General features: G+C 43.2%; 3 protein-coding genes across 6 annotated transcripts in view; 2 read left to right on the top strand and 1 right to left on the bottom strand.

Annotated features, from left to right (window-relative positions):
• The window catches only part of ASB7 (ankyrin repeat and SOCS box containing 7), a 37933-nt gene extending 18350 nt beyond the window's left edge, over positions 1-19583 (bottom strand). For both annotated transcript variants that reach the window (XM_037145921.2, XM_053658922.1), the window contains exons 1-4: positions 19114-19583; positions 18851-18947; positions 11424-11545; positions 9390-9651 (exon numbers count right to left, since the gene is read on the bottom strand). In XM_037145921.2, coding sequence (XP_037001816.1) covers positions 9390-9600 — 211 coding nt within the window. In that variant the 5' untranslated portion in view covers positions 9601-9651; positions 11424-11545; positions 18851-18947; positions 19114-19583. The remainder of the gene's footprint in view (positions 1-9389; positions 9652-11423; positions 11546-18850; positions 18948-19113) is intronic.
• Positions 19584-19835: 252 nt separating this feature from the next.
• Positions 19836-38474, top strand: LINS1 (lines homolog 1). Of its 3 annotated transcripts, none has more exons than XM_037145923.2 (8): positions 19836-19907; positions 20677-20822; positions 29832-30319; positions 30430-30519; positions 31328-31469; positions 31879-32469; positions 33835-34006; positions 37585-38474. In XM_037145923.2, the coding sequence occupies exons 3-8, from the start codon at positions 29936-29938 to the stop codon at positions 38465-38467; spliced, it is 2262 nt and encodes a 753-aa protein (XP_037001818.2). In that variant the 5' UTR covers positions 19836-19907; positions 20677-20822; positions 29832-29935; the 3' UTR covers positions 38468-38474. The 3 variants fall into 3 exon arrangements, with proteins under 3 accessions (XP_037001818.2, XP_037001817.2, XP_037001819.2); XM_037145922.2 differs by lacking the exon at positions 19836-19907 and adding an exon at positions 19958-20045; XM_037145924.2 differs by lacking the exons at positions 19836-19907; positions 20677-20822 and adding an exon at positions 19965-20045.
• Positions 38475-56443: 17969 nt separating this feature from the next.
• On the top strand, positions 56444-142382 carry CERS3 (ceramide synthase 3). Its single transcript, XM_037145884.2, has 12 exons — positions 56444-56518; positions 63179-63291; positions 79022-79195; positions 87212-87326; positions 95661-95779; positions 101142-101199; positions 102132-102182; positions 105948-106040; positions 108265-108393; positions 111532-111638; positions 121412-121565; positions 141300-142382. The coding sequence occupies exons 3-12, from the start codon at positions 79023-79025 to the stop codon at positions 141465-141467; spliced, it is 1167 nt and encodes a 388-aa protein (XP_037001779.1). The 5' UTR covers positions 56444-56518; positions 63179-63291; position 79022; the 3' UTR covers positions 141468-142382.
• Positions 142383-144179: the final 1797 nt, after the last annotated feature.

The following is a 144179-nucleotide window of genomic DNA, read 5'->3' as shown; positions in this document are numbered from 1 at the left end:
CCGTTTTGGTTTGGTCGTGGGGGAGAAAAACTCACGTGTTTTTCCAACAAACAAACAGAACGCCTCCAAAGTCGTGTGATAACGTGTGCATGTGGCTTAGTAAAACGTCACTGAGTTCGAAAACACGACCTTGGGTCTCTTGGAACAGTCTATGAGGCAGGAAGCTTTGGGTAAAATAATAATATTTTGCAGAATGCAAGTTTCGGTTAAGAACAGGTTGCTGACAAAACCTGCGATGTTACCACTTTTAAAGGTAAGCTGTGTCAGTTAAATTGCCGACTGCTATATATCAGATCATTAAATGTAAACTAACAGTACAGAGGAGTAATGTTACTTTTCTTCATTTAAAGAAAAGGAGGGTATCCTATCTGCCTGGTTCCTCATTAAAGTAGAAGTATACAGTAACTATGTCTTATGACTTTAAAAAAAAAAAAAAAAAAGGAAGGTGAGAATATTTTGGTTGGCAGGTTGATGCTCAGTCCCGTGAACCACACCAGCCAGGGCCCGGAGAGATTTGAACAAAGCACTTTGCTGCCACCTTCTGGTCCACCAAGGACATGAGGCCAGTTCCCATGCTGACAGAGGGTGCTCGGCTTCCGACACCTCACTTACCTGAGGCAGACTGAGTGAAGACAGGCATAAAATAAAAAAGAACCCTTCTAGTCACACGAAAGAGAAAGTCTTGCCAAGGTGTCCATTTCTAATCCACACCTGACCCATCAACTGCTTCCAGACATTCTCTCACAATCCTGCAGTGAAATCTGATACCACCCGCGTTCTTTTCTCCCACCTTCTGTCCACCGGGTGGCTTGAAATCGCCAACCAACTGTCTTACGTGCATCCTGTACTTGACAGCAAAATTAAAATCACGTTACGTGACACTGCACTTGCACCTTTGGTTTTCCGCTTTAGGTCTTTTTCAGGTTTTACTTACATTTTTGGCGCTATACTGTTAGGAAAAACAATGATTAACATGTGCAGCGATGACTTGATTAATCTCAGTGAAAACCATTAAAATACGGGAGCTGAGCACACGCTGAAAAACCCGCACAGAATAAAGAGTTTTAGGTAACAATGCGTAGCATCTGCAGAGTTACTTGAGGAATCGACGAAGGGGAGGTCCATGACAAATGACGATGCAAACAAAAATGAACTTAAGGGTTATTGTTAGCCAATGCGACAGGAAAAAGATCTACCTGGGAACAGCAAGAGAAGCTGCAAAACATCTAGGTATTAATTCACTAAGAAATACACAAGGCACCGATGAAAAAACTTTGACATGGACTCGGTCCATTCGTGTCTGCTCACATGTCCGTTCATCAGAAAAGCCTTCCCTGAATACTGGTAGCAGCCCATCAACCTCGTTACTGTATCCACTCAGCAGGCGTTTCTGCACCAGGTACAAACCATTTAAAACAGGATGTGGGATACATAGTCTCAAGGCACCCACTGAAATCTATGGAAACACTTGAAACTGTGTGTAAAAGCACATAAGCATTCCCTGTCATTACACTTTCTTTTTTCTGACAGCTTTATTGAGGTATGAGACACTGACCAATTTTAAGCATTCCGTTTAGGTAAGTGGACTTTGAAAAACTGTATCGGGTCCTGTAACATTTCCATCATCTCAGAAAGTTTCTGCCTGCCTCTTCAAGGTCAGTTCTCTACCCAGAATTCTTTGGGTCCCAGGCAGCCACTGAAGTCTTTGCCTTTCTAGATAGAATTACCTATAAATGAAACCACAGAGTACGCAGACTTTATATTTGACTTATTTCACTTAGCATGATACTTCTGAATGTTGTTTTCATTCCTTGATATTGTTGAGTAGTACTCATAATGTGGACCTTCTGTTATTTATCTACTCACCAGCAGACAGATAATGGGTTATTTCCAGTTTGAGGCTATTATGAGTAAGTCTACTGGGAACATTCAGAAACAAGTCTACCTGTGGATACGTGTTTCTGTCTCCCTTGGGTAAATACCGAGAATGGCTGGCTCACGTGTTAGGTGTGCATTGAAGAAACTGCCCAACTGTTCCTAGTGGCTGTACAATATAGTTCCTTCCCACCCGTAGTACAGGGTGGGGCGAGACTATGTGTATAGTTCTGAGTACACGAACAGCTTATTCTTGTATTATGCACTATATTATTTTCCATATGAGTTGGAAACCCACTTTTGCCCCAACTTGTACATGTGAGTTCAAATTGTTTTTCACTAATACCTGGCAATCACTAGTCACTTTAATTTCACCTATTCTAGACAGTATAAAGCAGTAACTTATAGGAACTTAATTTTCATTTCCCTGATGACACGTTGATATTGAGCTCATTCATATACTTTGTTTTGTGACATGTCTGATGAATCACTAACTTATTTTTTATTGGCTCATTTTCCTCGCTGAGCTCACAACTCAGCTGTGTATATATTCTGGATACAAGCCCTTTGTCAGACTTGTTTTGTAAACATTTTCTCCTAGTCTGTTGTGCCTTTTCATTTTTTTATGCTGTGTTTTTTAAAGAACAAATTTTAATATTGGTGAGGTCAAATGTCATTTTTTTTCTTTTATGATTTTGTGCTTTTTGCATCCTCTTTAAGAAACCTTTGCCCGACACAACGTCACACAGATTTTCTATGTTTTCTTCTAGTCGTCTTACACTTTTAACTCTATGTTTAGGGAAATAACCCCGTTGCTAGTTGATTTTCATGTACAGCGTCAGGTCAGATCCTGGTTCATTATTTCCCCCAGAGAGTAGAGATCCAGTTGTTCCAGCACAGTTTGGGGGAAAGACTAGCTTTCCCCCAACGATTTATCCTGACGTCTTTGGCAGAATCAATCTACCAGGCAAGTGTGGGTCTATTTCTGAACTTTATTTGCTCCACTGATCTAAAAGTCTGTCCATATACCAAGACCAGATTAATTTGCTTGCTGTAGCTTTATTCTGAGCTCTGAGAGCAGGTAGTGCATGTCTTCAACTTTCTTTAAAACTGTTCTGGCTACCTGGCTGCTGTAGCTCAGTGGCTTGAACACTGGCCTACAAACCAAAGAGTTGCGGGTTCGATTCCCAGTCAGGGCACATGCCTGGGTTGCAGGCCAGGTCCTCAGTAGGAGGCCTGCGAAGGGCAACCACACATTGATGTTTCTCTCCCTGTCTTTCTTCTTCCTTTCCCCTCTCTCTAAAAATAAATGTAAAAAATGTTAAAAAAGAAAAACTGTTCTGGCTAACAAATTAACTTGTCCATTTTTTGAAAGAAGCCTGCTGGAATTTTGACTATAACTCTACCTATTCTAAAAACAGAAATCTCCCTAAAAATGATATTGATTCTTTGGTACCATGAACATGAAATATTTATTGGTTTAGGTCTTTAATTTCCCTCAGCAATGTTTTACAGTTTTCCGTGTACAGGTCTCAGGCATTCTTCATTAAATTAACTACGAAATATTTCAAGTTTTTGGCAACTCTTCACAATTTCCATGTATAGAATCATGTTCTCTACAAACAAAGACAGTTTTACTTCTTCCGTCCCAATCCACAGGACTCTTCCTTATTCCAAAAGCTAGAACCTCCGACAGAATGTTGAATGGAAGGGGTAAGAGCACACACCCACCCTGGCCTTAGTCCTCACCTTGGAGGGAACGGCTCACCATTTCCTGTGACGTAAGTTGTAGTTTCTCACAGGCAGCTTCCCTGGGATTTTGCAAGTTATCTTCTGCTTCTGGTGTGCTGAGTCTTTGTGATGAGTGGGTATTTTATACAGTCATGAGCATTTTCTCTACTTATTGAAATGATCATTTGTTTTACTTTTGTGCTATCAATATGGTAAATTACTCACCATGCTGATTTTCAGATGTTAAACCTCGTATTTCTGGGATAAATACTCTTTGGCTGGGATGTAACATATACTGATGGATTAGATCTGCTGGGTTTTTTGTTGTTGTTGTTGTTAAGGATTTTACTTGTTTAGTCTATTATCATGAAGGACACTGGGCAGTAGTTTTCACTCCTGGCAATGACCTGGTTTTCTATCAGTGGACTCTGAACCTCAGAGAATAAATTTGTAAGTGTTCCTTCCTGTACCTTCTCTAAGAATTTGGGTATTGTTGTCGTTTATTTAATTGATACTGGAAATCATTTAACAGAGAAGCCAACTCGGCCCAGAATTTTCTAGGTTTTAGATTAAAAAATCAGATTAGATAGAATAGGGCTCTTAATTGTTCTTCTTTTCATGGGTTTTAGCAATTTGTGTCTTTTAAGAAATCTGCCCATTTTTTCTAAACGGCGTAACAATGTTCATTACACTCCCTACAAGCCTTTCATCTTTGGAGGCTCTCTTGTGGAAGGTTTGCCAGCAGTCCAGCTACAAATTCATCGGTTTTGTTGATCTTCTCAAAGAACCCGCTTTTGCTGTGTGGTTTCATCAATTTCCCCCATCACTTGCCCACTTTCGGCTCCACTGATTGATCTTATTATTTCACTCCTATTTTTACTATGGGTTTAATTCTAGCAGCATACAGAAACCGCTTCGACACAGCCTCCTCTCCTCTGCCTTCTTTTGTGCTGTTTCTGTCGTATACGCTGCGTCTTCACAGGAGCCCAGTGCTGGTTTTCCATTATTGCTTTACGCCGTCGCCTTTTACGAGATGAACGGGGAAAACACAGTTACGCTGCGGATGGGAGAATGGTTCCGAGGAGGCCCTTCCCACAATCCCTCTCTGCCGATGTTCACGCTTTTGTGTAATCCTCTCCAGGACTGTCAGCAGGGCGGCGACTTCCCTGTAGCCGACAGAATCTGACGAAGGCGACAGAACACACAGAGCATCTCCTTGCCACCCTGATGCCACCAGCAGCTGTGGGGGGCCAGCCCACAGGATCAAAATCTCCTGCAGTCCCTAGAACCACAGCCTCCAGCCTGCAGGAAGCTGGACTGTCAGTCCAACGAGTTCCTTGGTACTCAGTTCACTGAGTTCTGAGTGTGCTTGGAACCAAATACTTCTCCAGTCCAGCCTGAGAACAGTCTGGCCAACACCCTAAAACTGTGAGGTGCTAAACATGTGCTGTAGTGAGTCGTATTTTTGTGTGATTAGTTCCAAAGTAAGACAAAACAAATACATGTTTTTATGTGTATCTGTGTATCTTTAGCAGTGGACTTTATTTTGTGTGTGCGGCTCTGAATTGCACGTTGTCTTTTTCTCTCAGCCTGAAGGATTCTAGTAGTACTTCTCATAAAGCCAGTCTGAGTGCAACAAATTCTCATCATTTATCTGGGAACAGCTTTATTTCATCATCAATTTGGAAGGACAGTTTTGCTGGATATAAAATTCTTGGTTGATAGTTGCCTGTTTTCAGCAATTAGAGTATGTCATCCCACTGCCTTCTGGCCAGTTATTCCTTATGGGGAAAAAAAATCAGCTGTCACTGAAACCCTTGTACATAATCAGTCACTCTTCTAGGCGCTTTCAAGATGTTCTGTTTCCCCAGTTTGATTATTATGTATCCGGATGAGTTTATCCAACTTGGAGTTCACTGAGCTTCTGAGATACGTAGTCGAATGCCTTTCATCAAATGTAGGAAGTTTTGGGCCATTCTTCAAATAACTTTTCTGTCCCTTTCTCTCTGTCCCCTCTCTTTTCTGGCACTCCCATCATGCCTCACGCATGTGTCGTATGCCCGATAGGGTCCCGGTGGTCCGTGTTACTCTTCATTTTTTAACAATTTTTTTTCCGTATGTTCCTCAGACTAGATAATGTCTATTGAGCGATCTTCAAGGTCACTGATTCCATCTTCTGCCAGATCAAATCTGCTATTTAACCACTCTAGAGAATTCTTCATTGTAGTTATTGTACTTTTCAACTCTAAATTCATTCTACTTCTTTAATGACAGCCTCTATTAGAGGAGTCAGTGCCATCGTATTTGCCTTTAATTATTTGACCATGGTTTCCTTCATTCTTTGAAGACATTTATAACCGCTGCTCCAAAGTTTTGCTCTTTTAGCCATTGCAGGGTCTCGACCCAGCAACATCGAAGATCACTGATCACACATCACCACCACAACTGTAGTAATGCAAAAGTGCGAACGGTTGTGACAATTACCCAAATGTGACACAGAGACATGAAGCAAGCTGGTGCTGCTGGACAAAGGGCGCCAACAGACTTGTTCCATGCAGGGTTGCCACGAACCTCCCATTTGTGAAAAAACACAGTATCTGCAAAGTGCAATAAAGCAAAGTGCAGTAAAGTGAGGTATGCCTGTATTTTTTTTTTTTAATGCTGGTTGCTTGAAGGACTGGAGTATATACCTAGTCACCTGGTCAAACATGTTCCCAGGACTTTGCACAAAGGTGCTGCCCCACACACTCTGTTTATGTCGGGGGTCTAAAAACCAGTGGCACGTTGTGCTGTACGCATGAGCGGAGAACAGAGACACAACAGGGATAGAAAGTCCAGACGAACACCTAACCCTGCCAATAATTCACTGCAGGATAAAGGACTGGAAAGTCAGATGATACAATGTTTCCAAACAGGATTTCTCCCAGATTTGCTACTACTTTCTCACAAATGAATCAAAAGGTCAGAAAAGCAGCAAGGCAAAAAACAAAGAGCATTCTCTAATAACTCTGGTCAACACTAATGATACTTCCAGCTTTTCTTCTATACAGTTAAAAAAATTATAGATAACTATAATCCTAGTCTAATCACTTAGCCTTTTCTCTCTCTCTGGGCACTGAGAATGCCTCTATTTGAAAAACCATTACATAATGAAGGGAAAATTGGCATATAAAAAAACTCCTTCCTTCAAGACTGCTTCCTTGGAAAAAGTGTAGAGAAGTCAACACATCGGGCAAAGAGTTCTCCTGCTTCTAAGGGTCTCATACCTGGTACTAAACTGCTCTCCATGCAGCTTCCATAAATCCCTGCAATCAATGCTGGTTTCATTACATTTGGGGTTCTCATTTGCAGAATCTCTTATTTTTGAGAAGCTGGAAAGAATTTCTCACCCCTCTGCTATGGATTTAATCAATCCCCGATCTCACTCATTCTCATGAGTTTCACCAGGGGGATCTGCCTGCCACATCGAGAGGAGAGCGGAGATGCATTTCTTGGGGGCCTGTGGCCATTTGCTTCATGGATTTAATGTCCAGAGCCCCAGCTGACTGCTCTCCACGGTCAGTGTGTGTAGTAAACGCTGAACCTGAAGATAAACAGATGCACGAAGATAGGGTCTTTTAATGTTCCCTTCACAAAATGTCCAACACAGTCTTGGATCTCTAGAAAACTTCCAGTGTGAAAATGAAGATAGTACTAGTAATGGGTTTCTCCTCATACTCCTCCCCGTAACTCCCACAGCACACTAACCCGGTCAGGGGAATACCAGGGTTTGTCCGGAGGAGCTGTTACAGGTGTCGCATTTGTGTTCAGAAACTCTAATACTTTCTTGACATTACAAAACCCTAGGTGGTCATCATTTTGAAGCTGGATGTTTGAAAGTAGACCAGTGAAACGTCGTTTATCTGCCCAGGCTGATGTTCGAGGTCTCTGACGTCTGCGATGAAAGTCACACGTGCCTACTGAGCATCTGAACCAGAGCTGGTGGGACAGCAACTGAATTTATTTAAATGTCGACAGCCACAGGTGCTGCCAATGGCACGGGTTTACATGAAGCAAGAAAGACAGCCTCCCTCATCCTCCTTCTGGAACGTGGATGGACCCCGCCGGCAATCCGAGCCACACTGGCTCGTTTCCTCCATGAAACCCAATTTTTGTCCCCCAGCCGGGCTTCCCTCTGTGGTCACATGGCTGTATCTCGGTGCGGCCCCAGACGGCCTCTCGGCTCTGAGATCACTCACTGGTGGCTGTACTGAGCAGAAGTACAGACTCCACGGTGGTGAGATCTGACCCCCTCATATGCCTTGGTTAAAGGATTTCTTGTTGGGTGAGTGGCTTCTGCTAAACATTGATGTCCTATTTTTTCAAGGTGCATTTGGCTAACTTTCCTCCGCTCACTGAACAAGTGGAAAGTCTCTTTCTTTCTTATGCTCAGGCCCAGAAGCTCAGTTAATGCTTGATTTCTTTCATTTTCACGTCACGTTCGATCAATCTGCAAATCCGGTTGGCTCCACTTTCAAAATGTACGTAGTTATCTTACTGTTCCAAGTGTTCTGATCCTACACTCACCTTTGAGTTTTTCTCGGATCTTTCTCCTGGCAAACCTCTTCCCTTCATTAACTACAAAACTGAGGTTTCCAAGTTTGGGGGGGAGGATGAACTATGAGCAAGAAGCAGGGAGGGAAGGAAGACAGTCGAAAGAATGGACAGGCCAGGGAATGGTGGGTGGTATCAACAGTCACTCTTTCAAGGACACAGCTCCTATCCCGGGGCCCCTAGGATGCTCGATGACAGCTAATCTCAGGTTTAGCGTGGCCCTGCAGTTAGTCTGGGCTCAGAGCCATTGCGTTCGTGTCTTTATGTGCCTCGTGACACTGGCTGTATGTCAAGCAAGTTTGAAAACCCGACTGCTCCTTAGCAATGAAAATGAAAGCTGTTAATGAGCAACTCAGGCCCCAGAACGGCACACGTGGAACCTGAGTCCCAACCAAGCTACTTTACAAAGACGAGGTGGGAAACGAATGATAAAGTATGTATAGTCTATCTTTAAGGGAAAAAAATTAAGTGGAACTTCAACTGGAGGAAAAAAGTATACTAGTTTAGGACAGTTGTTAGTTGTTATTAATCACGGGAATTATGAATTATGTTAACGGACAGTTTTTGAAGCAAAAACATACAATGTCAGATGTAGTTTCCAAGCTGCCTGTATTTACACAAAATTAGCCCTCAGATAAACCAGTCTCCTGGCAGGGTGCCCAGGAACGATGTACAATTCTGGAAAAGGCAAGTAAGTGTTCCACGATAGTCATAAAGGCATCCAAAAAGGGTTTTTAAAGGGGGGTGAATTCAAAACCTTGGCCACCATTAGGCCATGATATTTAAAGGGACCGTGCCAGGTCCACTGCCCCGAACAATCACCAACAAGGAAGCTTGTGTGATTCTCTCGCTGTGGGTACCACAGCCACTTCCGCTTCTGAAACACAAGCAACCAGACAACTTGAAGAAGAGCTGCTTTTAGTTCAAATAACCTGGAGACACCTGGCTGTACATCAACTACCGTGACGGAGGAAAAAGCACATTCACCAATCTGATCTTTTCAGACAAGCTGGTTTGAAACAAAACGCAGCATAATCACAACGCATCTTCACACAGGAGAGAAAAGAAGTTGATGTTAACAAAAGCGAAGCACTGAGCATCATACACACAGGCAGACATACCTTTTAAATGAAATATGGTTTCATTTCAAGTTTCCCCTTGGGAAAGAGATGCGCTTCTTGTCTACTCACCTCCATGCTCTAGAAACACGCGGACACATCTTTCCTTTCCTCTCGCTGCCGAGAAGTGGAGCAGGGTCCAGCCGTTGGCGTCGCGGCCGTTGGGCGAATAGCCCTGCTCTAGCATCTTCCGGACTGTGTGCACATCCCCGGCAGCCACCGCGGCCTGAATCTGCAACTCTTCCTGCAGCTCAGGGTTCCTGCGACAATGGTGGTGTAACATCCTAGCTGAGTCCGCGTCTCACAAAGGCGTCATCAGGTCGCAGGGATCAGCCTTTAAGGGTGGGCAGAACACGTGACATTTAGGCTTCCTGGCTCCCGCCGACAGAGTGTCCACGAAATATAATGGAATTTTCTTTTGCTAAGTCACGCGCGCCTTAGTCACGACAGTGCATACTACTATGGCTAGTTGACAAGTCTCTGTTAGAAGCAAAAACTTTCCGTTATTTCCCTAGGATGGTAAAAGATTTCAAAAAGCGAGCCAGGAAGAAGGCCCTATGTGGCTGAAACAGGACGTGTCTTCAGCAGCCCTTTGAAAACTCAGACCAAACATCCTATGAACGTTAACAGCGGGAGGTGGGAGTAAGAGGGAAGGTGATGCCGGGCGGGGAGACAACTGAGGAGTCACAGGAGTGTCTTAGGAGTTTGGATTCACCGGAAGCACTCTGAGGAGAATTAAGTTCCGATTCAATCAGGGATTCTCCCACAAATCAGTAAGTAAACTCCAAGTACGTATCAAATGGACAATTCACAGACTACGAAAACTAGAGACCTTTAATTATGAGATGCATTTTTTTGGGGGGGGGGGTTTCGGGGGTGGGGGTTGGTTTCCTTCCGGCCCATTTTTTAAAAAAAGTGCAAAAACCTTTAGGCTGCTGTTCTAAAGTATATTAACAATGTTTTATTTTAGCCCCAAAAGGTGGAAGGCTGAGGGGAAGTGAGAGTGGGTGGGGCTAAGCAAATGAGTAAAATGCATAGATTGTATTTACTTCTTTGTTTACTTGTGTCTATTTCTATCTTTTCTACTTTGTGTTATTTGATGCAGAATTTACATTTTCTCCTATTTCAGTTTTCTAGAAGTTTTACCCTCTAAGTATGCCAAGCATCAAGATCATACAAAATATTTAAAAACGTGTACGAAAACTTTTGGTAGTGCCCTTTTAAACTCTTAAAGACACACAGAAACGTAAATTAACATTAATCTAGGAAGCCATTCCATCTGGGCTAATTGTAAAGATTAGATTAGACTCATCTAATTAGCAGGCTTCCATTTCTAAAGATAAAAAAAAGAAATTATGTGGCAATGTTCTTTAAAGACATTTTGGTCTCTTATGTAGGTTAGACATCTTGGGATAATCCTGTTACCAATAATAATTTCTCTTGTCAAACTTCTCATGCGGATTGTACAGAGGCAAACTTAACCTTGACTTAGGGCAGATCACCACAGCCTAGGAGGGCAATCGAACATCCTGTGTTATTTTATACACAGAAAAGGGTCACTACAGACTCCGAAGTTTCACTACTGAGCAATATCATTTGGAAACATTAAGCTACTTCTACAAAGAGCCGTTTCCTCGGAGAAAATTGGGAAATGAGACATTTCAACACAATTTGTTTTCTTAAAAGACATGATGCCCCCCCCCACCATTTCTTCACTTAATTATTTTTTTCAACTGACACTAAGATCAAGCCTCATTTTAGAAATTTGAAAACCCAGAATCCTTTTTGAATAGATTCTCACCCATTATTAGCTTTTTAAAAGAAGATGTTGAAGACCATTAGAAGGATATAATGAAAACTACTAATCTGTGCTCAAAACAACTGTCTTTAATGAGTTTTTTTAAATGGAATATTTTGGTACTTAAATAGGGCCACTATTTAAGAAGGAGTTAAACGGTATCAACCCCCCTCCAAAACAAACCCTGGATTTTGTTTTAGCAAGTGCTGTGTTTAATATACATGAGCTAATGTGAAGGAGGAAAGGAAAAGCTAAATGGGTTCCCCCCCCAGAGCAGTACAGATGACCAGGGACCATCAGTCACTTACCTTCCCGAAGAATGTCCCGTTTCCTGACAGGGGGACTGCCTAATGACCATTGTGCACATACAGCATTGTGGGGAGGGGACTCCAACTGTGTCCAGATGATGGCACGGACCAGCCTCCTTAACCTAAGAACAAACAACACTCATGGAAACACTCCTAAAAGTAATAAAGGATCATGGCGGCCTGCACAGTCTACATTTTGACGAACTTTCAACCCTTTCCAACGAACTTACAGCAGAGAAAGAACTCAGATCAAGCTGTAGAGAAAATGATGTTGAGACCCACAGCCATCTCCACGGTGGTATAAATACAGGGGTACCTTGGTACTTGTCGTTAATTTGTTCTGGAACCCGTGATGAGTGGCAAAACCGATGAGCGCCTAGCAAGCAATGCATTTTCTTTTGCATGATGGTGGCGTGACTTATACAAGTTCCCGCAAGTGCAAGGGGTCATCCCAAGCAAGTGCTGAAACATTTTTTTTCTCATCAAAATGCGATGAGTACAGGGTTTGACGAGTTCTGAAGATGACGAGCACTGAGGTATGACTGTAATTTATCTTCAGGACTTTTTTTTTTACCCCTAAATAGCCAGGTTAAAAACAACAAAAAAGAAGAAATAGTAAATGACACAGTTGGAATTGAGATGCAAACAAAGATTCTTCTTTTTTGCTCTATTCAGAATATATTTTCAGACTTGCTTCATTTGAATTACCTTTTTTTCAATCCTTACCCGAGGACATGCTTGCTGAGTTTAGAGAGAGGGAAAGGGAGGGAGAGAGAGGAAGAGAAACATTGACTGGTTGCCTCACATTTGTGTCCCAAGCAAGAACTGAACCTGCAACCTAGGTGTGTGACTGGACCAGGAATCGAACCTGCAACCTCTCAGTTTATGGGATGATGAGCCACCCAGCCAGAAATCATTTGAATTACTTTTTAACTGACACTGTCAGCCACTTGCTTTTTCCGAACAGGACCAAAATGAGAAAATGTATGCATTCAATACAGAAGGTGGCCAAAGCCAAAACGGAATCTATGACAACGAAAAGAACATGTCTTTAAATACTGGTTCTTCGTTATGTCCAAAAGGACATATTGTTACTCCTTCATGCACACACCAAAGAAAGAAAAAAGATCAACAACAGTCTTGCTAGCTTCCTTATCCCAATTCCGAAAAAAAAAAAAAAAAAAAACAACAAAAAAAACTGTCTCTACAGCTAAAAAGGGATCTTTGTCGGTGTCAGTTAAACCCTAAGCCCGTGAATTCCAGGAAGGTTGAGAACACATACAAAGTGACTCCCCCACGTCCTACCCGAATCGCTCCAGGGATTTGTCATTGGGGGAAGTGCCACCCATCCCGGTGGGGTAAGTGTACCGACACCCTGTCCCTTCAACAAGAAGAGGCTGGGCCACCTGGCAACAGGCGCTACGGGGAAAAGTGGCAGCCACGGGTGCTGCCGGCTGCCCACCAGAACTGTCACCCAGTCCACATCAGTGCAGTCCACTCTGACCCTCCCCCTTTTCTACTCCTTATTTTTCCTTGTTAAACCTCTTCAAGGAAGAACCAAGCCTCTGCCAACATGCACTTGGCAATAATATGTGATTTAAAACTCTGCCCATTCTTTTTTTGTATTTTACAATATGCTTTCTACCACCATTTATCCCCCCACGTACCCTCTTTTCCACCTCCACCCATCCCCACCCGCCCCGCAACCACCGTGTAAACTCTGCCCATTATTTCTGAATTAGACATAATCAGAACGGCTCCTACAGGGAGTTGTGAGAAATGCAGAACTCTCCTCATATAAATGCGGATTCTAAGACCTGGGCAGGAAATATACAAGAGCCTCGAGCATCTTACAGTGCAAACAGGAAGGAAGTGCTCAAAAAAAAAAAAAAAAAGAAAGAAAGAAAGAAAAGAAAAGCTGCAATGATGGAAGTATGTCAAAGGGACACAAGAGCCAGCTCAAGAGCTCTCAACAGCCAAGACAGAACAAGTGGAACAAGATAAAGAGCATGTAATACACAGCTGATTGAATCAACAAACAAGATGCGGGCAGGAGAGGGGGGGAACCTGCTGTCAGAACTCCAAATAATTTGTGTAGATTCTCCCTCATCAAGAAGGTGGGGCTTAACACCCCCCCCCCCGCCCAAGTATGGGCTGTGCACATACTGACTTCCTTCTAAAGAGGGCAGCAGGGAAAAGAGCAAGGAACACTGCTTCAGCCAGCTGATCATGGCTAATACCATGAGTGTCAGCCATGTTGCCAGTATGACATGGCATGGCATATATATATGATATGATATGATATGATATATGATATGATAGGCTACAACTCCAGTCTAGTCATGAGAAAAACATCAAATTGCAATGAAGGGCCATCCCACAGAATAACTGACCAGTACGCCCCCAAACATCAAGGTCATCAAAATTAAGCAAGTCGAGGAAACTGTCACCGCCAGGAGGAGCCTATGGGGACAAGACAGCTAAATGTAACGTGGGGTCCTAGGTGGGATCGTGGAACAGAAAAAGGGTACTGGATAAAATCTAAGGCAATCCAAACATGGCCTGGATTTTAGTTACTAATAACGCTCATTACCGGGCCATTACCTGTGACAAATGTATCTATTAATGTGAGATGATAAGAGAGGAAACTGGGGGTGGGGGACGTCAGGAAACCAATGCCTCCGATGATGAGCCACCGGCGTTTCCACAAATGAGCACCTGGTTACTGCCCGGGCGAGTTCCACCTACATTTTAGGAATGAGTGTCACTGGGTGCCTTGCCTCTCAGAGTGTCCTCAGCACCTCCTGACCCCCCAGGGAACATGGAGGTGACCCTCCAGGGCTTCCAACCCTAAGAACCCTTGCTGTGGCTGCTGCTGTCACCGATCATCCACCTATCACCATGTCCATGGAGGTGGGCGTGGTGGGCATGAGGGCAAACGAGGTGTGGGTTGGAACCGGAGATGGTATTCCTTTATTAATATCACAGAGAAAAGCCTTTGTGTTAAAAAGTGAAGTGACCACATTATTTCTCTCAACAAGGAAGATGCGCGGACAAGGGTAACTTGTGATGATCCCTCGTGGGCTACTTCGACAGACAAGCGAAGGTCCACTGAGCGCCTGCCGTGAACTTGGCACACAGCTGGGCCTTGGCCACTGCCATTACCCCTGGGGTAGAACTTCAATAGACGGCTCTGAAAACTCACATTGAATCAGATAGTCCTAGAAATGTTCTATCACTTTTCTCTCTTCTGAAAATGCCGACCACCATAAAGCATAACCATACTTTTAAACCCCAAAAGCGCTCTTTACATGCATTAGTCCCTGGGAAAGAACCCATGGACACGCATACCATGCACACGTGACTCCTGTCCACAGCATCCCTTAAATTTTGAAAAATGGTGACTTATTACTCCATGTCCTAACAGTCCAAAGCATCAGACAAACAATTAATTTTACCCTGGTGCTATTTTGTGAGAGTTTGCATGTAATAGAGTATAACTATCCATGTATGTATACATAAATAAAAAAGGACTATCTCCAGAAATGAGAATGGAAAAAAAAGCCTATTTCCCCCTCAAGGAGTGCCAGTGTGAAAATCCACCAGCTCACGCAAATCACCCACAGAAGAACAGAATATGGCCTAGGAAGCACCTTTCTAAGTAAATGTATGTGCAGGGCACGTTGTTTTATGTTAGCAATGACTCAGAACGACTAAAACATTGAGGATACAATCTTTAGAAATTCCATTTCGGGTTCACACTTAGGAAAAAAAGAGAGAAAAACCACACTAACAAGGAAGACTTCAGAATTACACGCTAAATGAGCTGCTTCCTCACTGTAGCTCCTTTTTACATAAAATTTGTGGCCCTATGTTAATGCTACGTTTACATTTGATGAATTCACCTTTTTCTACCCTGCATGGGGTTAAAAGAGAGTAATACAGGCCTCTAAGCTTTTATACTGTTGACCGTATTAGAAACTATCCATTTGGAATAAATGTTACCATTTAATTTCCATATAGATGCCAAGTAACCTTCATGAGGTTAACACCAGAACTTGCTTCACACAATTTTTAAAAGTCTATATCCACAGAATGGAGTTAGGAGTAACTGTAAAACAAAATATATTTCATCCACGGAGCCATACCAGCCAGGGCTTTAAAACAAAATGTATTTAAGACCTGTCTACAATTACATAACTTTCACCAAATTTGCCCACATGTCCCCAATTTCTTTTAGCATGATTAGTCATTAATGGCTTTTTTGCATGTTATTTTCGCTGAAACTCACACATTTTTTGATTAAGGGACACAAATTAGAAGTGTGCTTTCAGATTTCGCACAAGCTAGAAACAGGGTAACAGCTTGCTACTCAAAAAGTAAAAAAAGAAAGAAAGAAATAAGCATTTCTTTGCAGAGTAAATCAAGATACAGGCTGGTAAAATGAGCAACTCCAAGGATACTGGCTCTGAGGAAGAAAACAACCAACTCACCGGAGGCTTGTGGTCCTAAAAGGGAAGGTGGACGCAGACACGCTGCAAGGGCCCAAGTGGGCAGCCAGGCTGGGATGCCTGCTGGTGACTTCTACTTACACGATCAAGAGCCTGGAACCCCAGATAAAGTAGGAGTGCACCGTCGGTATCACTCAGCATAGCACATTGTTTGTGTTCTAAAACAAGTGAGGATACTCCCCTTTCCTCCCAGCTACTGGGCCTCTATGTAACACAAGGGCTCACTACCATGCGCAACTGATCTGTAACCCACAGAAGTTCCAGGAGAACCACCTCCAATTTCCATGAAATGTGGATGAGGCAAAGGTGGCGGTTTTGTAAGTCACTCTTCCAGACCCAACCCAACGTTTAAATCACAAGAATTATAAATGATGAGGTCTTGTCATTATTGTCTTATGAACCCAGGCCTGGCATTATCATCTCAGCAGCTTCAGGTCAGAGCCTAGAACGTCTGCAAGAAAGGGAACCACTGTTCCACTTAATGCCTTCGGTGGAGAATAAAAAGAAAGGTAGAAAGTCAGGTATTAGATACACTTATGTAAACTTCATCTGATTAGACTTTTTAAGGATAGTACGTACTTCTCTGTTACCAAAGCTAAATGTGAACCAAATAGAGTGTATGTGTCCTACCATTAAGGAGTTGTGAATGGCATCGCTTTAGGTACAAAGAAAGTAAGCACTGGCCACAGCATACTCAAGAGGCAACACTGAATATCTTCAATTAAAATCAGTTCTTTTTCCTACGCAATTGTAAGTTTACATCTGGCTGTCAAATAAATCAGGTGTTGATTGATTTTGTTTCTCCTTGTGACTAGTCACAGAATTAACACAAAACTAACGACCAGGCTGAGAAAAAAAAGAAACAAAAACCCTCCGCACAATTGGCTGTGTTGGTGAATAAGGACTCAAATTAAACATTTTAAGCACTTGCCATAACCTAGACCACACTAATAGTAGGAGCAGATGCTGAGTTTATATACAGGGTCCGGAACCAATAACGCCTCTTTTTTATTACAAAATCATAAGCGTGTCATTCTGTGACATGACACTATCACACTCCAGCACACCATAGGACCTGTTCGGTGAAACGTCCAAATTACAACTACAAATTATTGCACCCACATTATGACCCTACCAACCACACTCAAGCAGGCCTTACTCTGCTGGACCCTGTATATTCCCTAACCTTAGAAAAACCATGAAACACCGAGGGGATGCGTGAACGCTCATGTCAGCAATGAGGATGAACTGGCTGAGAAAAAGGGGTGTGTGCTCTTCACCTCACATGTTTCACTTGCTGCAGACCCCCCCAATCATCACAGGTGATAACACTTCCCTGCAGCGAAAACATGCTAAAGTCTAAAGCAGAAAAATATTGAACTGAGAAGGCCTGAATAGAAAATAAGAGAATTCATTTTTACCTTCAAAACAGACTTCCACTAATTTGGCATTTTTTTAAAAGTCCTACGCATTAGGCACCTCCCTGGTGAGTCTCATACTTAAATAATGAAAATTGCCTTTGACTTCATTGGCTTTTGGCTAGCTCATGCTGAAATGAAGTGCAACCTATCGACACTTACGAAGGCAGCCCTAAACGTTCACCACAGAACCACAGAACAATCGTTGGTAGAAACTGATTCGGACTAGTCCCACTGTGTAGGGTACAGTCTCCCTTTGGTGTCTGGTTTCAGGTCTCAAGGATATGCAAACCCCCAGAGACCCTCAAAAGTATCTTTAGCTATGTCCTGACAATTAGAAGAATCAAGAAAGCCATTAATTTCCTTTTTGTGGAAAGCACAAAGTCCAGTGGAACGGAGTAAATCAAAGACTTCCTAACAGCTTCTGCTATTTTAAGTACCTCATATTCCCTAAACAGTCTGAGATATTAAAATAACTCTGAGATTACCAAGTCACTTTACAAGCGTGTTATTGGATGTTAGAAAAGTCATTCACTTGGGCTAACTTCTGAACTAAATGAACTCTTATAGGATTTATCTGATCATATCCCCCTCTTGGGGAATTAACACGGCTGTCCTGAACCTACCTTTACTGCATGTTCAGAGGCAACGACAAAATACAGCAGCAGAAACGGGATCACATGAATGGAAAGCTTCCGTGTCAATCTAACAAATTACCTGTGAGAGCTTTGAAATGAGGAGTCTCCTTGATGAAGAGGGCAAAAAGCAAGCCCTCCATTCCAAACACACCAACACATTCCTGTAGCTTTTAAATTCTTGAGTGTCAAGTGTTAACAGGATATTATGTAAAGTTTCACACGCTACTGCAGTGGAACAAGTTACTATGTATCTCTGACATTGGTAGAACCCATCCACATCTGTCAAACACACAAGAGCCTGAAGAGATCACACAAGAGAGCTTCAGGGGTGAATATAGCTTCCTCAAGATTCTTACTACTAAGGGACACAGACTCACTTTTTCCTAGGGAAAAACCCTCGTCGGTTAGGTAACTCTCAAACAGATTTTCCGATGGAGGTAGAAGAATGATGATAGGAAGGAATAAGGGGAAAACAGAAAACTGCGGTTTAATTAAAAAGCAGAGTCATTCCGAATTAACAAGCAATTAACAAGGCACTGAGGAATTCCTATGAGAGTAAGGGGGAAGGGCTACCAAAAGGTCTCCAAGTCTCAGAGCAGGGTAAACGGTACAGTTACGACAAGATAATGCAAAACACCGAAACGGGAGGCAGAGAAAAAGGTGGGAAATAACATTTAGGGGGGTAGGAAAGTTATTACAACGTTAAGGAGCAGGGTAAGTGCAGGGTTTGTTGTTTTTCCTGGGAAAACGGAGGCCAGGAAAGAGCTGCACTCCCAGGTAACCACTCTGAAAATAGAGCACTGCTTAATGAGATAGGGGCCAGAAACAAACAATGGGGGAGGGGAGGGCTGGCTTATTACCTTCACAGAGGATGCTGGCGAGAGGCTCTCTCTGCTACTTCTCCGGTGGGTGGGCAGGCCGCTTCCTGCTCTCTAGGCTCCCCCAGCCAACTCAAACCTGGAAATCAGAAACCAGTGAGAGGTGCGGCGCCCCTGGAGCAAGGAGGAGGGGGCTTTGAGGAAGGGGAGCAAAGGAAGGGAGTGATAAGGGAAGGCAGGGAGATGCAGTGATTTCCGTCCCAACCAGCCGCCCTCTTCCCTTCAGGGAAGGTAACTGACTTTACCTGTCTCCTCAGCTGCTGCTTCTCTTCCTCCTTTCAGCCTCTTCCACACTCACCAACTTCTCCATTGAAGAAACACCCCAGGCAGGGCCGGACACGGGTCTTCCTGAGCCTCCTCAGTGCCTCACGGCCCCAGCCCGGCGAGCATCCACACAGCGGAGCTGACGCGGGGCGGCGGTCCTGGCCGCGGGGCAGCCTCGGGGCAGGGGTGCAGGGAGGAAGTCCCGGCTGGGGATGGCGGGGGGTGGGGGGGCGGAGAGTCCCGGTCTGAGGGCTCGGAGCAGGGGGCTGTCGCGCTCCGGGCCGGAGGCTCCGGGCTACGAGAGAAACGCGGGAGGTCTCGGGGTAGCAAGGTCCAGGGTCGTACAGGGTCCTAAGTGCCAGTCTCGGGGGCTCTAGATAGGGGCTTTCTGGATGCACTTTGCACTGGGCCACCCCCGCCCCCTCCCTCCAGCACTTTGGGGTCACTGGGATGGGACCAAGCCTCCAGTAGCCAATCAGCGGCCGCGCCAGAGCCCGAGCCCGGAGCCGTAAACCAGGTCCGGGTGGGTGGGGGTGGGGAGTGGGGGCGACTTGGTTGGTTGGTTGCTTCCTTCTCTCCTCCTTATTTCTAGCCGCTCCACCCCTTGCCTGCCGTAAAGCCGCCTGCTCATTCGCGACAGTTAAAGGAGGCGTGCCGATTGAAGCTGGGACCCGTCTCTGATTGGCCTCGCTCACTTTCCCCCTCAGCTTCCCCGCCGCGCCTTCCAATGCCCCGCCCCCAGCGGAGGGACTCAAAGCGGTTGCTAAGAGACACGGTACGCCAAATGGGGCCTCTGCGCATGCGGAAGGAGGGGCCAGCTTATACTTTCTGTGAACTACGGTGGCCTGGAGGGGGCCGGTGTTTGCTGGAATGGCGGTGTGATGGTAGGGGTCCTTGAGGAGATCTCTGACAGGTAACGGGGATCGGCCGCTGAGCTCGGCGGCCAGGGAGCCGTGTTTGCGGCCGACTAAGAGGCTGGCCTAAGGACTTAAGGTTGGGGAAGCGGCAGTCTCGGGAAGCGAAGAGAGGGGCGCCTTGTCCCACCGCCCCTTGGCGCTTTTCAGTCTGGAGCGCCGGCTCCTGGGCTCGTCTCTGTCCCTTACACCCCGTTAACTACCAGGCAGAGTATAGCTCGCGGAGCGCGAAAGAGAGGACTGTCTTTGGAGCGGCGGTGACTCTTCACCTGCTCTTTCCCATGAGGATAGCGATCTTCACGGAATGCTGTGAATGAAGGGGGAAAGAAAACAGAAAACGTGCGAGATGGACATGCGTATTAGGTGCATTTATTCATTTAAGCAACTGTTCACTGGCCGGCTACTGTTCACGCCGTCAGAGACACAACGGTGACTAAGAGATGCATATCCTTGGGCCCTTGGAGCTTTCACTTTTAACAGGGGAGACAGAGAAACACAAAATTACTATTCGGATATATTATGTAAAGGAAATCCAGCAGAATAATGGCATCAAGTGTGTCTGGGACGTGATGGCTATTTTAGACAGGTAGTCGGTCGGGAAAGCTCTCTGACGAAGCGCCATTTCCGCAGCGATCTGAATGTGGAGGATCCGGCCATGCCAAGATCTGGGGGGAAGAATTTTGCAGGCAGAGAGAACCAAAGCGCAAAGCCTCTGACCCTGGAATAACCTTTGCTGTTGATAGGAACTGCAAGAAAGGCCAGCATAGTCAAGCAGAGTGAGTAAGCGGGAGAATGCTTGGTAATGAGGTTGGGGGTGTGGGACAGGATGCAGATCTCGCAGGACCTTGCAGGTCCTGCGAGAAGTTATTGTATCTTATTTATGTTTTGAAAAGATCGCTGACAGATCCAAGGAGAAGACCAGCTGGGAGCCGGGTTACCGCAAATATGGAAGGCTGGACAAAGAGTTGACATTGTTTTAAACGAAGTCACCCAATACACCAGATATTTGGCTACCACCCATGTCCTAATTATATAAGAGAAGTAATTTCAACATATGAATTGCTTCTATGCAGTAAAAACATACTAAGATGTTGTATGGCAGATATGGGGCGCACTTCCAGTTTGCCCCAATATTTGCTTTTACATTTTCATTCATTCAGAAATACTCCTGAAGTACTTGTTGGCTTATGTAGGCAAACTGGGCTCAGGCCTGCCCAAGGAAGCTTATAATCCAGTGTGAACCAAACTAGAAAATAGTTACGGGTGATGCAGCAAGACAAATACTGCCCTATACGCTGAGGGAGCAATTTGCAGGGACCCTACCCCGGACTTGTGTATACAGACCACCTCGCGGAGACTGGAGCTTTCCAAGGTGAAGGCTGAGAGTGGAAAGTAGAAAACGGAGTATGACTTAGTCAAAAACAATGGGCTAGGCAAGCTTGGGCGTCCAAACCCTATACAATGTCCCTGAAGAACTTGGAGAAACCCCAGAACTTCGTTTGTCAGTCCCTGATGTGCGGAGTCTCCAATGGTCAGTTCTTGAAGGGCTTACAAAGCCATGGTCAGGGGTTTGGACTTGATCCTAAGGAAAAGTGTTTTTAGAAGGAAGTGGATATAGGGTAGGCCACAAAACGACCACTTGGCAAGGAATCTGTTGCAGTGGTCCAGCGTGGGCGTGGTGGGCTGCGGTAGTGGCGGTGAGGATGGAGGGGAGTGCAGGGAGGAAGGGTCCCGTCAGATGTCTAGGTTTCTAGCTGGGTTGACCAGGAGATACAGATGCCCTATGCTGAGGTACTGGGAGTATGGTGGAAAACAAGCTTAAGGAGCCGTTGGTGAGTTGAGTTTATGCTGAAGGTGCCTGGGGGACCCCCGAAGTGGATCTCTTCAGTGGCATTTAGATACCGAGTATAGAGCCCAGAGGAGAGCTAGGCCCTGGCTGTGGATTCTGGACTCGTTAGTGTGGAGGTTTTTGTAACCTCCTAATAGAGTTCAGGGGTCAGGAAGTGGGATGCCTCGGGATTGCCTGAAGATTGCTTTGGTTACTCAGGGTCTTTTTTATGGTTCCACAGGAGTTTCAGGGTTGTTTGCTCTGCTTCTGAAAAGTGCCGTCACACTTTTGATAGGGATTGCATTGAATTTGTAAGTGACTTTGGGTAGAATGGACATTTTAACAATATTGGCTCCTCCAGTCTGTGAGCATAAATGACTTTCCATTTATTTGTCTTCCTTAATTTGTTTTCATTAAAATCTTGCTTTATACAGGTCTTTTACATCTTTGGTTAAATTTATTCGCAGGTATTTTTATTCTCTTTGATGCAACCGTAAATAAGCAAATACAATTGTTTTCTTAATTTCTCTTTCTGGTATTCATTATTAGTATATAGAAATGCAAGAGATTTTTGTTTATTGAGTTTGCGTCCAGCGACATTACTGAATAGTACTTCTAGCAGTATTTTGGTGGAGTCTTTAGGGTTTTCTATATATCATATGTCATCTGCATGTAGTGACAGTTTTACTTCTTTCCAATTTAGAGGGCTTTTGTTTCTTTTTCTTGCCAGATTGCTCAGGCTACAACTTCTAATACTGTTTTGAGTAGAAGCAGCAAGAGTAGACGCCTTTGTCTTGTTCCTCATCTTATAGAGGAAAAGTTTTCTGGTTTTCCCCATTGAGTATGATGTTGGCGGTGGGCTCGTCACGTGTGGCCTTCATTGTGTTGGGGTATGTTCCCTCTACACCCACTTTGGTGTGACTTTGTATCATAAATGGACGTTGAATTTTGTCAAATGCTTTTTTTTCTGCATTTATTGAGGCGATCATATGATTTTTTCCTTCATTTTGTTAACGTGGCACATCACATTGACCAGTTCACAGACATCGAAACATGTTTTGTGTCCCTGGAGTAAATCCCACTTGATCATGGTGTATGATCCTTTTAATATGTTTTCGAATTTGTTGCTAATGATTTTGTTAAGGATTTTTCTCCTCGGTGTTCATAATTTTCTTGGGGTGCCCTTGTCTGTGTGTCTGGAATTGGTATCAGGGTAACGCTAACCTTGTAAAATGAGTTCAGAAGTGTTCCCTCCTCTTTGGTAGTTTTGGAAGAGTTCACGAAAGATTGGTGTTTATTCCTCTTTAAATGTTTGGTAGGATTCACTCTGAAGCCACCTGGTCCTGGGCTTTTGAGTGAGGGGAGGTTTTTGATCACTGATTCGGTCTTCTAAGTAGTAATCTGCCCGTTCAGATTTTCTACTTCTTCACAATTCAGTCTTGGTAGGTTATATGTTTCCAGGAATTTATTTCTCTAGGTTGTCCAGTTAGTTGGCATAGAGAATTATGTTCAAGCTTGAAACAGGAGAAGTGGCAGAGCTTTCTGGGCAGAGGGAACAGCATTATATCAAGACCCAGGGCCAGAAAGGCACCTTTCAAGGGACTAAATAAAGCAGTATCGGCATCCTCTTACTGGATTGTGTAGATGTGTTCACCATAAAAGCCCTGCTCTTACTCAGACCTTTCAGCGTGTGCCACTCTGCTGAGATGGGACAGGTAACCTTATTTTCTCAAGTGAAAATCAAATCCTATTTGTCTGTACAGCATTCAGAATTCAGGGACTGAGTGTGATGTAGGTGGTTGAACCGTCACACTGATAGAAGGTCCTGCCACTGGTGTTGGGTTTTCTTGGGGGGCGGGGCGGGAGGAGGAGGAGGGAAAGGGATGTAGGCTGCGAAAGGCTACATCGTAAATGGAAACATTTTGTTTTTTATATTGATACACTAGAGGTTTACCATGAAAAAAAACCCACCAAACTGCGTGGCATTACTGTGATCGAATATAAACCTAATGCTCTCAGACTCCTTACTAGTCAGAGTGGGTAGGTTGGTCAGTGATCATCGAAGCAGGGTCCCTGGTCCAGTTGCCGGGCGCTCTTTGGACCCACTGGATCAGAACTGCTGAGGCCGGGCCCGGCTCCCGTGTTCTTAACAAGCCTCCCAGGGGATTCGGAAGCTAGGGCTGGAGACCCACTGGTCTAGATCATCTCTGAGATTTGTTTTCTGGGACTAACATGCTCTGATGGTAATGTTCCCCATCTGCCCTATGCAAAAAAGTTTGCCCTGGGAGTGTTCAGTGTAAACAGCACTGTCTGGAAAAGTTCCACAGGGTTATTTTCTGGCGATCAAGTTTATATTACATGCTTCCATCCCTCTATATTATTCTAGGCTTCTGAGAGCCAGACTATTGCAGTACTTGTCTAAAACCAATACAGGCTCTTCCTGAGTTTATCCAGCAGGCGAACTAGGATGGCCCTAGAGGAGCTGTCAAGTTCAGATGAGTGTGACCTCTTGCTTTTGCCCTTCTTCCCATCTCCGAGACCGAGCCCTGCTACGCTGCTCCCTCCAGGAGGCCCACACCTGTTAGCAGGCGCTTACTACCTTTCTTATCAAGAATCTGGCATCGCAGCATTATTTCCGATAGCCAAGATATGGAAACAACCTCAGTGTCTATCCATGGGTGAATGAATAAAGAAGCAAACAAAAACCCACCAAGCCCATAGATACTGAATAAATTGGTGTTTGTCAGAAATGGGGGCTGGAGGAATGGGAGCAAATGGGTAGAGGCGGGAAAAGGTGCAAACTTAAATAAGTCCTGGGGATGTGACCTACAGTGGTGACTGTGGTCAGTATTGTCACCATGCATATTTGAAAGTTTTGGAGAGAACAGATCTTAAAAGCTCTCATCACAAAAAATAATTATTTTTGGAATTGTGTGTGTCGAAGGACATTACTAGAGTTATTGTGGTGATCATTTATATTTATATGTATTTGAACACCTGAAACGAATATGATGTTATAAGTCAGTTACAGCTCAATAAAAAAAAAAGAAACAAGAAGATGTGGTGTTTTATATTAGTGCCTGTCTTAAGTGGCTGCAGCCTTAATAATGGGGGAGAAGTATGATTTTTTTTGCCTCAAAATCAAACCATGTTCACTTATTTTTTAGAAGCAGCCTTATAAATAATTTAAAAATAAACATAAAAAAGTAGAAGCAGCCGTACATTGTAAATAAAAGTGCAGAGGAAGTAAAAGAAGTGTGCAGAGCAGGCAGGCTGTGGGTCAGTCCCGCCACGTGCGGACATGCTTAACAGGGCCAGCCGTGGCATTGGAAATGCTGGCAGATGTTCCCTGGGGCTTATTACAGGGACAGTCACCTGTAGTTGAACCCTGCCAGTACCCTGTGACCTGGGTATACTATCAATACGCCCCCTGAACGCAGAAGGAGACTGAGGCTTCCAGGATTATGTGGTAAAGCCATTTGACTCAATCCCAGATCTCAGGCTCTTGTGAATAGACCAGAAAAGCACTCCACCACCGGCCTTCATCATGTATTTTAAGTCTTTTATCGATGACTTAATTATCAGGCTTTCCCTTTATGCTAAAATAGAATAAAATCCTGACCTGTATGAGAGTTCTATAGGTAAGAGTTTAATAAAAAGACGGTTTACCAGTGCGTGGAGGGTTTAAGTATTGTCAGTGCTTCGGCATGTAACCTGGAAACTAGTTACAATAGAAACAAAAATTACTGGGCCGGGTCCCAGAACTACCGTGTCTGAAATCCCTGGAGTAAGGCCCTGCAGATTTCCGCATGGTTCTGAGGCAGCTGAAACTTGAGCAGCGTTGTTTTAAGGAAAAGAGCAGGGGCTGGCGTACCCCTGGGGCTTGTAACTGCCACTACCTGCTCTAGGCCCAGGTAAAGGGAAGGAGTTCCTAAAACTTGAAAGAGCTGCCTCCCATCCCCTCCCCCCTCCCTTCCCCCAGCTCCTGCTGGCGCCTCCCAGGGCCTGGGAGAAAGGTGAGGAGTGTAAGGAGCAGGGCAAAGGGAAGGAGCCCAGCACAGGCAGGCTCTTGGGAAGGTGTCCCTTCCCCCTCCTTTCTATACCGGAGGGAGGCACGTTTGAAATCAAAGCTCATCAGCTTTGATGGCCCAGGTGATAGACAGGGACGATGGGAACCTCTGTCCTTTCTGTTTCGGGGCTTAACCACCCGCATCAGCCTCCCCTAACCTCGGCCCTGATATCCAGGCCTCCCCCACCTCCCTGAACTTCCCGTTGAGTCTAACCAGGCAGGGAATCAGCATCCTGGAAGCCAGCCCTGTTTAGAGCATCTGGCTTCTTCTGCTTGGAGAATCTCAGCATCCTCGTCAATGGCGCGATATAGATTAAGAAGCTATAGGCTCTGGAATTAGACTTCCCGGGTTCAAATCCAGACTCTGCCACTGACCTCGCTCCATAACCTCATCTCTGGGTGCCTTACCTCCTTGTTTGTAACGTGGGTCTGATGAGGCAGAATCCGCCTCATGGGATGGTGGTGAGGCAGTTAAATCACTTGGAATAGCGTCTCATACGTATCATAGGCACTTGATGAAATTACGATTCCTAAGAGTCAACTGTATGTGAAGGTGGTTGGGAAACACATTATTTTAATATCAAGACATACAAGGTTCTTTAGTCATAGCATGCAAACTTAAAACAGTTTATGGTGCTTAAACAGTGCAAGAGAGACTTCAGATTCTGTGCTTGTAATGGGTACCCCTTACCCCCTTCACTGTCCTCTGCCAAGAGGAATTTTCTGAGAAAACTCGGAGAAGCACTCACTTGTCCGAATGAGGCCTCTCCTAATACTTGTTTCCTCCCTGGGCCCGACAGCTCTCTCTCTCTCATTTATCCACTCTAGCTGGCTTCAGAGCTCCCCATCTTGCCCAGCACCCTTCCCCAGACACTTTGCCTTGTCCGAGTCTCTGAAAAACCGGGTGTCTGAGGGGTCCCCTTCCTCCGTGTCAGGGTGGCGATGCAGTCTGAGGCCACCAACTTTGAAGCCACCACTTCTGGGAGAAAAAAAAAGGGTGGTGGTTTAATTTCCCCAGTTTTCTTAAAATGCGCCCTTTCCTTTGATGCTATAATTGGTGGTTGTTTTTTTTTTTTTTGCAAAAAACGACTGAAAAGAGCAACTGCAGTTCTCAATGCTTAGTGGGCTGCCCACAGACATTTATTTTAATGCAGGTCGCTTCGGCCAGCATTAAGGTTTTAAAAGACTCTGTCATTAGGAGGTTTATGCTGAGTCACAAAAGAAGCAGCTTAGCACCTATTTTCTTCGTTCGTTTGTTACCTGCCTGGCATCATGACCTCTAGTGGAGACTTGGTTTTCTTCCTCTGCCTATAAAGGGTCATTCTGAATCTGTATCTTAATTGAAAGTTTCTAATTTTTCAGTCTAATTTCTCCCAACCATCCTTGGCAAAGACTGTGTTGGGAAACAGTTCATTCCTCGCCCCCCCCCCCTGCAAAATGCCTTTGTTTGTTTATCTGTTTGTTTATTGGCATTCGCTTTTGTGTGTGTGCTGAAATGGTTGAATCATTTGAAATGGCCCTTTTTGTGAGTAGAAGGTATTTAGATAACAGCAATTTTATTCTCCTTTAGGGTAAAACTTAAGGGCCTTCGATTTATATACTCTTAGAATTATTTCACTGCTATAGCATTGAAATAAAAATAATTCCATTTGTGGTGGAAAATGATAATAATAAGTTCAGAATGTGTTATTTTATAACCTAAAATAGTCTGTTGTCATAGAGTATTTGACATAAAAATGTCAGTAGTTTATTGGGAAGAAATGTTACTGTTATAAGTAAAATGGGTACAGTAGAGTTAGGCTTTGAAGTGGAATATGAAAACTAATTTCTGACGGTGGCTGACAAAATAAACAAGATGATTAAAGAGATGATTTTACCTAGGCTGTTGCAACAGGAAAATGCTCATTACTGGGAAACCTCTCAAAGGAGGAAAAAATGACAGGTTTTATGGAACAAGGGTACCAGTGAAGAAGGGTGGCTGTGAGTCCCTGACTTGGAATACTTGGCGCTTGACCATTTCCGATTTCTGGAAGCACGGGATTCAGGTAAAGTTTCACACTGTCCAAGGGAACAAGGTTGCTGGTACTTAGTTACATTTTAAATCATAGCGAATGTACTCTACAGTTTGAAAATGGGAATCAGAGGAAACCTAACAAAAGTTTTATTCGTAACTTTAAATAAAACTCTGTAGGCTTCTTAATATTTATTCTGCACCAGAGGACAAAAATGGGGCAGCTCTGTCTTCTGGGGGTGGGTGATCAGGAACTGAAATTCCTTAGAAGCTAACAAGCAGGGGGCAGAAACCAGTAGAGAGGGAGGTTTGCAGACCAAGGGCAGGTCTTTGGGCTTTACGGTGTGGGTGGGACCCAGTATAAAGGGGGGGGATGGGCAGCCCTCAGAGAGATCTCTTCCAGTGAGGAAGGAGGTTCAGCGTAGGCAGGGCATTCACAAATAAGGCAGGAAACTGGATTTTGTTCAAGGGTGAATGAGGACAACGTCATGACCCACATAAAATGAATGGGAGTCCATCATCTTATTTAACTCATGAATGCATGAAAGAACCAGGCAGATGGCACAACCATTTCTACAGTAAAAGAACCACAACTTTACCTGGAGGAACGGAAGGTTGAAATGTGTTTATAAATGCAAGCGAAGCTGGCTTTTTCCCACTGCCGAGACCGTGGCCCCTCCTCCAGCCAGCTATTTGCATGTGTATAGACAAGTCATTTGCATTGCTATTGGTCATAATTTACAGAGGTGTAAAGTAGCTGCTAGGGGAGGGAAGAACCTAGCCTCTCGGGACCAGATAATTCCCAGAGGCACCGCCCTTTCATTGAAAGGGCATTTAGTAACCTCTGCTTATGCCAGAGTCTTCAAGTTTTCCTTGCCCTGCTTACTCTATTGTAACTGCACTCCCTCTGATAATCACCTGTAGCTGATTGCCATTTTCGGCCCTCTCTGACCCTAAACCAGGGGGGTCAAACTCATTGTCACGGGGTGGGGGGGGGGGCGGGGGGGGGGGGGACGACACACATCAGCCTTGCAGTTGCCTTCAAAGGGCCGAAATAATTTTAGAACTATAGAAATGTAACTATTCCATAACTAGGGGCAAGGAGCCCAGCGCTCAACAAGGCGCCGGGCCCAGTAACACCAGGTGGAAGGCTGGGTTTGGCCCACGGGCCTTCTGTTTGCCACCTGTGCCCTAAATGGTTCTGGGTCAACCAGATGTCCACATTTGCATTTGGTTACAAGACACTTTACTCCTGTTTGGATTACTTTGTCTTAACATCTTGTGTCTTTCCTGGGATGGCATTTTTATAACTTTTATTTAATGGTTCAAGTGATGACTAAGATCTCTTTGTATTATGTAACTTGAAGTTGGAAATTGATCAGCAATAACCATACAGCTTCCTAACTTGAAGTTTCCATGTATAAGTTAATGGAAGGTGGAGGAGGTTCATGAATTGGAGTTTGCTAGGTGGTTTCCAGCCTGGTGGATTTCACCTCCAGAGGGCGCACTAGTGTTATCTTAGTGGGCGAAGTCTGGGGTGCTGCTCCACTTCCCACAATGCACAGGGGAGCTTCTCCAGCACCGCTGCTGGCACTAAAGATGAGAGACTGTGTTAGCCCTTTGAAAATGGTTAGAGGAACGCTGTGATAAAATTAAAGATAATTTTTATGTCCTTAAATCTGTCTGGAAAACATACATTTTTGTTTTTATGGCCTTAAAACAATGTTCTTATTACCAGCATTCCATTTTAGAAATCAAGCAACCAGGGTGACCTTTAATTTAAGAGACTTAAATGGCTCAGTGGAAACAGATACCTTTCCTTTATACTAACAGTGTATGTAACACTTATAATTTTAAAATTACCGTTTCTATTTTAGGTTTCACTGAAGAGACGCACCTTACCGATTCCGCACATTTCTAAGTTCCACATTTACCATTTGGAATTGTCAAACTTCCTAGAAGATACATTTTGGCTATCGAAATGGAAGAGTCCTTGGAAGTTCTAGAGCAATTATATAAGAAGGTACTTCTTGGAGCTGCACTTGAACATGACAACCAGGATTACGTCTGTTATCTCCACCCCGAGTGGCCAGACCAAGGTGGCCCCACAGCCAGCCCCTCAGCGTGCTCAGACACCCCCGGTGCCCGGGGCAAGTGCCAGCCCCCCAGCACCCCCTCATGTCCCACCTCCGGAGCTGCCGTGGGTTTGAAGAGCAGGGCCTGGGAAACCACGCTCCTTCAGTTAACTGTGGTCCAAGTGATGGTGACCAGAACCCTGTCTGTCGAGACTACGTTCCACGCCAAGGAGAGATACAGAGAGATCATTAAAATTCTTTTACAGTCCTCTGACTTTGATTCTAAATTAGTAAGCCATTTGTTTTTTATCAGTTAAATATCTTTTTGGATCTACATTTCTTAAATAAGAGTTTTAAAAACAGCAGCAATAGAGGGTAAATTTGTTTTGTTTTCCTATAGACCCGTATGTTCCAGAGCTCCGATAAACTGTTATGTCACATGGCTGCAAAGTGCCTTGCGTTACTTCTGTACTTCCGATTGAAAGAAAAGGTCAGTAATCAAACTATGTTTTTGCGTCTTTCTAGTTTCTTTAAAATCACTCTTTGGCATCCAATTTTTTTACCCTTCAAATATTTGTATCAATGACACGTTTGAAAACATAGTAAGCCCATAAATCCACGATAAGATGATAGTGACTTGTATCCAGGATTAGAATCTTAAATATGTTGTAACTCATTATAAATCTTAACCCGAGGTGGGGGGGGGGCGGAGTAGGGTGTGGTTTTAGGTCTGAGGGTCTATAACCTCAGATTGTCAAAGAAGTAGCTAGGCTTCTAATCCCTCATAAAAAACGGGTTAGGAACCGGTGCCAGAGACTGAGACCATTTCTATAGGTTACTATAAAGAAATTCTAAGAATGGTCCTCAGCATAATGAAAGAAATTACTAAATTGAGCTTTTTTTCTCTTCCTTCCAAATTACTTAATAAATCTAAGCTGCTACTGACTTTCAGCTACAAATGCTTTTTCCTTTCTGAAAATAACATTTTTTTTCTGAATACAAAAAAACGTGGTATTTATGGCAAAAATTTGGAAAATGAGAAATATAAAGAGCAAAATAAAAATTACACATTTTACCACCTAGAGATGACCACTGCTGCTATTTTCTTGTTCCCTTTTGGTCGTTTATTTCTATGACATACTGAATTTTTACTTAAAAAATTGGGCTATTCATGTCCTTGTTTTAACAAATATACTTTAAAAAAAAGTTGTATAGAGTTGTATACAATATGTGATTTGTAGTCATAAAGAAAGTGTTGTAACTTAACCACTTTTTAAAACGTTCTCACTTGTATGTAGATAACGTTAAGTAGTTCCTGGATTGCTTTTTGCCAAAAACATCTTTCTGAATACTCTGAAAACGAGGAAGTCCTGTATTGCCTCCACACTCTCACTGCTGTCGTGAAAGAAATCCTTAAAGGCACAGGTTCACAAAAAACAGGTACGGACTGTATTCCCCATACACAATCAACGTGATCTTGCTCCCAAGAACTGTATTTATAACAAAGAGTCAAGTTTATTGTATGACGTCTGATCTGTCCTGAAGTATGAAAAACTAAAGAATTTAGCCCCGTATTTTTTGATTTGAGGATACCTTTTTAAAGGAAACAAAGGTAAAGCTTTTCATTATTATATATCCATAGCATAATCGGATGTTATGCTTATTTGTAAAGTGCATATTGGCTGTTGCCCGTTAGTGTATCTTCATTTGTTGACATTAGAGGTAAACAATGCAAATCCACTTTTTCATCTTGTAAAGTGATAACATTGATAACAATGGAAACGTAAAAGTGGGCTAAAAGAAGGCTGTGTTTTTCCTGTTGTTCATAAATACTATTTCTTAATTGCAGAAATTCTAAAACAGTTCCTGACTCCTTTGGATGCGACTTTGGAAGCCTTTTACAATTCCTTGTTTTCTCAGCATTTCAAAAACCTCCAAGACCCTTCTAAAATGGTGAACAGCCTGATACATTTCCTGGAGCTGCTTGAACTTCTCATGGCTTCCAGGCTCCACCTGGAGTCTCCGTTCCCCTGCCAGAGGGTCTTCTTTCTGAAGGCTCCCTGTGTGCTGCACGTCGTGGCCTGGCCGGTTCAGGCCTTCGTCAAGAGGAAGGTCGTCGTTTTCATTAAGAAGTGCCTCCTCTGCAAAGTGGGCGAAGACCTTTGTCGGGGATCTGTCGCTGCCTCAGTGCCACCAGATGAGCATTTAGACGGGGACTTGTTGGCCCTCGCTGAGGCTGTTCTGCAAGCTGTGGATTTGGGTTTGTTGAAGACTTTGTCTGTCTGTGGGAGACCTTCCTGCTTTGCAGGCGGTGACGTGCAGCCTGGCTGCGAGTGTCTCCCTGGTCCAGATCACGGGATCCTGAGAGCAGCCAGTTTGCTTATCATTAAATCCTTAGAAATCAAGTTTCAAAACTGTGCTTCAGCAAAGGAAATGAAAGGTAATTCTCCTGATCCCTTTTGTAGGCAAGCCAATGAATGGGTAATGACTTACTGAAGTAAAATTATTTGTAATTATCAAATCTCAGAACTACTTCTACTAATTTAAGCTCTTGTATATGTAATCCAGGTAATGATTTATCAGATTTCCTTCAAAAAACAAAAGAAAATTAGAATTACCTTAAGAAACGCTGGCTTTTGGGGGACTAAGCTTAATTTGCATAGCATAATTAATGATGGGTTAAAAAAAGGGAGGTGCTATTGAGTCACTGCAAAGTGACATGAGTCACCTCATACGTGGATATATGTAGTATTTTCAAATTTTCCTTCATAAAATTGATATATCTACTAATGTGTGGAAAGTTATATTGATGGGAAAAGTGTTGCATATAATTTTCATCTCAGAGTCCAGGGACAGCCGTTTAAAGCATGATATTCAATTTTAGTGTTTGGGTGTCATTTTTCTCCTTTTCATTTGAGAACAATGAAGAGTAAGTATCTCTAAATAAGCACCATGCAGTTTTAGTGGAAGGTGTGACTTGTAAGCAGTGACTTCCCTGAATTCCTCTGGACATCATTTTGCTGATAGTAACTGTTTATTGGATATGATTCTGTGCAGTTATAATTCACAACACTAGGTGGCATGTGTTATATAATTCAGAGTTCTAAGTTGCAGTTGAAACTTCCCAAAACCTCTTTGCTTTTTGTGCTTGATAGCAGTACTGTCTTTAAATGCTTTAAACAAACAAAAAAAATTTTTGTTACTTTCAAAGCAAAATTATTTTCGTTTTGTTGCACTGTTGCCACTAGTAACAGACAGCTGTTGTCGACTGCACATTCTGTTGTCTACTGCGCATTCATTTACATGCTTTTGGCAAGAATGCATGTAACTTTTATTTCTCAAAGATGACTAGTTATTTGGCAATTGTAGCAAACAGACAATCTGCCTATACATTTTAATAGTATTCTATGGAGTGAGTCACTTTTTTCCTCTGAAGCTCAGTTTCCTAATTTGCAAAGTTGAGATAATCCCTAACTTGCAGGCATATGTGAGTGTGAATTATAATAATGCATTTTTCTAAAGATTGTATTTATTTATTTTTAGAGAGAGGGGAAGGGAGGGAGAAAGAGAGGGAGAGAACCATCAATGTGTGGTTGCCTCTCGCACACCCCCTACGGGGGCCTGGCCCATAGCCCAGGCATGTGCCCTGACTGGGAATTGAACTGGCAACCCTTTGCTTCACAGGCCGGCACTCAGTCCACTGAGCCACACCAGCCAGAGCTAATAACTATCAATATGTATAAAGTAGGCAAATATGAATACTCATAAACTGTTGCTGGTGCTTTGAAACTGTTATTATTTGAAGTTGATTTACAGAGGTTCATGTCGGAGTTGCTGGCCTTCCTAAAGCCTCACCTTGAGCCCTCTGTGTGGGCACAGCATCCGTGCGAGTGGCTGTCCCGGGTCTTCATAGAACAAGACGATGACATGCTGGAGGCTGCCAAAGCGTCCATGGGCATCTTCCTAAAACTGAGCAGGTTGGTATATTTTAAGTGATTTTACTAACTGCGGGCCAGGAAAGCAGACAACATTTTTAATACTGTTGCTGGACCTGTTATTTACTTTCCATCATTAGAAGGGGGAAAAAATTCCCTAACAAGCTTGTGGTTTCCTTGTAAGTTTTGTTCCTTTCTTTAACTCAGCCCCGCATGAAAATGAGATTGCTCTTGAGTGCTCACTGCAAACTTGGTCGGCCGGGCAGACCCAGGGCAGCAGAAGCAGACAGATGGGAAAACACGGGCTCTGGTGCGGCCTCACCTCTGTGCCGCCTGTGCAATGCGGGGCCAGTTAGCACCCTTCTCTGCATTTCCTCTCACTGATGTTTGAGGATGGTTTTTGCCTCTCAGGCTATCTTCTCCACATGGAGCTCCTACACGGTGACTTTTGCCTTTGTAAAGACAAGTCCAAACCGGTCAGTCATTGAAGGAGTCTGTTCAGGGTCTTCATTGGAGTATACAGTTGAACTGCAGTGGATATCATCTTGAGGCAAATCTCTGAAATCGATTATGGAGTGATGTCACTGATGGCATTTTAACTGATCCTGTTTCTGCTTTATTAAAACAGCTGTACTTGGGGTCCTACTTCTCGTGGCAAGTACCTGTAATTGGTTATGAAGTTAGTAACTGGTGACCCTGTACCTGATTTCTGCTTCTGCTCTCCTGGAGCCCTGACTTGCTCAAGTCCTTGCTCTGTTCCCATTTCTTTCTTGGCCCCAGAGGAAGGGCCTTCTCCCTAATGATGGCCAGTGCGGTTCTGCGCCGCCAGCCCTTACTGGTGTTTTGACCCTGCCGGCCGTGGTCGCTTTCAGACTGAGAGTGGTTGGGGCCAGTTTCTGAAAGGGTCTAATCAAGAACACGGAATTCCTGCATGTGATTTGAGTTAGGTTCAGAAATGGTCAAACACACATTCCGTCTGAATGCACATGCCTTTCAGAATAATCTTTGTTGTGCTCCAAGCCGGCTGCTTGCCACTCGGGAAGGAGGAAGCCTCTGAGTTAAATTCACTTTGTATGTGAATTTCTAACTTTCTTAACCTTGGTTCATTGTGTCCAGAGAGGCACGTGTGTGTGCCATATGTATTTTTAAAGGTAATTGTATTCTTTAAGATTATTTGGCTGTAAATGATAGGAACCAACACAAAAGTTGGAATTTATAGGCTCTTAATTGGCAATTCTAAAGGGCCAAGTTGGCATCGGGCGTAACTGTATATACTGGGATTCAGATCATGTGATTGATTATGACTCTTTTTCTCTCACAGCTCTGAATTCAGCCTCGGTCAGGGCCACTAGCAGCAGTCCCAGGGGACATCTGATTGGCTGTGTGGGTCACAGGTCCATATCAGAACCAATCGTGGTGGCCAGGAGCATGGGGTACTCTGATTGGTCATCTGGGTCACATGCCCACTACTGACCAGGAGTGTAGAAGGGAAGGAAGGAGGTTGGGGTGCAGCCCACCTGACCCGCCCTACTGCGTGGGGTTAGTGGTGACCAGCAGGAATGAAGAGGTCTGGTTTCAAGTGCTGGCAGACAGAGTGCTTTCGTTAGGCACAGAGACTAGAACTACCGAAGTCAGTGATTTTGTTTATTTTATTGAGTCAGATTTATGTAGAGTTTGTGGAGAAAGAGATGGGTTTGAAATGTTTTTCTTTTAAAATAACACATAGATTAAAAAGTAATCTGGTAGGTCACTTTTTTTAAAATTTATTTATTTTTATTGATTATGCCATTACATTTGCTCTATTCCCCCCTCCCTTCCCCTCCACCCTGCATACCCCTCCCCCACCATTTCCCCCTTTAGTTCATGAACATGTGTCTCAGATTCTTTAGATTCTGTATTTCCCCTACTATTCTTACCCTCCCCCCTATGTATTTTCTATCTATTGTCTATGCTACTTATTTTCTGTACCTTCTCCCCCCTTCCCCTCCTCCCACTCCCCTGTTGCTAACCCTCCATGAGATCTTCATTTCTATGGTTCTACTCCTGATCTAGCTATCCTCTTAGTTTGCTTTTGTTTTAGGTGTGGTTCTTAATAACTGTGAGTTTGCTGTCCTTTCACTGTTCATCTTTTTTATCTTCTTTTTCTTAGGTAAGTCCCTTTAACATTTCATATAATAAGGGCTTGGTGATGATGAACTCCTTGAATTTGGTCTTATCTGAGAAGCACTTTATCTGTCCTTCCATTCTAAATGAAAGTTTTGCTGGGTAGAGCAATCTTGGTTGTAAATCTTTGGTTTTCATGACTTGGAATACCTCTTTCCAGCCCCTTCTTGCCTGTAAGGTCTCTTTTGAGAAATCAGCTGACAGTCTGATGGGAACTCCTTTGTAGGTGACTGTCCCCTTAGCTCTTGCTGCTTCTAGGATTCTCTCCTTCATTTTAATCTTGGCTAATGTAATTATGATGTGCCTTGGTGTGTTCCTTCTTGGGTCCAACTTCTTTGGGACTCTCTGAGCTTCCTGGATTTCTCGGAAGTCTATTTCCTTTGCCATCTTGGGGAAATTCTCCTTTATTATTTGTTCAAATAATTTTTCAGCTGGTGGTTGTGCCTTTCTCCCTTTTGGTACCCCTATAATTCGGATGTTGGAACGTTTAAAGATGTCCTGGAGGTTCCTAAGCTTCTCCTCATTTTTCTGAATTCTTATTTCTTCATTCCTTTCTGTTTGATCATTTTTTTCTTCCTTCTGGTCCTCTCCCTTGATTTGAGTCCCAATTTTCTTTCCATTACTATTGGTATTTTTTGTATCACCATTCATTTCAATTAATTTAGCTTCCATATGTTTCTCTAATTTGTGACTAAAATCAACCAGTTCTGTAAGGATCCTTATAACCAGTGTTTTGAACTGTGCATCTGAAAGACTGGCTATTTCTTCATCACTTAGGTCTATCGGTTCTGGGGCTCTGAGTTGTCCTAGAGCCATTTTTGGTCTATTCGTGCTGTTAAGTGAGCGGAGCGAAGCCTTAGTTGTTTACCAGGACGGGCGACCCAGGTCACTGGTTTGTGACGCTGTGTGTGGGGGCGGGGTCAGAGAGGGAGCAATGGCGTTCCTCTCCGCTAGCCCAGCGCATCCAGTCACTCACACGCCTCGGGCTTGCTTATCCGATCCTAATTGTGCGAGCCTGCTGCACCGCACGGGTTTCCCTTCTCACTGGTTTCTCCACACGTAAATGCGCGCGACCGACGGATCCACCGCGCCTCTTCCCTGTGCGCTCCAGCAGCCAGCTCTCTGGCGATTGCCTGCGCGCCCCGTGCACCGCCCCGGGAATTTTTTCTTGCTAACCTGCTCCGCTGCTGGCCTCGCTCCTCGTACCTGTCCAGCCGAGTATCTAGTTGTCCTTTGGACTCCGTATTGTCGGTTTTCCGTGTGGCTTGGTTGTGACTGCTGTTAAAAATAGTTGTTCTTAGATTTGGTTGTGCACAGAGGCGAGGTGGATCCTCCATCTACGTCTCCATCTTGGCGGAAGTCCTGGTAGGTCACTTTATTATAGGTGAATTATATCTGCCAGAACTTATTTTTGTAAAAAGCCATTAATCTGGGGTCTCCCTTATCTTCATTTTCAGGGAATATGAAGCCGCTGAAAGTCCGACCCAAGAAGAACTGTGGCACCGTCACACACATGAAAATGGCTATAACCCACACTGTATTTTTTTATTCCTTTTAAAAAATATAGGATTTGATTCGACAGTTCTTCTGGACTTTTTGATTTCATCAGAAACCTGCTTTCTTGAATATTTCGTCAGATATTTAAAATTACTGCTCAAAGACTGGGATACATTTCTCACCATTTGCAAGGACTTTGATGTAATGGACTCTAACGAGAGCATGAGTATTTGCGGTTTTATGTCCTCACCTGGCCAAGGCCAAAGCAGCAACCAAACAGAATTCAGTCTTTTGGCAGCTCTTGGCGGTCACGGGAATGCTCATGCCCGTGACTCCTGGGCTGCTGGTGCTGCGCCTGAACCACGGAACCAGGTCGTGGTGTTCCCCGAGACCCACGCTGCACCCCAGGCTAGTCGCCTGTCTTCCCAGCAAGCTTCTCAGAGCCTGGTGGATTACGACAGCTCTGATGATTCTGAAGTAGAATCCACAGACCTCTGTGTCGCAAATAGTAAACAGACATCTTCACAGCAGGAAGCAATGAAGAAAACCCAGGACACAGTCGGAACAAGTGGGGATGAGAAAGAACTTAGTCTGGAGCTTCCGTCAAGGCCCGTGTTTCCAAAAGAATCGAATATTCCTTTCTCTGTTGCTGGTGACATAGCCCCAGATGACACTGTCTCTGAAGCAGGAATATCTTACAGAACGGTAAAATGCTTTGAGGAGCTCCAAGGTGCCATTTACCGTTTGCAGAAGAAAAATCTTTTCCCGTATAACCCAACAGCGCTTTTGAAGTTGTTGAAACAGATTGAAGCAATATGTAATAAAAGTATGAACGCTTTGTAAAACAGTGGCATTTCATTTCCCAGAACTGTTTTTGCCTTGGTGGGATAATAGTAAAAAGAAAACCTGAAAAAATGGTTTTCTAAAGTAAGCCTTTCTTTTTTGCCTATTGGAAACAGCTTAGTGACTTAAAAATGATCAGTCACTTGATACAGTTTTACAGCACTTGAAATGGTTATTGTGTTAGTTTGCTAGGGCTGTGTAATAAATTACTGCAAATCGGAGACTTAACAGAAATTGAGCATCTCATCGTTCTGGATGCTACAAGTCCAACATCAAGGTGTGGTATGGCCATGCTTTACATCAAGACCCCAGGGAAGGTCGCCTCTTTGTAGCTGCTGGTGGGTGATTGCTGGCAGTCCTGAGTGTCCCTTGAGTGGTGCCCACGTCAGTCAGATCTCTTTCTCCATCGTCACAGGATGCTCGGATTCCCTGTGTCTGTCTGTATCCAGTTTCCCTCTTACAAGGTCACCAGGCATTCGATCAGGGCCCACTGTCATCCAGTGTGGCCTCATCTTAATTAGAATTATATCCACAAGTTACCCATTTCCAAATGAGGCCACGTTTACAGGTTAGGGATGGACATGAATTTGGGGGAACGCTAACCCAGTACATTATTATTTCCTCCAGTTTTTAGTGATACATAAAAATTGTAAATCTTAGCAATCTTTTTAAAAGATGTAATTAGCTCTATGTATATATGTGTGGATGGTCTATGAACAGGGACTAGTCTTTAAAAAAAATGTTAACCCCTAGGTAATTTTACTATTTAGAAATCTGAAATATCCTTAATTTTTTTAAATGGTAGAGGAATATAAGGAAGACAGCCTACTAGACATTAAAGACTGGTAGTCAAAACAGGTTAATACTCATTCAGGCACAAGTGAAAAGATCAGAGGATTGATAATTAAAATAACAATGAGCCCTGGCTGGTGTGGCTCAGTGGATCAAGTGCCAAACTGTGAACCAAAGGCTGCAGGTTCAATTCCCAGTCAGGGCACATGCCTGGGTTGCAGGCCAGGTCCCCAGTAGGAGGCATGCAAGAGAACCACACATTGATGGTTCTCTCCCTCTCTCCTTCCTTTCCCCTCTCTGTAAGAATAACTACATTTATTTAAAGATTTCATTAATCTTTAAAAAAATAACAAGTTACTAATGTCAAACAATTAGAAATGCAGAGGTCAAAAAGTTTGATAACAGAGTTGGGGCATATGTTGGGGCAATTTCTACATAAATTAAAAAGAATGTTAGTGTATATCCAAGAGTTTGTATATCAATGTCACATTGTTTGTAGAAGCAAAAGACTAGAAATAAGTTAATAAGTCATAACACATACTCAGTGGAATACTTATGTAAAGACTGAGCTGTATCTGTGTTTACAGATATAAAACATATAGCAAAATATGAGTATGCTGCCCACCACTTGTCTAAGAAAAGGGGGGGCAGGAGTAATACACAGATTTCTATATGCTTTTGTGGCTTATAAAACATAAAAGAATATATAGGAAAGTTGTAATAGTGGTTGCTTGGGAAACAGATGGGAAGTAGAAGATTTGACTTCTCATATATCATTTTTATTCTTTTATTTGTTTTTAACTGTGTACATACACATTTTTAGTGAAAATAGCTTTTTAAGAAAAAAAATGCCACAACCAACCTCATTCTTTACATTCCCAAGGGCACAGAAATGTTGAATGCGTTAAGTCATGCATACACGGATGTTTTTGTCGCAAGTCCTCTATAAGGTTAATAGGGAGCGATCACCCCTCGTTATATCTAGAATGAGAAAGAGGCGATTTAACACAGATGCCAAGAGTTGGTGTCGCAGAGCCCCCACATACGTACCCTGCCCTTGAATGTGAGTCAGTTCGTCACACACTTATGCAGCCCCGCTGCGGGCGTAGGTGACTGGTGCTGGCTGTCCTGTGACTGCCCTCAGCCATTCAGGGGACCCAAGAGCTGTTCTGAGTTAGTCCCTAAAGGAACACAAAACCAGGGGTATCTGCCCCATTGGTAAAGCCACCTCTTCTCCGAATTAAAGCATATGTGCACCTCAGTGAGCACCGTGCAATGAGTCTGCTGTATTGTTTTAAACTATTACAGGTACACAACTTAAGTATATATATCTATAACTTCCCAACTTGATGAGTTTTCACAGGCAGCCTACCTGTAGAGCCAGGACCCAGATCAAGAAATGATGTTACTTGCATCCCAGAAGCCTCCCTTTTCTAGTCCACTGTCTGCCTATAACACAACTCCATCTTGAATTAAAACCACACAGATCAATCTTGCCTGGTTGTGTCTTCCATATAAATGGGATCCTAGAGTATGTGTGTCCTTTTGTGTCTGGCTTCCACGTTATTTGGGAGCACGTTCTAATTTATTTTCTGAACAATTGTCCGGCAGCTGCATCTCAGCTATTCAACTTCCCCAAATCGTCTCTGGTACTCCCCGCGTTGGGGGGATGGTGAAACTGACATACACGGCTGGAAACAAGCCACCGGAGCAAACAGGTTCCGCAGGGCCTCCTTGTGCAACCGGCCCCAACCTGCTTCTCCAGCCTGCGGGGCTCCCCCCACCCACTGTCCCCGCAGCAGGACCTTGCTTTCCTTACACAGCCAGGCATCAAGCCCCGCCTTCCACGTTGGACCTGTGAAGCCTTCCCCATCGGTGTGGAACCATTCAAGCTCACTCTCCGTGTTCTCTCCACTGCACTGTATGGCCTTTGCCATGGTATAGTTTAACTGTCAGTCAACAGTCCCCATTTGCCAAGCTCTTTTTCACGTTGTCTCCAGCAAAGAGTGTCCTGTTGTCCCATTATAACCACGTGACATCTGCTGAGCACAGGAGGAGTTTCCTCTCCAAGTATTTGATAACCTACTGAGGCAGGAAGGTGTGCAGAGACTTAAACGCTCACACCGCACTTCCTACGTGCCAGCCACTGTTCTGAGTGTGCCCATGATCCTCACAACACTGTTGGAGGGCAGGGAGTATTCAGATCCCTGGTTTACTGATGGGGAGATTAAGTGGCTTGCCCAACATCACCCAGCTGGCCAAGTGGCAGAGACCAGGTGATGGATTCAAGCAGGCAGGTTCCAACTTCCTCTCCATATTTGATTGTCTTTGAGACAGAGGGTAGTGCACTATTAACACTGAAATTATTATAGCTTTGGGGCTGGGGAGTGGGTGGTATGGCGAGAGGTCATGCTGGAAAGATAACCTTGGGGGTGGGTCACCCAAGACCTTGGGCGTGATGCTAAGGAGTTTTGACTGTTTTGTAGGCAGTCAAGAGCCAAGGAGGCTTTTGAGTAAAGGGCTGGTTTGGTGTCTGAAGGGAGTGACTTCCATGGGAATGCAGAAGTAGAGTGGCCAGGCAGACAAGTAGAAAGATTGCAAAGAGTCACGCAGAGGCCCCACTGGAGTCAGGGCGCTGGGAACGGGCGAGGGAACCAAGGCCTTCCAGCCGAGTGCCTGCACCAGGCTCTCTCCCTCCAGAAAGGGACCAAAATCAAGAGCAATGAGACACGAAGACTGACTTGGCAGCCCCAGAAAGCCACATCCTTCGTGGGAATTTGGAAGGGGGAACACCGGGCACGGCACGCCAAACGAGTCGGTTTGACGTTTGCTACACTGAGTGTTGAAAACCATCACTATGTCTAGTCTTCCCCCAGGAAACCAGAAGAGACTTTTGGAGACTCTAACGAACCCAAAAGATCTCAAGATACAGTGGGGTTTCCTCTAAGAAATCACTCAGCCCAACCTCCATCCTCTGGAATCCAGAGCTGCAACACTCACCTGTGTTTGCAGAGCTTCCGACGAGCATTTACGTGTAGGAGTGAGCAGCCAGGGATCATAGGGCATTTGGGGAACATCTTCTAATGTGAGACAGATTAAGCGAGGAGGAAGTTAATCGGTTCATACATTCAGAGAGCATTGGTTGCAAAGGCTGTGCAAGAGGACATTCAGCGGGAAAAAGAAACCTCATTAACATGGTACAGAAACAGAAACTCAATAGAAATGTCATAAAATTAAGTTAAAGGAATCTAGATAGCGTAGCAACAGGACAAAGAAATTGGAAAAGAGGAGAGAGAAATGATGAGAAAACTTGGCGACCAGTCCACAAAGTTCAATTGCTGAATGATAGAAGTTCTGCGAAGAGAGAAAAGGGAAAATAGAGAGGAGAATGTATACAGAAATTGAAGAAATTTTCCAAGACTAAAAGACTCTGAGTCTTTAAACATATGATGAAGAGAGGTGGTGGGGACACTAAGTTTTTAAAAAGAGGGGGAGGATCCACCTCGGCATGTTCTTTCACTGCATAGATGCTTCTGCTGTTTAAGGATGTAGGGAACAGAAAGTCTGAGGAAGAAAATGCATCTTTTTCCCCTGAGGCCCCATCATCAGTCCATGCTGATGTTCAACAGGCGGATCCTGTGTTGAAAATGAGGAAGGCATTTGAGCAAAACACAGGAGTCAGAACACCATGGGAGAAGGCTCTGGGATGTAAGAGAGGAGGGGGAAGGTCCTCGGTAGAGGAAGAAGGAAGAGGAAAGAAATTACATTGGCAGGAGAAAAAAATGCTAGCAGACAACAGGTTCAGCAGGGCTTTGAGAAGTGAAGCGTATATGGAGTTCAGAATGTCTGAAACGAAGCCCCTGGGTGTTCCAACTACCGGGAGGCAGTGGCAGACATCTGAGAGCAATTTTAGTTGGATCTAAGTGTGCACAGGCGGGGAGAAGAGATACCACAAAAGGACAGCGGGTTTCAACTTGTGTACCATTTGAAAACTGGTGTGTGTGTGTGTGTGTGTGTGTGTGTGTGTGTGTGTGTGAGATCTTTGAAATGATAGGCTGAAGACCATACCATCCAAATCAGCAACCATCTAAACACCATGCATGAAGGCCAAGTTCAGGTCACTAAGGCCTCAAGCACTGGCCTGCCTTCCTGTTCCTCCCACCTCACTCAAAACACATAGGTCCACTCTACGTCACACACCCCACCTGTGCCACATTCAACAGGCTTGAACTGCCCAGGTATTTGGAAACTTGACCTAAATACTGAACCTTAATTGGTCTCATTTAAAGCAACAACGTATAAAGTTGCATCGCTTTATTAAAATGTCTTTTGGAAAACTGTGGTTGGTAAAATGCCTTTTCTGACTGTTACCATAGGTCAGACTAGCAAACCGATTCTAAGCTTTCCTGATTATTCTAAGGAAGGTGGAGCTGAACAAAGCCATCAAATTCTTCATGGTGAACACCACATACTCCCTCCTAATTACAAAGCTCACTAGTATACCGTTTTTAAGATGCGGGAAAACCCACGATCTCTTTCTAAATTTGCCATTGACATTGAGCTTTGCCAAGTAGTTTAACTAAACAATAGTACAGTTACTACACTGAATACAAATTTGCATGTACTCTGGGCCGCTTGCATTTTTCATCGTTGGGACTTCCGCGCTGTGTTTGAAGAAAGCACAGTTCTCTGAGATTTAGAAGAACTGGGACATAACACGGGACCGAGATACTGATTTCTTGTTCAGTGACAAAGGTTCCAGTGTTTCCAGTCTGGTTTGAAACGAGCCTCTACCAAATCATTGAAAGCTATAGAGTTTAAAACCTGGTTTACATGAAAAGTATTATCTAGGAGTGGCAGTTGGGATTGCCTGTGTCCTCATGACAGGGTGTATTTTCCAAGTGTTTTAGACTTTCTGTAGACACATTTCTCCCCTTCAGCCCATACAGTGAACACACCAGCAACATGTTTATGATTGCTGATGACTCTCTTTTTAAGTCAGTAGTAGGTGACCATAAGGATGGGCAGGTTTCCTGCAGTGAAACTTTTTAAAAACATTTTGCCGAGAAGAGTTTATTTTTCATCTCTAAGTTTCTGGGTATTTTTGCTGTTTTTCTTGTTCACTTCTGTAAAACATAAAACTGCAAGTGTAAAATAGAATTGGATTTTTGACTGCCTGTTTTCCTGTAAATTACTTCAAAATTTTCTTTCTGATTTTCCTTTTTTTTTAACAATAAAGAGAAAATAAATCATTTTTGGAGTCACATACCATTCCTCTTTACCTGAATGTGGCATATGCCCTCTTAATAGCGTGTCATTTTTAATATGTATAAGGAATAATTTGATGATTACATGCAAGGAAGGACAAGTGGTGAACTGGAAAATAAAATTAATGGCTAACAGCTTTCTTACTCCATGGGTGAGTTTTATTACAAACCAAACATGGAATCAGAGTAATGTTTAGGAGTGGCCACCAATAACTTGATTCTCTGAAAAGTCTGTTTGAGTAAATTAAAAAAATGTAAAACAAAAAACCATGCCAGCATAGCATCAGCTGGGGATTCGCAAATGCGTCTTGGATGCCACGCTGTCCTTTCCAGATTGGCATGGAGAGAGAAGTCATTGGAATTCAACTAGGAGCATTTCTTTCAACAGCATCGTAGAAAAGTCAATGAACAGTATTGCTCCTTCAGTTCTTTAATATTCTGTCGTGGGGGATGGCAGAGGCCCATCTTCAGGAAGATGTGTCATTCCGACTGTGGCAGGTCAGTGGTGACACACCCATCGAGGGAGATGGGACTCACAAACACCGCGGCATGCCATCTGCAGTCATGACAGATAGAACAGATGATGCTGGAAATCTTACGCAGTCTGCATTGTCTGCCTTGCCTGTTGTGAACCAGCTGGGGGAGTAAAACCACTGTAGTATCTAAAGAAAAGTGCATGGGGACCATCGTTTGAGGTTCCCCAACTATAGTGTGTGACTGTTCCTCTAAGCGATTTGGAATGACTTCTTTGGTTTGATCATGTATAGGCAGCAGATAATAAATAATTGTATTTTATATTAGAAACACAATGGAAAGTTTCCCCCATAAAGAATCGAAAACTAGCCTTGGCTGGCGTAGCTCAGTGGATTGAGCATGGGCTGAGAACCAAAGGGTTGCAGGTTCGATTCCCAGTCAGGGCACATGCCTGGGTTGGGGGCCAGGTCTCCAGTGGGAGCCATATGAGAGGCAACCACAGACTGATATTTCTCTCTCTCTCTTTCTCCCTCCCTTCCCCTCTCTAAAAATAAATAAATAAAATCTTTAAAAAAAATCGAAAACTTACTCATGGTCATTGACACATAGTGTATGCAGTTTTAACTGTATAAATGATTTTAAAAAATAAATTACATATTTGCCATTTAACATTTTATTCTTTCTTGGTATTTCCTTCGCTTGGGGTTGCAGGTGGGTTGTCAGTTATTTGTATTTATGTGTGATAGTTATTTGTAAAACACCTACTTTTTAAACTATGCAATCATTACATTCATATGCTTTCAGAAAACATGTTTGAAAATTTCTTTTTCTAGTCGTCGAAGCCAAGACAGACGCAGGTTGATTGTAGGCTGTTACATGCAGAATTTAGTTCCCTTTCACTTTCCTGCCCCCTCACACTTTCCGGCCAGTGTTAATTTAATCTAAATTCATGAACCAAACTGCTGTTTCCAATAATTTTGTACATTATATATCTGATTCAGTTTTACCTTTACCTTTTCCATGCCATTTCATTATCAGCATTACATGGATTACTTAGTTTTAACTCTGTTTCCAACGAGCTAACCTCAGTTTGGTTTCTTCTGGGTAATGTTCCCAGGATGGATGGCTGGAATCTGCCCCTCAGCAGCTTTTCTAGGAAGAGAGGTATATTTCTGAGAGCTTGCATATCAGAGTGTGTCTTCTGGTTGCTTCCTTTTGTTGAGCTGAGTAACAATTTATCTGGGAATAGTTTTTGTGTGTCAAGCTCTCCTTGATGCATTTCTGTTTTTATTGCATAGAGACCTTATTAAGACTTGATAACACTTGATAATTGAGTTGCTTATTATTAAAAACATAACTTCTAAAAAAATTTTTGTGCAAATACTAAAAATACCTTTTTCCGAGTGCTTAATTTTTACCAGATATTATGCACATACTTTCCAGAAATTATCTCATTTAATCCCCAGGACATCCTGCAAGGAGGAATTACCATCCCCATTGTACTCAGAAGGAAATGAGCATTTTAAAGGGCTATTAAAAAGCCCGAGGTCACACATCCTAAAGTTAGTAAACTGAAGGGTCATTGTTTAAACCCAGGGCTCTATGGACTGTTTTCTCCACTACACTATACCACCTTCTCTATAAATGATTTTCAAAGGTTTATTCATATTTAAATCGATGTACCGATTAGAGAAGCCCGGCCCAGGCCAAGTACTTGCCACGAAGAGAAAGCTGCTGTCAGTGCAGTGCAGTGGGTGGCCGACGGGGTCCCGCTGGCCACCCACTCTGCCTGCACTCAGCCTCCAGAACAGTCCCCAGGATGCCTCGCGCTGACCACCGCCCCTGTAGCGGTGCCTCGAGCGTCGTCCCAGGATGCCCCGCGCTGACCACCGCCCTCGCATTGGTGCCTCGAGCGTCATCCCAGGATGCCCCGCGCTGACCACCGCCCTCGTATTGGTGCCTCGAGCGTCGTCCCATGATGCACCGCGCTGACCACCGGCCCCACAGCCGAACCAACTCCTCAGGACCTCGAGGTCCGGGAGACAGGGTGCGGAGTGTGTGGAGCCCGGGTATGTGGGGATGGTGACCGCCTCACCCCTACCCCAGTGCCCAGCCCTGCACAGGCCGAGGCCTTGTCTCGAGTCCCTACCCAGCGCTGGTCGTGTTTGAGGCTCTGTCGCCGCGCAGCGCGGTTCTGGGCCGCGGTGGCCCACACGGGCGTGTCTGGGTTTCTGTCCCCACAGAAGCCAAAGCCGAGGCCAAGTCCCCGTCCCCGCACAGGCCGTGTCGCGTGTCGCAGCCCCTGTCGCCGTGCAGGCTGAGGCGGTGTCCCAGTCAGAGTGGCCGCACCTCCTGCTGCAGCCCCTGCGTCCTGGGCCCTGCAGAGTCCATCAGGCGCGGCCTAGGGGGCGACAGTGCCAAGTGGTTTTCCTCTGCCTCGACGAGTTTCCGTCACTCGCACGGCTGGCACGTTGTCCCTGGACCGGAACACGGCGCAGGCTCCTTCCGGGTCCTGGGGACGGGCTTCTGCGCGGCCTCGGCGGCTTTGCGGACACTGGGGGGCCTGGGCTCGGCACTGCAAGCCGCCTTGGCCCCAGAGCCCGGACAGGAAGGCTCTGGTGGGGCCTTGCTTTTCTCAGTGAAAGTTACTCTTCCTGTGCCGGGGCCTTGAACGCGCCAAAATTAAACAAAATGTGGCACGGACCCAGTACGACTGAGGCCCAGGACTGAGGCCCAGGACTGAGGCCTGGGTGCGGGGACCTCAGAGACGAGAAGGGCACCCAGCTCCTTTCTCATTGTCTAGTTTGGAGGCCTGATGCATCCTCTGATCGTTGATGCTTACTCCTGTATTTTTAAAAATCCCATTATAGAATGCCTTTGAATCAACTAGAGTGGAAAAAGAAAACAAAAACTGAGTAGTGTGTAGAGGTGTAGAGAGGGCAGAGCACAATCTAATTAGGTTGGTTTGGGCAGGGCCTACTGTGCCTCATGATCCAACAATTTAAGTAGGTCCAGACCAGAGTCCTTTTGCTTTTTTAATCCTCACCGAGGACATTTTTTATTTTTATTTTTATTTTTTGCTTGTAGAGAGAGACAGGATGGGAGAGAAGCATGGGTGTGAGAGTGAAGCCCCGGTTGGTTGCCTCCTGTACACACCCAGACTGGGGAACGAGCCCACAACCCAGGCATGTGCCCTGCCCTGGAATCGGACCCACAGCCGTTCAGTTACAGGTCGACGCTCCAGCCGACCAAGCCACACCTACCAGGGCCAGACCAGCATTTTTTTTTTTTAAGAGTCTGTATCAGGCTGGAACAGACAATCCAATACATCACTCATCTTATGGCTCAGTTTCGCTTTGTGAGACTTGGGTTTTCATTCTATACTGTATGTGTGTGTTTATTTGTACTAGGTCGTGATGTAAACTGTGTTTATTGTGGATTGCATTTGAAAAATGTAGGCACCGGTTCAGACCAGGGTAAATAGGTTACGTAATCAGAAAGTACCCTTGCAGTCATCATAATCTGTCTCGATGCCAACACAGTTGAAACTGTGGAAGAGACAAATGGTATTTCTGCCCTAATTAGCTCCATGTTTTATGTTTACCTTACATGCTATTAGCATGGCATCTGTCTGGTCTCTGATCCATCGCAGGCAGTGCCGATCGTGGCTGACAGTTCAGGAATGGAATGGCAGGATTGCTCTCTGTTGTTTGAGATCAGTCACTTCGATGGCTGCTGATTAGGGAAACCACAAGCCATTGGTGCTGCTGGGAAAATATGCATAATTAGTAGGTTCCTTCTGCTGTTGCCCTGCATGGCCACGTGAGGATGGTTGCTTTGCATTGTCCTTGCTGAAACCCAGCCATGAAGTTTTAACTGTCTGAGAGTTTTCAGGTCTGTTCTGGTTGTTCGTTGTCTTACTTTCTCTAAACACGGGACCTTGACATGGAGCATATGGAGCCAAAGGGGGTTTCTTGTTGACATGTCAGGTGATGTCCTTTTCAGCATTGGTAACAGATTTTTAAAATAATAACTAAAATTTGAAGCCCTTAATGCTTATTGCAATCATTGTCTTTATATTTACTTGCTGAATAGGTGGTTGATTTGAGTTTAAGGATTTAAACCACTAAAAGTTTAGATTTATCGTTATTGGAGAGAATTTCCCAGCATGCAATTTATCCTCTGATGTCTAGGTCAGACATTTAATTGTAAATGGCTAGTATTTTCTTTTCCAAATGCACCTTGCAGACAGTTTAACATGATCAAGCAAACTATTTTTTTAAAAATCCTCACCCATGGATGCATTTACTGAATTTAGAGACAGAAAGGGAGAGAGAGAAACATCAACATGAGAAACGATCATCCATCAGTTGCCTCCCCTATGCTCTCTGACCAGAGGTCAAACCCGCCACCTTTTGGTGCATGGGATGATACTCCAGCCAGCTGAGCCACCTGGCCAGGGCTCAAGCAAACTATTTTTACTTTAGTCATAGTCACTGGTGCCATAACTGCTATGGTAAGGACTTAATAAATATATGAACAAAAGAATGAGTGGACATTATAATTGTAAATTATTTGTGTAAATATCCAGTGAGTCATATTATTCACTTTTAGTAAAGCTTGATTTTTATACCTGGTTTCTTTTGAGATAATTATATGCAGCAGACCTATTTCAGGGAAGTTATGACTTTGAAAAGAGATAACAGAAATCATTCCATCCTATAGAACACTTTCAAACAACACCCAACAGTGAACAAGTTGTGATATCTCGATTTTTAATTCAAAAGCAGCCTACTGCAAAAAAAGGTTTAAAAAAAAAAGAATATTTTTCCTCATTGGAGACCTCAGTAGAAGCCAGTGAGGAACACTTTATAATCAACTTCGTAGGTGGTGTTTTGCTCAGATCCCTTTGCTGTCTTCCAACAGTTGCTGTGTAGTGAGGTTGACTGGTTGGCAGTCTCCTACAGAGGGAGAGCCCATGACTGGCAACATTCAGAGAGTGAGCCTGGTTTTCCAGCTATAGCCAGAACTCGAGACTCTCAGTGCTGAGAGAGCAGGGACCATAGCTGCCTTGTTCACTGTGATTTCCCTCTCTTCAGGCACATAGAAAGTGCTCCACAAATAACTATTGAAGGAATGAACATCCTATGGAAGGAGGAAGAGCTGCAGCAGAAGGTACATATAGCTTAAAATATATCGTTCAGTGTTCTTAATGCATATTTACTGAGGGTCCTCTATGAACCTGGTAGTGTGTCTGCAGTGTGAGAGCTGGGCTCAGAAAGTGGGACAAGGCACACACCTGCACTTGTGTCTGCACGCACACACACACTCTGATCAGCTTGTATTACAGAATTAGTCTGTACTTTACTATTAAAGAGTGGGGCTGCATAGGAACTGGGGATAAAGGTGGGATTCGGATAATACGTGGAAAAACTCAAGGAAGAGAAAGGTTGATTCAGGTTGGTTTGAGAAGCTGAGCTGAGTGGGGCATGGACGAGGAGGTATTACAGGTGGATGTGAGCAGAGTTCAAAGTGAACATAGCCACTGGCTCAGCCCAGAGGAAACGAGTATTGGGGTATAGAGGAGAGTAAAGTGGGATAGGTTGGGTGGGGATCACATTTTGGAGGGGAGTTTAGGAAATAAGACAGTCATAGAAGTTTATGCTTAATGTAACCAGTATAAGGAAGCCACAAATTCTGGAGCAAGGAAGTGATTTGATGAGGGCTGTTTTAAGATTACCTGGTAATCTGGCAGGCAGGAGGGCAGCTCGACCTCAGGGATCAGAAAGGAAAAGAAACCAGCCCCTACACCCCAGGATTGGGGTCTCAGGGTAACTTTTAGTTGCAGTGGGATTTTCTAGTCACCACAGAAGCTTTGATGGTGTCCACCAAAAGCAACTGATGAGGGGAAATGCGTTTGGTTTTGAACTCCTCTGTAAGAGGGTCTGGAAATGACCAGAGTGACCGAGCCTGCCCAACAGCCACAGTCCCACTTGAGCTCACTCAGCCTGAAGCCTGATCTGTGTTTCTGGTGCCCCGTGGAGTAACCAAGTCTGTTGTCAGTAAGAAGGCAGAGGCCTGAATGTCTTGTTCACGGGAATGAGTCTGGGTTGGCCAACATCAATGAAGCTTACTTAGCCCAGCTTGTGTTTTTCACAGGGTCCTCCATCCTGCTTTTGCCTGTTTTTGGGTTAGCTGAGCAGCTCTTCTCCCAGCCCTTTGTTGGGAGGCGGCATGTAGGATATGGGACAGGAGGGAGAACAGGAGCAAGAGGGAAAACACAGTTGTCTCTTTGAGGTCAGAAGCACCGTCTCCCCGTTTGTTTCAAACACCTTATGTAAGGCATGTGTTAAAGGATGATGATTGGTGGATAAGGGGCATTTGGCTTTCTTGTCACACATGACATAGTACCGACAGCTGACATATTCACTCACTCATCTACTTGTTGCTTCCTACTTCTTCCTACCTACATAAGTTCTGAGCTTGTATAAATCCATTCAAAGCACATGGAATGTTTCATTTACTTAAGTGTCAGCACAGTGTTGGATAAAGAGAGCACCAGTGTTGAAGTTACCAGGTTCTGCCTTCACAGTTTCGGGGGGAAGGGGGGGTGAAAACTTTATCAGCCCATTTCTGTCTGTTTCCTGATACTATATTTATGTAGTCCTAGCCCCTTGGGTAAAATCCATGGCTTATGCTTGCATGAATGTGGGATATGAAGTAGTAAATGTTTGAGGCTCCTTCTCCTCTAGGGTCCCAATGCTGCAGTATAGAGAATATCAGTGCACCCACGTGGCATTCACAGGGGTAGATTTCCCTCTGCACCCTGTGCAGCAGGTGAGTGCATTTGTTCATCTGTGTTTTCATTCTTGAGACCCTTTAAAAGATATCATGTGCCTGGCACATAGTATGAATCCAGTAACTACTGTTGAACGAGTTAATAAATAAATACTATGTTTAGGGAATGGTAATGGGTGCTATTTTTGGAGACTTTAAGTAGTCTTTGTACTTGAGATTTAATGGGAGAAAGTAAGTTTATACCCATGAAGTAAAGCCTATTCCGAAGTAACATAGGAATAAAGCCTATGGGTGAAATAAATTAATAAGTATGATTATAATCATAACTAACATTGACATAGTGCTTACTATATGGCAAGTACTCTCCTAAATGCTTTAATATCTGTTAGCTTAATGTTTCCACAACTTTAAAAGGTATAGCTATTATTTTCTTCCCTTTGCATTTGAGAAACCCAAAGAACTGAGTTAGGTTAAGTGACTTTGTCTGGAGTCACACACCCAATGAGAATAAGGTCACGTGATGAGAACAAAGTGGGACTGGGCATGGGATGTGGCCTGCCCATTGCTGACAGCCACACCTGTGGTTGAGGCTCTGTGCACAGAGCCTCTGGCCCACCCCCTGTGGGGGCTGTGAACCAAGAGGCTGTTGAGAGCCAGTTCACATGATGGATGTGTGATCTGATTGGCAAACAGCTCCACACCTTTCCCAGGGCGCAGGCCATATGGGTTCTCAGAATCCTTTGCTTCAGGGGCTCAGTATGTAACAGACTTAAGTCTTCAACGGAAAAGTCTCCCCCTCTCCCAGCAAACTCAAAGTAGATCTGGCAATCTTTATAACTCACAGTATAGACTTAAACTTTTGAAAAAGCCCAACAAATTACCTTTGAAAAAGTACCTCTTGGTGAGAGAGGAAGAGACACGTTGTAAATAACCAAATAACTGAACATATTCTTGCGGCACTGAGTGTTGACTCTGCCAAAAACTGCTGGCTCCTGAGGACTCAGCATGAACAAGGCAGACAGAAGTCCCAGCCTCACAGAGCTGACATTCTCATGGGGGAGACAGACAGTAAACAAGGGAATAAGTAAGGGGTCACTGTGCAAGACGTGACGAGTGATGTGGAGAACAAAGCAGGATGGGATGGAGTTCGGACATGTGGGTAGAAAGGAGTGTACGAACACCACTAGTCCTGATGACCTCCCTCCAGAGTTTGCTTCCTTTCTCACAAAGGAGTCTGGCAGGGAAAGTGCGGGCCCCGGTGAATGCATGTAATCTGTAATCCATTGTGGGGACTCAGGCAAATCATCGAGGAGTCTATTTTATGTTAGTAAGAGGCGGTCATCAAATTCAGGCAGTGCAGGTGTTGGTCCAGGCATCTGTGAAAATGATTGCTTGTTTTATTATAGACCATAGGAGTTTTTTCACAATATGGAGTTTGGTAGCATTTTGACTAATATTTCTATCTGTGAGCAAAGCTTTGCATTTGAAAAGTCTGTAAAAACAATAAAATGAAATATTACAAGAAAACAAGTTTGTTGTTAACTAAAAGCTCAGAAAGTGGGCTGGTAAGGTTAAATCGATATGGTCCAAACTGTATTCATTATGTTTCTTGGAAGGGATTCTCTCCTTTGATGGAAAAGCAAGTCAAGGCTATGAAACTTACGTTTCCTTTTCTAGAAAACTAGGTTAAAGATCATTTGAAACGAACTGTATACCTGAGAATGACAGAAGTTGCCCTGCTTCCATCCATGTCTGCACTCCATGCAGCTGTGTGCCCTTTGCTCCTGACCTGCAGAGCTGTGGGAATGATATCTAGTTCTCTTCTGCCTGTGGGTCAGAGCCTGTGTTCCCATGTCCTGCTTACTGTAATCTATTCTGTGTGCCTTGGTAGCCCTCCAGGATCCTGATTAGGTCTACTCCCTTACTGTACTACAGGAAATATACTCAGTAGAGGCTTTAAACACTCACCTGAGAACATTTAGTACCAACCTTGCTTGGTGTGTAAAATACCATCTCAGCTGCTCCCCACAAAACCTCTCCTCTAACATCAGGCTGAAATGCCTGCATTTAGTTGCCAGAGATGTGATGTTTACTTTTGTAAATGCAGTGAATTGTTAAGATTTTAATAAATGACTCAATGTCTATGAATGAGAATTCAAAATGTAAAACTAATTTAATGTTTTAACTTACTCCTAACGTTTTCTCAGAACATGAAAGTTAAGGATTACCTGGAAGAAATGGCCCTGACTCATACAACTTGCTCTGTCTGTTGTGCTTCCTGGGGTTTTCTCTTTCTGTCAGCTGTGAACTAATACATTTATCCAGAGGCCTAAGTGAGAAAGAGAAAAAGAGAGGCATTACCTTTTCTCTTTCTCAAAGGAGTTGTCAACAGAACCACATTTGTGTTTATTTACCTTCCTCAGAGGATCTGTGTACAGATGCCCCAGGCTTTCGCATAGACACACCGCTCCCCACAGCCACAGCCAGCAGAGTTTCAGAAGTCCTCACTTCCACTTCTTTAGCTGTGGCCCCATTTTCCATAGGGTGTGCAACAGGTTCCTTTTTACATATGTCCCTGAAGAATGAGGAGGAACTACACCTTGACAGTGAGTCAGAAGCAGAGCAGATAACAATCTGCTTTTGATGATAGGGGATGTGTTAAGTTATGTACAAATACTTCCTGCTTGACCGGACCATTCTGTTTCTTTAGTAGATGGCATGTATCAATATTTAATTGTACAAGTGACTAAAACAAAAAACGTGGTTCTATAGTACTCTCTCGGCTTGTTTAATTCTGAGGCAGGGAAGTAAAAATGGAGTTGAGGGGTCTTCTCCAGATGTTCCCGGAGTGAAAGTGAGTGCTGGTCGCTCACGATGGTGGTGTGAAATGTTTGACGGGTACTGAACAGCTGGGTGCTGTGTGAAGTTCCAGGAAGAGGGAGATGTCTAAGGCGTGTCCCAGAAGGGTTCCCAGTGTGGTAGGGAAGCAGATGCAAAACCAGTGGAGTGATAATGATGGAGTAAGTGCTGTAATGTAGGTGTATGCACAGAACTGGGAGGGCTGGAGCTGGAGACCTGGCAGGGGAGTCAGGCTTTCGTTTGCCAGAGCAGCCCATGGAAGGGCCCAGGAGCTGTCCGTCCATTTTCCCTGGAAAGTAGTGGGAAGGGCAAAGGGAGATGCTAGGAGCTTGGTTGTAACCAGGCTGTCTCCCATGCTAAGGAGCCATAGAGGGAAAAGGAGGCCGGTGGAGCTTCATCAGCAGGGGAGAGAGACGTGATAAAGAAAAAAATGCTTCATTAGGGAGATGAGTCCAGTGGCAGTTGGAGGAGGATGGACTAGACATGGCGCTCTGGGGTCAGGGAGACCAGGCAGTGCTGCAGAGGCTCCTGTAAGACACGAGGAGGGTCCGAATCACCACCTGCCGCATTCAGTGACTGCGAGTACAGCCCTGCTGCCAAATGAGTTTTACAATTTACAACTGCTTATGAGAACAAAAAAGTCTGGGCAGAGGAAAAAAAACCAGACTAGGAAGGCTTGAGTGAGCAAGTGTTGAGTGAAGAGTCCTTTACCAGTCCTCTTCCTTTGAACTGAACTCATTAGTGAAATTTGAGAAATGGGAATTTTAAAGAACTTGAAACTGGTGTTTTCCCTTCTCAGCCCCTAGACAGCTTTTAATTTGCTGTCATATATTAGCCAGCAGCAGAAGAAAGGTGTCTTTCAGCAGTTAAGTCAGCCAATGAGAAGAGGCTTTCACAGTGGGCGGTGCTCCCCAATCTCCAGGGAGGCGAGGTTTGGCTTACCAGCGGCACAGGAACCAACTTGTTGTGGCTCTTACTTGTCAAAGCACCTTCTTCAGGCAAGAGAAAGTGAAAACAGCCCCAAAAGGCGCACCATCTCAAACAAAGATTGAAAAATGCAGACACACTTGTCTTTGAAACTAAAAGGCTTCAAGCAGACGGACACATTTCTATCCTGTGCTTAGGGGTTTGTCTTTCATTGTCTGTGATGACGACCCTTTGAGACTGGCACAAATAAAAGCAAAGAGAACTACATCTGACTGTTCTAAAAAGGAAAGATGGCCTGACTCTCTTATTTTCTGGTTTTTATGTGGTTCAAAAAAACTTCAATTTCTAGGGAACAGGCGCGTTGCTGTGGACCGATGCTCCACAGTTGGTGAGCTTCATGGCGTGGTAGCAGTGGTGGTGATTTCGTTAGCACAAAGCCCTGCCAGTGCTCGCAGGCTTCTAGAGAGTACCATGGCTGTCAGACGAGCTCGGCCAACAGTGCGTTGTCCACAGTGTGCCAGGTTTCTCTCCGCAGCAGGAATTCCTTCCTTTCAACACACACAGTAAGACCATCCTGTCTAGCAGTTAACTAATACCTGTGTGTCCTGAAATGCAACGATGATGAGACAATTCACTGTAACCCAGTGCCTGACTGATTCCTGTTTTCTCCTCTCCAAGTGGTGAAACAGGAAAGGACATCCCATCAGGAAGAACCTGAAGGTGCCATCCAGTAGCTGAGCCTCACGTCACTGATTGCCCTCAGTCAGAAATCTTGACTTGCAACTTTAGAGGGTGGGTCTCTGAAAGAATTTCAGAGCTCGCTCAGAGATGAAGAGAGTTGCTCTCTGAGGAGACGGAACCTGGCTGGGACGCTGGGAGGGTGGCTCCGACTGCTCGAGCTGGGGGCGCCTCTGTGGACTGAAGTTTTGGGAAGGTAGGTGCCCTTTTGTTGAGGCTACTGTTTGAGAACTTTCAGAACCAAGTTGGCCTTAACCCTCTGTGTGTGTGTGTATTTGTGTGTGAGAGAGAGAGAGAGAGGGAGGGAGAGAAGGAGGGGGGCTAAAAATGCTCATTTTGGCCTGATATACTGAGAAAGATACAGGAATTTGAATCCCTTTGCCTGGCAAGTCTTCCTTCAGACGTCTTGAGCCGTGGTGAATAAGTGTGAGTCCAAACTTCTACTTTGGACCGGTGTTCCTGGCTGTTTGGAGAGTTTGAACTGATTTGTTGAAGGGACAGGGAGAATTGTTCTGAGAGTGAAATCCCACAAGGCCGAGGCTCAGCCAGCACAGCTTGGTTGGTCAGGAAAGCCTTCACTGGCGCTGAAACCAAAAGCGTGGCTGCAGGTGGGGTGGTGAGACCCTCTCAGGATGGCTCTTTCGGGAACAGGGTAGCGCTGGCTGCCCGTGGTGGTGCTCATCTCTGGGCTGCCCCTTCTCGAGGGTAGAGTCTCAGCATCATCTCCAGAAGATATCAGCTGATTATCTCTGAGACTGCCAGCCTCATGGGGAGAAACAAAACAAAATTATCCTTTTTCTAACCCAAGCACATGTTTAGCAAGCATGTTCTTTTGAGCAGTTTTATTTCCTCAAAAGCCTTATACAAAGCAAGGAAAAGAAACATTTGGGACTCACCAGGTGGTGAATAGTAATTTATTCATTAATCCATAATCTTCAAGTGCCTTCTCTACCATGAGTGAGGGCTCAGACTTAAAATAGCACCTTTTCACTCCTCTTCCCCTATAAGCTTTTTTTTTTTTTTTAAAAATAAATGGGGGTTTCCAGTTATGATTTCACCAGTAGAATTTCTGGCCAAAGGGAAAAATTCCTTAAGGAGAAAAGACATATAAGTTCTTGCAGATAATATTTGTAGAATTTTCCCATTCAAAATATTTCTGCCTTTCCTAAAAGCAATCAAATTAATTTATATAAGTTTGAAGGTAACTCTGGGTTAGTGATGATCTGTATTTATTTACTGAGTCCCTGTGATGTATATATGCATTTCCTATTTCACTCAGTGAGCTAGAACTCAAATTATGCAGTTTTCAAATGAGGAAATACGGGCTGAGCGATTTACTTCGGCACAGCGAGGAAGGGAGAAAGTCAGAACTCTGTTGCCTTTTTGCACCCAGACATGTATGAGGTTGGAGCCTTCTGCATTCCTATCCTAGTGCATTGGCCTAGAGCCCTTGTCCTGTGGAGGAGTTCTGAACCTGTGTCAGTATGCTGACTTGGTTTCTTACAGCAAAAGACCAAAAGTCAGTCTATAATCTGCTTCTGCTATTGGGGTGAGGGCGTGGTGTGGTGAGCAGAACAGGGACTGGAAAGGCAGAAAGATCTAGGTTTGACTCCCTACTTCCTGCTTACTAAGTCTGTGCTAGTCAGTGAAATTCTTCAAACCTCACTTTCCTTGTTAATAAGGTCATTATTATGATGTCTACCCCGCAGGGTTGTTATAAGGAGTAGAAAGATAAGATATGCAAACTGCCTCTCACGTGACTGACAGATGGTAGTCTTTCAATAAATATCACTGCTCTAATTATTTGTTGGTGCTTTACTCCATCTTAGCATGACTTTCTTTGAAAATCATGTATCAAGACCCTTTATGGTGAAGCCGATTGGCTTTGACACAGCCTCTGAATCAGGGTAGTGAACATCCTATATTAAGAGTCCCCCAGAGCATACTAAAATCAGGCAAAAAAAAAAGCAAGAACATTAGCTGCTTCTTGTTCAAAAGCCAGTTTCTTTTGCTAATTGTTGCTGCTATAGGTCACTACACAGACACTCACATGCACCCAGTTTGTCTGAGTTTTCCCGGGCCCTCAAAGTCATAGCAGAAGCATTGCCGGCAAGGTGTGAGTGAGAGGAGGGTCTGGCTGCAAATTCTCATGGAACAGAGGGTATGGTGTGGTGACTACTGTTTATCTCCAGGCGGGCTGTCTACACAGCATCCTTGGGTCTTACAAGGCCTTCCCAGTGTACTTTAGGGATACAGTACAAAGGTTGAACTGGAGATAAGACACCTTCATTAAGATGGTTTTGAGACATGTGTGATTGACATATTTACTGGCTAAGAGCCTGGAGTCGCTTTTATCAAGTAGGCCAGTCAGCATCAAGAATAGTGCTCTGACAGTCTGTCCCTAACTGCGAATCCCGATGGAGTGATAGGCATCCCAGGGAGACGGCACAGGGACACGGGGACGCTCCTGCTGGAATCCAGTGCAGTGGTGTCTTTCTTTTCCTGGACACACAGACACTAACCTTGTTGGTCTTAACACAGCCCAAATTTGTCGTTTCACTTACCTGGTGGGCCCAGAATCACTGAAGACATCTTTGTATCAGCCCCAGACGGACTAAACATTGGCACTGAGGAAGCCTTCTAAAGTAGCAGGCCTGATTCCCCTAAGCCCTGGTCAACTATCGGTGTCATCATTTTATGTGTCACACTGCACGAGACGCATTGCCTTAGGATTGTGTCTTACAGCAGGGATTTTAAATTATGAAAGCTGAAACTAAGCTAAAACTCCAATTAAAATACATTAGGGCTTAGGTATAAAGCCTCAAATGGCAGGTAAACAGAGAAATTAAGAATTTCTGATGTTTTACAACATTGTAACAGCCGAAATTCTCCATGGGCTTTCTGTCTATAGTGGGCAGATGTGTGACTGTAAATGGACTTCAGCAATCACTGTGTTCTTAAAACAGTTAAATTACCTTTAGATTGCATTGTTATCTAAGTATCTCCATGCCCCTCAAATACAAAGGTAGAAGGTTTTGGTCCACTCTAATGACCACTTCTTCTTTATTTTTCACCCACACTGGTGACTGGAGAATCTGTGCAGGAGGGTTGTGCTCCCAAACAGACCAGAGGCCTAACCCATAACTGATGTTTAGTTTACAGAAGTTCCAACCGAATGGAACATGTCGTTTTTGTTTCCTGAATTACACCTTCAGGAGATACCAGAAAACTGAGATATTTCACCGAAATTTCCAAATACATCTGCTTAGGATTGGCAGACATACCCAGACCACCGATACGCACACACATACACACACATGCACAATATGAAATAAAACCAAAAGGTGCCTCCTTTGTGTGTGTGCACAAAGGTTTATTTCTTCTCCTGTCACAGGTTGTGCTGCCTCCCTCTCGCAGCTGTGCCTTCTGAAACATGTGGCATGTGGTCACCAGAACTGGAAAAAAGGAATGGAAGTCGGTCTCGGGCTTTTTCTTTTAATTGAGATATAATTAACTTACGACCTTATATCAGTTTCAGATGTTACATAATGATTAGATGTTTGTATATTTTGTGAAATGATCGCCAAAATACATTTCTCATTAAAGGGAGAAGTATAAAATTCTCAGCTAGAGCATATGTTTAGATTTTTTGAAGAGATAAAATGTTGCATTAAGGGGCTTAAAATCATTTTAATTTACTATCTCCATGTTCTAAATTGAAGTACTTAGTGAGGAAAAGTCATATGCCTTAATCTATTTATTCTCTGTAGATACTCATATGCAAGAACAGGCCTGTTTTTTAAATTTTGATCCCTGTGCCAGACATATGTATTTTAGTGGATACTCGGTAAATACTTGTTGATTAAATTGGTTCTGACTGAGGTTGAACAAGAAAGTAATCATGTCAAGATTCAAGCAAAATTCTGAGAGCATATTCTTCAATAATGAGGATTACTTGATATCATTTAATAACTAAATTGGCTTCAGTTTCTTCCCCTCAAATTATGTTTTCTTGTTTAACATCTGAGTAGAATTTTAAAAACTCAGAATATGCTGATGCTGAACAAATCCCAAATTGTGCAGATTAACGATTTTCATTTGTAATGTTTACATCATGGGCTCATCGTCATATTCCACTGTGGGTCCAAGCTTCAGAGCCTCCTAATGAGCTCCTTCTGCTCCATTAGCTGAAGCTGCCTCCCCAGTCTTGTTGCCAGCACAGATCTGCTTCATGGGAACTCTGGTCCACTTCCAACTGTGGAAGAGTAAGACTTCAGAGCATTTCTAGATGATGACTGTAAAATAATATGCAAGTTGAATTTTCCTAAGTAATTGTTTTACTGATTACACTATTACAGTGGTTTTCATACTTTTTTTGATGATCACTATTGTAAAAAATACTTTTTAGACACCAAGTTAGAACACGCACATACATACACACACACAAACCAAAAAAAAGGGTTCACAAAACAACACTTGATTCCTATTGATGTTTTCTCTTCTGTTCCATTCCATTCTAGAATATTTCTGGTTGTGGCCAATAAATTAATTTTGTGACCCACTAATAGTGTTTCTCCATATGGGCTGAAAATAAGAATCAACAGGGAGCTTTAAAAAATTAATAAAGCCAAAGACACAATAGACCAACCAAATGAACTAAAGATTCCAGAAATAGACCTCCACATATTTGGACCCTTGAGTTATGACTACATTGGTACTATAAGGAAAGGATTCGAATGTCTGCATGGAAACAAAGTTGAACTTTGATTCTAACCTCAGTGTTTATATGGATCTAAATGTTAATGTCGATGTGATTGGTATAACTTCTAGATCTGTGCTGTCCCACGTGGTGGCCATGTGCTACACATGGCTGTTGAGTCCCTGAAACATGGCTGGTCCAGTAGAGACATGCTCTAGGTTTAAAACACACAGCAGATTTAAAACACTTATACGTTATTTAAAAATTGTCAGTTTCTTTTTACTTTTTAGAATGAGGCTAATAGAAAATTAAAAATGATATATTTGGCTTCTGCTACATTTCTATTGCACAGCATCGTTCTGCATGATAAAATAGAATATATTGATAACGTCAGGGTGGGCAGTGATTTCTCAAACAAGACATAAAATGTATTCATATAATAAAAATATCTATAAACTGAACTACATTAAATCTAGGAACTTCTTTCCATCAAAGCATACCAATAAATGAGTACAAGACAAGTTGCCAAGGCGGGGAGACATTCGCCGTACAAGCAATCAACAAGGAGTCATATCTGGAACAAATAAACGACTCTAACACAGTAGAAACATAAGCAAGATATTTGAAAGGGCACTTCACAAAAGAGCATATCCAAAAGGCCAAGAAATGTGAAACCTGCTCAACTTGATTAGCCATCAGGGGAATACAAGTTCAACCACAGTGAGGTACCACTACACACCTACCACAGAGGCTCACATGTGAAAGACAGGCAATAGAAATGTTGATGAGGATGTGAAGCAGTTGGAACTCTTATATACTGGTGTAGTAGTATAAACTGGGGAAGCAGCTTGCAAAAACAGTCCAACAATATCTATTAAAGCTGAGTTATAGTATACCTAGTGGCTTAGCATTTTCACCCCTAGGTATGCGCCCTGCAGAAACACATACATGTAGTCACCAGGAGACATGGTCAAGAGTGTTCATAGATAACAGCATTATTTGTTATAGCTCTAAACTCAAAGTTTCTGGCAACTACAGAATGGAAAAATAGGTTGTGATGCAGTCACACTGTGGAATACTAAGCACCAATGAAAATGAGTCACCTGTTGCTATATGTATCAGGCACCTCAGCCATACATGCTGAGAGGAAGAACCTAGATGCAAAGGAATGCCCTTGGTATGATTCCCTTTATAGAAAGGTCAAGAACCGACGCCGTTCATCCATGGTGTTAGAAGTGAGGCCCGGATAGTTGGGGAAGGTGGAGGAAGGTGGGGGAGTAACTGGGAGGAGGCCCACAGGGAGGGCCTGACTGCTGGTTATAACATAGGTGTGTTCCTTTATGATTTGTTACTTTGCTATTTATATGCTACACTTTCGTAAATAAGTTTGTTAAGCAACAATAACAAGCGTGCTCATGCCAGGTCAGCACCTTCAGAGATCCTGATTTAATTGGTCAGGATAGGGGGAGAACATGGCTCAAGAATCGCTCTGAGGTACTTCCCAGGTAGGGCACTAATGGGTTACAACTGGCCCTTTGAAAAACTGTGTGCTTCAGTATAACTGTGATCATACCAGGCTACCCTAACCCTGATCACCTTTACTGAAGTTACTTGGAAAACACAATTCGCATGGATGAACCTTACAGACACAAGGAGTCCCAAGGTGAAAGGCCTTGGAAAGCCAGTCAGATACCTGAATTAGCAATGGGCCAGGCTGGTAAGCTGTGGCCTGCAGCTCCTGTCATCAGAGGCGCTCCCTGCTTTGTTGCACGTCACAGTTACTGTGTTCTTTACAAAGTGAGGGCCAGACCCTCCACAGCCAGAGGATTACTGTGCATGGTATGGTGCTGTACTGTACGGTGGGCACCCAGAACCAAACCTGCAGCATCTCCAAGGTCTGCTCCTGCTGCCACACTTTCTGATTTTTCACGTGGACCTGCAGATCTGTGCCTTTGTGTGGAAACCCCTGGATTTTAAATGTTGGCTCAAGTTGTTTTAAAACACTGTACGGGTCCAGTGAAAGTGATTGCTGGGCCCAGTTCAACCGGCAGCAATTCTACCTGGTTTGTAGCTCTGACAAAGTTTTATAGTTAAAAGGAAACCTGTGGGTATAATTATATAGTCTACTAATTACTTTTCCCTTTTCTGCTTCTGCAGGGATGTTGTGAAAGGAATCCCTGCACTTTAATACACACACACGTGTATATATATATATATATATACACATAGTACCTGAGATCATCAGCAATAAGCTGTCATATATATTCAAGGTAAGTATCATTATTTACACTTTACTTTATCTTACCTCTATTGTGCTTTCCTAACTGTAATCTTGGAAAATGATGTCCGTGACTCCAAAGTTTATCACATGGTATTGTTTTTTGTGTTCTGGGGAGGAGTGGTGATGTGGCCAGGCAAGCGCGCTGTTTTCTTCTCTGTGAAACACTGTAGATTCCTAGCCTTTTCTTGTTCAGAGGGGAGATGATACGTGAAAGTTTGATTCGGCACCAGGTGGTGAAGAGCCGCATGATCTTACGTGGCGTTTCCCATTTGTGGTCTGCTCTCAGCTCTGCTTCTCTCCTACCCGGCCCCCAACCCCTGCTGTTCAGTGTGGGTGGAAGGGTTGACCCTGTTCTTCAGGTTTCCAGCTTCCAGTCTCTCACCTGTAAGAGAACCTTCAAATTCATGTTTCTTCAGAAACATCATGAATGACAATCAAATAGGGTCATGGGTATGGTGAAACATTATTCAAAAAGCATGCTCACAAATATCAGTTTGATGAAAGCAAAATCAAGTATTGGAAAGAGAAGTCGTATTTTTTGCTAAGCTACCTTTGAGTGTGGCCCTGTGTCAGTTTGAGCAAGTGAGTTGATCCCTCCAAATTTTGTTGTTTCCAGGTAAATGGAGCGTATTTATAGTTACTGTCTTTGTGAGGATTCAGTGAGGTAATGATTATGGAAGAGACTTTGTAAATTGTGATCTATTTTGTAGTCAGTTATCATTTTAATCATCTCATTGTTTTGTAATGGTCTGTGGACAAGTAGTGTTACCACTCTCAGTGTTCAGCAGCAAAACCAGGTATAGATTCTGCTGGTCAGCGGAATCATGCCTATTGCACTTGGTTCTGCACCAACAGCCCTTGCTCACACGGAGGAGCTCTGCCCATATCCCACCCTGCAGCATAGCCAGTTCCTGCTGGGTCAGTCAGCAGAGAATTCAGGGCTTCCTGGCCAACACATACCACCGCTGCCTTTTAGCCTATAATTTTCTGCACCTTCTCACCAGAAGTTTTGCAAATGGATTTCCTCTGTCTACTTTCTAGTCAGGTGAGAGTGGATAGTGAAGAGCTAAGGAGGCCTGGGCAGCATTGGGAAGCTGGTGAAGATTCACCTCCCGTGAATCAGGAAGGACCTTGCTCTAGGAAGGAGTGGTTCAGCCGGGCAGTCAGGAATTCCATGAGGATTCTTTATTGGTCATGCTACTGGCCCCTCTTGTGGTTGCACAGCCTGATCAGATCCCTGACTCTCAGAATTTCTGGGAGTTCTGGGCTTGCAGGCCCACTCGGAGGCCCTGTGGACAGGTCCACCGCTAGCACTGGGGAGGAAGGGCAGGGCCAGAGTCCATAGGGAGGCATCTGGCCCTCAGTGGGCCCCTCCCCTGACCCCAGTCCTGACCTGCTCGGCCAGAAGGCTCGAGCCCATGTGTACAGGCACCCCTGTGTGTGTGTTTGTCAAGCTCAGCTCCTCTCTTCCATTTTCTAGTAGTCTCCTTTTGGCCATCCCTAGGCCCAAGAGCACACTGTGCTGTCACTTTTAGGAGGAGAGATGTGAACAAGCATCCATGCAGGCCTTGGACGTGGGCTCAGAGCTGTTTGGGCAAGGAATTCAGGGGTCCTAGGTACCCTTTCTAGCAAGTCTAGAAAGGGGGCACACCTCCTTGGTCCTATGGACTCCTCAGCCCATGGGAAAGGGGTGTGGCTAGGGGAGAGCCATAGTAAGGTCTGGTAAAACAATGCTGGGGATAAGGGTGGGGCTGCTCCTGGCCAAGGTCAGTGCCCTTGGAATACAGTTGATGCTTAATGGTGTCATAATTGATAACATGACGGAGTGACAGAGGCTGAGCAGTTGCAGAACTGCTGCAGTGTATGTATATGTGACTCCTCCTCTGCTATCCTGCCCCGCAAACATCCGCCTGACGCCCCGCAAACATCCGCCTGACTTCACGGTGGAGTTGAAGCTGCTTAGATTTCGTAAGGTGGTGGGTGAGCAACATTCCCAAGACTCATAAACTAGCAGGAAGAGAAGTCTACTGAGAAACATCTTCACCTGCCTTACCAGGGAAAAGAAGTAATTCAGGTTCTCCCACCCCCTGAACAAAAGGACTTCCCTGAGGCTCAGAGAGGGGTCTCCAATCACATTTTAAGAGAATCCATGTAGGTTTAGAATAGTGTCTCTCTTACATCTATTTCAGACAATGCCTACACTGTAAGTCTTTGGAGTTAAAGATCATGTGGTCCTTTTATTCACTTTCATTTCATTCCTTTCCTTTAGGTCAGCTTTAGACATTACTGTTTAAATTTCACTAACAGGAAGGACGCAGAGCAGTCTGAATCCTCACCCATCACGCGCAGCTGCACCCCCTGCCCTGGGGGTCCCCTCAGCTCCAGTTCCGTCACTGTTCTTTCTAGGCTCAAACGTGGTCCTGCTGCACAGAATTCAGGCTTGTCATCTACAGTAGCATTTCTGCCAACCGTATTTTTTGGTAGAAAAAAATTGAGGAAATAGCCAATAAGTCTTAGGGTAAAGAAGAAATTTTAGAAAGAAGGCTCAGGACCAATAGAAGAGTAACCAGAAAATCACACTGGCTCATATTGGACTTTCCTCCCCAGGGAAAAAGGGGTTGACCATGCGCCAGATGTGGGCTGACCTTGCTCTGTGCTAGTGTAGTGTTTCCTCTTATCCCTAGCACCCACTGCGTAGCATCAGTAGGCAGAAATCAGAGAGACAGAAGTGAAAAGTCATGTTAGTATTAATACAGATTAAACAGAAACTTTAGGATAGCCCTTTGGGAAGAATGTTTGTTTGAAAAGCCTGGAAACCTAGAGCAATTTTATGTTTATGTTATATTTTCATACAATATACTCAGAAGGGGTTTCTTCTTACAAATAGTTTTACAGGCAAAATATCTCTAAATTGAAAGCCATAGGTTTAGTCACTAATTCAAAAAATAATAATGAATAATTGAAACATTTTCTCTATATTCCAGACTTTGTAGATACCCTTTATTTCTCTCTCTCTCTCCCCCATCTCTGCCCCTCATCAACTTAAAATATGGCCTTATACTTTTTTTTTTTTCTCACTTTAAGGGGCTTCTTGTATTAAATAGAAGCTGGAGAGGAATGACTAGTTCTTTTCAGTTTGGGGATCTTACGAGTTATTTTCTCTTGGTGAACAAAAATAGTAAGGGCTGGTGGCCGTGGGCAGAGCGGGTAGCTGCCCTGGCCAAGGCAGGCTGAGGACCCATGGGCCTTTGCTCCCCCGAGGAAACCGAGACTTCCCCAGCAGGTGTCCCGTGCCTTGGCCCCATGCTGGCAGTTCCTGCCAGTGGGAAACCTGGCCTTTCATTGTTTTAACTTGTTTATGATGTCAGAGTCAAAGAAGAAAGCCGTTGAGAACGTGCACTTGGGGTGAAATTTCCGCCCTCCCTGACCCTGCCCTCTCCTGTCGGCTCCCAGACCCACCACACCCACCCGCATCCGAAGATTTCTGGGGTCTCTGTCATCTCGTTCTTTTCCATGAGGTGCTTCATTCTGTGGGGGCAGCAGGCTGTACCACAGGAAACCCTGCCTGTAAACATTGCATAAGCATGTATTTAAAAATATGAAAATTTGGGGATTGCTTCATCAGTGTGCCTTAGTAACTCCAAGTCCTTCCCTGAAAGTAAGTCATCCTCCTTCAGCTGTGAGGTGGATGTTCCAAATTCCTTCTTGATCAGGATGGGGCCCCACACCCTCCTATAGGTCTCAGCTCTCATAAAATGATTCCTTGGGTGACACTGCCCAAGACAGGTTCTGAGATGGAAGAAATCCTGCTGTCACTGAGGAAATGAGTTACTCTGTCAAGTGACACTTGTCCCTCAGAAAAGTCGGTGCCTTACCAGCATGCAGTCTGGGTAACCACATCCCTGATTAGGGCATTGCCAGAAATCAGTGGACGATGGCTGGCTGTCATGCCCCTGGACATCCACAGTGCCATTGGCAAAGAAATGTAAATAGTGACCAGGACTAACGCCCACAGCTTATTGGGCATTCACAGTAGGCCAGGCATTATACAATGTGATTTAGACACGGGATGTTATTTAAGCCTGACCTAGACTTTGCAAAAATAAAAATTATTATACCTAGTTTGCCGATGAGGCATTCAACACTTAGCAGAAGTCACTTGTTCTCTTGAGGTCACGTAGTTGGAAAGGGGTGAAGATGGGCATTCAGATCCCCAAACCCCAATTCTTAATAAGCCAATAAGCCTTGGGCTCCCACATGTTCTGTCCTGGGAATTCTATCCCAGTGTGTTGTTGGAGGGGGGGTCTGGGTATTCCCCTCAGGTGAGTCTCATTGTTGGAAAGGTTGAAACTAGAAGACACTGTGTGATAGCTCTTCAGGACTTGTCCCTGGGTTTTCTGCTTTACAGAGTTTGTACCCATTACGTAGTCTTCCCTTGCTAGGAGGATATGAAACCAGTTATCTCTTCCCAGCAGCAAGCGATGTGGAGATCTTGGGTGGAAGGAGGCAGCTGTGAAGGAGCAGGAGGGTGTCCCATTACTCTCTCTTGAGGAATCTTTTTTAAACCCAGTGTTTGATCTTATTATTTAAACCAGCTTGACATGGGCTTCTTGACCATAACCAGCAAGGTTAGGATAATGGGATGTTATTACTATGTAACATTAGCATCCTGCCTCATTGTGTCAAGGTATTTGTACACACCTACAGCAGGTCTTTGCAGTGGGTCCAGTTAGCAACCAGTGAGCAAATGAAGAATTCGAACTGCCCACAATCACTTAGCTCCAGGGCTGTCCTGCAAACCCAGCTCTCCAACTCCAGAGCCATGGTTCTTCTTCAAGTGTGTCAGATGCTTGGAAGGCAGTGCATGTGAAGTACTGCATTGGTTGTTTTTTTTTTCATTAAAAATTTTTTTTATCAGCCACAGCTTTGCAGTTTGTATGGCAATCTTACTGACCCTTTTACCTGGGACTAAATGACAGCAAAGATCCTATAGCACCCCCAGTGGACCTTGTACACAGGAAGCCGGTCCTCTGGTCTCTCAAATGGGAAAACTTGAGACAGAATCAGGCCTTGCCTTGGGCTCCTCTGTGAGTCACTGGCAGAGAGCTCCCCAACTCCTTTGCTTTTGCATACATCACTCACTTGTGCCTGAGACTAATAACAGAGTAATTTGTGAAGCAAGATGTGTGACTCACCAGGCAGGGGAGGAGAGCTTACATGGAATGACTTGGAGAGGAGCAAAGTATTTCATAGCAATTGGAAAGGAAATGCGGATGTGATACTAATTGCAATACCATTGCCTAGTTACCAAGTTATTAATTTACATTTTAGACTTTTAAAGTTAACTTAAAAAAACAAATGGTGGGAAGGAAATCCCACCTTTGAAAACAGAATTATCAATGATCAATCCTATGTAACCTTCTGGAGTTCTGCCCAGTGGTCTTGGCCTCCTTTCCTTTGAACCCTAGGACTTGCATTCTCCTAACATTATCTGCACTTTGCTTCACATCCTGCTGGTCTCAGTTATACCTGTTTCTCTGTAAGCTCCTGTCCATGTCATCAGTCTAAGTGAACTTCTGCCCTCGCTTGCCTCCCTCTTGGTCCTCAGCTGGGCTTTGGCCGTCTCTGCCGACTTAGTGCCTATGGCAGAGGTGAGCCAGAGACTCCGCACAGGCATAGAGGCACCCGGAGGGTTTTGTCTTGGTGGATACTGCCTCCCTAAACTGCACTTTCCCTCTTCTCTGTACCACCTCCAGAGTCTCAAGTCCATGTACAGGTAGGTCTCTAGAGCCTGTCTTCCTGTGGACCAAGGAAGCATGTTTTTTTTTTTCTCAGCTTTTATTTCTTTTACAAAACAACTTTTAAAACTTTCTTACCAAAAAATTTTAAAGGACATATCAGTGACATGCAGGATTTGAGAATAATATTTCTCTAATACAAAGGCATTACAGTAAACAATATTTCAGGTGCTAGAGGGTCCACGTAGCACATTTATTCACCAAGACCAGGATCCCCTGAATTAATCTCTTCTGTTTTTGTCCAGCACCAGTATTGTTGGTTGTAGGAAATAATTCACCTCAACTGCTATTTCTTTTCTGCATACAGTTTCATAGCCTTCTCCCAAGTAGTTGCCAGAAGCTTCCGGAGGGTTTCTGGAAGTTTTAGGGTTAGGATTCCACTCATTGAGGCATGAAGGTCCAAATGCCAGAGAGGTAAAGGGAGAACGGAGCCATGATGCTTCCCGCACGGGACACCATGCTGCCACTTCCCATGGCCTGCGTCCTTGTCATGGTTGGATACAGCTCTGCTGTATGAAGGTAAATGAGGCCAAACACTGATTCTATGGCAAATTTTCCAACCATAGAGGTCAACATAGTCCAGTGATAATAACCCCTGGGGATTAGTATGATCACACCACAGGAAACTGCGCAGGAGAGGAGGGAGAAGGTCAGAATGGTTCTGCCCAGGGTGTCCATCCCCAAGTACATGAAAGTGTAGGCAGGGATTTCCACGGCACCGTACGGGCTCCAGCAGCGAGAAGCAGCAGAGAGGACCGCTATTGTCCCTCTCTGACCCTGCCCTGACAACAGCATGTTTTTTATTTTCTTCGAAACTGTTAGGATGCAGAAGACTCTGCCAGCTAGCTGTCTGTGTATGTAAAAAGGCTGTGATAAGTTTCATGCAGGAAACAAAATTGCCTTACTTCAAATCAGCTAGTAGCTTTTGTATGTGACACATTTACTTTAAAAAATTAGCCTCTTGAAGAAAAATGTACTAATGTGAAATAAATCACCATAACAACACCATTCAGTCAAGAGAAATGGGGTGTGTATTGGGAAAAGAATGATTAAAAAACTTAAAACACCCCAACCTTTACCATTTTCACATAGCAATTGCTATATGTTTCCTTCTAGTTTTCATCTTCACACACACATGCACATATATATGAATGTGAATAAAACAGTATAATATAGTGAGATCATATGCCATCATATGATCATATGGTAGATATAATTTTGAATTTTAGTTTTATTTTTAACATGTCATAAACATGTTAAATATTTGATAAATTTCATAATTTTTAGCTTCAGTTGATTATTACATAGTTAACATTTCCAAATAGACTTAAACATTTCAGATTTTGAAAAACCATTATTACTAACACCAAAGTATTATTTATTAACTGTAGTTAAAAGTGTTTTTGTCCAATTTTACACATATTTCTAGGTGGGCTTGAACATTTGAAGATTCCTAAAATGTATTATTCAATTTCCAGGTGGGTAGTATCATTTATGTTGCCACCAGTAACATTAACTTATGAAGGTAATGATTTTATACTTGTATATAAATGATACAAATGATACATTTATGTCATAGTTAGCACTGAATACTACTTTTAAATAACTTGTAATTTAATAGATGTCAATGATAAAAATTAAGGACCAGAAAGTTTATTTAGTTTCTCTCTTTATAAGGGCAACATAATATTTAATAGCTTCACTCCAATTTATCATTTAACAGACATGTGATGCAGTGATCTACAAATGTTTACTCACTTCATCATTTAATCACCCCATCGGGAAAATGCAATGATCATTTCTCTACTGCAGATGTGGAAACCGACACTCAGTTAGTTGTCCAAGGGCACACAGCTAGTGCAGCGTCAGCCCGGGCTTCAGACTCAGGCAGTCTGGCTCCGAAGCCGTACACTTGACCGCTGTGGCATTCTGCCTCCCCTAATACCCACTGAGCACTTTCTGTTTGTACTCTTAGCACGTGCCAACTTTTTTTAATGCTATCGTGCCCTCATGCATCTTGTAGTCTGGGGAGGGAGCCCGACTTAAATCAGCATATAAATATCTAATTACTAATTTGATACATGTTATGAAGAAAAAGCACCCAGGAAGTACTTTGTGTAGCTGCGGGTGCAGCGGGGAAGCAGGAGCCTTGATGAAGATCTTAGAGACACTTAAATCAAGACTGGAAGGATAAGGAGGGGAGGGACAAAGACAGGAGGACAGCGCACTCTAGGCAGAAGGAACAGTCTATGCTCATGTAATTAGGGAGCCACAGGACAGGCTGGACACCAGCCTCTGGAACACATCTCCAGTCTGCTGCCCACTGGGGCAGCTGGGGCCTTCCCTGGGAGCACCCCAAAGACACAAACCAAGTCTCTCCCTGCAATGTCACTCTGCTACCTACTACTGATAAAGGCGACCTGGAAAAGGGAAGCAGGTAAAGGGACTAGACCCATTTCACAGCGCAGGCAAAAATGGTGAATTTAGAGCTGAGTAGCAACAAATTTATAACTGACACAAGTCCCATACAAGAAGCCCAGTAGATGGAGCAAATTCTTAGGATGTTCTGCAAGAGGCAGAATATTAATGGGAATCCAAGCCCCCAGTGGGCTTATTGTGGAAGAAGTCCCTTGACTTTGTTTCTTTTTTCAGTTGTAGGAGTTCTTTATATGTTCTAGATGTGTCTTTTGTGTTGCAAATACTGCAGATATTTTCTCTTAGTCTGTAGCTGACTTTTCCATCCCCCTAAGGTGTTTTTTCATGAACAGATGTCTTTAGGTTTTGTAATCTATGTGGAAGCAATATAAAGTATCGTTCTTATTTACTTCTCCACTGTATCCTTCCCTGTCTATTAACTAGCAGTACAGTCTAAGCTGTTACAACAAAAAGAATGAAAAACTCAAGGACTTCTGTGAGCTAGGAGTTTAGTCCTCTTGCATGTCACAGTCCAGGCATCATCCCCGTTTCCAGCTGTCAGGAGGAAGGACAGAGAAACCAGGACATGCTGCTTGGTCTTTGAAAGATCGTGCAAATCCGCTCCCCTCCCATGTCACTGACCCAGACCTAGTCACACACGGCCACACTTGGCCACAAGGGATGTTGGGAAATGGTGACTTACGTGACAGGGCGGCCACGTGCCCAGTAAAGCTTGGGGGCAGGAGGCCTGCAAGTGAAAGGCAGAACGAGTGGTACTTAGGTCATGCCATTACCCCCAGTGACACCTCTGAGGTGCTACCTTGCTGTCACCGTAAACACTCCGAATTGTTGGTTTCTTTCCAGTTTCTAAGTCTGCTCTGAATTTCTTCAAGGTTTTAAATGGATTTAATTGGAAAATTTAGTATGAGAACATTCCTTAACGTTGTTTTTATGCTGTTGTGAGTTAATTACTTCTCTACACTAAGTATGGGCTTTTTTTCTCTTTCTCTTCAGTTTTTGTGCAGTTGTAAGCCCAGGCATTTACAGGCTTTTTATGCACTAACTTAATCATAATAAATACCCTTCGCAGTTAAGTTGCTCTGTTGTTTGCATTGTCTCGTCCATTTGAAATGGCACAATTTGAAATGCTCGTCAAAGTAGAACTTACAGTTGGTTCAGTCCTTACCCTGTTGACAGGAAGCAAGTAGCCACTAATCTTTTCCTTGGTGTTTTATCTTCAAGGCATAACCAGTTTTTTTGGCTGAGTTTGTAGAGTTAGTTCCAAAGAAAACACAAAGACTCAATGTAGATAAGTGTGCTGACCTGACCCCTGCACCAAGTTTTAAAATTGTTTTGCAACTAATACAAATGAAGTTGCTTGTAGGTAATTAAATTAGATAACATTTTTGGCCATAACATCTCTCTTTGATTTTCAGCCTCAGTAAACCTCCTATTCTTTCATTCAGCAAATAATTATTGAGTGTCTACTGTGTGCAAGCTTTGAGTATACAATAGTGAACAGGCTGGACAAGGTCCCTCTAGAGCTGACTTAACCAGGCAACCCCAGGCTTACTTTTATCTGGTCACCCAGTCTCCACAGCTCTTACATCCTCCACCCAAAATAACATTCAGAGAGTGCGACGTTGATTCCAGAGTGTCTCTCTTCCCGTCCCCACTCAGGAACGCACCTTTATTGCAGTCTGACTTCTCTACTTAACCTCCTGTCTCTGGTCCCCGTCTCACACAGAGACATCTCTGTGTGGGTGACATTTTCTGTTCTGGAGAGAGAGTAATTTCTTGTGACTCCTGCCCCCTGGCTGTATGTCCTGTAGTCAGCTGTCTTATGTGCTGGTGTGGTATTAACAACAGGGATCCTGTGGGTAAGCACCAGAAACCGTCCAGGGCCCCAGGCTGACTAGAATTTCTTACCTCAGCAATAGCTCAAGTGCTACATTTTTACTACTGTACCATAATGTGGCTTCAAATAGTGATAAACTTGTGGTCCAGATGGTTTTAGTTCCTCAGCCCTAAGGTCAGATTTAATGGTGTTCATCTGAGAAAGTAGCTCAACTGGCATCCCTCACCCTGTTGGGTTCTGTATCCATGAGGTCAGAAAATAATGAGTCATAAGAACCTGCATTAGTTAGACTGTCTTCCTGCAAACTACTGGCAGCTGGAGTTGAAAGTAGGGTTTAAAAATTTCACAATAATAGCAGATGGGAAAACACAGCTGGGTTATAATGCCACCTCCATTACTGATGCTTCCCTAAATAAAAAAGAAATTAATGCAAGCATTTCTCTTGCACATATTTCTGATTTTTAAAATAGCCTCAATCTCTTATATAAATAAAAATTGTAGTTCCTTCAGATATTTATATATATATAGGAATTGCAGTACTTAGAGAATGTGCAAGGGATGGGAAAAGGGGAGTTTGAGTAACTGATGAGGAAAAAAGGGACTGGGAATGGCCAGGGAGTAAATAAGCATATTTACTTCCAAGAGAATACCAAGCAGAGAGACTGAAGAGCTGTTAACTGAGCTGACAGTTCTTCACTTGCCAGAAAGGCCTAGAGTTCAGCCAAATCAATAAAGATGAGAGATGGGCTGCAAGTTTAATGTGGGAGTTACACTGTCCAAAAGGTGACTGAGTCACAGGCAGGGTCCCTAAACGACAGATTCACTGTTGCAAGTGCTCAGGAGTTGTTTTCAGAGCAGTCATTTGTGAGGTTTTAAAAATGCAGGTGTCTCTCCATCTTAGTCCTTTCTAATTCTCTTTCCATCTGGGTATCGTTGAAGTATTGCAGCGCTCAGATAGCTAACACAGCATGAAGGGATCATCCACTCACTGTGTCGGGCCTTTGTTTTGCACCCCACCCAGCATCTTTTGAGGGGGGACAGCAGCCTCTTTTACTCTGAGCAACAGCAACAAAAAGCCTTAAGTTAGCAGTGACTATGAGGGCCACTGTCAGATTTGAAATTTAGGCAGAGCAGGAACAAAAACGGGGGAGAAAAAAAGGAAAAGGGACAAATGAGTGTCCATTGTCAGTAAGATGAGCTCAGAGGCTAAATATAGGGAGAAATTGACAGATGTATAGGCTGCCATTCTCTTCTCAGTTATTCTAGGGGTTCCTGCTTCTCCATTTATCCTGTAGAAGAAAGTCCTAATCTAGGCACCTCTGCTGAATTGAAGGTTCAGAGGACTGAATTGGAGCTATTGGCTTCATTTCATGAAGGGTGGGGAACACACTAGGTGTATCAGTCAGTGCTTTTGGTTGTAGGCAACCGAATCCAGATCTTTCTTACTGTCATAAACAAAGGACTTCATTGGAAGTGACTCACAGCGTTGAAGGAGGGTGGTGGACCAGACTTGGGTGACAGTAGAAACCAAGGAGATCAGGAAGGCCAAGAGGCTGAGAGACAACTGTCTTTTTAACAGCAGCTGCAGCCCAGGCTGTGTGCCATCTGCTGCTGCTGGATATTGTTGTCTGCTCCAGGCTCAGAGTCCTGAGAAAAGCATCCAGTTGGCCAAGCCTAGGCCATCCCAGGCCATTCGCCAGGAGAAGGAGAACTGTCCACCTTGGCTTGCACAGTGGGGAAGGCATTGCACCAACTCCACTCAACAGCAGTGATTTTCCTGCTACTGTGAGGCTGGGTGCTGGGCTACCTCCAAATGGCATGTGCAGTGTGCTGGGGTCTGGGCAAGGTAACTCTAAAGGATGCCAGAGGTTCTGGCACAGCCCTATGGCCTCAGGACGGGGGAGGCTCATAGCGCAAGAGGTTTTCATTGTGATAAAGTCTAGCTTATCTGTTTTATATTCTGCCATTTCCCTTTTGGGGTCCTATGTAAGAAGGCTTTGCCTAACCCAAGGTCATGAAGATCTACTCCTTTATAGTCTTCTAAGAGTTTCATAATTTTAGCCCTTATTTTTAGGTCTGTGTTTCATTTTGCATTGATTTTGGGGTATGCTGCGAAGGAGAGGTCGTTAACTCTTTTGAAGCAGCAATAATTGATGTTTGGTGGCAGCATGTGAAGAAAGAATGAATAATGTAGATTTGCTTTTTTTCTCAGTTTGAACTGCGTCTTCCAGGGGCCCACCATCAACTTCTAAATTCTTTCTATCTCTATTTCCCTTTAAATGTTTTTGGCTATTGGGTATTAAAGTCACTATGGCTCTCAACACATCTTGATTCATTGCTTGCATATGGTGCACAGGGCATTATTTAGAGCAGCCAACTCCTATATAATCATCATAAGCTATTTATTCAAGTCTTTAATTAGAATTCTTTAGCTATTTATTATTCACTAAGTTATAAATATTATTATAAATATCAATTAGAAATATTTATATTTCACACTGGACAGAGTAATCTACACTTCCTGAAGTAATATGTTAGAAGTTATCAAACTATTTTGTATAACAATTATTATAACAATATCAAAAGAAAATCTAACCCATTGCCATTGTTATTTGTTTTCCGAGTCTCTATTCTGTTAAATTTGGAGGCAGTAAAGTAATGAACCTGCTGAGGCAAACTTGTAGGAAAACATATCTTTGCCCTTGCAGCAGTACCTTGTTCTGATGTACGAGGGACAAGGCCTGGTATAGAGACACTCCCAGGGCCTGGGTTGGTTTCTCAGATCTGTAGGAAGTTTGGATTTTAGGTGAAGTTTGACTTGTGCCTCTTGTTGTTATTAGTCTTATCTGGCTGAACCTTTCAAAGCAAATTTCCTCTTTTGGTCACTTATGTCAGGTGGCCCAGGCAACCAAGCTTGAATCCTCAGTTCGTTTACCAAGGTGTGTTCATTCCCCCTTCCCAATGCCTGTTTCATCAGCCTCACCGCCTCCTCCCAAGTCCAGATCCCTGTCAGTGCTGACTCAGTTGTGAGCTCCCTGAGTCTGGGATCATCCCTTCCTTTCAGCAGCTCCACGGTGATACAGGATGTGTTAGATAAATCTTTCTCTCTTTTTCTTTTTAAACTTAAAAAATTATTTATTTATTTATTTATTTTAGAGAGGGGATGGGGAGAGGGAGAAAGAGTGGGAGACAAACATCAATGTGTGGTTTCAGGGACCTGGCCTGCAACCCAGGCTTGTGCCCCGACTGGGAATCAAACTGGCAACCCTTTGGTTTGCAGGCTGGCACTCAATCCACTGAGCCACACCAGCCAGGGCTCATCTCAATAAATCTTTCTTGATGCTTATTGGTACTGCACCATATTTGCACAACTTTGCAACTGTATTAATGGGATTTACCCTCCCCCATGGTAGAATGATAGTAAAAAGATTAATACATGGGCAAAAAAGATATCCATGCCCTTCCACACCTTGTGGGTGTGGCTATGACTGAGACAGTGCTACCAAGCATGAGCCATCTCTGAACAGCGAAATGAGAGACGACATGAAGTAGACAGTCACCTCACCATGATTCGCTTATGGGTTTTTGTGTGGATTTTTCTGAAGGACTTGGGGGTCCACACTCTGGAACTCTCCCTCATATGAAGTCCAAATCAAATGGCAGTGCTCTGCTCTGAGACTCCCCCTGACAGTCTTCCCATCTTCACGGGTCCTCCGTCCCACTGCCACTCCACTGTGCTTTGTCTCCCATCCCTTGAGTTTCCTATTTTCCCCTCCATGTCACTTCTCTCCTGGCCTCCCTTTCTTCCTCCCCAGCTTGGGTCTCACGTGTGATCTCATGAATGACATTCTTCCCCAGTTCCCTGATGCCTCTGCCCTAGTGCAAGCCTTCCCGTTTGCTACTGTACATCATGCTTGAAGCTCCCGATCGCCCTCCAGTCCTTCCATCTCCTGACCCATGTTCCACACCTCAGCCAGCAGAGCTACCGGTGCCTGGCTGGGGGCTGTCTGGAATGGGAACCCAGCCTTCATTCTGCTAGAAAGAAATTGCCCACCGAGGGTACCATCTTCTCCTTGGTGTACAAAAACACCATGTGGGCTCACAGAGGACCTGGCTGCCAGTGTGACCTTTACTAAAATATCTGACCATTTTACTCCTTTGCATGGTGCTCAGCATTGGGTTCTGGTAGCTAAAGCCCAAGCTCCTGAGCACAGAATACAGACTCTCTATGACCAAGCCTTACCTGCCCCACCAGCCTTTTGATGGGAGAGACTGTGTGGCTTATTGCCCACAGTGGAAGACTTCTGAAAGGAAGGGCTGCTGTTAACAGTTATGCTGGGATGATAAATGGAGACTTGGGCACCTCCGTGTAACCCAGCGTCCCATACCCCAGATCTTAGGCTGTAGTATACTATACCACGGTTCAAGATATTTACAAACCAAGAGGTTTTGATGGAGTGTTGACCACCGTGTTTTAATCCAAGGACATTTTGACTCCTTCCTCTGATTTTTAAAAGATGGAATCAAAACATCCTTATGGTCAACATGTCAAGATAAAAATGGTCACAGCCTATACAATGAGGTTAGAACATCTCATTCTGCATTCTTCTATATCGCTGGGTTATGCCTTAAGACTCATATTCCCTCCTCCCCATTTTTCTGCCATTCCCTGGTTTATTTCTATTAATTATTTAAGGCATCTCAAGGATCATCTGTTCTAATGGCCTTTTCCTGACACTTCCTGGCTGGGCTTCGTGCCCACCATATTTTCCCACAGCTCCCTGTATATACCTTTTCTACTGTACCAAAAAATAGTGAGTCAAAGCCGTCTGTTCAGAACTGCCTTGCCCACAAGACTCTAAGGTCCTCAAGGAGGGAATGCTGTCTTTTAATCTTTTGGATCCTCAGTGCAACCACAGTGCTTGACAAACAGTAGAATCTAATAAATATTTGTTGGTGCACACTAATTGAAACATTGTAATATGAAGCATGATGTGCTTGTTTTTATCTGCAAGAGAAGTTCTTGGGATTCTACTACAGATTCGTACATTATTTGGAGCTTTGCTGAGATTGACCTTTGGCATGTTGAAGTTGTAGAGGTTATTATTGTTTCTCATACCATAGAATCATACAAGAGGAAGATGCATACATGTAAAATTAATATATCTTGTACAGAAGATATGAGCAGGGGTGTGTTAAACATCAGTTTGCCCAACTTGGCCAAAATTGCTCTGTGAGTATTGGCAGAGCAATTCTTGTTTGTTTGTTTGTTTTAAGATTTTATTTATTTATTTTTAGAGAGCGGGGAGGGAGGGAGAAGGAGAGGGAGAGAAACATCAGTGCGTGGTTCCCCTCACCTGCCCCCTACTGAGGACCTGGCTCAAAACCCAGGCATGTGCCCTGACTGGGAATTGAATGGGTGACCCTTTGGTTTGCAGGCTGGCTCTCAATCTACTGAGCCACACCAGCCAGGGCCAATTCTCGTTGATGCAATGAAGACCCATGAATCCATTAAATAATAGTATTCCATTCTTACCTGTTTCTTTTGCCAGAATTCTCTGGTTTAGGAATTTTGAGTCAAATTGCTCAATGTTATCTCAATCTTATTTGTTTTACAGGTCTAATGTATTCCTTTTCTGTCTCTCTAGAATGTTTCAGACGTTTAAAGACTGGTTTTGGTTGGAAAGATTCTGGCTTCCAACAACAATAAAGTGGTCAGATCTCGAGGATCATGACGGGCTTGTCTTTGTAAAACCCTCTCATTTGTATATGACAATTCCATGTGCCTTTGGCTTGCTGATTATCAGACATTTCTTTGAAAAGTAAGTATTGTTTGTGTGTCTTTTGTTCCCTTTCCCCATCTTTGTCCCAACTCTAGAATAACAGAATTTTGGTAAGATTCTTAAAGAATCTGTTGCTCAGAAGTTGCAGCTAACAGGCTACCTAGATTCTTGGGAGAGTTCATGAAATCAGATGCACACCAAATTTTATCTAGAAGCTGAACAAATGAAAATTAGAAACAAGTGCTTGTTGGGAGGGGGAGAGAGATAACAGGGGAAAGAGGGGGAAGGGTCTAGTCAAAGAACATCTATAAAGGCTGATGGTAATGGGCAACAGGCTGGGGACTGACTGGGGGTGTGGCGGCTGGCAGGGCTGGGGAGAGCAATGGGGGAAAATTGGAACAGCTGTAATTGAACAACAATAAAATAAAGAAAATTGAGATTGAGAGGTTAAGTATCACAGAGCTTATTAGTATCACTGACAGTGTGGGGACCCAGTTTGTCTTCTACATGCCAAGGTGTCTGGCAAAGGACATGCATTTCCAGAAAGGCAGTGTTAGACGAAGCTATAGCTAGGGGATGCATTGTCATTTTAGAATGCCTATAAAATAGCAAAAATGGCTCATTAAAGACCAAATTTAATATTACTTTATCACATAGTTTACTTTAAAGGTTTATTTAAAATTTTAATAGCAGCCCTCCCTTCCAAAGTATAAAGAAATCAAAGAAAAAAAAATTAATTTGCTTTCTCAGAAAAAGTAAACTTCTTTTTCTTAATTTAATTTAAATAGATATTACTTTCAACCTTTTTATTAAAACTGTGCTAGTGTTATGATAATAGGAGATTAATGTTCATCTATAATCTCTGTAGTTGTCTCTGTTTCAAAAAACTGTTATTAGCACATAATTTTTCTGGAGCAGAAAGAATATTTGAATGTCAAGAGTTGGAAAAACTTAAGACAAAATCTGATAAAGATCATTTTGTCCAAGACTAACTGTAATGCAGATCATATGTTTATAACCATTTGCAGGGTCCTTATCTCGGGAGTTAGTTTGACCAGCTCTGTCTCACGGACTCTCCAAAAGGTTTCCGTACAAACAACTCCTTCCCTTGGGCCAAAAATGCGCTGTTGCTCTTGGGAGGAGGAAGAGAACGTCCCTGGATACTGCTAACCCTAGCTGAGAACATTTGAAAGTGTTCTTCCTTTTTTGACAGTTAATTCTACTCTTCACTCATATGTTTGGATTTGTCAAAGAATGCATAAATAAATAAAGTAGAATTCTGCCACTACACTATCAAATTAGCAAATTATTCTCTCTCATCCTAAAATGCTTGCTTTCCTTGCTGTGTGTCTGATGATCTTTGAATTTGGCATCTAGTTTCTCTACTTATTTGCATTGCAGATTTCCTACTCTTTTTGGTGGACAGCTCCATTTTCTCTGTTTTGATGAGGACAGTGAACTAGGACATGCTCTTGGTTGCCAAAGCAGCACAGCTGTTGAGGACCAACTTGTCTTGGTCTTGGCCTTGCCGACAACAATTAGGAAGGAATCCAATCTTCTTTTACTTCCTAGGACTGCTCTTGATGCTTCTCAAGTGACTAAGTGAAGTCTGTATTATCTTTCCTATGTCTTCCTAATTTCAACTCCCAATAATTCACCCTTCGCTTTTTCCATCCCGTGACTACAGGATGCTGCGTTGCTCCACTAGTCCCATCTCTATTTTAATGCACTAGAAGTAAGGAAAAGGTAGCACCGAAGAGAAATTATGCATTTTGAAATATAAGTTTATTTTTTCCAGGGCTTCCATATCACTCGTATTAGATTAAACCATTTATAAATGAAACACTACTGACACCTTACACTTAAATAAGAACTTACAGTTTAAGATATGTATACAATCACAAGTGATGTAATCTTAGTAGACAAAATGAGAGGTAAGTGACCCAGCCAAGGTCAGACAAGTACGTAAGTAGTAGCAAGCACCCTGGGACTTACGCCCACATGTTATGACACCAGATTCGGGGGGGTGGGTTTTTATTTTCCTCATACTGGTACTTGGACTTTCACAGTGAAATACTCCTGATGGCCAAAGAGAGTAAATTAATATCTCTTGTGAATACAGAAGACATAGCCTAAAGGGTTAATAGCAAAGTGAAATTTACTGAACTGTTTTTTAAAATATTTTATTTTAATTTTTTAGAGAGAGGGGGAGGGAGGGAGAAAGAGGAGGAGAAAAACATTGATGTGAGAGAGAAACATCGATCTGTTTCCTCTCCCACACCCCCAACCAGGGATCCCACCAGCAGCCCAGGCATATGCCCTGACCGGAATCAAACCACCAGTGCCCAGCCCACGAAGCCACACTGGTCAGGGCTGAACTATCTTAAAAATTCATGTAAATTTGGCACCACATTTTGGCATATCCTATCATATGTTTATCACGAGAAACCTTCCTTCATTTGTCCTAGGAACTGTGACCAGGACTTGTAATTTGGCTGCTCATTTTTATCCATTAGCACTAGTCAGGAGCCATTTAAGGTCAGGAAGTAATGTCCCTTTATCTAGGTGTAGAGAGCAAGAGTGGAGAGACAGAACTGGTAAAGGACGGACAAGTAGATCACCTGATAGTGACTGACATTTGCTTCATATTTTAGGATTTCCTTTCCTTACAAATTCTCCTTTGTGGCTTATTTGTTATTTTCTTTTTTGGTCTAGAATAACAGTTTCTAACTAGTGTGTCTAAACTCTTCTATGCATTCTTTTATGTGTCTGAAGTGTGATTTAAAGGGGATCTAAGCCACTCAACTTTAAACACTTGTGGAATAAACACATTCTCTCATAGTGAATTAGGTTCCCAGAAGAGCCCGAGGCAGGGGTGCAGTTGGTAAAATGAGAAGGTAATCTTTTTTCTTTGACTTAGTCTAGGAGGAATAGATTCCCCCACCTCTACTACTTTTGCTTGGCAACAGAGGGCAGGAGGGGATAGCCCACCCTTTGTTCTTTAAAGAAGAGTAGGTGTGGCATCCTTCAGGAGTTCAAGAAGGATTGTTCCGGGCCTTAGTTGAAATAGTCTGTCAATCCACACGTTATATATAAATGTTATTTGAGATTGTATTGCTCCAGGTATTTTGTTTTCTCACATAAAACCTCTGATTAAACTCTGGCCAAAGAGCCTTTGAATCCTTAGGAGCAAGGAAGCAATCTTATGCTAGTAGGGCTATTGTTTCTATTTAGGAGAATTACTTAAACTGCATATGTTTAATATCTGCCCAGGCCTGCCTTCCTTTCTTTCAATAAAATAATATTTAAAAGGGGAAGGGGAGCTTCTGGGATTGCGAGGCCTTTGCTTATAGGTAACTGATGTCATAGGTGCCAGATAAGGAGGGGGCTCCTAGGGTGTCTGAATGGGGCCACCGGAAGGCTCAGTTCCGCAGTGGGAGCAGACCTGAGAGACCCTTCCCTGGTGATTAACCTCACTCCGAACCACTTACGTGGGAGCAGAAGTCCACGTTCTTCTTTCTTTCTCTTGGACTTTTTTCTACTCCATATCAATAAAATGAAAGTTCATGTGACTTAGTCTCTAAGGTTCTTATAGAGCTTAGACCTGTCATTTCTCTTCTGTTTGCAGTTCAGTTTATCAGATATTTATTGTGCTGCTTTATTCTCTCCTTTTACAAGATAGATTTTAAATTACATACCTATTTGTATTTATTTACACCTTCATTAGGTGAAGTGATCGATTCTTTAGATTTATTTGGAAAGGAAGGATAATGCTGAAGTAGAAAACTGTATTTATATATTTCCTCTCTCCTATGGAAAATGCTATTTCTGTGCTCGAAGCCTGGACATGTAAAAAACAAGACCGTATTTCTCTTTCTTGTTGAAACTAATATAGATTTGTTCTTCATATCAGCAAGTGTGCTATGGATGTCTGTTTATCCACTGCGTATACTTGTCCACATGCATATTCTCACGTGACCCTTCAGAGGGGAATGTTATATACTTCATTTGGCTGTATTCCCTTACCGCGTAAGTCTTCTTGGCTCAATTCTGCTTTGCTTTTTCATTTTTCCTAACTTCTTCATTTCGAACATTTGAGGAGATAGCATTGAGTGATCATGATTGAGAACATGACCATATTGAACCATTTTGCATTTGTGTTATTCTACTAGTAAAAATAATAAGTGTGTTCTCCAATAAAAATTTTCAACTAGTAGTTTGGATAAATGAACCAATTCCATTATTTATCCAAAACCCTGTCAGATATGTTTTCTGAGACTTTGTTAGTTTTAAGAACATCTTAGTTTTTGTTTTATTTGGACCTTTTATGCAAAGAGGGAAATAATTAATCATATTCCTCAGATCATAGTATGCTGTCTTTGGTCTATGTAAGACCTCTTTTGATTGATTGATTTGAATGAACTTTTTCACTAATTACTTTTTATCCCCATTTCCTAGTCCCATTCCCCTCACTGCTGGATTCTAATGTTTTTGATGGCTTTTTGTTTGTATGACTCAGTAAAACATGTGCATAAATATAAGTTGTATGTATTGTTAGTTGACATGTGGTATGATGATAAGACCTTATTCTGTTTCTTCTGCTTTTTTTAAAGTATGGCACTGTGTTTTATGATCTATCCCCATGACTCTGTGTACATCTGGTGCATAATTAGTTTGTTTTTATATGTTTCTGAAATGTATGGGCCATTTCCAGGAGCACTTAGTCCATCTGGAAGTTGGATTGGTTTGTACATTTTATCAGATTATCTTAGGAAATTTTTATTCAACTCCTATGGTTATAAAAAATGAATTGAAGGGCTAAATGATCATTCATAACTAAAATTTCCAGCATTTAATCAAACACAGAAACTCCTAAGTCAGGATAAGAATAGACTGGCCTGGCAGGAGATAGAGCCTTTGTTAGAATTGAGGGAAGAATGGGGGCCTATTATTATCTTCAAAAATCAGTTTTATTAAGATATGATTTATACATAATAAAGTTCATCCAAAATTTGATGCCTTTTGACAAATATATATAGTCATGTAACCATTACCATAATCAGCTGAAAAACTCCCCAGTACCTCATTCAGTTAGTCTCCTCCCTAAATACTAACTCCTGCCAATCACTGACATGCTTCTGTTGGTGCAATTTTGCCTTTTTTGGATTTCTTATAACTGGAATCATATAGATTGCAATCTTTTGTGTCTGAGTTCATTTTGCTTAGTGTAATGCTTTGAGATATTTTCATATTGTTATGGGTATAGTGATTCTTTATCATTGCTGAGCAGTCTTTCATTGTGTTGTTATACCACAATTAATTTATCTTCTAATTAGTTGATGGAAATTTGGATTGTTTACAATTTTTGGCTGTTACAAATAGAGCTGCTATGAACATTCGAGCATAAGCATTTGTCGGGCATGTGCTTTTATTTCTTTTGGTAATAGCTAAAATGTTTGCTCTTTGAAAGACATTGTTAATGTTTGTATGTCCATACAATGGGTTATTAGTGAGCAAGAAAAAGGAATTAACTCTAAATATCATTACATCCAAATATATGGATGGATCTCAAAAACATTAGACCTAGTGAAGGAAGCCAGATCTAAGCAACCATATATTGTGTGAGTCCATTTAGTACCCAGAAAAGTCAAAGCTACAAAGACAGACATAGATCAGTGATTACATGGGGCCGTGGTGTGGGAAAACAGGGCTAACAGTAAACGTGCATGAGGGATCATACTAAGGTGATGAGGATATTCTACAGGTGATTCATGGTGATGATTGTACAGTTTGGTAAATTATCTTTAAAAAAATCACTGAGTAGTATACTTGAAAAGGGTAAATTATATACTATGCAAGGAGTGCCTTAATATTTATTTTAAAAAGATGGATACATAAAATGAAAAGACAAACCATGACTGGGAGAAAATATATGAAAAACATATGTTTGCTGAAGGACTAAATTGAGAATGTATAATGAACTCATGTAACTCACTAATAAACAAAGAAATAATGATTTTAAAAATGGGCAAAAGATTTGAGTGGATAGTTCACCAAAGAAGATATGTAAATGGCAAGGAATATATGAAAAATGTTTAACATAATAAGTAACTAGCAGAAATCAAATTAAAACCACTACACACTGGAGGTTAACAAAAATGCCAGAGTGAAGGACCTCTTAAAAATCTCTCCATAAAAGCAATCAGAAAACTAACAAATAGTGTCAAAATCGACTTTTCAGCATTCAGAATTAACCAAAGGCTTGCAATAACCCAGGGAGTGTTATTTAAGAAAAACAGCCGACTCTAAGAAAAACCCAAGCAAGCTTTTGTGGCATTCCCACTTGCCCTGTTCTCATCCTGCGCTTTGCACCTCTGTGAGAGCCTTGCAGCACCAGCAGCAGCTGTGGTTTCAGTGAAAAGCAGCAGCCTTGCAGCCATCGCAGGGAGTGGAACCAAGTTGGAACTCCTTCAAAGCATCATTGCCAGAGAACTGTCACTCTCTGCCTATCTAGCGGTTCCCTGGAAGACATGATTCACCTCTTCTCAGGCTGTCTTTATGGGACCTGACTCAGAACTGCCCACTGAGAAAAGCCTTTTCCTTGGGGGTGCTTGTCTAAAACAATTAGAGACAACTGGTTAACTTTGGGAAAGCTTAGCTGGGAAATAGGATGTCCGTAGGGAGCTTTGAAAAGCTCTGACATATTCTTGGAAATCGGAGGCTGTTTGAATTTGTAGAGCTTTGGGCATGCTGGGGCTATCCACATGTTCATGGAAAACCTGGGAACACCTTAATTTCTTACCTCTGGATGACCTCAAGGCTTTGTGCGCACTGGAAGTGAAGGCTAAGGCAGAGTTGTCAACTGCTTTCCATGCAGAAGATTAACAAGGAAATAGAAGACTCGATCCATACTATAAATCAAGTCAATATAATAGACATGTGTAGGACATACCACCTGTAACAGCAGAATATGCATTCTTCTCCAGAGCACAAGGAATATTCTCCAGACTAGACATAAAGCCATAAAACAAGCCTCCATATGTGAAAAAGGATTGAAATTATATGATATGGTTTCTGACTATAATGAAATGAAAAATAATAACAGGACATTGGGAAATTAGAAATATGTGGAAATTAAACAGCATACTTCTAAATAATTAATGGGTCAGAGGAGATATCACAAGGTAGATTAGAAGGTACAGAGATGAAGTAAAAAGAAAGCATTATGCCAAAATTGATGAGTTGCAACAAAAGCAGTGCTTAGAAGGAAATTTATAGCTGTAAATATTTGTAATTGAAAAAAAGATCTCAAATCAATAATTTGACCTATTTTAGGGGAACTGGGGGAAAAGAGGAGAGCAATCCAAACTTAAAACAAGTAGAAGTTAGGAAATAATAAAAATTACAGTAAAAAAGTCAATGAAAACCACTATACACCGAGTAGACCTGCTGAAATTAAAAAGTCTCAATGCCAAGTGTTGGCAGGGATATGAAGTAACTGGAACTCTGGCACATTATTGGTTGAAATGCCAAATGGCACAATTGCTTTGGAAAACAATGCACCAGTTACTCATAAAGTTAAATATACTTTCCATACTACCCGTCGAGTATGACGGGTGGTATGGATATTCCCCATTCCAAGAGTATGACATTTCTCATAAGTTAGAACTTCAGAAAGGAATGTGGTGATTTCCATAAGATAATATCACCAAATAAGACTTAATATCAAACCTTTAAAAAATTTTTAATCTCTAGGGATCGTAAAAATAAAACTCTTAAGTGGATCATCTTATCCCAATTCCTGGATCTTGTGTATAAATATATTTGGATTTACACAGAATGGGTTTTAAAGCTGTGCAAATATTTTACCAAGTTATCACTTATATAAAAGGTCTCAGAATTCGTTCACCTTGAGCTTCTCTGTAGGTAGTCCAATCACAGCATGAACCAGTGATGGAGCCTTCATTTGGAATCTGAAGTTACAACCTGGGTTTTCTGGTGTCATTGTGGATTCATTATCAGACTTTGAATTTACATTCTTTCATATTTTTCTAGGTTTATTGCCACACCTCTAGCAAAAGCATTTGGCATTAAAGAGGAAGTTCGAAAGATTATACTAAACCCTGTCTTAGAGAACTTTTTCAAACATTCCACAAGGCAACCATCTCAAGTAAGTATAAATCCTTTGCTTTTGGATTTAAAAATCTCCTTTTTTAGTGTTTCAGTCATCTGTGGCTTACCTCATCTGTGTAATAAATGTTCCAGTTAACTCGCAAATGATTCATTTGGATTTTTCTCTATTGATAGGTTTTATAGCATTCCAAGCATAATATAAAATGGCAAATGTTATAATATAAAATAACAAATGTTAATAGCTTAACTGTTGTATACAACTCTAGTGTACACAATAGTTTAGCACTAACAATTAATAGTTACGGCACTAACAATTAATGCTGTAAGTTGAGATGAAGGTCAAAATTTAGTTTTTAATGGCAGGATATGCTCGTATGCACTGTGCTGATTAAAAAAAAGATTACTATTAAGGCAGAATAGCCCATAGCTAACACTTAAGATGATGGTGGCACCACCCATATACATCACACACACTAGGAAAGTGACTGTTGTGGCAACTTTCATGCAATGGACACTTCATTTTATCCAAGGCTGCAATACACTCAGAAATATGCTCTGCCCCTGCCTGCTCCCTGGAGACAGAACTTTGAGAAGTCATAACTCTCCTCACAATGCAGGACGTCCTTCGTGAAATGTTGCAGTGTCCTGCATGTCTACGTACCATAGAGCAAGCTTTTGACCTAACAGTTTAAAAAGATAGTGTCCAGGCAGGGCTAGTTTCTTTATCTTATACCTCCACAATTAAAGGACAGATGAGATAAAAACCTTCCCCAAAAGTGGCAGGCCCTCTATGATGAATGTAGACAGTTATCACTAATAATTTTAAAAGTCAAAAGTGTACCTTAACATAGTTTTAGGATTGTTGGAATTTTAAGGGGCTGAATTCCGTTGCTTCTATGACATTGCCTATTGTTGGGCAGGTGGGCTTCTTGCCAAAAGAAGGCCCACTGAGGCCACACCATAGAGCATGAGGCAGAGTGTCCAGAATTGCTTGTGGCCAACCAGAATCTTGAACTTGTTCTACCTTCAGCATCGGTATCTGACTTCCTCCTTTTTCTAAAATGAGGACAGTCTGACACGCTATCTCCACATGTTCTTCTTTATTTCCATGTGCTCTAAAAGAGTGCAGTTGTTCATCTAAATATTGCTGTTTCCACTAGAAAAAGTAATGCCTGAGCGTCATTGTTAGCATCTTTCAAAAGGGAAATGACTGAGCTATGTTTATGAAAAATTAGGACTCTTTCAGGAGGTCCTTATTCTTCTCAGTTTCTATTGGAGAGTAACTAACTTTGGTAATAGCTTGTATAAAATGTGAAAGCCAGACTTTGGCCAAGATGGAGGCATAGGTGGATGAGCCGTGCCTTCTCACACAACCAAGTTCAGAGACAACTAAATATTAGCAACAGAAAACATAGTCAGAACACAGAAAATTGAACTTTTCGGAAGTCTGTTAACAACAAATTCTTCAGCCTGACCGGTAAGGGGCGAAACCAGCAGCTGATGGAGCGGGGTTGCACAGGAAAACTCGGTCAGACTAACTCAGGCACGCGGAATCCAGGCGCAGGGTTGGACCTAGCGAGCGATGGAGCAAGCGACCAAGTGAGCGACCGCGGGGGAAACAGCAAGGGAGCAGGGCTGCGGGTTGACTGGGGTCGCACATTTGTGCTCGGATAGACAAGCAAGGGAGTGGGCCATTGGACCGCGACCCGGCGGGTCCCCGCAGTAAGCGGCACGGAGGGCGCCGCCATTTCCCTGCTCTGACCCCACCTCCACATACAGCGTCATAACCCAGCGACTCTGAGTGGCCAGGCCCTGGTGAACCACCTAAGGCTCTGCTCCTCACCCAGTGGCACGAAACAGCAGAGGGCACCGCCATTTCCCCGCTGACCACGCCCCCACATATAGCATCACAACCCAGCGACCTGGGAGTCCAAGGCGCCACTCCTCACACTTAAAGGGTGTGAACAGACCAAAAATGGCTCAAGAAGATCTCAAAGCCCCAGAGCCTACAAATCTAAGCGATGAAGAAATAGCAAAACTCTCAGACGCACAGTTTAAAACACTGGTGATCAGGATCCTCACAGAACTGGTTGATTATAGCCACAAATTAGACAAATATATGAAGGCAAAACTAATTGAAATGAATGGAATTGCACAGGACACCAATAGCAATGAAAAGGAAACTGGGACTCAAATCAATAGAGTGGACCAGAAGAAAGCAAATAATGGCCAAACAGAAAAGAGTCAAGAAGCAAGAATACAAAGAAATGAGGAGAGTCTTAGGAACCTCCAGGACATCTTTAAACGCTCCAACATCCAAATTATAGGGGTACCAGAAGGGGGAAAGGCACAGCCACCAGTGGAAAACTTATTTGAACAAATAATAAAGGAGAACTTCCCCACTCTGGCAAAGAAAATAGACTTCCAGGAAATCCAGGAAGCTCAGAGAGTCCCAAAGAAGTTGGACCCAAGAAGGAACACACCAAGGCACAGCATAATTACATAAGCCAAAATTAAAATGGAGAGAATCCTAGAAGCAGCAAGAGCTAAGGGGACAGTCACCTACAAAGGAGTCCCCATCAGACTGTCAGCAGATTTCTCAAAAGAGACCTTACAGGCAAGAAGGGGCTGGAAAGAGGTATTCCAAGTCATGAAATCCAAAGACCTACAACCAAGATTGCTCTATCCAGCAAAAGTTTCATTTAGAATGGAAGAACAGATAAAGTGCTTCTCAGATAAGATCAAATTCAAGGAGTTCATCATCACCAAGCCCTTATTATATGAAATGTTAAAGGGGCTTATCGAAGAAAAAGAAGTTAAAGAAACATGAACAGTGAAAGGACAACAAACTCACAGTTATTAACAACCACACCTAAAACAAAAGCAAACTAAAAGGACAGCTAGATCAGGAGTGGAAACATAGAAATGAAGATCTCAAGGAGGGTTAGCAACAGGGGAGTGGGAGGAGTAGAAGGGGGGGAGAAGGTACAGAAAATAAGTAGCATAGACAGTAGATAGAAAATAGATGGGGGGCAAGAATAGCATGGGAAATATAGAATCTAAAGGACTTGAGACACATGGTCATAAACTAAAGGGGGGGTAATGGTGGGGATGGGGGGGGTAGGGTGGAGGGGAATGAAGGGGGGAATAGAACAACTGTAACAGCATAATCAATAAAAAAATTTTTAAAAAATGTGAAAGCCAGTGCTGTGCTACCAGTTACCTGCTGGGCTTGCTACAGCAAGAGCTTCAAGTCGACTTTCTAGGACATTTAAAATTATGCAGAAAATTTGGTCTTCGTCAAGTTTCCTTGCTATGGAGAGATAGTAGCCATGTGCCAGTTAAAAAAATAAAAAACTAAGAAAAGCTGAAAGAGATTTAGGGATTAGGTAATCTTTTTCCTTCATAACTGAGGTGGGGAAACTAAGCCCTTATAAGAGGAAATGAGCTGTCTGAGGAACATGATTAGCAGCTGAATTATAATGGGAACCTGGCCCCTCCGGCCCCCTGACCAGCACCGTTCCTGTAGTGACCAAGTGACTGCTTCACCTGTTCGTAGAATATTAGAAGCGTGTTTCAAAGGCTAGAACAACTGTAGTAATTGGTCTAACTCAATATGTATGGTGTGCACATTTGCATCAGGTCAAAGCAGAAATGGTATACGCCAACCCCAAACCAAGAAGATAAAGGAAAATAATTAAGATTTCTAAGTTATGTTGCTTGCAGATTGTAAAATTGAAGCAGTATTTGCATAACAGATCAAGATAACAAGTTGTCCAAAAAATGCCCATAGATTACAAGCACTGGAATTTGGGAAGACAGACTATAATAGAGGAAGGCAAAGGACATGACTTAATAGTAATTTCAGATGTGGAAACAAAATAATCTCATAATACCTCCCGCATTAACTTGGCCAATGTCATACAAATAGCATTTTGTCTGTATTTTGTCATACAGACAGCCATAAATTTGGCAGAGGGAAAACAAGTTGTCCGGGGAACTGAAAAAAATTTTGCACTGTTTCAAGGTATGGGTATGACCTCAAAGTATCTCGAAGCTATCATGGCAGAATGCTGCAGTGGTAATACATGTGGGTAACACATGCCCTTACTAAAACAATGGTGTACGCAGACCAGAGGACGCTTCTTCAGCTGTGATGGGCTGCACCAGTAGAAACAAAGCTATTTCAGTATATACAGTATCAATTCTGGGCTGGTTAGCACAGAAGGGTATAACATGGTATTACCGAGGCCCCAAAATGCTATGCACGTCATCTTCCCATGAGAGTTGTGAGCCATGATTTTGCACAATTCTTTTGTGCCTGTGTATGTGCAGATGTGTGTCCATTATTTATATATGTGTTTATGTCTCTCTTTATATATATTTCAATAACAACTTCAAGATGTATTGGGAGAGAGCCATGATAACAGACCAACAGCTCTGGCCAACAGATCAATGACTCTGCTATTGATAAAATGGAGTAATGGCAGAACTGATGATCTAGCCCTCCCCCTCAGCAAAACTGCAATGAGAACTGATGCAGAAAAATAAGTCTGTAGCTCTGGGAGAGATTTCAAGAAAACGTGATGCTGTGAGACTGACAGAAAACCCAGTATTACGGTTCATGAGGGCATTCTACTTTGCTAGCTTGTCTCATTCACTGGTCCAAACTTTTTAGAGCAAAAAGCTCTTTAGTTCAGTTTAATTTATAGGTGAGACATGTGAGAGCCAAAGAGGTCGGGTCGTCCCTCTGCACTCCCGGAGGGTTTCTGTCAAGCAGACGAAGTGCCTGCGGAGGTGCCTCTTCTCCCCAACTCAGGGCTCTTCCGCCAGGCCATACCAGAGGCCCTCTGCAGTGCTGAAGCTAAAAATATGGATCGTGAGGCCAGACGTTGCAGTCCAGAGTCTGGCTATGCTGCAGAATGTGTGTGGAGGTGGGCAGATTAACCTCTCTGTGCCTCAGTTGCCCCCGCTGTGAATTGAGCATGATACTAATGCTTATCTCACAGGACTGTCGTGAGGATTGAGTTGAGTACTTAGAACAGTGCCTGACATACAGTGGATACTCAGTTTGTATCTCTCATACTGACTTCTACAGGAGTGTTTTTAAACATGTCTTCACAACTCAAATTGTCCTAAGGGAACATCATTTGTCTCTTAATTATGCTTGTTTCCATAACAGCTACACAATTTTCTGTTCATTGTAGGCCTTGAATAAATGCTCATTTCATGTGTCAGTGAAAGAAAACACTTCTAGAGACTTGTTTACAAGAGGAGCTCTATCCTGCTCAATACCATTGTAGTGGATGAGCCAGTATTGCCAAGACTGACTTTCAACCAGATTAATCTGTGCTGCAAAACAGAAAAAAATGCTTCAAGTCCTGTTCTATTCCTGTCTTCTAGATGCATTTGCTAAGCAGCCCTCTGTAGACATGATGGGATAATAACATTGTTCTCAGACCTGGGAAGACTCCATTTGGAGGGCAGGGACATTGCTTTGCTCCCTGCTAAATCTCCAGTGCCTAGCATGGTGCCTGCCACTAGTGAGTAGAGCTCTGCCCACCACATCTTTCTGGATGACTGAGTGAGGAAAGCATTTAAACCAGTCAGGCTAGACCCTTGGCCACTTCTGCCTAAGAATGTATAGAGTATAGTACAGCAGCATTTCAGAATACATCCTGCTATGGACCAAGCAACAGAGTTTGAATTATGCCCTCTGTTTGGGGGATTTGTTCACGTTTGCGATTAATTTAGAAGCAGAAGAGCACATCTTCTCAAATGGTTTTGCCCATGGTCTCCCTTCTGCCTTCAGCCATCATCAACAGGACTAGCACAGCAGGTGACAATTCACATAACACGTTCACATCCAGGAGGCCCCAGTCCCCTAACTACTCCTGGGAGGCAGCAAGCGAGCATACTCTTTGTTACTACCCCTCTTGCACGGGGGGCTCAGAGGGTGGCACTCAGGGCTGCACGGCTGGGAAGTGGCAGAAGTGCACCTGCTGCTTCTGGTTGCCAGGTTGCCAGCTGTGTTCTCCTGCCCCTCTACTCGCTGTGCTCTTCTCTCTGGGAGGGAGTGTGATGAGCGTGGTGCACTCTCCAAACTCGTCCAGCCTGGTGCGCCAGGCCCTCTTTGCCGGTACGGAGGAGCAGAGGCCTAGAGCCAAAGGGCAGTTGGGACACGGCCCCCGCCTTATCTCATCCAGCTCCTGCCTTCTTTGCAGGCTGCAACAGGAGACTGTAAAAACACAAGCAGCCTATAACCCACAAGATCAATTCCAGACAAGGCCACCTTTGATGTGACTCTGGCCACATCTTTCTTTCTCTCCTCTTTGTAGAATTGTGCACTGTAAGGCCTCTTTCTGTTTTCCAAGTGTTTCCGCTCACCCTCACATGCTAGCCCCCCTGCCAAAATACTCTTCTTCCTCATCCTCTCTTTCTTGGGGCATTTCCAGGGTTCAGCTTAAGTGTAACTTCTGGGAACTGCTGACATAAGGCTAGGTCATGTGGTGCCCTAATCTTCCCCACTCGTGGCACTTGGCCTATCTTATTAGACTTCTTTGTTTTAGTTTTGACTTCCTCCCCAGACAGACTTTACCCTGAGAAGTAAAGTCTTGCTTATTTAGATCTCCAAAGCCTGGCAAAATGCCTGCAAGAAGTAGGCACCAATGAGTAGTTGCCAACTCAGTTTCCTCTAAAACACAAAAACAAAACAAAACAACAACCAGTGAACTGCCGGCCTATCAGTAACAAGGTACTGGGGAGGGTGATGTGCAGGGAAACAGTGTAAGACAGGCTGCATCCTGTTTGCTTTGTTTTTGCCTTTCTTCTCTGCAGGTTAAGGAATAGGCCCACATTTTAGCAGGCATGTGGAAGCTGCTGTTAGTCCTTTGCCAGTCTCAGCCTGAGAGCTTCCTTATGAATTTTACCTACTGTTGCACTGAGTACCTGAGCCATTATACAAACAACACACAATAATAACACAGCACAAGCTTGGTTACTGGTCACACACTCTCAGGTCTCCAGCCATCAGGCCAGGGGCAGGCTTTGTTTGGCCCTCACAATGCTGGTGCACAATTGGTTTAAATTTACTTTGAGGTATTGATCAACATTAAGAAAACCTTGTGATGTCACACTGGAGTTCTGGGCCTACACCTCCACTCTGGGACTTACCAGCCAGAGTGCGGTCCCAGCTACACCTTGGGGACAAAGCAGGGGTATTTCTGTTTGCTGTGTCCAGGTGGCTTCTGTTTATTTCCTCAACATTGAAGCTGAGGGTCCGTTTTATAGAATTTTATTTTTCTCATGGTAAAGTTAAGAGGAAAATATTTCTTCTATTTATATTAGAAAATGAAAGGTCAAGAAAGCTGGTGCTTAAAAAAAATTACAGAGCTTATTTTTCATTGTTGAAGTGGAAAGTATTGTAGGTTTAACATTCAAAAAATGCCTGTGTTGAAAGGCTACAACTTAAAACACCACTCTGGCCCTGGCTGGTGTGGCTCAGTGGATTGAGTGCCGGCCTACAAACCAAAGGGTCACTGGTTTGATTCCCAGTCAGGGCACATGCCTGGGTTGTGGGCCAGGTTCCCAGTGGGGGGCCGTAAGAGGCAACTACACATGGATGTTTCTCTCCCTCTCTCCTTCCCTTCTCCTCTCTAAAAAAGTAAAGTAAATAAAATCATAATATATAATTGCTTCCCAGAAGAGAAGCAACCACCATTTTTATATTCTGCAATCATTTTTTATGATCTGAACTATTTCAGATCAGGTTGAAATAGGCACTACATATGATTAAATGTGAAAGTGATGACCAGCACCTGTGTGAGTTTTTCCTGCAATATGTTTTGGAGCTATTAGAAAGATCATATAAAATAACAGAATGTGTACTAGCCTAAGTTCTAGTCCTCAGTTTGCTACTAACTTCAGGTCTTATGCAATTACTGTAACTCTGTTTGCTCATAGGAAAAAATGAAGAGAGTGGGTTTGACTGGCATCTTAGACTCTACCTGGTACCTAAGAGGCTCTGAATGAAAATTGAGCTGATGAATGAGCTCATGTATGCAACCTGAACGTGTGGGTTGCTACCAACTTATAAAGACTTGATCTTTCTTAGTAACTCAGAGTTCTGGGATACTAACATTTCCTCTATTTAGAGATTATGTGTGTGCGTGTGAGGGAGAGAGAGAGAGAGAGAGAGAGAGAGAGAGAGTTTTCACGCGCAAATGGGGTGAACTCTCTGGCCCAAGTTGGAGGAGGAATTTTTCTCCTTTCCAGTACACGAGCTCTCGTAATCCAATCTCACTGTCTCTTGACTGCCTGCCAGTCTGACTCTGCTCTTTATCACTCATTCATTTGTTTCATCCCTTTTCAGACTGATATTTATGGACTGGCAAAGAAGTGTAACTTGACAGAGCGCCAGGTTGAAAGATGGTTTCGGGGTCGGCGGAACCTAGAGAGGCCTTGCAGGATGAAGAAATTCCAGGAAGCTTGGTAAGGACAGTCAGACCTCTGAAGTGCTGCAGTTTTATGTGGAGCTGGATGGTTGTCTCTTTCTGAGACGGGTTGGCACCCAGCTCTGTCCCTTACCAGGCGGGTGTTTTAGACTAGTCTCCAGTTTACAGTGGTGCTTGAGCTTTCTTCTCTGTGAAACGGGGAAAACTATAATCTCTCTAGGATGAGCAGGAGATATTATGTTCTTATCTTGAAGTCCAGAAAAATCATAAAAATGTCTTAACTGGTGTTTATTTTTTCTAGAGCAGGGATTGGCCCCAGTTCACTAGACTTTATCACTTGTTTCCAATCACATTGTAATTGTTATAGCACATTATAATAGCAGAGAATGTCTGTTCTCTGCCCATAACACGGAGAGGACTTCCTTCTGTCTCAGTGGGCTCATTGCTCCCCAACCCTGCCTATGGACTGGGAAGCCAGGTCCTGTGGGTGCACCAAGTGGCTCAGCGGGGGTGCAGGTGGGCTGGGACACGGAGGGGGAATTTTGCCAGAGCTCACTACTTTGAATATGCTCTGAGAACAGTGAACTGCCCTGTACTTCTTTTGGTTTTACTTGAGATCTTTCTTTTGTTTGTTTGTTTGTTTTTCTCTCTTGAAGAATACTGTAGTAGTATATAGGCCACCCACTTTTGGTGGCCAAAATGGACATCTTGGTTCCTCTTCCTTACAGTCAGACCAATGCATGTGAGTTGGGTTGTGTCTGATGTTGCATTCTACATGCCGATAGCATTCCTTCTTTCCACCTGTTTGTTGAGGTCCTCACATTGCCTAGGGACTTTCAGGAGGCCATTTTGTTTTCATGGTGAAATAGATAGGAAGCTGACAGAAGACTCTCAGGTAAATAAGCAGAGCCTTCAATGGCCTCCTGAGTGCTGTCATCTAGCTGGGAAACGGTCATGTTAAGAGGCACAGACACTTCAGGTTGACACTCCTCATCACACACTTCTGCTGCCTTTCCCATCGTGGCTGGAGGTATGTGGCCTGGTTTCTTTCTAACTGCCTCTCTCTGATTTTAGCTCTTGAGAGATTGGTTCATGTTCATGCTGATGTGAACCTGGATGAGGGCATCTCTCTGCATCGTCACCACAAAGCACTCCAGAGTGGAGCTAGTCTCCTTGTACATCTTCCTGTTTTCCCCTGTCCTTCATTCCTTCTTTCTGGCATGTGAGTCTTATCTTCAAGTCCCCAGGCAGGGGCTGATTATCTGCTGAATCGTACGCCAGTGAAATTCTCTGCTAATTTCCTGTATGTCATAGGGCTTTGCAGTTTATAAATAATCACTGATCCCCCCAGCAGTGGTGGGAGGCAGTCAAGGAAGGTTTAAGAAATGGGAAACTGCATGTCCATCTAGTTTCAGGCACTTGCTCAGGGCTACCTGGCTATTGGCAGGGCTGTGGTATTTGGGTCTTCTGACTCCTTTTCTGATGCTCTTCTCCACCACTCTACCCTCCTCCCTGCCCCACCATCTAATGCTCTTCTTAGCAAGCAAAGCAGAGAACCTGCTGTGTCAGGTAACTGAGTCCCAGGGCTCAGCATTTGGGAATCTGGCCGTCAGTAAGCTCACCGAAAGTTGGCTGCAGAGCTCAGGTTACACAAGGGAATTTTGAGTTGCCATAATTGGTCTGGCAATGCAGAGGGTTACATTGACTATCTTCTCTGTACACAGCGCTGTCCTACATTGTGGGGAGGGATTTTTATAGGGAATAAAAAGTGGAAGGCATGGTCACGGGCCTGGAGAGCTCATCAGGAAGATGAGACTATCATTTATGAAACCACAGCATCTATTGTGACTCCACCCCAGTGGCACACGGGCCTCTACACCTGCAGTCCACGGTCAAGTGTAGATGTGCTGTGAGCTTTCAGAGGATCTGGCCTCCATAGGGCCAAACCATTAGGGAAGGGCTTCTTAGAGGACATCAGACATAAGCTGGGCCTTGAAGAATGCATCAGATTTACATAAGAAGAGAAAGTATGATTTGAAGGCAGCCTGTTTCAAGTAAGGCAGAAGCACAAAGCAGGAAATTATTCAAGTATTTAGGAAACAGGAGTGGACCACCACATCGGATTTAAGGTTTATCTTATTCTTTAGCAATGTCCCAAAGTTTCTCTAATTCAGATAACTGTTAAAAGTTGTCATGGACTAAATTAGTAGACCAAAGCAAAATGCCAACCTGCCAACCTTAATTGTATAGGAACGGCACTTTGTTCCATCAGCTCTGGGATGTGCTTTTTGATCTTAGCAAGAGGTACCCAGTGCTGTGGAAATCTCAGGAGCTTCTAAACACCGAGTCCTTACAAATCATGCTCCCGGAGGCAGGCACTCCTCTGTGATATCAAGGTGGATTAGCCACAAACACCTTAAGTACAGGATAGATTAGCTCCAGGCACCTTCACTTCCGGGTGTTATTTACTTAGTTTCTTTAATTATGATTCCTAAATCCTGTTCCACATCATTTAAGGGTTTTAATCCACAGTGGATCCTTTATTTTTAGGTCAAATTCCATATTAGCTGATCACTTTTCTTTTTAAAATATGATTTTCATTTAGCAATGTGCAGTAAAAATACGTGGTAATGGCTCATATGTATCTAGGCAGGGATCTCCCCCAGTGCTGGAGTGAGGGCTGGCCCAGGCAGGCCCACTGCCCTCTCCGTCTGCCTCTCCCACTGCAGCCCCGCACCTGCAGCTCCTCTCACTGCTGGTCTGAGTTCAGTCTGTCCAGTTCTGCCCAGATTCCACCCTGCGGTCTCATCTTTCACCATCTAAGCCCAAGTTGTCCTTTCCTGGATTATTTTTCCAAGAGTTCCCCCACCACACATACACACACAATTATTTTTATCTGAGCCTTGCCTGGGGTGGGGGCGACTTTTACTACTTTACATTCTTTGGAATTAAGTAAGATGGCATCGACAGGACGCCATCATTCATCTTGTTATTAGGGAGGTGTATCCATTCTCATCCACTTTGGTTTCAGGGCCCCTTTGTTGTCTTAACAACTATTAAAGACCCCAAAGAGCATTTGCTCATGCGTGTCTTACCTACCGATAGTTACACTATTAGAAATGAAAACAGATGTTTATAAAACATATGAATGACACAATTCATCAGCTCTTTGAGCAACGATACGATCACACCCCATGGGCCCTCTAGAAGTGTCCACTAGACACCTGTGAGGGAGTGAGAGCAAAGGGTGAACACTATTTCAGTGTTATTGTGACAACATTTTGATGTCAGGGGTCCTGGGTGCACACTTTGAGAAGCCCTAGTATAGTGTGGTGAAACCTGCTAGGACTGGTCCAGAAAGATGGAAAATGGGGTTTTACTCTTGGATCTGGTTGTTTCTGTATAACCTGGATAAGTTAGGTGACGTCTCTCGGCCTCAGTGTCCTTCAGCACTCATTTTATCTACCTGTGAGAACCAGCCACCTCCTTCATGAGCTTGTGCTGAAGAAAAACATGCAATGAGGCACATACATGTGTGCTTAGCACAGCGCCTGGCACTAGGTCAAGAGGTCAGTGCATGCTTCAGAAACACAGGCTAGGAGATGTGCCACCGACTTAAGGCTGCCTTTGGGGCTGCAGGTCTTACCGGCTCCTTGTTTCTGTGCTTCTTGCTTGGCTGCAATTGTCAGGAAGCCCAGGAAAAGCCCTGTGCAGCTAAGCATGGGCCTAAGCTGGGCCAGCACTAAACAAGTCTTGTGAGAACAGGTCTCAACCAGCTCACTATATAAAATGCCCTTTGGGTGTTTTCACGGTTCAACTTTCTGAGCAATTGAACCCTACTTCTTTTTTAATCTCTGGAAACAAGCCATGAAGAAAAGCTGTCATTGAGCTTATATGATAATGTTCGGGACACGTTATGCTAGATGCAGGGTCCAAAGACCTGTGCTGTCTCAGTTGTTACTGTGCAGCCGTGGGAGCTGGGGAAATGGCCCGGCCTCTGTGAGCCTGGTGTCCCTCCCATCACCCGGTGGGAGTGAGCCCACACTCCTCTCTCTCATAGCTTATAGGCATGGCACCAGACAAATGTGAGGAAGAAATATTATTTTTAATGTTGTTGTCATTATTTCAACAATCGTTAGATAGAATAGCAGTACTTGTTAAAAATGTCACTGTAAAGCTGTGACCACATTCTGAAGGAGAAACACTAGTGGAATGAACTGTGCATGCTCTGCGTCTGTCACTGACTTTAGTCAATGTCAACTTAGGCAGTGCTCTGTCATCTGTGCCCTGCCTGCTTTTCTTCCCCACCACAGCTATTCTTTGTTCGGTTTAATTGAGTGTGGTTGACATACAGCACTGTGTGCATTTAAGTATGTGGTATAATGACTTGACTTACATATGTTGTGAAATGATTACCATAGGTTTAGTTAATATCTATCATGTTATACAGATTCAAAAAGAAAAAAGAAAGGTTTGTTTCCTTGTGATGAGAACTTTCAGGATCTACTCGTAGAAACTTTCAAATATACCACATAGCAATGTATGGGATATAATGTATGATATGGTGCCTATCTTGTAACTAGAAGTTGGTACCTTTTAACTGCCTTTGTCCAATTATTATTGAAGATCATTTTTGAAGCAGGTATCAGACATTATATGATTTTATCTGTTAATACTTTAATATATACATATCTCTAAAAGATACATACCATAGTAATTTTAAACATAATTGTAATACCAATATCATACCTTTAAAATTTTGTTTTATAACAGCAAGTAATCAATATTCATATTTCCTTAACTATCTCAAATCTCCTTTATAGTTTGTTTATTTGAATTAGGATCTAAATGGGACCCATGCATTACAATTGGGTGAAATGTCTTCAAAGTCTCTTAATTTATAGTCTTCCTCCAGACATAAGAAAAAGATAACCTTTCAAAATATGCTTTTCAGAGGCCAGATAGTCTGGCCCACATAGAAACCTTTCCACTGGGAAATAAATGGGGATGAAATAAATGATTTGTCGATAATACTGACATCAAACCATCACTTACTGTGTGTCAGGAACTGGGCTAAGCATAATAATAATGAATAAAGATAATGATAAGTCCCACTTATTGTTGCTAACTTCACACTAGACACCATGACCAGTATTTTTCATAAGTTATTTTAAATTTTTTTACATTTTGACCAGTTTCATTGTTTCCATTTTACAGATGAAGAGACTGAGGCTCCCGGAGGCTAAGTGACCTCCATAAAGCCATAGCCATTTAGTAAGTGGCAGAGTTAAGACCTCAACTTAGATTTGTTTGGCTCCAGAGTGTGTTTTTTTGTGCCGCCAAGAATTTTTCTCCTCAAATGTCCATCACCTTTACAAGACTTTTCTTTCTTTTGGCAGCTGGCGATTTGCATTTTACTTAGTGATTACTGTTGCTGGAGTCGCATTTCTCTATGATGTAAGTTGTGTTTTTGATATCTTCGATTGGGACTTGTCATTCATTTAAAAAAATTCCTGCCCTTGGTTTTCTTAGGATATAATACGTTCAAGAAGATGATCAGGTCTTAAACCCCTATCCCCTCTAATGCCTAGAGAAGTAGCAACATCTCAGTCTGTCCTTCGAAGCTGTCACTAAGCTTTGCACTTGCAAAGTTAACTTTTAAACCTAATCTCTCCCTATTTCCACACCTTGTGCAACTCAAGCACCAACTAAACCAGCTTACTGATGAACCACTGACCATACCTGGTACACCCCTACTTGGGGGTTTTAGCACCCTTTACCCCCTCCGCCCAGGAGTGTCTCGCTGCTCCCATCTTTCTCTACCTGTCAAATTCCAGCTAGGCTCATACCAAATGCCGCTTGTGCTGTGAAGGCTTTCATTACTTGCCCATCAAAAACTACATTTCTCCTTACCCTTTGCATTGTCTGTTTAAATAATTATTAAATGATTACCTCATCAAGTGATTATAAACTTAATAGTAAATTGTTTGTAGAAAAATAAAAGGTAGCCAGGTTTTAGAGACTTCTCTCAAGACTGTTCATTTCTCTGAAGGTGTTTTATTGCTACAGGAGCAGAAATTGGCTCAGAAATTATTTTGGTAGAAGAGGCATTTGTCTGAGATAATTTGCACTGTAAGATGGGCCTGGTTTTGGTCCCAGACCCACTGGAAGTCTCAACTGTCCCGGGTGTGTCAACTGTTTGGGAATGTGTGTGAATACCTACAGAGGGAGAGTTGTGCAGCGGGAGCTCCCGAAGGTGACACAGATGCAGCCAGCTGTGCCTGTTTGCTCCCCATCAGTGACATCAGGAACAGCTTACGTTTTCTGCTGAAGACAGCCTTTGATTCTGACACACTAATTTTTTTCTCTCGGTTCCTTGTTTTTTACAGAAACCTTGGGTGTATGACCTCTGGGAGGTGTGGAATGGCTACCCCAGACAGGTAAGGACCTCCGACGCTGTCCCTCACTACTTTGTCCAGCAGGCCCTTTGCGTCATCCTGAGTCAGGTCTGAGTCCTGTTCCTACTTTCTGTCAGCTCCTGTCCAGTCCTTTGTCTCTTTCTGTGCTGGGGTTGACCGAGTCCTTATTCTTGACCTGTCATTTGTCTCATTCTGCTAGTTTGTCTACAGTTAATGTAATTATGTATTTGAGTTTAAATTCACCTTCTTACTATTTTATTTTCTATTTATGCCACCTAATGCATTTCCTTTTTAAAATTCTCTTCTTTACTTTTTATAGGACAGTCAAGTTTAAAACATATCATTATTCCACTTCTTTTCTTATATAGTTTTTCAGTTATGCATACTGTTATTATTTTAATAATCATCCTAGAGATTACCATATACATCCTTGAATCATTAGAATTAATATAAATTAGTGTCCTAACCCCTTTCTAGTCACTGTAAGGTCATTAGAATATTCCATATACCCTCTTCCTATTCCTCTTTCAAATATTTAAAACCCTGCAAGTCACTGCTATTATTGTTTTGTAAATCAGCCAAATTGTCCTTTCCATGCTGTTCCTTGCATGCTGCATTTCCATGCTTCCTCCTGAAATTATCGTCCTTCAGGCTGAAGAAGTCCCTTTGATTTGCTAGTCTAAAATGTTATCATTTGCCTTAATTTTTTAAAACTTTTTTATTGATTATGCCATTACATTTGTTCTATTCCCCCCTCCATTCCCCTCCACCCTGCATACCCCTCCCCCACCATTTCCCCCTTTAGTTCATGAACACGTGTCTCAAATTCTTTAGATTCTGTATTTCCCTACTATTCTTACCCCCCCATCTATTTTCTATCTACTGTCTATGCTACTTATTTTCTGTACCTTCTCCCCCTCCCACTCCCCTGTTGCTAACCCTCCATGTGATCTTCATTTCTATGTTTCCACTCCTGATCTAGCTATCCTCTTAGTTTGCTTTTGTTTTAGGTGTGGTTGTTAATAACTGTGAGCTTGCTGTCCTTTCACTGTTCATATTTTTTATCTCCTTTTTCTTAGATAAGTCCCTTTAACATTTCATATAATAAGGGCTTGGTGATGATGAACTCCTTGAATTTGGTCTTATCTGAGAAGCACTTTATCTGTCCTTCCATTTTAAATGAAAACTTTGCTGGATAGAGCAATCTTGGTTGTAGGTCTTTGGTTTTCATGACTTGGAATGCCTCTTTCCAGCCCCTTCTTGCCTGAAGGTCTCTTTTGAGAAATCAGCTGACAGTCTGATGGGAACTCCTTTGTAGGTGACTGTCCCCTTAGCTGTTGCTGCTTCTAGGATTCTCTCCTTCATTTTAATCTTGGCTAATGTAATTATGCTGTGCATTGGTGTGCTCCTTCTTGGGTCCAACTTCTTTGGGACTCTCTGAGCTTCCTGGATTTCCTGGAAGTCTATTTCCTCTGCCAGAATGGGGAAGTTCTCTTTTATTATTTGTTCAAATAAGGTTGCCACTCGTGACTCTTCCCCTTCTGGTACCCCTATAATTTGGATGTTGGAGCATTTAAAGATGTCCTGGAGGTTCCTAAGCTTCTCCTCATTTTTTTGAATTCTTGTTTCTTCATTCTTTTCTGTTTGATATTTTTTTCTTCCTTCTGGTCCACTCCATTGATTTGAGTCCCAATCTCCTTTCCATTACTATTGGTTTCCTTTGTATTACCATTCATTTCAATTAGTTTAGCTTCCATATGTTTCTCTAATTTGTGACTAAAATCAACCAGTTCTGTGAGGATCCTGATAACCAGTGTTTTGAACTGTGCATCTGAAAGTTTGGCTATTTCTTCATCGCTTGGATTGATCGGCTCTGGGGCTCTGAGTTGTTCTTGAGCCAATTTTGGTCTGTTTGCGCCGTTAAGTACGCCGAGCGAAGCCTTAGTTGTTTACCAGGACGGGGCCGCCCAGGTCGCTGGTTTGTGATGCTGTGTGTGGGGGTGTGGTCAGAGAGGGAGCAGTGACAGTCCTCTCCGCTAGCCCAGTCCGTCCAGTCCCACCACTCGCCCCGGGCCTGTTTATCGGATGGGAATTGTGCGAGCCTGCTGCCCCACGCCTGCTCCCCTCTTCACTGGTTTATCTGCACGCAGCTGGGCCTCTTCCCTGTGTGCTCCTGTAGCTAGCCTGAGATCTGTGCCTTTGGCTGTGTGCGCACCACCCGTTTGGGGATTTTTTTTTGCCAACCTGCTCCGCTGCTGGCTTCACTCCTCTTACCGGTTTAGCTGAGCATTTCGTTGTCTTCGGACTCCGTATTGTCAAGTTTCTGTGTGGCTTGGTTGTGTTTTTTGTTGTTAAAAATAGTTGTTCTTAGATTTGGTTGTGCGTGGAAGCAAAGTGGTTCCACCTACACCTCTATCTTGGCGGAAGTCCTCCATTTGCCTAATTTTTTTAAAGGATATTTTTGCTGGGCATAGAATTCTATGTTAATAGTTATTTTCCTTCAGCACTTTAAAGATGTCATTTTTGCTATCTTCTGCATCCTATCAGTTTCTTTAAAAAGTTAGTGTTCTGGCTGATTTTAATATTTTGTCTTTGTCTTTCAGCAGTTATAGTATGATAGGTATAAATGTTGATTTTCTTTGAATTTGTCCCGTTTACTGTCCATAGTACTTGCTGACTCTGGGGCTTGCTATCTTGAGTCAGTTTTGGAAAGTTTTAAGGCATCCTTCTGTTCCTTTCTCTCCTCTCTTTCTGGAATTTCCATTACAAATGTGCTAATGTGCTAGCCCTTTACACCAGCTCCCATGTGGCTCTTACAGTTTTCCCAATATTTTTCGTCCTCTGGTCTCTCTGTGCCCCGGTCTGTTAGGAGACATTTCTCCACAGCTCTCTTGCATTTCATCCTGTTGTCTGAAGTGAAACTCTGACTACCTTTTGTTCCGCACTGTGTTTTCAAGGATGTTTGCATGACAACCTTGGAAGGTAGAAAAATGTCTCTTTCTGGAGCAAAGGATAGGCATGTTGCTGTCCCTTTAGAAAAGAGTAGGGTCCCCAAACTCAGGGTTTTCTCTGGTAACACTCCCCACTGCAGGTGCAGGCGACATCTGACCCTCTTCACTTAGCCCTATGGGAACTTGGATGAGAGAACTGGCCCAAATATCGATAACTTACACCGTGAATAATAAGCTTTTAAATCTGTGGTTCAGAAGTCTCATATCTTCTACCAGCATCCATGAAACTTTGGCAAAGTAACGTGCAAGTAAAGAAAAACCTCCGACCCTTCACAGTTCTGGGTATTTTCTGCTTTCGTGTCCTCCAGTTCACTGGTGCTTTCGTCAGCAGTGTCTAGTCTGCTGTGATATTTATCTTTGGAGTGCTCAGTTTTAGTTATTATATTTTAAAGTTCAGAGACTTTTATTTAATTCTTTTTAAAAATAAATACTCATTCTCTGTTGAAAATGTCCACCTTTTAACCAAATTTTAAAATTATTTTTAAGTCCAAGTCTGATAAATCCAATATCTTGATAATCTGTGGATCTGTTTTCTTTCTTATTTGTCATCTTATGCTTGATAACTTTTGATTGAGTAACTTGACTTTGTAATTGTTGTTTACCCAATTATTCTTTTCAAATAATAAAATTCCTGAAAACATCTCCGGTTCCTTCTTGTAAGCTGAAATGTAAAGCATTATTATTTGTGGGAATTTTACATCAATTGGGGTAAACAGTAGTTTTATCCTTAAAATGAGTTAAACAACATTAAAGTGAGTACTCTCATTTTCCTCAGCCCTTGCTGCCATCCCAGTACTGGTACTACATTTTGGAGATGGGGTTTTACTGGTCTCTCTTATTCAGCCTGGGCTCTGATGTCAAGAGGAAGGTAAGTGTCTCGTTTACAAAACTACTTTATTCTTTTTTTTCCAAAAGATTTTATCCCCTGCCCCAAATCCCAGTCTTTAAATTGGATTTCATGTGTGTTAAGTTTGAGTTCATGGCTTTTTTTATTTTTACAGCCTTGGTAAGTATTTGTAGTAAAACATTATAGAAACATTAACTTTGAAGCTAATTGAGTCATTTTCTCAAGGGATAGAATTGAAAAAAATGCTGAGGTAGTTGATCCTGTAATGATTTTGTCTTTTGTAATTTCTTGAGACAATCAAAAAAAGTTGATTGTTCTTTATCATCTACAAGGTGCATTTAGTACTTTTTCAAAAATTAAATGCACCCTGACCAGTGTGGCTCAGTTTGTTGGGTGTCCTCCTGCAAAGCGAAGGGTTGCTGGTTCAATTCCGCCAGGGCGCATGCCTTGGGTCCCCAGTTGGAAGAGGCAACTGATTGATGTTTCTCTTCCTCTCTTCCTCCCTACCCTCCCCTCTCTCTAAAAATAAATAAATATAAAAAAATTACAAAACTAAATGCACCTACATGTCACATGTTGGTAAACACATGTCTTCAGAGACGTAACACTATCAGGAGTTGGGTAAAGCACAGGCTCTGGGCCCAGATTGCCTGGGCTCGAATCCCTGGCTTGCTCACTCACTAGCATCTCAAGTTAGTTGGTGAAACTCCCTAAACCATAGTGTGGAGCTAGAAATAGTTCCGATCTCTTCTGGTTGTTGTGAGGATTAAGCAAGTTAAATCACATGAAGCACTTCCTGGTAGACGGTATGGGCTCAATAATTAGGCTGTTATCATCAACATGTTCGCTCTGTTACTTTGGCTGCCAGGAAACCTCCATCTTTAAGTATCTTACAAAACACTGTTATTGAAGTATTCACATGGCATACAATTCATCCATCCGAAGTGCATAATTCAGTGGTTTGGAGCATAGTCACAGCGTTCTGTGATCACCGCCACAGTGCACTTGGGAACGCTTTCATCACCTCAATGACAGATTCCTTTAGCAGTCAGTTCCCATTTCTTCCACCTTCCCCAGCCCTAGGCAACAACCACCAATCTCCTTTTGTCCCTGTGGATCTGCCTCTTCTGGACATTTCATATAAATGGAATCACACAGTATGTGTTTTTTTGTATCTGGTGTCTTTCACTTAGCATAATCTTTTCAAAATTCATTCCTATTGTAACATGTGTCAGTATTTCATTAGTTTTTTAAAAAATAACCCTTGTATGGTTATACTGCACTTTGTTTATTTAGCTATTAGTGATGAATACTTGGGTTGTTTCCACATTTTTGGCTACTATGAATAAAGCTTCTATGCACATTCGTATGCAAGGTTTTGCATAAGCATATGTTTTTATTTCTCTTGGGTATATACCTAAGAGTGGCAATGCTGGGCTACATGGTCATTTTATGTTTAACCTTTTGGAAACTGCCAGATTACTTAACAAAGCAGCCATGCCATTTTACATTCCTAACACAATGTATAAGCATTGCAATTTCTCCACGTTCCTGCCAACATTTGTTGTTGTTTATCTTTTTTTTTTTAGCTTTTTTTTAGCTGTCCTGGTGGGTGTGAAGTAGTATCTCACTGTGGCCTCTATTTGCATTTTCCTGATGGCTAATGAGATTAAGCATATTTTCATGCGCTAATTGGCTATTTGTACATCTTTTTTTGCAGAAAACCTTTGAGTTTTTATGCTCAGTTGTGGTAATTTTCCTTAGCCTCAGTTTACTGATGTAGTGATTCACTTTTATTTGTTACCTCTTTCATATGCAGCACCTCTTTCTGTAATGGCTATGTGGTTCTATTACATGTCTTTTTTTCCTTGTTGGAATTAGACACAAATAAACAATCAGTGTAAATGAGCACAGGAATATGCATGTGTGTATACGTGTATGTGGTGCATGTGTCTACATATATGCAGAGCGGGGCGGGAGGGAGGACAGCAGACGGTAGGGCTGAGCTGACAGCAGGTCGGGGCTCTCTCGGAGTTCAGTGACTTCATCAGTGAGGATAACTCTTGTCCTTTTTGCTTCCCAAGGATTATGTTTAAGAATTAAAGTGAAAGTATTTGACAAATATCAAAACATGCACGTGTAAGTTATTAGTTTTAAGCTATTATTATTATTATTATCAGGCCTTCCAGTGATTGGGAAATAACTGCATTTTCTTAATGGTTCCCATTTTCCCCTCGTTATGTAGGATTTTCTAGCTAATGTCATCCACCACCTGGCTGCTATTAGTTTGATGAGCTTCTCTTGGTGTGCTAACTACATTCGCAGTGGGACCCTGGTGATGATCGTGCACGACGTGGCCGACATTTGGCTGGAGGTAAGTGTTCACTGTTGAAACGCTGATAACAATAGCACTTCCTGGGTTTCTGTGATTCCTCACAGGAAGGATTGTCTCTGAGCAATTTAGAATGGCTCTCTGTCCCGAAGACACCCCAAGTCCACAGATGTTGCTGGGTCCCCAGATCCTTAAGTTCAAAGAAATGAAACTTTTAGATTTTCATTTCCAGCCCTCGTTCTTCATGGTCCTTGACAGGGAGGTTAATTTGTGGGATTCCACTTAAGGAAGTTGTGTGCAGAAAGTAGCTCAGGAAGTAAGCTAAGCTACTTGAAGATGGAATGCGCTCTAATTTTTTGAAAGGAAAACCTGGATTTGTGGCACTATGGATTCTTCACGCTGGACAGTGCCCTGTACTCACTCAAGCCAAAGCTGAATACCCACCCACTGGATGCTTGCACTGCCCTGCCCTGATGATCCTCCAGCTTCGTGAACGAAAGCTGTTCCTTATTCAGGCAACATTTTATTTTCTAAGGAAGCAATGTTTTGGAGCAGTGGATATTAAAGCAGCAGTCTTCCTAGTCCCAAACCACACAAATCTGAGGGACAAAGCAAAACCAGGACTGTTTTCTCCACCCATGTTGTTAGGTGCTGATCCCTGTGGCCCTTTGGGGGTGATCCAGTGATCCCCTTAACTGCCAGCTCTGCTGCTGCACTTAGAGCTGCATTTCCCAGAGCCCCTTGGCTCGTCGTTTCAGTATACCCATTTACAAGGAAGCCAGGGGAAATGATGCTAACCCACTCCACATTCAGAATTGCCTCTTGAAGAGCAAGGGACTGAATATAGGTTGATGTGGAAGAAACTAAATTAAATTTAGTAGGATCTTCTTCTTCTAGATCTGGGTTCAGCAAACTTTTTTGAATAGGGCCAGAGAGTGAATCTAGCTTTGTGTACCACATAGAATTTCTTGTCACATTCTCCGCCCCCCCCCCTTTTTTGGTCTTTTCTTATATTCCTTAAAAAATGTGAAAACCATTCTCACCTCAAGAACTGACAAGCTTTAGCTCATAGACTGGGCTGTGACTTGCCAAACCCTGTTCTAGACATAACGAGAAGTCATTTGCAGCCATTTCAAAGCAACTGGCTACTATTAAAACGCTAGCTGTGTAGAGCATTTTGTTTCTCGTATGTAATTGTAATTAGGCATGTAAATCCTATTCTGAAGGTCAAGATGATTACATTTGCTTCAGGCAGCAAATAGCTTAGCAAAAGAAGGATTGTGCCAGTTTTTCCATGTGTTTCTCTTTGTATGTGGCCACCTCTGTTTTAATTACCCCCTTCTCTGATCATATCTCAGGAACCCTGCCTGAAAATTAAGACCACATTGGCCATGACTTAAGGGTTTTTTTGCTACTCCGTTGCTTCTAAACCCTCCAGTTCAATTGCCTTTGGTGTGTGTCCACTGTAAAAACAGCTCCACTGTGTTATTCAAAGGGAGTTAGACATTGGAAGTGGGAATGAGCCTAGGATTGTCCTTTCCAGCCCTCCCCCACCCTGTCTCTGACACTATGTAACTCCTTAGGCAACTGAGTAAGGCACTGGATGCTTTGTGTTCTATCCTCAGCTGTAACAGGAGAAGCCACATCTGACCCTTAGGGTAGGTTGTCAAGGTTAGCTCATTTCTGTTAGAAAATGCTCTTAGGACCTTAGGTAAAAAACGAAGAAAAATGAAATGTCAAATCCAGAGGTCCCTTTGTGGGTAAACTATGACAGCAGTTTCATGTTGTTAATGATCATGAATCATTCTTGATTCACAAGTCAGGATCTAAACTTGAGGTTCAGTGAGCAAGGCCAGCACCTTCCATCTGCTGGTGGTAGAGACAACATTAAGTAGTGGCATGGGGCCTGCTTTTTTATATTCTCCAGGGGTGCCTATTCCACAGCTTCCTCAAATAGTTCCTTTTTTTAATGTTTGTCCTCGCAGTCAAGTTCTAATTGAACCCAGACATGGTACAGCTTTCGCCTCTGTGTGGACCTTCCTAGGGATGCAGACTATTAATCTTTCATATCCCTCAAGACAGTTGGTGGGCCCTCTCTTAGCTTGTTCTTTGCAAGGAAAAACAGCCTCAACATCTACCACCTTTTACTCATAAGTGGCCTTTTTCCTTTTTCATGAATCTTCTTGCTTCTTTCTGTTGTCCACATGTTCAAGTTTAGATCCAGGACCCAGCGCTTTAACAGTATCCTGACTGATGCACAGCAGAGGAGATGGGTCACTATCTCAGATCCACCTTTGCACAGTCAGAATAGACTGTGTGAGTATGTGCCCAAAAGAGTGCTGTCTGGCCCTGCACATCTCTAGCTACGCACTCTGGCCTGGCCTGAATATCTGCCCTTTCAAACAGCTCCCTGCTCCAACCCAGGCACTCACTTTGAACTTCTGGCCTTTCTCTCATACGCATGTTCACCCACCTGGCATATTAGCCTCCTATCTCAGGGACTGAGACTGCATTCTTTTTTGGGCTGTGTGCCAACCCCATGGACCAATCACATCCTTACCCCATGGTTAATTATAGAAAAGTATGGAAATTGCAGTGCAATGTAAACCCTTTTTCAAGTGTAGAATCCTCTTCAATTAACCTTCTAAGGCCACATTAAACAACCCTTTCTGTAATTCTCTTTATTCACCACAGATAATAGGAGCAGTACAGATTAGCATAAAGTAAGGAGAGAAAATCAAGCACTCGAAACTGGGTATCAACTAGGACAAGGCCCAGGAGTTGCCTCCCAGCTGCCTCGTTGGCAGCGTGCCCAGCTCAGCCGGGACTTCCCTCACACCCCCGCCTTTTTTCAGCCCTGCCCACCTCCCCGTTCAATGGAGAAATTCAATAGATGCCCCAATAAAAGGCATGCTAACTTGTAGTGCTGCTGAAAGATTTTCACCTATCTTTTTTTAACATTGTGTTATGACCAGATAAAGAGAAGAGTGACCCAATGGATCCATCATCCAGATGTAAAAGTTATCCATATCACAAATCTTGTGTCATCTCTTTCCCTATTCACACATGCCCGATTGTTTTGAAGAAAATCCCAGATAGTATATCCTTTATAAATGTTCAATTTAAGAAACTTGTACTAATATCACTGTGTCTGAATACAATTTCTTTGTCTGTTTTCAGTCTGCTAAGATGTTTTCTTATGCCGGGTGGAAGCAAACCTGCAACATCCTGTTTTTCATCTTTTCTGCAATATTTCTCATCAGCCGCCTCATCATTTTTCCCTTCTGGTGAGTAGACAGGAGGCTGTGTCTTGCCTTTGGTCCCCGTGCTGAGGTGGCATTGGCATGCTGTTAAAGTCAGAGCATGACCCTCTCTTTCATTGACCTCTGGCTATTTGTGCCAAGTTCAGTTGGAGAAAAGAATGTGAAGGGGCCACTTTTATATACAATCAGAACAAAACTTTCCACTGTGGAAAAAGCTCCGACAAAAGGAGATGGGAACTGTGTAACCCAATGGGTAAGCAGCAACTCTTACTCTCCATCTTGTTTCATAAACATGGGTCTGTCTTGTGATTAACAGCTTTTCCACTTATTCCAGGGAAAGGTCACTGGCCAGTTATCAGCTCTTTGAAAAAGAGGCATGTTCTGTGTTCTAATTACAGTAATTAATGACTACCAGGAATTGTATGCCAGCCACTGGGTTAGGCCCTCTATATGTTTTGGCACTGGTCTACACAACGAATCAAAGGCAGGTATTATCACTCACAGTTCATGGATGAGGAAACTGATACTCATTTTATTGTCCATAATTACTGGTCCTAGCAATGGTTTGCATATCTCTTTCATACTGATTGGTTCTTGTTCAGTCTGTTGATTTTCTTGATCCAAGGGCTGGCAATGAAGAATCTATATTGTGTCTTCCCTGACAATCATTCCTTTGCCACACGTAATTTTCCATGTGTTGACTGACAGAAACCAGGGGGGTGGGAAATGTGAGGAAGCCTTCGATGGTTTGGAAGGGACATTGTATAACTAGCCATGGTTCGGGGCTGTCTGGGAGTTTCATATTGTCTCTACAGAAAAACTGGTGCTACTGAAGATCCTAAGTTCCAGGGGAAAGCGGTAGAGACCCAGGTTCCAGGCCAGATTCCTGGTGGATGTGCAGCACCCTGGACGACTAGCCAGGGGAAGTCTGGTCAGAGAGGTCAAAGTGTGCTGCCCTTCCTGTGGAAGCCAGCTGCATTCATTAAATGAGGACAGAGTGTCTTGATTAGACATTTTCTGGAGGGGAGAAGCAGAGTGCTGTGGTCAGGTTCATGGACGCAAGTCAGTCCCGAATTCAAACCCTGGTTCTACACTCACTGCCTATGTGCTCTCATATAGTTTAGGTCACTTCTCCATGCTTCCTTTTCTCATCTGTAAAATGGAAATCAGGGCTTTTGTGAGTCTCAGCTGAAGCAATACACATAAAATAACTTAAAACAGTGTTTGTAACACAGTAAGGACTCAGTAAGTCAGCTATTATAACTAAAATTATTAATGAGTCTTTTAGACTTTGGAGTTTCACCTGGAGTCAGATTTCTGAGATCCATGTGTATTATACTCTCTTGGTCAATGAATCACATTACCATCTCATTTGCTTTGGCTGAGCAAAATGTTTGTGAAATCAGAAAATTGTACAGTAGTGATTCATGGTGGGATTAGCATTGACGTGCAGATAACAGTGGAGCTATGGCTTGTCAGTGTGACTTTCCTGGGCTCCATATCCTGGATTTGCCCACCAACAGCTCCTCTTATGTTCCATGTGTTCCAGCTGCATTATTGTAGCTGCACAACAGGCCGTCTGAAAATATAGTGGCTTAGGACGACGTTGAACAAACTTTTTCTGTAAGGGCCATAGAATAACGACTTGAAGGCTTCGGGGGCCACATGTGGTCTCTGTTGAGTATTTTGCTTTGTTTTGTTTTGTTTCTTTTAAAATGTGCCAAACCCAGCTTAGGTCATAGGCTGTAGAAAAATGGGTTGCAGGCCCAGTTTTGCCCACAGTTCATAGTTTGCAGACCTCCCTCTTAAAACTGCAACATTTATTGATTATTATTATCCTTTATGGTTCTGGGAATTGACTGGCCTCAGCTAGATGCTTTTCATTCATGTGGTTACAGTCAGATGGTGGCTGGGAAGTTGGCTGAAATTTTCATGAAGGCTTCCTCACTCACATGGTTGAGGTAACACATAAAATCTACTGGTTGGTGCTGATTATTGGTTCAGGCCTCGGCAGGGCTGTCAGCTGGAATGCCTACACACAGCCCTGTCACTGGTCTGACCTCCTCATAGTGTGGCTGCTGGAATTCCAGGGTGATCAGCACAAAACACAGCTAGGCAGACACTGTCTCTCTTTTTATAGCCTTGGTCACAGCCAGTCACTTGCAAACTGGTTTTCTTCATTGGATCCCGGTCAGTAAGGCCAGCTCATGTTTAAGGGAAGGAGAATTAGACTCCATTTCTTAATGAGAGTAGTTTCAAAGAATTTGTGGACCTATTTTAAAAGCACACACCATGGAAGCTGTCAGTCCAGGGAGCTCTTTGAGAAGCCTCTAAGTATTGCTGTTGTGGTTGACTTTTGATTTAGCAGTGAGGGACACTCGCCTCAGACTTCTCCATGATGTCTCGAAACCCACAAGCAAGCTTGCCCAGTAAACACCCGAACTTCGTGTTGGGGTTGAGTGACTGTGGAGGTGCGTGTTACTTTCCCGCATATCCTTTTCTTTAAAAATCCTGCACTGAAGAACTCATTCTCCTGCCAGCATTTCTGGATTTCGAGGAAAATAGTCACGTGCATTTGGCATTTTCTTGATCTTGATACTTCGCTGAATTCAGAGAGCAGCCCATACCACTGGTTGCTGTCTTCAGAGAGCGAGCTGGATTGCAAATGAACCAGTATTAAAAGTCTTGACTGTAAAAATTTTTTGCCGGTAAAAATTTTTCTGTACTGACGTTGACTGATCTGCATTATTTGGAAGGTTGAAGAAAACCTCACCAAGCTATTAGAAGTTCGAGAGATGTTTTCAATTTTTTTAAAAAAGAATCAGTTGCAGTGTATTGCTCTAACTTAAATATCTTTCCATAAACTTGAACATGTTACATAATCATCTTGTGATGCCAAAGAGGAAAAGTCGGTTCCTTGTTGTTAGCCTATTCCAACAATCTGTCTTGATCTTGTAACTTTGCACACTCATTTTTCAAGGGTCTTTTACCGGTCCAGATTTGTTGGAATTTACTATGCAGCGAACAATGTGCAGATGATAGACCTCTTTCGGGGTTCAGGCATTTCAGAGGTGCGGCGGGAGGCGGTTTGCAGTCCAGTTGCTCTGTTCTTCCCAAATGCCGTTGTTGCACATTTGGGGGTGAGGTCAAGGGTTGAGTGGGGAGAAGGCTGACCCATCTGAAATTTTTCTGGAAGCTTTGAGAGAAAGAACTGGAGCTCGTACATTCTACTTGCCTTTTCCTTCCTTTGGCTCTTCCTTCATTTTCCCCAGCCTCAAGTACATTTGCTTTCCTGTGGTGAGTTTCCTTTTGTGTTGGTACCACTGTGTCCTGTCTTCTCCTCTCCTGCTCTTTACAGGATTTTATTTAGCCAATTCTCAGCCAGGGTCTGGCAGGAGTTAATGACACTGATTTTCTGGATGTTGTCGCTCTCAACATTAGGCAGAGATTCCAGTGAGCATTGTCCAAATTGCTTTGTTCAAAATGCCTGGTTGCCTCATTTGTTTGCATTTCTATTCAAAAGTGTTTAAATGTTAGACTTATATTCCCAACTACTATTTTTAAATAATGATGTCCGTATCTTTAAACTACTCATACAAATGCTGTCTGAAAACGATTAGTCTAGAAAGACTAATGTTGGGAATGACTCCTGACGGGTTTCCTCCATAAATGACCAGAACGGGTAGCGGTTCCATCCAGGCTGTCCTGTTGCAGGGAAGGACCACCCTCCTTCAGATGAAGTGGGCAGGTGGCAGGGCAGGGGGCAGTGCCGGCTCATCACTTCCTCGCTCAAACTCATCCCAGCTTGCTTCCTACCCTGCAGGAGTTCACAATGGTGGCCCTGGGGACCTTTGTGTCCTCCACTTTATCTGTATATTGGAAGACTGTTGATACCGACCTGTTTTTTTTTTATTTTATTTTCCAAAAAGAAACAAAGTCTTCTCCAGCTGTGAAAAATACTCAAGTCCCTGGCTCCAATAGTAGATACACTCATGGGAACTTTATTTTCCCCACCACTGGTTCGCTGGATTTCAGGTTTTAGCTCTTACCACAGGAAGTTTCGTGTGAAAGGGGATTCTGTGGGTGATGAGAACATGTAAATATTTGGACTGGCCATCAGGGAAGATGACAGTTTTAAGGAGAGAAAAGACAAGACCAAGTTGAAAGTTCAGCTGACATTCATCAGAGTGAGGACACCGCAGACCCTTTCTGGCCTCATAAAGCCTGGGCCTCAGTGCTGATGACAAGTCAGGGTGCCACGGTCACCCCCCTGACACTCCTGGGGTGGCGCAGGGCCCCGTGCACAGCCACCGGAGGGAAGGAGGGGCTTGTGCACTCTGAGAGTGGCTCTGTGGAAGCTGGGTGGCTCCCTGCAGCCGCCGCTGCAGATGTGAATCTCGGAACCAGACTTTCCAGTGGCACGCCTTGTGAAGGAGACAGTGAATTCACCGTTCGTGTTTGCTCAGCGCTCGTGTTTGCTCAGCGTCTCATCCCGCACTGCGCCCTCAGTAGAGCCCCTCCCTGCACACCCCCTCGCTTGGCCCCCCTGCTGTTCATGCTGTCATAAAGGACAGCTGCGGCAGTTGCTCTTCCTCAGATCATAGCACTGTAGGGTGGGGACTTCATTCACAAGGTCGTCCAGTTCCTTTACTCATTTAGGTATTTGGGAATAATTTCAAGCTCACAAGATAATTTCAAGTGTATTATAGAGAACTCTTATACATATTCTTTACCCAGGTTGACCAGTCAGCATTTTGTCTCACTTGCTTTGTCATTCCTGCTCTCTGTCTCTCTCAACACACACACACACACACACACACACACACACACACACACACACTTTTTCTGAACCGTTTTGAGAGTTGCAAACATTCTGTCCTTTTAGTCCTAAATACTTCTGTGTTGTTTCTCAGCATGAGACCATTCCTTTACTGACCTGCAGTCGAGCTCTCAGCTTCAGAAAGCATGGCAGTCTGCCGTCTGTGTTCCGGTTGTCTGTTGATCCAGGGATGTCTTCTACTGCTCTGTGCCCTCACCACTGGATCTGGCCCAGGACCAGAGCGCAGTCAGTTGTCACTCATCTGGACCAGTGCTTGCTTGCTGCTTCTTTGCCTATCATGTCCTCGACACTGTTGAAGCATTTAGTCCCCCTGTTTGTTGTCAGGTGAAGAGTTTACATATCCCCAGGGCCACACAGCTAGTTATGAAAGAACCAAAACTAGAAATAGGACATTGGGAAGACAGAACAGATATATTTCAAATTAACCTACTAATTTGGATGATTAAGAGCAGGCAGCATTTTCCCTTCCTAAGTTTTTAAAGTTTTCTTCAACTGCATGGTCACTTTGAAATATAAGATGCCTCTGTAATATCAGGTAGGCAGTTACTCACCTGTAGAACCAGTATTGGTTATCCTGAAATGGCTTGATGCACATGCCTACAGTTAACAAGGAAAAAAGACCTTTAACTTTATTTTCATTAGAAAAATACAACTTTGTGGTGGTTGCCTTTCCTAGCCCAGCAAAACCAACTACCATGCATACCAATGATGTGATTTTTTAACAAACCATCTGAACTCCAGTGACTGAAAGAGTGAAGATGGGAAACAAAACCAGAAACATGGAAAAGGCCAATGGAGCTTTGCAGCCCATGGACACAGTCGTAGTATATCCATCTGGGCAGATTAAAGGCCAGTGGACGGAGCAGAATGGCTCCAGGAATTGAGAACGGCAGTCTGTTGGCCTTCTCTGTGAAAGGGGAAATTCCATGCTTCCTGTAAAGTAAACAAGTGTGCTAGTGTCGGTGTGCTCGCACATGTGCCTGCACACGTGGTGCACGTAGGTTAGGGACCCAATCACAAGGGCAGACATGTTTTCTTCCTTTCCTCATTCTTCCTTTAGCAAAAGATAAGAATTTGGGATTGAGAGGCTGGGCCATCCTTTCGTGAGGACACTGAGACCCATAGACAGAGGTCCTGAAAGTGTCCCTGCAGCCCCATAACCTGTTGTCCCCAGGATCGCAGGGGCTGCTCCCTTCCGAGTCCCTGTCCATTTGGTGAAGCCCCTCTCTTTCTGTCTTCCTACAGAACATGTTCAGGCCACACAGGGTCCCCATTTCTTCTGAGTCTGCTCTTCCCCTCCAGCGTCTTCCTTTGTTTCCTCACGAAGTCGAAAATCCAGCCAGTTCTGCAGCACTCTCCTGGGTGTTGCTCTTCCGGCATTATTCATGCAGCACTCTGCCACAGGGAAGGGGGCTGTAGTGGAAAAGTAGTTGTTGCCATGGCGATAGTGATCGTAATACTGCAGCCCCCCCACGTCCACAAGGGTAACTTCCAGCCCCCAGTGGATGCCCTGAAACCGTGGATAGTACTGAACCCATATACCCTGTGTTTCTCCTATACACATGTATTTGTGATAAAGTTTAATTATAAGTTAGGCACAGTTGAAAGGGAGAATGGCATTCTAGGCTGAGTACAGGGTAAAACATACAACTGCCTAACAGTGCAGCAAATCAGAATGGCAGATAAGCTTTATGAATGTTATTTCCTTTTGACCTTTGGAGAACATGGGTGTGAATCTCATAGGTCCACTTACACACAGATTTTTTTCAATACATACTTTAAATGTATTTTGTCTTCCTTATGATTTTCTTAATATTTTCTCTAGTGTACTTTATTGTATGGATGCATATATAAAACATATAACGTGCAAAAAGGGTGAAAGTTATACGCAGACTATCAGTTGTGTGGAGGGTAGTAGGCTCCCCCACCACCTTGTTGGTCAAGGGCCCAGTGTGTTAGTGACGGGGGTGAGAACGGCCTCTCGAAGTGTGCCGTGGGGTCAGCTATAAGGAAAGCAGTGGGCACATTTGGTTACAAAGCCTCTCAAAATGCATTTGTTATAAAACATAAAGAAGGTTAAAAGAATCTGGCTGTGTAATGACATTTAACATGGTTTTAAAGTACTGTGGCTGTCCTTAATACATAAACAGCGTTTATGAATCAATGGAAATAGTAAACACCTCAATTGAAAAACAGGTAGAGACGGTGAAAAAGCAGTTCACCAAAGTTTAAATCAAAAGAACCAAACTAAAATATATACACCCACATACATATACCCACACACAAGAAATAAAAATGTAAATATAAACCATGCAATGTTTAGACAGATGATGATCTAAAATCACTGTTACAGTGCTGGTCCAGATCTGAGGGAGCAGGTTCTCTCTTACACAGCAGTCTTTGTACTGTCATGAAAATTTGGAAGCAATTTAAATGTCTGTCAATAAGGGATTACATAAATTAATCAATGATGATACCTCTAGATGGATTTCTGTGCAGCTGTGGCATAGGATGGTATATAGCAGTGGTCAGCAAACTACGACTCATAGGCCCAACCTGGCCCACCAATTGTTTTTGTTAATAGGCTTTTGTTGGCACACAGCCACAGCCATTGATCGAGGCACTGATTGTCTATGGCTGCTTTCTCACTGCAGTAGCAGCATTGAGTAGTTGCAACAAAGACCAAACAGCCCAGAAGGCTGAAATACTGCATGTTCCTCTGTTCCTTTATAAAGTGTCCTCTCACCTCTGATATGCAGATTGTATTCATTGACATGGAAAGCTCTCTATAACATACTATTGAGTGATAAAAGCAGAATACAAAAAAATTGTATGAATAGCATGATCCCTGTTATAGAAAATCACATGGTAATGGGCAAGGGGGGAAAAAGCACCTTAAAGATTATTTTTAGGAAAGAGGACTTAAATTAGATTCACCAAAACGTAGTAGGTTACCTGTGAGTTGTGAATTTTAGGTGATTTTGATTTAACATCTTTATATTTCTCTATAATTCCTAAGTTTTAAAAAAATATTTGCAAAGTAAAAAGGATAAGTGGCTATATTATCTTTGTTATGCAGAGTTCAGAGTTCATATACTTGCCTTTTGCATGGATAAAGAACTGAGAAAGAGGAAACAAAGCTACTGAGCAGACATAGGGAGCTGTCAGCCCTGCAAATTATGAGAGTTGACACTGTTTTGCTTTTTAAGTTGAATTTTAAGCACATTTGATCCTGGTCAGGGGGCATTGAAACTCTTCTTTCATGAATTGCTGGTGGCATTATAAATTATTACAGTCTTGAAAAATTTTATGGTAAAGCCTTAATAGCTTTTAATATACACCTTGAAACAGTAATCTCACATTTAGACATAAACACTCCTGAAGAAATGACTTTCACTTTGGGAAAGACTTATATACACCAGTAGGTTCACAGAGTGTGACATGATTTTGATTTACAGCTAATGAAATTGAATGTCAAATCCCACCCACGTGACTTTTACCACAGTGGCAAACGTCTCTGGAGGACAGTCCCCATGCTGATGAGGGTGAGGAAGGGCTGCATTCTCGTGCATTGCTGGTGCAGTGCCACTGCCACCCCAGAGAACCGGTTTCAGTTTCTTGTGAAGTTCAGTGTAACACCCGACACTTCCACCCTGTGTATTTACCCTTGAGAAATGAAAACTTACGTTCACACAAAAACCTGTACATGAACATTTATAGCAGTTCTATTTGTAATTGTGAAAAACTGGAAACAATGCAAATGCTCTTCAGTGGGTGAATAGATAGGAAATCTGTCGCATGTCCAAAAGACGGGAAACCACTCAGTATCCAAAAGGAGCACGCTACTGATGCCCTGCACAAAGCTCAAAGACTCTGTGCCGAGTGAAAGAAGGCCATCTCAAAGATGACGTGTTGTGTGTTCCATTTATGTGGCCTTGTGAAAAGGTAAAAGCAAAGGGCTGGAGTGCAGTAAGTGCTTGCCAATCGTCAGGCGTTGGTAGAGCAACTGCACAGGGATAGCGCGGGGTCCCGGGGGCGATGACGGGTCTATTCTCTGTCCTAACTGCACAGATGCATGCCTGTGTTACAGATCATAGAGCTGCACACCAAAACACAGTCCATTTTATTATATGTGATTTTAAAAAGGAAATTAAAATAAATATATAAAGGATACAATTGAAAGATCATATGCAAAAATTATAATGCTGTTTGTTTAAAATGATGGTATTATAGGCAACTTCCTTTTTTATTTGCCCATTTTTATATGAATAAATTATTTTTAGTATTAGAATAAAATACTTACAAACAAACCTATCTAAGAACCCTAAAACCACAGTAGTGCTTTAAGTCCGGGGAGGAAATAGGCAGCCCTTCCTGCTGCAGTAGCACCTGAAGGTACAGTGTGTCTGGGGTCATCAAGGCCAGTTCAGACTGGGTCTAGGAGTCCGTTTATGAAATTAATAAAGTATGCAGTTCACTTTAGGAAGTTATAGTAGAAATTTTGCTTCTTTAAAAGCCTCTTTTGTCTGGAAGACTTACTTTTGTGGAATTTCCTCTTCACCTTTGATGCCAAATAAATGAGATAAGGCAATGATCACCCCATGTAAGCACGAACTACCCTATTTGTTCTGCATATCTGGGAAGGTGAATAGGGTGCTCTTCTGCTTGCAAAGAGGAAGCTGAGGTACAGGATTCTTGGAGTGAGGGCTGTGTGGCTATAAAAATTCCATTTGCTTTAACTTTTCTCCCAGGAGGCAGACTATACTTTTTTTCATGGCTTGCCAATAATGATATAAAAGTTAATATTATCATATTGTTTTCTATTGAGAATTTCCTGGACATCATTAGAAATGAAATAAATGTTGCATGCCTTGGGAGGAAAAGTATCTGCTTTCTCGCTGAAAATTCACAAGTACTTGGACTACAATGAAATGCTCTCATCTGTTTGGTTTTTCAGGATTTTATATTGCACGCTGATTATACCTCTGCACTACCTCGATCCTTTTTTCTCCTACATCTTCCTCAATCTGCAGCTCATGGTCCTGCAAGTCCTTCACCTGTACTGGGGTTACTTCATCCTGAAGATGCTCAAAAGATGCATATTCACGAAGGTAAGGGTTGTGCGAGTCTTCCTGCTCTGAACAAGTCGGCTCCAGGGCTGGACTGAAGGCGCGGCCCAGACCGTGTGGAGCAGTCAGTCTACTTAACTTACAGTTAACCAGAATTCTTTTTTTATTTGATCATTATTAATAATGTTTTTAAAAATTTAACTAGATTTTTCATTAAAAAGCATGTCTCTGAGGTGCTTTTAAGAAATTGCTTTTATTAGAGGGCAAGTTATTTTTAAAAGATTTTTTTATCCACATGTTGATTGCTGTTTTAAAAAAACGTCCCAATGAGTCTCCTTTGGCTCTAGTTTGGGACAAGCTTTATGGTGATAGTTGAGCAATATTGTAGAGCCTTATGTTTACCTTTGCTGAGCATCTAATTTGCACATGACTTTCTCCCCCCAGATTTTCTCCTACTCTCTGAAACATTGGGTATCATCTGGCTATACGTGAAAACATCTTTTTTCCTAAATAACAAATTGATAATACACTTTAGACAATATGTGGGTTTCTTGTTTATTTGTTTTGTTTTGTTTTGAATTCAGCTCTGGATTTTAATTTCAGAACAGGGAAGGGGGGCTTTAGAAATGAGTAGGACACAATCACTGCCACTGGGGAGCAGCCCAGCATCCACTGGGTACACACCTGCTAGCAACTGCCTCCCTTGTTCAGAACGTCCCTGTGCTGAAGAGAGGTCCCAGAGCCCTGCTGTGGAAGACGAAAGAGAGATCGGCCCAAGGGGCTAGGGCAAGTTTCACTGAGTAGATAGAAATTGACTTTAGCCCTTAAGGCAAGTAAAAAAAAATCAGATCTTGGCTTCTCTTTGTGTGAAAATCCTACGTCTAAAGAGCTGAAGGATCATTCAAGGTGAAAGCTACAGCTGGCCCACTTTCACGGGCTACCATCTTTGTGTAACACAGCATTGTATGACTATCAGAATGAGTGACTTGTGGATAATGGATATGCTGGTAATTTGATGAGTTCATTTTTGATCAACTCTCAGACTAATTCCTTTTCCTACTGTATGTAGTAAGTGTGACTCAACGATCATTGAGGAGTTGACGGTGAATTGATAATCAACCTTCTACCACGTATTAGCTTCTAGATCTAGACAGAGGTATAGGAAATTGGACTACATCTCAAACCAAATCCTGAAAGCTGAGTGGTTTTTTTTTAACTAAATGACTGTCCAGAGCCTGTTTTCTGGAGAGTAGACTTTCCATTAGGGTTGGAGTGCCAAGAAAAATTTTCATTGACTGATTCTCGTTTATTAATATTCTAAATAGCTTTCCTATGATCTCTGCCAATGTTACTTTATCTCTGAGTGACTGATAAAGTTGAAGTAACTGAGATAAGCCTAAGAATTTGAGTGTTTAGACAATTGCACATCAGGGGTTGGAGGAAAGGAAGGACACTGCACTGAACCTGCCTTACTGGGGTCAAGCCTTCCTAGAGCTCCTGTCCCCTTATTAACTGTCAATGACAGGAATCACAGGCCTGGGAGGGAGCCAGGCTGAACAAAACTTGGAAACCAGAAGATGCTCTTGTTTGGTTTCCTTATGATTTTCATTTGTCTGATCTCTAATGGGTGATACCAGGCCTAACTAAAAACCCAGTGGGCCAGGGAGCTGTGGACAGGAAGTCCTGCTTTCTCCTGCTGTACTTTGGAAAAGCTGTTTCCAATTGCAGGCTGACAGCCACAGTGGAGGCCCCCGCAGCCCTAATCACTGCAGTTCCTATGACTTCAGCTGGCTTACATGTGCACTCTGTTTTCCACAGCAGTGGCAAAGCTGGCTGTGAAATCCACGTGTGCCTCCAGAGCCATAAAGCCGCCTCTTAAAGAATGCTATTTCAAGGCATAGTTGCACTGCAACAGGGTGGAGGGGGATAGAGGCGGGAGCTGAAATTCTTAGAGGAACAACTAACAAGTAAGATTTCAATGCTGTTGAATACATGTTTAACATTTAACACACACCTCAATTGTTACTAAGGTGACTAATTCTTGGGTATTTAATCAATGGGATTGCAGAAGTTCATAGGTCCCCCAAAATTTATTTTAAATCTTACAACAGAGATTGAGAATTTGTCCCTTTAAGTTCCCTCTGCCTGGTAGGCCCTTAACACATAATTCTGAACATGCAAATCAATAGATAATTTGGCGCAGCAAACCACACATTTTTGGGTGGAGAGTTACAAAATAATTTATTACTCTTTGTATAGTTTCCATGAGTTTGCATGGTAGAATGAAAAAGACAAAAGTGATTACACTTCTTTTTTTATTATTAGTATTGACACTACTATGTGACTTTTGAAGTAATCACATCTTATTTTTCCCAAACAATGGGGTCAGTGCACAGATAGGATGAATGGGAGCCTACCACTTATTTCTGTTGCTGCATGTATTAAAATAGGAATATCACTGTAGCTTTGGGGACTCTAAAATATACAGACCATGGTCAGCAGGCATCTTGCTGCTTAAGAGCAAGACTTGGCACTGGACTCTCACTGGGTCCTCTGAAATTGTGATTTTGTGGTGAGCTACCAGCCCACACCTCACATCGGAAGTACGACACGCAGATGGGTTCATCTTGTCATTCTCTCTGCAAATGTGAGAAGTGCTTTCAGGGGAAGTGAGAAGGGGCAGAGCATGCTTTTGTTAGTATTGCCTAAGAAAACTCGACCATCCTAAGCTTTTCTTTTCTTCTCTGTAAATATCATGCTGGGTGCTGGCCAACTCAAGCATGTCTCTGTGACATCTTAGACTGGTGCGTAGCCAAGGACGGAGGGAGGAGCTACAAAGCCAGGATGGAGAAACTAGCCCCTTGGCAATCTGCCCCAGACATCTGCTCTCGACAGGAAGTGCCTCTTAAGTTCACAGAATGACACTTCACACACACCGAACTGCTGCAGTTAAAGAAAGGAGCCCTGTAACAGACATGGGAAACTGAGGCCTCCAGCAAATTCATGTGGTAATTTCATGGCAGAGCCAAGACTAGTGCACTAGCACCTGAGTCTCCTGACTTGCAGTATTTCTCCTTGTCTAATTATTCTCTATTCAAACAATTGTTCTTTATTTGAAATGACCAGAAAGTTAATTTAAAATATTTGTATGGAGTAAAAAACAGTTAGTACATAAACAAATCATAAATGCAGCAACAAGTCCTTGCACTTATTTTTGGACTCTTTAAGAGCATAGGAAGATGTCTTATAATTATTTCTTTAATTCCCAAGTAACTTCCTAGTAAGCAATTTGGGTAATAGCTAAGAGTTCAGATTCTATGTGCATTCAAATCTGAGCTCTCCTTTTTACTGGCCATGTGATCTATTCACTGCCTCAGTTTCCTCACCTGCAAAATGGGGTTGATGCAGTTAGTAACTGCCTTGTCAGATAGAGCCCTGGTATTGGTGTTTGGCACCCACTAAGCACATGACAAGTGTTAGCTGCCATTATCATTATCATCATCATCACTATTTACTCAGGTTCTTTGTGCCAAATCCCAGAGAGCCTGTGAATTCCAAGGAGCTTGGCAATTGGCTCCCAGTCAAGCTCTCTCCGACTCTCTCTCAGATAACGCCGCAGCTGATGTCAGGTGTCAGAGCCCTTGACTTGCAGCCAAGGGCTCCAGTGACAGTTTGCTAAGCTGTCTTCTGCCAGCTGACTTTCATGACTCACACTCTGGATGACACTTTCTCTCTGATGTCAGCATGTTAGGGAAGACATACCAAATTTGTAACATCCAAGAAGCCCCCAGGTCTCTTTTGTTAGTAGGCAGCTGTGGATGTAAAACCTGCCCTTTACTGAAGAAGAAAAACATGACAAAAATATCACAAGGACTGATGATTGACATAGGGTATTACAGAGATGCCTACCACCTTACAGTTCCAGAGTTCCAAATATAGATTAACTGGCTTAACAATCTATTCAAAAAATAACAGTGGAAGTTGTAAACTTGTAATGATTTTAAAAACTGTGCAGAATTGCTTGGCTTAAAAAAATTCAAATCTGAATATTTTTCCCCACTACGCATTCAACTCAGCACAAAGAAAGAATCCTAAAGAATTTTAGAACTGGCAGAGGCCACTAAATGTCTGCCATGACTTCTTCCTCAAGGCCTTAATGATTATATTGCGTTTGCCACCCAGTCCCCACATCAGAGTGTGGCCTCTTTTACAGAGGAAGAGAGTGAAGGTGAGTGGAGTTGTGTGACTTGGCCCAAGGTCACGGGGGAGTGGGAAGTCGCATGCATGAAGCCTGAGAGTGGAGAGCCCACATGGCTAATGCTGTGATCCTCTGTCGCCTGGTAGTTCTGTGTGGTGAACATATGTCCTCCAAACAGGAATGATTCATGTTTCACGTGTGTGTGTGTATGTGTGTGTGTGTGTGTGTGGTGTGGCTTACCTTCAGTCCTCACACACTCCATCATGTTATTGTTGATTTTGCTCAGTTCTTTTTATCATTACCTTACAAATGATCGATGAAGGAGTGCCAGATCTTCATCAACAGGCTCTTTTAAGAGAATCTCACTAACAGTAGCCCCACTAGGGGATTTTCTGGCTCAAAGCAATCATAAACCAGGGCTTTCATAAACCTGCAAGTGTGAAGTTGTTTAAGTCAAAGTAGGGGAGACAGCCCTCCGCAGGGCTCTAAGATAATAATAGAAAGAAAATGAACCATGAGTGGGGCTCAGGGCCTATGACTGCACTGGCCTCTTCCAGCTCCCTGCACCCCCAGAATTCCTGTTGCTTTGCCGTGGACTGGGAGGCCTCTGTGATCAACCCCAGGCACACAGAGCACACCGAGATGAATGCTCTGGGGACGATGGAGAAGGAGGTGGCACAGAGGTGCAGGGAGAGGGTCACCTACCCAGACGGAGAATAAGGCTCAGAGAGAGAACTGGAACTTTTTCATAAATACCTTTTTCCTATACCAGCTTAACGTTGCCCGGACACTTTCTTATAACTGGGATGTTCCACATCTTTTTCCAAGTTGTTCAGAAATCATTCTGCCTTTTTTTTCTTTCTCTGAAGCGTCCCTTCTCTCTGTTAGGACAGTCCTGACTGTGCATACCCAAGTGCGGCTGAGACAACTGCATGTTTCTCCAGCTCTCAGTTCCAGGCGAACTGATGTCTGATGGAGAGAGATTACATTAGGATTTTTCAATAAGTAGCACAAGTCTTTGTTTAAGTTATCTTCAGCCTGCCCTCTGTTCCTCTGGAACTGGGCACGGGAAGCAGCTGGGTGCCAGCCGCTGAGCGCTGACTGTGACTGCTCGCAGGCTTCAGCTGCTGGGTGTGTCTCTTTAAAAATGGCACATCTCACTTTTTTCCCATTGGCCATGGGTTATTTAATTATGTGAATGATTTTCCATACTTCGTCACGTTAGCTCCCTTTATGCATACTCCCAAATGCCTTGCGCACGTGTCTTCTGACAGTGGTTTGAAGACCACTTCTTTGGAGTTCTTTGGAGTTCTTTGCAGGTACTGGGCTACTCTCATCATTTGGTGGACAGGAAGTCAGTGACGCTGTTGTAAAGTGAAGGGACTTGTCCAAACGAGAGCCTGTCCAGTGACCGCATTTCTGAGCCTACCAGCGGGTACTCAAATCCCCCCTTTCCTCTGTCCCAAATGCTGACCCTGATGTCACCCTGAGTCGCGGATTGTGTCTTGCTGAAGTTGAAAAGGAGGGTGAGGGATGGAGAAAGAGCCAAGTACAAAACAGAGAAGAGAAGCTCTGACATGGTTTCACCAAAAAAGAATGGATTTTTGTATATTCCTGAAAGAACCAACATCTTCCATCTTACTCGTAGAGAAACAGACACAAACACACACACAAACACAGGTGCACACCTGAGTCTCTCTGTCAGCTCAGACAAGGGGAAACACACAATTCATGGTGTGTTCATAAACCTACGCACTCAATCCAGGGTGTGAAAGTTTTATGAATGGGCTCGTGATAAAAGCAGCTGCGGGGGAGAAGGTGCCCTGGTCAGCATCGTCCTCGTCAGTCTGCACAGCTGCCTTCCCAGCCCCACCCACTATGTAAGACTCAGCAGAGAGCTCTTATTTGTGTAAGACACAAGAGAAACTTTATTTCTGCAAGCTTTATTCAGTTTATGGATATGGGTAAGATAAATTGTTTTGAAAACATTTTCATTTTGACATCACATGGGCTCTGACACCTGAATGCTTTACGAGGCAGATGGCTCTGTCCATGTTCTGTTCTGGGAATGGCAGGGATGCCCTCTGGGGCACTCTGGCGCTCTCGGTGGGGCTGTTTTCTGCAAGTGGTTCCACCCTGGCATGTGCAGCAGACTCAGGACACCCAGAGAGGGCAGCGCTGGGCGCAGGCACTCTGTGTGGTCCTGCAGTCAGCTCTGTGTTCTTGCCTGTGCCCTGTTGTTGCCATCAGGCCTCAGCCTCAACGTACTTCTGGCAACTTGGACTGGGTGGGTGCCACTGTGCACTTTCAGTGTGACCCTGGGACCCATGGTCATGCCTTCCAAGGGAGTGGAATTGGCCATTCTCACTCATTTGGCTGGGCTGGGACCACTGACCCAGCCTCTAGAGCACCCAGTCACAGAGGTCTGGACACAGCAGGGCCGTGGGGTGAGGTCAGAGCTGGTCCTATGTAGTAGCCACAATGTATGACTACTTATATCATGATTTGGTAGATGCCTCTAAATCTGCTGGCAACCCTAATGTCTCCTTTACCCACTTAATCTGGATGCAAGACAGTAGAAAGAACGTGAAGCAAGTCCAGGCGCTGGGAGGAGCACAGGGTCCTGGTCCAGGAAGAGACACTGATGTGGGGAGGGAAAACCCAGCAAAGGTGTGGGGGAGCTCAGAAGCAAACTTGCCTACCTTCTACAGCCATTGTTCCCCAGATCAGTTGTGAGTGTGCCCACGTGTGTGTGTGTGTGTGTGTGTGTGAGGGAGTGCAGGGAGCTGGACTGGGCAGAGGGAGAAGTAGGACTGATGTAGTTGCAACAAGGGCCTTGGCCAGCCCTGAGAAAAGTTCTAGAGCTGCTGGGTGATGTCCCTTCAGAGATGTCCCAGTGGAGGCAAAGGGGCTGGGGCTCTCTCCCCCAACATTATTCTGTCACCAATCCTGACTGCGCTCTGGAGAGGAAGTATAACTCTGGGCAAGGCAGCTCCCTTCAGCCAAAGATAGTACCAGAGAGGACCCTGCTCTGTGCCTCCCACAGCTGGGGACTAGACTTGGGGTCCAGGAGGGGCCTTTGGGCCATGCACCAGTGTCCGCACGGCCTCCTGTCCCTGCAGCCCCACCCCAAACCTAATGCCAGTCCCCATGAAGAGGACTACACTCAGCTTCTGCAGGGAGACAGACAAGAATCTGAAGTCGTAAAGGGCTTGTTGTAACAGATGTCGCAGTACACACCTCCCATGCAGTCTTGAAGATGCCTCAGTCACGGAGAACAGCCAGAGCAGCCCAGAGCCACACACGGCCCTCAGATGCCGCCTGGTGTGCCCTCCCTCCACCCCCTGGCTCCACTTCTGTGGACCAGACCAGTCCAATTCTTTCAGCCATACCCCTACAACCTGCTTGTGAGTCTCTTCACCTGCCTGGCCACTCTCTTGTGTCACTTTATCCAGATTCGCCTCTCAGTGAGCATCGATTTCTAGATATGAACTGACTAATGCAAAGCGAGGCAGGTGAAAAGTGCTTCCATCCATACATAGCAGAGGTTTGTACCAAGTTGCTGTTAATTCATTTTGAGCCTGAAATGGATTAAAATAGACTCTTAAGTTTTTTTCATGTGCGCAGAGCCACACTTCCTCTGTTTGGGGGTTGTCTGGTGGTGGTGGTGATTTTCATTGTAAGTTACATTCCTTCTTGTTAAACCATTTTGCCTGATCAGCTCATTGTGTGAGCCTTTTGTTTAAGAATGGGTAAGCATGATATTTGGTGACAGATGCTTAACCGTTTCTGAGGACCTTTTGTCTAAAAGGCCTGTTAAAGGGATTCATGAATATTCTGTATAGGCCAGCTCATGAGAAAAAAATGGTTATTATTTTGCTTGATGTGTAGTTTAACCAAGGGAGGACTGAAACCATATTTAAGACTAATGCAGAATAAAGGTTAGTGCCCACAGCCAGAAGAACTCCCAGGATGCCCCCTTTTCATTTCAGATCAACGTGGTACATACTGGCCATGGTAACTGCAATGGGCCAGAACGAGCGGTGGAGCCTTAAAAGAAAAACACAGGCCAGGTCCCAGCTCAGACCAGTTAATCAGAACCTGTGGGGTTGGGACCCAGATGTTGGGCCTTTTGATAGTCTTCCTCTTCCTCTGACTCAAGTGATCCTCACTTGCCTCCTCGGGCTGGGAGCCGCTGGGTTGAGAGCTGCAGTACCAGCTGTGTGTGTGCTCCACCACTGGACACCTGTCCAGGACGCCCCCCCCAGGTCTGCCGGCAAACAAGCAGAGATCGCTGTGCTCTCCCCCACATCCATGGGGTGGGTGGACGTTACCCCAGCAGATGCTCCCATTCTGCCGATGCTGATGAGCAGTAGACGTTCGTGTTACACAGATGTCCTGTGCTAAGCAGTCCTTGTAAATGAAAATTTAGACTGCTGAAACAAGCACTTGGAGATTCTTTCCTTTGTAGAAAAACACAGTTCCTAAATAAATAGTGCATTCTCCAGAGAACTGAAGACACGACTCATTTTACAAGATGGTTTACTAATTATTTTTAAACAACTGTCTGTTATGGACAGTGAGGCATGCTGGTATTTCATATTGTCTTTCAGGACTAAAATGACCCCTGATGTACAGAGACTAAAGAAATCAAACTCATTTGAAATCATGAAATTTTAAAACTTGAAAGGCCGTTAGGAAACAAATTGCTTCAACAACTGCATTTTACAGAGCGTGGCGATCTGCAGAGACTGTAGTCCAACGAACAGCCCGAGGGCCGAGGGGTGGGGGCTGACCGGCAGCCTGGACCATGAGCCCTGGGGCAGCCTGGACACCCCCTGGAGCTGCTGGGAAATGCAGCGTCTTGGGCCCCAGCAGAGACTTCTGCAGAGAGTCTGTGTCTTGTCAGGAGCTCTCGGTGCTTAATAAGCTCATTAAAGTTTGAGAGGCACAGTCTAGAAAACTCATATTCTAGATAACTAACAGGAAATTTCCACGTACTTTAGCCAGGTCTCAGAGAACCCAATTTAAACTTAATGCAGCTTCTTTGAGGAGCAAAAATGAAAAACTCAATTGTTTTTTTTCTGTGACCCTGTCAACTTGGGTAATAAGAACTAATATTAAAAAAAAAGAATGTATTTTGATAGTAGTTTAGAAAATTGAATTCTTTGAGTGAATGCACTTTTTCATACAGTTAAAGCAAAAAGTTTGCCTTCAGAACAGCATAAAATGCTTATTATATTGTTCTTTGTTTCATTGCCAACTATGGGTTTAAATGCAAAGCCATTGAAGAAGCAGTGGGACAGTATGAGTCATTCGTGACCTCCTGGGCTTTGACATGACTGCAGACCACAGATTCCCCAGCACAGAGTTTCATTAAAGCATTTAAAACACACGACTACGACTTATTGAAACTACAGTTACAGATGTTATTCCCAGAGGTGTATGGGAGTGCTGGGCAGAAAGTCTACATTAGCATCCTTGCAATAATTTTTGAGGAATACAAACTAGGGCCAGATAGTTACCTTCACTAATAGATAAATCCCAATTAATTGATAGAGTTATATATTCTGGAATCTTAAAATATGAGGAAAAAATCACATAAAAATAAAGCCAAGGTGTAGACATCAGGGGTGACTTTAGATTTATCATATTCACTTTTTTTGGGGAGGGGGCAGAGATGAAAGAGCTAAGCCGTGAGTGAGTTGAGTGGCCCGGTTGAGTTAGGCACACAGTGTAGCTGTGGGTGGGAGTATGTGAGATATGCAGCTGGGGGTTGATGCTGTACATGTGAGGGTGAACCAAAGGAAAGGGCCTTGTGCTCAAAGAAGAGTGAACTGTCTTTACATGTTTGAACCATTGATTGATGTTAGCAGCAAGTACACAGATTTCTTTTGGACAATTTTACTATAATTCCTAGAGCTGTGTGTGGTGGGGAGGGTGTACATCTTTTGCTCATATCAGCACCAGATAAAAATGAGAGTAGATGAACTTCAACGTCCCTTCCATCCCTCTGGGTGCTGTCCTTTTTTGTGTAATATCCCCTATACCTCAAATGTACTGCTCCAATCCAAGCCACTGGTGCTCCTGTCCCTGAGTGCTCCACCTGTGACCAGCCTGGGCCCCCTCTGGCCTCTTCTGCTCGGCAGCAGGGAACACTGTTGCATGTAAACCATTAGAGCAGAAGCTCTCTGAGGACGGGCACTTTGTTTTGGTCACCGATATGGTAGCAGTACCTTGGACAGTGCTACACAGTGGCTTCTAGTTGGACTGGGAAGTAACTTTGGACTTCTGACCAGGACTGCGAAACCCATTCTCTGACAAGTACCCCATCAAATGAATATTCCTCAGTCTGTCTATCCTCCTGTGTACAGCCATTGCCACCACAGATGTCCTCACGTAGTTCTCCTTGGGGCCGAAGGGGAGAGTTTCTCTGTAAGTGGAATTGCTGAGCCAAACGGACGAGCTGCGGCCAAGCAGTTGTTTCAGATGAAGTGTCTCAGGGTCTCTTGCACCCTGCATCCTCTCCAGCTTTTGGTATCATCAGACTTTTCAATGTTTACCAGTTTGGTGAACATGAGATTTCGTCTCATTTCAATTTGCCCTTTTGTGCTTACTAAGATGGAACATTTTGTGTACTTTATCAGTCAATAGTGTAGCCTCATCTGTGAAATGCCTGCTTTCCTGTCACGTTAGATTTTTTTCCTTCTTAATGGTGCATATGAGTTCTTTGTTGGACGTTAACATTTGAGATGAACTTTAACATTTCAATTTTAACACATTTTTCTGGGATATATACTTAATCCTCTGTCTTGCTATGGTTATTTTTTAAGTCCTAGTGATGTTTTTCAGAATGATTTTCATATCTTTGCTTAGTTAGAGTTGTGGAACTTTCAGGCTGTGGAATCTAAAGCTGTTTCTAAAGGTCGCAAAATGGGGCAATTTAGAGAATATGCTGATTTTAATGGTTTAAGTCCCTGAAGCAAATTACATTTATGAAGTCCAATCATTTCTTATATCTGTCACAGTTTGGTGATTACCAGAGTCTGGTGCATTATAAATCTATTTTTAGGTAATATAGAGAACATGAAAGAAATCCTTGCATTTTTATCAAGTTCCAAGCTCTGCTGCCACTAAGCCCTGTCACTCAGCTGGGTGGCATCCCGTCCTACAGCTTTAATGTCATCTGGAAAATGAGCATATCTAACCAGACGCTCTCCGGAATCCAGCTGGCCCTAAAGCTTTCTTTTTCTCTTAGAAGATCATTTCAAAAGCCCTTAAGCCTTAGCAAAATGAGATCATTTCTTAAGGAACATATTGTAGAGACATTGATAGCAGCAAGTGTAATGAAAAAAAAACCATCAGTGGAAAATAGAACATATCCTGTTTTCGCACTGGTGAATTGGAACAGTTTAAAAAGCCACTTTTGAGTCTGGCTCTGAAATTCAAGAGAAGGCATTCTGTGTACACAAACCAGTCACAAAGATTGGGAACCACGAATAAGCCAGGCTTAGGGCATGTTTTTTTGAGCCAAAATCTACAGGACTCACAAGACTTGAGATACTGCTTTCACTCCTACTCAGGACTGGAGGGAGCCAGGTCTATGGTCATGGTCCCCATATTTTGTGTCTAAGAGATCTGACACCAGCCAAAGCAAGTGAGCATGTAACAAAAGAGTGTTAAGCATTTTCTCACGGGCCCTCTGAAAGAAAAGGACACTCAGGAAATGCTGGACATGCATCCTTTGTATTAGTGATGCTCCAGTGCTTGCCTACAAGTCTTTGGATGTGATCCAGCCCAGCCCTGTGCCCTGCCCCTAGGACATGCCCTTCAGGGGGGGATGCTGGCTTCAACGTGGCTTTAATCCGTGGGAGGTCATCTGTCCCAGTTTCAGGGTGTGTTATTTCTCTCAGCATCGGGGACACTCTCAGGCTGCTGTGTTTCCATCAACCCCACCCTCAGAGCAACGTCTTCTCTGCGCTGGGAGTGCCCCGCTGACGACACTCCCCGGAGTGATGTGGGGGCTCCGGGCCCCTAATAAGACTAATAACAAGGTCTCCCCTTGTTAGCACACAAGTAACTTCTCTCTCTTTCTCTTTTTAACCATCATTTTGCATAATCAAAGGGAGTTTATGGCAAAGGGGGAAGGGGACTCTTAAAAGGCCTTGCAAAAAAGTATATCTCTCCACTTCCAATTGTGGAATGAATAATATTGTTAATACTGTATTCCAGAAGACCCAGGTCATTTCTGGGAAGAATTCAGTTGAATACTAGGTGTCTTTGCTAATTTTAGAAAGAAATTATCTGAAGTTCTCGAAGTAGTAATGTGGTCTCTGTAATGAGACCCCAAGGGGGAGCCAGTCTAGTACAGGATGGTGAGCATTTGTACTGTGGTGAGCTTTGCCCAGTGCGACAGCTGTGGACCAGGTAGCTACAGCCCTTCGGCTGCTGAGGCCCAGGTCTACCCATCACTCTTCAAAAAAGGTTTTGGATCCTTCTTTGCCCATGTACTTTCTCGAGCCTTTACTGATTTGTGGGAGGATTCAGGGCCAACAATTTGCACAAAACAAGTTCCACCAGCCCAGTGACAATTAAGAAGTGGGGGAGTAAAGGATGCTGGTGAACACTAAAACAATAGAACACTAGAACAATAAAAGGGAAGGGCGATACAGGAAAAGCTGGCTGATCCCAAGAGAGGGATTCAGCTGTTTATTCAGGCACCGCCTTGGTGCTCCATTGGTGCAGAAAGGTAGAGTTTCAGAAAACACTGTGGCTTGCTGTTCAGCAACACGTGGATTCCTTGTTCCCCTAGAGCAAGTGTGACTTGTTCTCGATTTCTCCTGAGGGTTGAGATTACGGGGAAAGATCTGCAGTTGTTGTAAAAAGGTGTTTTGCAGAGTATGGTATGTGACTTAGACTTCAAACTTTTTTAATTTCAGTTGATTAGAAAAGTCTTGTTTTTTTCCCCCTAGAATACTTTAGCCAGTATTTTCAAACTAGGGGCTACAAGTCATTAAAAGGTGCCAAATCAGTTTCATAGATTTTTCCCATCATTTTTTTAAAACATAAAATAGAATAGAACATGCCACTGCTGGTCTCACACACACAAAAAGATTGGTTGGCACTTCTGATTGCTGATGAGTTTCATTACTTCACATTCAGTGCTTCAGAGTCGGTCCTGATGGCACGAAGGCAAAGTCAGAGGAGGGCGAAGGTGTGATGAGACAGTGGTGCTCAGCCTGGCAGGAGGAGAGGAGAAGGGCGTTCTTCTGCTGGGCACCGACCTCAGTGTCCTGTCTTTCCAGGTTTCATGCAGGTGACTCCAGCAGAGGTCTGTAGAGCACCATGATTCAGGTGTCTAAGCTTAGATCAGGGTTTTCATACCATCTGCGTCTCTTAGCTGTGTGGCCTTGTGATAGTTACTGAACCCCTTTGAGCCTCATGCTCCTCTCTTTAAAATAGGGAGGATGGCTCCTGTGTCCCGGGGTTGCTGTGAGAAGGAAATGTTACTGTTCACACTAACTGCTTCGTCTAGCACACGGGTTGCCCAGCGCATGGGTGCTTGTTGCCTGGTTGTTTCTAGCAGCTTTATTCCTAATCGCCCGATCTTGGAAGCAACCAGGATGCCCCACCATGAGTGATAGATACACAGACCGTGGCCCATCAGGATAATGGGATATTCTTTGGCACTAAAAAGAGGTGAGCTATTAGGTTATGAAGGAAAGGGGGAAACTCGAATGCACATTATCGAGTAAAAGAAGACAATCTGAAAAGGCTAAATACTGTTTGACTCTGGTAAAGACAAAGCTACGGAGACAATAAAAAGGTCAGTGGTTACCAGGGGTTGGGAGGGAGGGGCGAACAGGTGGGGCACTGAGTAGTCTTAGGGCACTGCAAAAAATCCTGTCAGGGTTTCCTAGCTGTTACTGTTGTAGAATAGATGGCATATACATGATAACATTGAACATCATATTGGGTTTTATTAATTAAATTGCACACTTTCCAATTTACATTATTCAAGCATGAGTAAAGTGCCACCACCTACACATCCACCAAGCAAACCCCCACCCCCAGGAAACCCTCCCGGGGCCTGGTTCAACATCTTGGGCCATGGTTCTTAATCCTGCTGGACCCTCACCCCCAGCACTGGCCTGAAATCAAATTTCGAGGTAACGTGACTCACCTACAACCATAATTTCAAAAAGCAATATGGTGTCCAACTGTAATGAAAAAGAAACAAGATGAAAGACGTTTCTGATAAATATGCATTTCATGTGTAACATATGTGCATGGCTCCACTCAGCAGGATGCTGAAGGCGACAGATGCTTTTTGCCTCTGTGCAGACTAACTGCGAACGGGGCAGCTGCTCACACATTGAACAGGCACACTGTGGCTTGGGGGACTCAGATGTCACTGCAAGTCTTGCCATCAGTGGCTTGGTTTTCCAAAACTGTGAAGTTCTGAACAAAAAAAAGTAGAGTCTTCCTTTGATTTATGTACATAGTTGCATTCCTGGAAAATTGAGAATATATTAAAACCATGCAAGAATTACTGTGCTTGAATGTAAAGGGGAATTAGATTCTGGGCTTGGATAATTATAAACAGGGTTTCGCCGACATGCCAGTCTGGCAGCCCATTTAGACGTCATGCATGTTGGAGGATGGCCGGCAGCCCCAGCCACTGTTCCCTAGAAGTCAGTAGTGCCCCACCCTTTGTAACTCTGAGATGCCATAAGTTTCCAAAGGGCTCCATGTAGTCCAGGACTTCTTCCTCGAGGTGAGGCTGCTGGAGGATGTGGCTCAGGGCGATGGGGGGCACTCTTGAGCACCAGCTTATTTCTCAGCCAAAGTGGCTCTGCAAGTCCTGGAGAGCTGCTTTTCTGGAGAGAAATCAGTTTCTTTGTTCTGATTCAAATTTCCCCTACAAAAATTTTTTTTGAGAAAGGAAAAGAAGGCCCAAGGGGCCCTGTCCATGAAAGCAAATGTCAGCCAAGTGAGGCCCTTTCCTGGCCAACTCCCTCTGCAGGGGAGCCCTGTGACCCCGGATCCCAGTACATCAGAGAGTGGGTGCCTTTCTCAGATGCATCTTAACTGATGAGACGCCAAGTTTATTCTTCAGCGTTTTTGATGAGTCTGTGTATTCTGAGACCCTTTCTGTGTTTTTGTGGAAAAGTGGAGATGGGCAGAGCAGAACCTGTGAAGTGAATTTCCACGATTAAGCCAGCAGAATGTGTGGCAGGCTTTGGTCCTTTACGAAAGCCAGGTTTGTGTGGAGATTGTGTACAGAGGGAGGTATTTGGTTACATATGCTCCCCTCTCCCTGAAAACCTCTACAAGTGGTCAGTTTTAATCTGCGGGTCACAAAAGAAAAAAATAACTCATGTGGTCGTGGATGTCACCTTAAGAGACGATGTGTGAGGAAACGGCCTCTGTCCATGTTTTGTTGGGTTTTTTTTCCCCTAGTCTGGGTTCAATAGAGATGCTTGGGAGCTGGTTTGGAGGGTGAGGGATCACGCCTGACACTTGCCTCGCCCAGGGCTTGAGTTCTCAGTATTGTCTTAATAAGTTGCACCATCTGTTATCTTTCACAATGAAGTCCAATCTGTCGCAATTCCTTGTGCAGGAGCAATGAGATTCTTCCAAGGGTTTTCCTCCCAGCTTTGAGAACACCACAAGAGAAGAGGAGAAACATAGTTCTTGATTAAGAATTGTCCTCGAAGGAGTCCCTGCATGAAGAAAAGAGTAAACATCCTAATTACCAACAGCAAAAGTCTTCTGGCAATGTTTACTGGGAAAATCATATTGATGGTTTTCTAAAAAGAAGTAGTTTTAAGGTTTATTTTAAAACTTATCAGTAAAACAGATTCTCATTTTCTGTGGGCAGTCTATGCATTTTAACACAGACACAGATTTGTGCGGTCATTACCATAACCTGAGTACAGAAGGATTCCATCACCCCAAATACCTGCTTCTGCCACCCCAGGTCCTGGCAGACACTCACCTCTCCTCCATCCCCATAGTACATCATAGAGGAGGTGACCTTCTGAAACTAACTTTTTTTACTCAGCATGCCTTTGAGATTCGTGCACCTTATAAATGTCCATAGTCTGTTCCTTTTCATCAGTAAGCAGTATTTCATTGTGTGGATGGGCCTGGTCGAAGAACACTGGGGTTGCTTCCAGTTTTCGGCAGTTATGAACGGAGCTGTTAGAAACATTTGGTTTCGTTAGAATATAACATTCATTTTTCTAGGGTAGATACTTGGAGAAAAGATTGCTGAGATATGCACCAAAGATATATTTAACTTTATAAGTAGCTGTCAAGCTGTTTTCCAAAGCGTCTGTACCATGTTGTCTTTTCATCAGCAATGCGTGTGTTTTCTTCCAGCCACTCTGTCTCCTCATTGGCACTTGGTTCTTTTAGTGCTTTTACTTTCAGCTGTTCTATTGGCTGAGATCTGTAGTTCTGTTGCATCATATTGTTAATGTGTCTTTTCCTAAGGACCAATGAGGTTGAACATATTTCCATAAGCTTATTTGACATCCTGTGTCCTCTTTGAAGAACCGTCTATTTTTACATCTTTTGCCCAGTTTTAAATGGTTTTGTTTTTTCCTTCTTGTTGAGTTTTGAGAATTCTTTATTATGTATACAGGTTACATATGAGATTTGAAAATATTATTTCCCAGTTTTCAGCTTGTCTTCTGATTCTCTACATAGTGTACTAATTTTTAATTTTCATGAAGTTTTTTTTTTAATGGAATAGGCTTTTTGTGCCATGTCTAAGAACCCATCATCACCCAGCCCAAGGTCATGGATTTTGTTCTAAAAGTTTTATTGTTTTATATTTAGATCTGTGATCCATTTTGAGTTGACTTTTATATAAAGTATGACATTCCAATCAGAGATTAATCTTTTGCTGATGGATTTCTCAGTGTTTCAGCCATTGTCGAAAAGACTATTCTTTCTTCATTTAATTGCTTTTTCACCTTTGTCAAAACTCAGTTGGTCGTATTTGCATGGGTTTGTTTCTAGGTTCTCTGTTCCGTTGATCTGTGTGTTTGTCTCTGTGCAATACTATTTAGTCTTGGTTACTGTAACTTCATAGTAAGTCTTCAAATTGGGTACTTTGAATCCTTCAACTCTTTTATTTTGGAATTGTTTTAGCTGTTTTACATTCTGGTTCCTTTGACTCCATATAAATTTTAGAATCAGCTTGTCTATATGTACAAGAAAACTTGCTGCAATTTTGATATTTGTGGAATCCATAAGTCAATTTGGGGATAATTAACACTTTTACTATGTTAAATTTTTTTACCAATGAATGTAGTATGTCTCTCTAATTATTTAGCTCTTTGATTTCTTTCAACAGAATTTTGGAGGTTTTCCATATAGATCCTATATATGCTGTGTTATACTTATACCTAAGTGTTTTATTTTGGGAACTATTGTAAACATTACTGATTATTAAATTTCAGCCTTTAGTTGGACATTGCTAGTTGTGTTAGTTTCCTGTGCCTGCTATGACAAATCACCACAAACTTAGAGTCTTAAAACAATAGAAACTTACTTTCTTACACTCCTATGGGCCAGAAGTCTATGTTCAGTTCTGAGTCGAAATCGAGGTGTAGCAGGGTTTGGCTCCCCCCAGGGACCTCCGGGGCGGAATCTGTTCTTTGCATCTTCAAACTCTTAGTGACTGCCAGCATCCCTCGGCTTGTGGCTCCATCACTTCACTCTCTACCCTGTCTTCCTACTCGCCTCCTCTGTGTCAAAGCTTCGTCTGCCGTAATCTTCTCATCCCAAGGCCCTAACTTAATCACATGTGAGGGAATGTTCACGAGTTCCAGGAATGCGGGCCTAATATCTTTGAGGACATTTTTCTGAGTGCTGCAGTAGTGTTTAGAAATCAATACTGTATGTGTGTGTGTGTGATTTTGTGTTAATATTATATTTTGCAGGCTTAGTGCTAAACTTTTTAATTCTAAGAGTTTTTGGAAAGATTCTTTGGATTTTTCTTTATAGGTAATCATGTCATCTGCAAGTAGGGGCACTTTATTTACAATCTGCTTGACATTTATTCTTTTGATTTATTGCATTGACTAAGACTTCCAATACAATGTCGAACAGGAGTGTTAAAAGTGGACATCCTTGCCTTGTGCCTGGGGGAAAGCATTCAGTTAGTCACTGTTAAGTGTGATGTGAGCTTCCATTCTTTGCTGAGGTTTTTGTCTTTATTGTGGATGAAAGTTAAATGTTGTCATACAGTTTTCTGCATCAGTTGATATAATCATTTATTTTTCCTTTATTAGATTATTAATATAATAGATTACGTTAATTGATTTCTAAATATTGTACTGGCCTTGTATTATGGGGACAAGTCCTACTTCATTGTGGTGTATTATTATGTTTATGCATTCCTGGTTTTAACTTGGAATACTTTGTGGAGGATGTTTATGTTTATGTTTATGTTTATGTTTATGTTTATGAGACACATTGGTCTGCAGTTGTCTTTTCTTACATGGTCTTTGGTTTTGGTGTCAGGGTAATTGTGGTCTCATAAAAAATTGATGTTTTCCCTCTTATGTTTTATGGAAGACATTGTGGAGATTTGGTATTATTTCTTCTTTATACATTTCACAGAATTTGCCAATGAAACCATCTGGACTTGATATAATTCTTTTTCAGAAGATTTTAAACAACAAATTTATTTTTTCATAGTTATATGATCATTTGGCTTTCCTATAATATCATTTTGAGTGAATTTTGGTGTTTGTAGTTTTTGAAAAACTGGTCCATCTATATAAATTATAAAACATATATCCAGAGAGTTGTACGTAGTGTTTTGTTATTTTTGTGTGTGCGTGATGTCTGTGGTATCGACAGCCATTTCCCCTTCCTATTTTCTGATAATTTGTGCCTTCCCTGTTTTTTTGGTCAGCCTCACTAGTGATTTATCAATTTTATGGATATATTCAAAGAACCAGATTTTGGTTTTGTAGCTTTTTTTTTTTTTTTTACTGTTTCTGGTTTTATTGACATCTTACCTTTACCATTTTCTTCCTTTTGCTTTCTTTGGGCTTACTTTGCTCTTTCCCCCCCCCCCAGCTTCTTAAGGTGGAAGCTCAAGTTATTTAAAACTTTTTTCTTTTCTAATATAAACATTTAAAATGCTATAAATATTCTTATAAGCACTACATTAGCTACATCTGACAAATTTTAAAATGTGTTTTCATTTTAGTTCAAAATATTTAAAAATATTTTTTGAAATGTGCTTTGTGATTCATTGTTTGTGTATTGTTTACTTTCCAAGTTCTCGAGATTTTCCTATTACATTTTTTATATTGACTCTTAGTTTAATTCTATTATGACCCAAAACACACTTTGCATAGTTTCAGTTCTGTGTGTTGAGGTTTGTTTTGTGACTCATGATGTGTTCTGTCTCAGTGAATGTTTCATTGTTCAGACAGTGGGTTTTGTTTGAAAGTGGACATACCTGTGAACTGGGCCCACTGGTTTGCTTATTCGCTCAAGACTTGCTAGAAGGCTGTCACTCATAGCCCATTCTTTCCTTTGTCTAGAACATCCAGGATGTGAGAAGTGATGATGAGGAGGAGTATGAAGAAGAGGATGAGGAAGAAGAGAAGGAGGAGAAGGAAGAGGCCACCGAAAGCAAAGAGAAAGACTGTTTGAAGAATGGACTTGGGACCGACAGGAACCTCATTCCCAATGGCCAGCATGGCCGTTAGCTCGAAGCCCACGTAGGTCCTGGGCACCCTGTGTGGTGAGGACTGCTGGGAGCCGGAAGTGCTGCCCCTCGTCATGGTGGCCCACAGGACTCCCAGGGACCCTGAATTCTGCCCTTCCTCTTTCTAACCCCCCTTCAAATGTATTTAACAAAATGTTGTTGAATTGTGTTAAAATGTTAAATATAAGTGTTTCCATGGATTTACTGCAGTTAGGACTCAGACTGGTCAAAGATTTCAAAGGTCTCTCCAGAGAAATGTTTTGGTTCTAACTGTTGTGTTCGTTCATTGGAGACATTGGCCTTTTCAGGAACTCTCTTTGCTATGGGCCTTTCGCCTTCCTGCCTGGCTCATCCTAAGGTGGTGTGAGAAGTGTGCTAAGTTAACCCACTTTCTCCTGGTATGTTTGGCCACAGAGAGCAGCTCATTTCCCAAAAATGAATTAGAGGTGGCAGTAGAGCAGGGACAGAAGCAGCAAACCAGAAGACCAGGCTTCCAGGCCCCTGGGCCACTTCCTGTCCCTGGCTTGTCATTTAAACCCTCCCATGCCTTGGCGCTTCATCTCTCCTGTGGGAATAGTAGTGCCTGCCCCGCCCACCTCACGGGACTGGAGCAGGGATCCAAGAGACAGCAGGACTGCAAGTGCCTGCTGTCAGCTGTGGTGCAACTGTCACCTGACCCTCTTTTCACTACGATTCCAGCTCTGTTTGCGAGACAGAAACTCTGGCTAGGCTTGGCATGGAATGGCCTGAACGGACAACCACTGTCTTAAAAGAATTCCCATTAAAAGTATCTGGAAATACCTGGAAATACAAATACCCAAAAGGCTGTTCCCATTATATTCGGTAACTATTTATCAGTCCCCAAGGGTAATTCTCAGATTCCCCCCTCCCTCGGGCCCAATGGCCTAGGGGAGGGAGTTTGGGCCTTGTGTTTCCTCCTTTTGTGTGGGTCTCTCATTCTTTTCTTTAGAAGGGGACCTTTCTTGCTGCTGCCCTAAGCACCCTCTTCAGGCCAGCAGAGCTACCCAGCATGCCGTAGGGCCCACCTGGGGGGCCTGTGTGTGTGGGGGGCGGGGGTACCATTTTCTCACTGAGCCATTATCACCCAGAAAGCCTGAGCACTCTACTTAATCTCTGCTGTCCAGCCCAGTCAGAGTGGAGAATAGTAAAACAGATCAGAGAGGCTAGAAATACCCCCAAGACTGCCCAAGGGCAGGTGCTAGAGTCAGTGACAGCCCCTGGGGCCCCCTGCATCTCCGGGGGGATGGAGAGGAGATGCTCTGGGTCCCCACAGGGACATGTCTCCTGAGCCCAGCAGGCAGAATGGGCCCCAGGGACGTCTTAGGTTTCTGCCGACTGAGGAGAGACCCAGCCTGGCAGAGGAGGAGCCTGTGCAGAGTATGCAGCCTACCCCCAACCCCCAGTCTTCCGTACTTTGTGCTCATACTGTGTACCTTCATCTTGTCTCACTCAGGGCCCGTAGTTAAAGCCAAGTGAGAGCTAGGACTGTGGGACCTTAAAGCAAACAGGCTCCGCCGGCACGGGCTGCGGCCCCGGAGCAGGACAGCACAGTGCGCAGTGAAGGTATCTGCACTTTCTTTTCCTAAAAAGATATTTTCGAAACCTCGGGTTAAAGCAAAACCCAAACTGAAACCCTTCAGGATTCTTTCCCCAACAGAATCCCCTTTTGAGGAATTGTTCTCTACATAATATTTGCTTTTAATGAGTATAATGCATTGTATGTATAATGCTATTTTATAATCTAAAGTGCCTCCACTCAGTTAAGGGCATAACTGTTGAATTATTAATATTATATTATTCTTTTTTGGTGGAAGAAGAGCACATTAAGATTTTATTTTTTAATGTTTTTAGTTAGCAGAGTTTTTTCTTTGATTTATTTTGGTCTCGTCTCTTGTCTTCTTAAGGTAAAAAAATTGCTTATTTGCTGCTCTACCCTCCAGTTGTTTTCATACTTGAATGTTGAAGGTAAAATTGCTATGCCAGTTCCCACCATCTCTGATACAGCTAGGGCGCTGAACTGCCTCTTAAAGGTAGATGAGCGTGCTTGCGACATCCTTTAGGGCTTTGGTGTTGATCTGAAAGTAACCTCTTTTTCTACAGGAAATGGGGCTCCTACTATGCCAGCTGACTTTAGGAAAATGCAGTTTACCCCGCCACCAATGTCACTGTAATGGTAGTGACTTACAGTCAAACACAGACAGAAAGCAGCACGCATGGGGACAGAGCAGCTTCAGCACACACGTTGCTTGGCTTCTGAGAGATCATCACTGGTCTCACCTAGTTGTGGAAACCATCTGCGTGTCCAGTAGAAATGCCCTGCCGGGAATCAGAGGGCACAGAGCCAAGTTAGGGGGTTAGGGCTGCTGGCCTCGGGGCACCAGGCACCAGGCGAGAGGTGGTGGGTTGGTCTTGACTGGGGTGAGCCTCTTGGACATGCATAGTGTAGACAGACAGACACCTATGGGTAGGACTCTAACCTGCGTCATGGCACCTGGGCCCTGGGGCACAAGGCACTGTTGTGACGCTAGTACTAAGAAAAAGGACTGATCCTCAAGGTGTTTTCTCATCCCCCTTTTCTGTGCCTTCCTTTCAGAGGTAGAGGAGAAAATAGGGTCTAGATCGATGGTTCAGTTAGCTGTCCATCAGAATTACCTACGGAGCTTAAAACACACCTTGCCTGTTCTACATTTTG

This window comes from Artibeus jamaicensis, unplaced genomic scaffold, assembly GCF_021234435.1.
Source record: "Artibeus jamaicensis isolate MK-2021 breed Jamaican fruit bat unplaced genomic scaffold, CSHL_Jam_final scaffold_612, whole genome shotgun sequence".
Taxonomy (NCBI): Eukaryota; Metazoa; Chordata; class Mammalia; order Chiroptera; family Phyllostomidae; genus Artibeus; species Artibeus jamaicensis.
Note: the sequence above shows the minus strand (reverse complement) of the source record. Positions and strands in the feature narration are given on the sequence as shown.

Excerpts from the sequence above, each read along its gene's own strand:
- LINS1 (XM_037145923.2), top strand. The coding sequence starts at position 29,936 with ATGGAAGAGTCCTTGGAAGTTCTAGAGCAATTATATAAGAAGGTACTT. Across the intron at positions 30,520-31,327 it reads ACTTCCGATTGAAAGAAAAG|ATAACGTTAAGTAGTTCCTG; the intron begins GTCAGTAATCAA and ends ACTTGTATGTAG. Across the intron at positions 31,470-31,878 it reads CACAGGTTCACAAAAAACAG|AAATTCTAAAACAGTTCCTG; the intron begins GTACGGACTGTA and ends TCTTAATTGCAG.
- CERS3 (XM_037145884.2), top strand. The coding sequence starts at position 79,023 with ATGTTTCAGACGTTTAAAGACTGGTTTTGGTTGGAAAGATTCTGGCTT. Across the intron at positions 95,780-101,141 it reads AAGAAATTCCAGGAAGCTTG|CTGGCGATTTGCATTTTACT; the intron begins GTAAGGACAGTC and ends TTCTTTTGGCAG. Across the intron at positions 101,200-102,131 it reads GAGTCGCATTTCTCTATGAT|AAACCTTGGGTGTATGACCT; the intron begins GTAAGTTGTGTT and ends TGTTTTTTACAG.